At 40.8% G+C, this 137644-nt stretch overlaps 2 protein-coding genes across 7 annotated transcripts; both read left to right on the top strand.

Annotated features, from left to right (window-relative positions):
- The first annotated feature begins 17404 nt into the window (after nt 1–17404).
- On the top strand, nt 17405–101480 carry OSBPL8 (oxysterol binding protein like 8). 6 transcript variants are annotated; one of them, XM_054273500.1, is made up of 24 exons: nt 17405–17473; nt 46462–46565; nt 51904–51940; nt 55676–55807; nt 72562–72629; nt 75943–76023; nt 76874–76975; nt 77680–77883; nt 81627–81711; nt 82778–82949; nt 86500–86734; nt 88116–88300; nt 88968–89049; nt 89753–89851; nt 90280–90376; nt 90729–90827; nt 91549–91646; nt 92315–92404; nt 92964–93100; nt 93430–93615; nt 95892–95979; nt 96364–96466; nt 97020–97125; nt 97347–101480. In XM_054273500.1, the coding sequence occupies exons 2-24, from the start codon at nt 46524–46526 to the stop codon at nt 97480–97482; spliced, it is 2664 nt and encodes an 887-aa protein (XP_054129475.1). In that variant the 5' UTR covers nt 17405–17473; nt 46462–46523; the 3' UTR covers nt 97483–101480. The 6 variants fall into 6 exon arrangements, with proteins under 6 accessions (XP_054129475.1, XP_054129467.1, XP_054129505.1 ...); XM_054273492.1 differs by having other exon boundaries at nt 55673–55807; XM_054273530.1 differs by lacking the exon at nt 17405–17473 and adding an exon at nt 54834–54926 and having other exon boundaries at nt 46515–46565.
- Nucleotides 101481–101768: 288 nt separating this feature from the next.
- BBS10 (Bardet-Biedl syndrome 10) lies at nt 101769–103697 on the top strand. The gene is made up of 2 exons (XM_054275344.1): nt 101769–101845; nt 101914–103697. Exons 1-2 carry the CDS (start codon nt 101784–101786, stop codon nt 103670–103672), a joined length of 1821 nt encoding a protein of 606 aa, XP_054131319.1. The 5' UTR covers nt 101769–101783; the 3' UTR covers nt 103673–103697.
- Nucleotides 103698–137644: the final 33947 nt, after the last annotated feature.

The raw sequence follows: 137644 nt of genomic DNA, 5'->3' as shown, positions 1-137644 counted from the left end.
TGTCCTAGAGCTGAAGGAGTGATTTGGGCACCTTGTAAACAATGCCTGTGACAGATGGTTGGATATCTATCTATTCAGAGCTTGCTAATAGAAGTATTATGGCAAACCTTGAATTCTGCTAATACACATTCTAAACCTGCACAAAAGGTACACTGTAAGGTTAACGCAAAAGCCAAACAGCATAAATAAAACCTATACACCTGGAGACATCAATTAGTACTTCCTTACTCTTATTTAATGTGGTTCATTAGAAGAACAAGAAATATATAACAACTGATTTTTAAAGTGACATTCTGTCTGCTCCACTGACCTTGATTTTGAATAGAATGTATGAATTAATACAGAGACACACTGTACTCAATCCTGTCCTTCTACCTTCTCTAAGAGAGGGGGAAAAGTTCTTGAACCCTCATCTATTTAAAATGCTGCTTGTATTAAGAGAGCACAGGCAGAAGTAACTTTCATTGTAGGGTTTTAAAACTGGGCTACAGTCTGAGGAAGACAGAAGCTGGTAGCAGAGCAGGGAACAGCACCCTGCCCATCAATCCTAATAGACAGACTTGAAGAATAAGACATCAGATGAGAAATGGGCCAGAATTGGACTCTGAAAAAAATTTATTTGACCATACATTTCTGAAGCTGAAAAACATTCTAATTATTTATCAAAAAAAAAAAAAAAAATCAAGCAACACAATAAAGAACAATTTTGGCACAAGCCGAATGAGTACCTGATAACTAGTTGCTGTTTCCAGTGGAAGTAAACTCTTCCTACTTGGGCCATTAAAAGACATTTCTAAGTCCTCAAGCAACAATTTCAACAACAAAACAAGAATGAATTGTTATCATTAAAAAAACATAAAATGCAGTGTTTGCTAGAATGAGATCTCAGGAGCTATTTCAAAGTTTAGCTAAAAGGATGTATTTGGATCAAGAGTTCATGCTTACAGTCCATCTTCCTAGTCATCATTCTAACTCTTCTCTATTGTATCTGATAAGGGCAAATACATCCAAAGAATATAACATTATCTCTTGAGGGCATTGCACCAAATTTTCAAGTAGAAAGTTGTAAAACTCACTGATGAGTGACTGCCCAAAAGATGTATAGAGAATAAGGTATTGATGCCTGGAGTTAACACCCTGCTGCCTTACCAGCAACTGCTTTACCACATCGTGGTGAATAAGGAATTAAAAAACATCTGTAGCAAAATATTGTTTTCTTACGTTATTTAAACAATTTACTAGATTAAGTAGCATAGTGAAGCATCCTAGGAGTAGCTACATGATGTCATATCAAAGGTGTATCTAGCCCAGTATCCGACCTTCATCAGTGGTTTTTCATCAGAAAATAACTGTTGAGAGCTGTCACAAAAGCTAGAATATCCTTCCACTGCCCTTCTACTCAGCACATTTGCTTGTCTGACCTTCCTCAGCTGCATGTCAAAGCTATGTGGAAAAGCTCCGTAGGCTTCCATATGAATTGTGGATAAGGTATGATAATTCAGCAATAGAGTTAATCTGAGCTCCATGGACTATTGCTGGCTGTGCTGCCAGGTGACTTCCACATCTCTTCCATCAGAAGAGATTATTTACTTTGTTATCTATTGAACTCCTAACTCCATCAGATTTTTCAGGGATCTGCAAGTCAAAAAAGGCTGGATGCTTCTTCTTGAGAGATCAGGTTTCAGGTGATTCAAGTTGCTGTTGCCTGTTTGTAGCTGAGAAAATTCTGCCATCTGCTGGAGACAAGAAAATCCGCTCTGGGTCCTGCAGTTGTAACTACCCCTCTTCCTGCGTCTCACGTTCTCTTGCCTCTTTGTTATTTCAGTACTTTTTCTTGTTTAATTTTGAAATTTAATTGTCCTGTGTGCACAAAAATTTGTCTAAATCAATTGTGTGCTTGTTAACATTAAATGCGATATTAACACATTAACACCCATGCCCTGGGTGTTAACTTTGTTTTTTACTTCCCACTTCCGTTTCACAGGGAGGCAACATAGCCTAATGTCATCTGTACTAATTAGAAGCTGCATGCAGGGAGAAAAGCTTATTTCAGCATAGTTTATTACTTCTTGAGGTATAAGGTGACTTGATCTAGTACATTTCTGAAAAGCAGCATTTTCATGCTGACTGGAACAGAATAGAAGCAAGTTAACTCAGTAGCAGCACTCCAATCCAGTTCAGCTCCATACTGATCACTTTGCAATTTCCCACTAGCTTATTCCTAGGAAGCAAGACCAGCAATTCTACCTGTGTCTCTGTCTGGGAACAGAAATGGCTTTAGTCAACTCTTCAAATCCTGGTCAGTATGGCAGGTGAACTGAGCCACTTGAACAAAGCACTTGTCACAGCAGATGCTCTTCACACTTTAAAGGCCATCTGAGACTGAAAACAAGGAGAAGTCTCTCAACTCCATAACCTTCTGTGAGGTTTGATACTATTTTTTCCTTAAAGTACACAATAAATGCAATGCTGACCCATGCAGTACCTGTCCCTTGCAGCAAAAGGAATGCTGTGCAGGACTAACCTGGGCTGGCTGTGTTGGGGGACAAGATATCTCACCAAAAATCCATTTCACTGGATCGTCTTCACAGCCAGCCTTCTTCAACACCCCAAACCAGTACAGAACAAGTGCCCATTATATATTTAAAGCATTGTAACAGTTTCTCTTTGTCCATCCTGCCAGCCTGGTATCTATTTCAACACAGTTCAAGTTGTCTGAAGGATGAACACATTGGGGTGACATTCCTGACTGTGTGAGTGCATTCAATGGCAGACCCTGATTAAAGAAGACAGAAGGTTGGCATGTTTGCCATCCCTGCCACAAGGAGTTTGTGTCCTGTGTTAAACACAGGACACCAGCTCTTAAATGAAAGCACACATACATTGCCCTCAAGCTCAATCTTTTTCCTCTATTCCTCCTCAGTTTCACTATTTAAGCCCCAGATATAACTCCAATGTTAAACTCTTCCATAACCATGCAAGCCACAGGTTTAAAAAGTACTATTTTATTTTTTCTACCACGTGTAAAGCAATAAAACCAAAAGCAATGTGACTCCTATTTTGGACACAGTTATTCTGCTTTAGTCATCTGCAGTAACATCATTAAAAGAAGCAGAATGATTTATAGCCTAATATATAGCTGTCTGCATTATGAAACAGTAAAACAAAAATGAGCACATGAAAACCCAGGAAGGTAGCTGAACTATCTTTGATCTCATATATTATTTCTCTCTCAAGTACATAAATTAAAACAATAGGTTTCACTCTGCATTGCGTGCATCTTATACCTAGAATAATAAAACAGAATCTATAAAAGGACATTTATCTAAAAATACAAAATAATTTCTTTGAAAAGGTGAAAATCCATCCAGCCCCCTATTTGTACCTTCCTGTACAGCTGCAAAAAAAATTAAAAAAAAAAAAAACAAAAAAAAAAAAAAAAAAGGAAAAAAAAAAAAGGAAAGAAAAATATGTATTCTGCATCCAAAGATGAAATAACCTAATTCTGGCAGATCATTGAGTTCTAGGGAATTTTATGGAAAATGGAAGTCAAGCACATGCTGGCAGGGAATGAGGGCTCTGGGAGACTTTATTACAAAGTTACAGCCTGGAGCAGTAGTTGCAAGATGTGCCTCCACTGATTTCTATTCTGTGCACTTGCAGCAATCCAGCAGTTACCATAAAACTTCTGCCTGACTAAAATGCATTGGGCATTAGGCAGAATATTTTCATTTTTATAAGATATTGCTGTAGATTAGAATTTCTTTTCATTGTACAACTAGGTAAGAATATAATGTTGGAGTCTCTTGATGCTTTACATTTCAAGTAGAATAGGTCCTTCTGATCAAAACCCACATACAGAATTGAAAAAAAAAACTATTAAAATAGCTTGCACCAAAATTAGTCCCTTGGTGTGCCTAAGGCATTCTAAACAACATAGTAGATTTTCTCAGAGAGTATCAGAAAGAAACATTGTGAATAATTTAAAATGCACATATGCAAGAGAATGCAGAAAATATGTACAAAGAAAAACTGGAAGAAGTAGAACAACTAAATCTTAAGACATTTAAGTGAGGACAGAAAATCCACACTAGAATCTTGCTTGCAGACACATCTGCATTACTCCAAGTAAATTATGACTTAAATTGGTTTATCTGATTTAACATCCCTATACAGACACTCACACAGATTTTATCAGCTATTTGTTTGGATCACCAACTTGATAAAAATCAACACAAAACAACTTAGGGCAATATACATATGACCTGCACTGTATAATTAAGTAATTTCTAAAAATGTCATTGAATTCTGTATATGGACAAGACTTGAAAAATCTTACTGGGTCGTGCTCCGAACAGCAAAAATCTCTTTTGAGGAATTCATTGCTAATGTCTCCATCATTCTGGAAACCAAGGCTACAGAAAAATGCATTCTGTCTCATAGGCCTGTGAGTGAAATGACTAAGCACATCCTTGTTTTATAGCTCTTTGATCACTTTTGCTCCTTAGACGCCTATGAACCTCAACAGTGCTCAGGTTTATGTGTGCAGGGCCGTCCCCAAAAACTGGGTTTGGAAGAACACTGATGTTTGAGGAATGCAGTGTGAGCCAGGGAGTGAGCAAGAGAAGAGTGCCTTTGCTGGCTTGTTTTGGACACATTCAAAATGCAGTCACATCCTCTGTACAATTTCTCATCTGATTCAGGACTGCTGCCTGAACACAGACCAGGGAATGTACCTGCACTGTGGATAAGCAGTAAATAAAAGGTGCCTTCAGAGATAAAAACAGGGATGATTTTAAAGGTAACAGATGCAAGTAAAACATTCAGACACTGAGAATGTTCATTGCATTTCCAAATCATGTTAAGAAGGCCACCATCATGAAAAATTTGTAAATATTTTTAATTAGAAAAAAACCCCCTTCACCCACCAGTAGAAATGAGAATTCTAACCCGAGCCCTCCTTTGCCAAATTAGCAGTTTAGAGTCCCTGTCTCCCACAGCCACTCAGTTTAGTCATGCTCCAGCTACAGATGCCTTCCTCTCACCTATGAGTTCTTTTCCTCACAAACCCCAAGGGTTTCTGTTCACTGTATCTTTTTCCTATAGCCTTTTCTCTCTCAGACTGCATCCTCCCACACTGCTTGCCTTTCTGTAGCCGAGACAATTTTAAATACTGCCCTCATCTGGTGTCTTGCTCCCTCATTCACCCTCTCAAGTAAAAACTTCCTTTAACAAAACTCAACGTATAGCACAACTGATCTGCTTTTAGTGGGATTTATTACAGACATGATTGTAGAAATCCAAGCCAAAGCCCAAAATACTTAACAAGCATCGTGAAAATAGCTTCCTCTTGCCAGCAACAGAGTAAGAAGCTGTGAATTCTTTTTTTCTGACTGTTATTTATAGTAAGCAGGCGAGCACAGGGGTGACTGCAAGTGACTCCAGGCCAAATCCTGGTGAGATTTGCCAGGATATGAACCTTTCATCACTCCCTCTCACTGTAAAACACAGAAAAATAAGGAATGAGGATTTCCTGCCTGATACCCCAGGCTTTTGAGTAGCCTGTTCCCTACCTCAGTAAAAGTACAAAATGAAGCAGGCACTTCTGCCTGCAACAGTATGCTAGCAAAATGATGAGGCATTGTTCTTCCTGGGAGTTGAAAGTCCTTTTGGCAAACTCCTTGTTGTTGGAGATGAATTTCCCTGCCATTTCCTAATGAGTTAAAATGCCCAAGGCGCTGATAGCAATAGCAGGCAGATGGTGCTAGTGATTTATGCATTGTCGGGCACAGGGGATATGTGAGAGTGCTCCTAGGAGCCATCTGCAGCCTCACGCACTGATCCTGCAGTCCGTTCCTCGCATTTGGCCTTGACACCAGCAAGAGGAGCCTGCAGTGCACAGGCGGCCATGGACTACAGTGGAGGTGAACTGAGATCAGCTGTAATGAAGATTTTGAGCTCCCTAGGAAGAGTAGTTTACCTCAGCCTTGCTGAGGCAGGAAGCTCCTGCTGAAGGCACCCCAAGGCATCACTCACAGACATAACAGCTTTTTCAGGGTAAAGTTTTCCTCTGTTTGAGAAACAGCCATAAATCCTGGCATGCTTATTCTTTGGAACTTGGGTCAAATCCTTTGACTTTCTACTTCAATATTTCAATCTATGAAAAAAAAAAAGGCTACTTTACTTAGCTCTTGGAGATATTGTGAAGATATTTCTATATTACTATGTTGATATTAACATGCAAATGCACTCTTCAGTGAAATACAATGCATATTGCTTCTGAAAAGCAATGACATGCTCTGTATGTCCCAATATTTGGGACATACAAAGCATGGGTTTCAAAACTGTTTTTCCTATGCACGGTAGAGATGAGTCCAAATTGTAGTAATTCAGAGAAGACTCACACTGTACCAAAACATTTGACTTAGTTGTTTAGACTTGGAGTTCAGGGTCAGGTCTATCCACTTAACCAGACACTGACCATGAAGGAGAAATACCATGGCTTTCAGATAACGGTAGAATCCTGGCCCCATGGAATTTAATGAGAAGTTTGACACGGCTCCTATTTTAGCACTTCAGGATGGAAAGTTTGACGAGAGCTTTTTGTTATCCCTCAGCCCCTGCCTCATGGATCTGGGTAAGCACTATCATGTTTGGGACTTGAAGTAGCAAGAGGACTATTGCAGTGTATCCCTACAGCTCTTGAAAACTACAGGCTGAAAAGTATTGGAATGCAAGGCAACCCTGATGAGGGGGAGAAATGAGGAAGGAGGACTTCATGGATATCCAAAGGCTAATTAATTACTTTATTATACTATATTATTCTATACTATATTACATTACATCTAAACTGAATCTCCACAGGCACTCGACTGCCTAGAATCTTGTGACTGTCAGCTGACAGTCCTGACAAACACACCTGGATGCAATTGGTCAGTGAATCAAAACCCTCACACCAGAATCCAATTATCAATCCCCTTCAGGTAAACAATCTTCCACAATGCATTCCACTTGTGAACAACACAGGTGCAGTAAATGAGATAAGAACCGTTTTGATCATTCTTATCATTCTTTTCTCTGCTTCTCTCAGGTTCAGAGAATGTGAATCCCAGAAATATTCTTAGGAAGCTGTGCCTTGCTTTTCTCTGTGAAGAGAAATGGGGCTACAGGAAAACACTGAAACAAATTTGGAAATTTATCAGAAAGATAATTTGTCCCATAATTCAAACACAAAAGGAGGGCCCAGAGACAAAGCACATCTTCATTAATGCAGACAAATATTCTTGGCAAAGTCTGAGCAAGCTGGGACGATCCTGACATTGAGGAACAGAGAAAATACAAACACTGTGGCATCAAGGCATTGTGGCATTAAGATACCAACTTAGCAAGGGGAGAAAATAGCCCACACCAAATCCTGAATATACTATGAACCTAATAATGTACTTTTGGGAAAAACATTTGTGAGACTGCCCTTCACCTAAAATACAGGAAATAGAAATATAGGAATAGAAGGAAAAAGCTTTGTGCCTCTGAGGCTTTAGATTAAGATTGCTAAGAAGACAAGGCATTTTCACAACCCATCACCATCTCACAGGCTGGTATTACAACAAATGTGCGCAGCACATTTGCAGATTTGCAGAGATAGAAAAAAACACGTATCTGAGAACTTTCTCTCTTTTTCAATAAAAAACTAAGACTTCTGGGAGCAAAATAACTTAGCTACCACTAGATTACATTATTGTTCACAAGTGTTTGCACTAGCAGGGATGGAGTACCTGGAAGTAGTTTGCCTTGTTTTTGGTTGTTACCACAAAGGACCCCATTGCAGATAGGTGTAGTAAGAGGCAGTCTCTCTGCAACACCAATAGGCTGATGGCTGCTTTTAGTAGACACAAAAATAGTATCTGATGGAAGATAGGAGAGGGTATTTAGGGGCAAAACCATGCAGTTGCACCTAGATTTGGTTTGGATTTAGTCAGTAGCATTTTAGAATTTTTCAGTTTAAAATTGTTTAAAAGCAATATTTTCTTTCTAGAATTTTTTGCATGTATATGAATAGTGGTACTAACAACTCTATGGCCTGCCTAGCCATTTTTGCAGTACCACAGAAAACCATGGATTTACCAGAAAGAAAAGATGTTTAAGACCTCTGTTACAGCTTGGGATGTCATGTAAAATGTTGGGGATATGCAGCCCCAGAGAGGCCTGAAGGAAGGAGAAGGGAATCACACTATCAAACACTACCTCCCCCCAGGGTGACCATGCATGACCTGCAGTGAAACAGGAGACTAGGATGGAAGCAGGAGAGGTGTTTGGCCAAAGCAGAGCCTGAGGAAGTAAAGGTGTTTCTTAAAGTACCTAATTATGCACTCTTTTTTCCACCCAATATGTGAATCAGTGATCAGTTGCTGGTGCTACCTGGGAGTAAACAAAGTAAACATTCTCTGAGTTTCTAGTGTTTTACCTGAAACAGGATGAAGAGCAAAAAATCTCCACACCCAGTTATCCCACCTCCTTGGAATGCCAGGAAACTCATAACTGCCTTCCCCCACCTTTTCCTTAATCCTTGCAATGGGCTGGTTTCTCAGGGGCTCACAACCTACCAGCAGTTACCCTCCCATCTCCCACTTGCACAGCTGTCCCATTGCACCTCAAGCTCTCTCTTTTCATCTCATTTGCTTTCAGGTCTCAAATCCACATTTTTTTCTCCCGTTCCTATTCGTATGTCTCCCTCTGCTGGTTTGTTTTTTTATTCCAGACTTCACAGTTGTATCATTTGTATGAAGTACAGCAGTTCAGAACATATTCTCCCAACAAGCAGTGCTTTTCTGATGGAAAAAGGGGAAGGAGCAGGTGATTCTAGTCATATTCACAGCTATGCTGTAATGATCGCTCCATTGGCTTTACAGAATCCTACCCATGGAGGCAGGATTGAATTCAGAATCACTACAATTTATTAGAAGTATCCATCTAGGTTTAGACTCAACCATTTGTTAGTTATGAGAAGAATTATTTAATGGAGCTATTTTCTGAGTTAAAACTTTCATGAAAAAAATCAGACCTTGGAACTATGTTTTCAGTTTTCAGGATGCAATAAGCTTGAATCCACACCAATTTCCTCTGGTGTACCTCATTCAGAAGAGGTAGATTAATTTCTGTAGGATAAAAGTACCACAGTGCAGAATCAGGCCAGAAATGCCCACTGGAGAATAATGTAATAATGCGTCCAATTGCAGTGGGTTTTTTTCACTCATATGTGTTCATGGTTATTGAAGAAAACTTAGACAGTGTGAATGCTTTCCTTCAGCAAATAAAAGCTGTAGACTGGCTGGACTTCATGAACTTTCACATTTATTTCAGAAAGTACATGGAATTAGGGATCCTATTCTATTTTCTTTCACCATTTTCTAAAACTCACAGAAGCCACTGTCAACTTTTCTGTTTATCAAACAAAAAAAAAATCAAAATTCAATATATATTACAATCCCACTTTACAGGTGCTGTATGTAGACTGTATCCTTGCACTTACTAAGGTATTACGAGATTTAAAATATATCACATTGACTTTGTCCCATTCAGAAAATTCCTTGAGTAGAGGAAAAGGCGGGCAATTCCACATTATTTGTTCAGCTTGTGAATGCCAGCTGTTGGTCATTACCTTGTTATCTTCTAGGGGTTACACATAGATGACACATGCTGGGCTATTTCTAGGAAGGGAAAAGGGGCTAAGTGTATGTTCCTTGGTTATTTTCTTCTCCCCTTCCATCCTTTTAAAGGTGGCCACTGTGATTTCCATTTCAGAAGCCTCTAGAATTTCCCTCATCCTTGAAATGTATATTCCCTTCTGCAAATAAAAAAAAAGGGGGGCTTAGGACTCAGGCTGTTGCTCATGGACAAGTTTCATGACAACTGTACACACACAAATAAAACCTAAGAGGAAAAGACAGCTCAGATGTTTCATAAGACAGAAATGCAGAGCCATGGAGGCAACTTCCAGCCAGATTTGCAGACAGCAAGGCTGCAAGCAGAGAGGAATGACAAGAAGCGTCCTGTAGCTGGGGCAGTGGTGAGCATACACATCATATTTCATTTGTGATGTTTACATCTATAAACATAGCTCTCAGCATATCAGGATCAGCCTGTCAAGGACCAGATGTGAGACACTGGCCTTTTGTATTAAGAAGATAAGAAAAATATGATGAAGGATGAAAAATAGAATCAGATGACATGGAAGGGACCTGAAAACACATGGGGTGTGTTACTTTTACACAGTTTTCTCTGCATCAGGCTTTCTTATGATATAAACAAAGGGTCAAATAACACAGGAGCTGTGTGGTACAAGAGCTGAAAGAGAGAAAATTGCTTGAGTTGCCTTTCCCTGATTAGAAAATCTTTCATAAGCTTCTGACAGGCTGGAGACCATGTAATCACAACACACATTTGCAGAGGTGTATGGAGTCTTGATTCAATTGCCCTACTGCTAAATAAAATCCAAACAAGACTCTGAGAGATGTCTGTGCTTTACACTGAATTAATGAATGTTTATCTGTGAGAGGAAATCAAATGTGACAGCACACTTTCTTTGACAAAGTCCCCCAAGTCCCCCAAGCACTGACTATTTAACTACTCTGAATGGTGAATATATGTTTTTTTTTCAGTAATGATGTGCTGGAGACCAAGCATTTACAAGCTAACTGAGCACAGCTATCTGCCAAAAAAATGAAGGAACTGAGACATGACCAACACTGCTTAAGGTTAAGATAAGGCCTGGAAATAGAAGGTGTTTTGAGGACTATGCATTAAAGACATACAATAAAACCTACATACATTAGGGTATGATGAATCAAGCAGGCAGTCAAGGGTCAGGAGAGAGGTTTACAGAGACCCAGCATCTGCTAAGGACCAATTACTGTCTTCAACTGAGGCACCAATTTCAACAGCTAGTCACAGGGGACCATATTTGTACATGTTGTGGGCCAGCTGAATAGCCAGCAATCCAAAATATGTCTGAGAAAAGGGAGGGCCTGGACTCACTCTGAATTAAATGAACTTTCTTTTTCCAAATGTAGGCTATAGAATGGTATTGCATCCAATGTAGAAGAGAGCTATTAAAAAAAATAAGGGTGCAAGAATCATCCCAGGGAACAATAAGACTCGGAAAAGGAAACAGAAGAGAGCCTTGATAAAAAGCCTTTAAAGGAGGGACTAGCAGAAGTTGCCCACTGACTTGACAAGGGAACAGAAAGAAGCCTCACATCTATGGAGGTCCCTTCCTCCCACCACAAGCAGGCTCTGTCCTTTTGAAAGACAGGTTTATGACTTTAAGTATATTTATTCCATTCTGTAACTGAGGAAAACTCAACACCTCAGCAAGAAACTCTGGTGAAGAAGATTCAACCTGGAGCATACTGATCTTAATGTGTGAATGTCTTCCTTCCTTCCTAAAAAAAATTGCATGTGGTAAAGGAATTGTGCCAACAGGTTACCCCTAGCTAGCCTCTTGGCCCCACGCAACTGCTCACTCCACACCCCACATCCCCTCTGTGGGATGGGAAGAGAATCCAAAAGGTGAAAATGAGAAAACTTGTGGGTTGAGATCAAGAGATTTTAATAGGAAAAACAAAACCATGCATATAAGCAAAGCCAAAGAAGGAATTCATTCACTGCTTCCCAGCAGCAGGCAGAAAGAACTGACATTCTGCACAATGTGAGTGATTTACATCCTTCCTGCTTAGCATTTAGTGCAAGAATTGATGCATTGCTGTTTTCTATTTCTTCACAATATCAAAACTAATACAGAGAGTTCTGAGAAAACTGACTGCAAAGGTGTGTAAGCCAAGTGGCAGGTGAAACAGGTGCATTAGGTCTCCTTGCTGGAAGAACTCCTTCTCAACAGGATTATTGGATTAAAATCCTACTGATACAGCTAAATATAATCCTATCAAGCTCAGTTCACTGTACAGGAGAAACGTGAAGTTCTCTACATGAAAGTTGGAGGCTAAAAACAGACACATGGGGGGAAGGAGCTTCTCCAAGACAGAAGAGGAGCTGATACAGCAGATATTTAAAGAGGACTTGTCAGACAAGAGCATACTGAAAACTGCAGAAATGACAAACCACATCAGGGCTAAGAATACTTGAACTGGTGATGCAAAAGAATAAAAATATGCGGGTACTTGAAAAATGCCTGAGTTGAATTAAAAATCCTGTAACATCATGTCCTAAATAACTAAATATAATGCAGAAAATCAGGACTGACATATCTCATATGTCTAAGCTCTGACAAGCTTAGATCTAAAGAAGGGAGGAACATTCTGCAGTGCCAAGGTCTGTGACAGAATGAGTAGCTCTGCATCTAATTAAATAAAAATGTGATTTAACAGTGGAAAACTAAGTTTGACTTCTTTTATGTTAGCCCCATGAATGACTGGGGTAAAAGATGGATTACTGTAGCAAAAGTGATTTCCTAAATATGGCATTCATAACTGTGAAGAAATTGAAGACAGTGAGAATTGCTGCACTGTAAATAAGAAATACTTCAGATACCTGCCATACAGCTTTTAGAATCAAAGTGAAAATATTTTCATCTCATTTTTAATTAGCATAAATGTGCTGGCTTTTAACTAGAGACTCAAATCATTAGCAATGTCAGTGGTTTTAAAGCTTCAAAACATTTATTCTAAACCAACTGTGCATTACCAAACTCAATGATAAAAAGGCTACTGCTAAACATTGTTTCCTACCATGTATTAGGTACTTACCACCCAATAATAATCCTTTCTAATTTTAATTAAAATTCTAATTTCGCTAATATCTCAATGCGGATAATTGCTCCAAAACACGAAGCTGCGCAGCGAGGCCACAAGAGCTCAGAGGCCACAGAGCTGATGGCTCTGGCAGCAGCACCAAGGCTCTCCCACTTAGGAGGGACCCAGAACTGAGCTTCTTTCCAACAGAGCAGGCTAAAACCACTCTAAGTGAGCATTTACCTACAAAGCTTTTTGCTTCTCTGCCAAACCCCTGCTGCTTTTTAATTAAAACCAAGTTTTGTTAATTAGAATGAAGGTCCCAATTTTAACTTTAGCTAAAAAGGATTTTTTTAAGATAAGAACTAAAGCCTCTGTTCTTTTTGACAGATGTTGGAAGCTGAAAACTTCCAGGAAGAGCAAGGAAGACCGCTTCCCTGAAAACACAAAACTTCTGTATTTTTCCTCTTACTAATTTAATACAGTACTTCTAGGGATTTTTTTTCCGGTTTTGTTAATTTTCTCCATATTGTCAGAGTTCTCTACACCTGTAGATGTGGCAAGAAACTACCATCCACTTCAGAAAAACCAAAAAATAAAGCGAGTGTGTGCAGAAGTCTCCCTTGCCAGGACTGCAGAATTCCCACTTCAGATTCTACTGTTGCTTTTAATCTTTGTTTCCTTTACCAGTAAAGCCCCATGTGGTGTCTGTTAACACTAGATAATAAGACAACACCCAGCAGGATTACAATGAATATCCTCTAGCGACTCTGCAAGCAGGTTATCTAAGAATAATGCAAATTTTCTTATCTTCTTTTTGAGCAGAGCTTGTTTGTGTTTCCCATAGCATCTACCAGCCCTAATCATGTGCATATCATAATCAAAGATGTGCACAACCACAAAACAAAACACTCTGCCTTTTTGTTGTTCACCTTCAGCTCTGAAGTATTTTATCTTGTTTTCTGAGAACAGATGCTCCTGGGAAAGAACCTTGAGATGGCAGCACTGCCAGAAGCTCCCACACTCCAGGTGGAAGTTGTTCTTCCTGTGCCTCAGCTTCATGTCTAGCACACAGCTCTTCTGTCACCAGCTCACCCCTCCTTTCGCAAGAGGAGTCAGAAAGGAGCAGCTGCGGGTAGCTGAGGTGAAAAGCTTGCTTCAATATACCACTGCAAATGTGATCCTGTAAGGAAAAAAGGGACCAGATGAACTCTTTGTGGTCCTGAGTGCACTAATGAGCCTTAATGGCTCTAAGCAGCTGCATCTGCAGCTTCTACTTATACCCATAGGCCCAAGAGCTCTATTTAAGCACAGCCCTGGGTCCTTGCCCCTTACTTGAGCTGTGTTAGAAGGGTACTGGGTCTGTGAGATACATGAAATAAGTCTTGATTCAAGCTTCAGCCTCTGGCCTAACTTGATGTCAGCCTGATCTCATTGCTTTGGTGGTTGCTGGACCTCATCCTAAACACAACTAGGGGGTTTTGCTGCTGGCTTCACCTTGCATTTCTCTCTTCATTGTGATGTTGCCTTATGATCTGGATTTGTGGCTCCCTGTGGCTGTGTCTAGGTCTGTCTGGCTCAACTGAATGTGAGAGCAGGTTCTGGATGGTGAGGTACCTGCCCTGGCAGGTGTGTTACCAACTTTGGTTCCCCACTCAACCTTCTCTTAGGGCACAAGTCCTGTCCTTGCCATTCCCTGACAACCTCAAACATCAGATCCTCCTTTAAGTTACTTGAATCCCTGCTATTTTAAATGAGTTGGAAATATGCCCTAATTTAAAGCCTATATCAAAGATGGAAAGCAGCTTCTTCCCTTTCATGGAGCAGTCTTCATCCTTTTTCTGACCCTCATATTAACAAGATTGATAGTTCTGGTGTTTCCACAGGAAAAAAAAATAGATAATTCTTTTATTCTACTAGCTGTGGGCTTTCTGTTTGTTTGTTCCTGGTCACAGATGTATACAGTGCAGGCAAATGTTTTCCCTAGTCCAGAGCATCCAGCTCTGGGATCTGCTGCATAAGAAGAATCTGTACCTGCTGAAAAAAGTCCAGAGGAAAGCCATGAAGGGGATCAGAGGCATGGAGCACATCTCCTACGAGGCTGTGAGAGCTGGGGCTGTTCAGCATGGAGAAGAGAAAGCTCAGGAGACCTTACAGTACCTCAAGGGGACCAAGAAAAAGGCAGGGAAAAGACTTTTTACAAGAGTGTGTGGTGATAGGATAGAGAGGAATGGATTTAAACTGAATGAGGGCAGAATCAGACTAGATAGAAAGAAGAAATCCCTTACAAGGAAGGGTGGTAAAAGACTGGAACAGGATGTCCAGAGAGGTGGCTGATGTCTCATCCCTGTGAGGTCTTGAAGCATTCAAGGCCACATTGGATGGGGCTGTGAGCAACCTGGTCTAGGTGGAAGTATCCCTGCACTTGTCAGGGAGTTTGGACTAGATGACCTTTAAAGATCCCTTCCAACCCAAACCACCTATGATTCTCTGTATTTGTGGTGATAATTCAGTGTTTTCTCCGCCTGACAATCCTAAGGTGTGAGGTGCAAACTCACACTGCTTATCAGTTCTCTGTGTCCTCAGATCTGAAGCCATGATACTTGAATGGCATTTCACCTTCATTTTCCCTAAAAGAGATCATTTAATGAAAAATACCTGAGGCATAATTCAGCATTGTGCAACCCATGAAAGCATCAGCATGCCTATGATTCAGTGTAAGCCCTGTGAGGAGGGGCTTGAGATCTCCATAAACTCTTGGTGCTCTGGTGCACTGCCACCCCCCCACTTCTGTCTCAAACAAGAATACAAGAACTCTATAAAGCTATGAAAGCACTCTGAGGAATAAATTTACCAATGCCCTCCAGGAGAAGCAAAAAACATAGTGTGGATTCATACTCACTCAGCTGCACACAGCAGCCTGATATCACATACTTTGTATATCTGAAACTGTGACCCCTTCATGAGTATTTAGCATGACTTGAAGAGCTCCATGTTTTTTGTGGAGCTCTTGAAGTGCTAAATTGTGAAATATAGTATCCTTGAAAATAGCTTTTAAAGCATTGCTCTGTCACAAGGCAAGACATAAATGAGTCATGAATTGCACACAGGCACAGGACTCCTTCCCAAAGCTAGGCTCAGTCTGTTCTGTAGACTGCAACCACCCTTGTGAATTAAAGCTCCATGGTAAGAAAGTCTGGGTGAGTGGCTCTTGTCAGAGTGAATTATCTCATTCCAGAGCCCTCCTTTGGGAAGAAGTATTGTTTAATTATAAAAAGCTTTGTACAAAGAAACTTCAATTTTGTTTTCATCATTAGATATGTTCTCTGTATTATTCAACATTTTATAACTCATTGCTGAGAAGACAAAGCAATCTTCCACAGCCAGGAATACATACACATCTTTCTACAGAAGCATTAAAAAGTACTGAGGAAAGAATAGTCAGCCTTTTAATTAATTCTGGTTCCAGGGAACAGAATGAAAAGATTGTGAGTGGAACATTAGCCCAAGATAATGGACTCCTAGTCACACTGCTGCATAATTGAGATACAGCAGATGATTTTATGAAACTTGGATGGAGCAAAAAGATTTATTTCTGGAGTTGGAAACATTAATCCAAAGTGTCAACTTCTCTGCGTCATTTGCTGGGGGTCAGTGCTGAAGGTGCCAGATATCTTCAGAATGCACTGACAGTACTTCCCCTTGAAGTAAGTGAAGATGCTCTGCATTTAGCAACTGTTTTCAGCACTGTCAACTGGCAGGTGATAACAACGTGAGGTACATGCTGATCTCACTTGAAATACAGTAATATATGTAAGCTGCTCACGATGGTTCTTATTATCGAGGGTGTGTTTAAAAGCAAAGGAGAAGAGGAGGCTCGGGGTAACATTATTGCTGACTCCAACTCCCTGAAAGGAGGCCGTAGCCAGGTGAGGGTCCATCTCTCCTCCCAGGCAGCCAGCAACAAGACAAGAGGACACAGTCTTAAGCTGCAGCAGGAAAGGTTTAAGTTGGACATTAGGAGGGATGTCTTCATAGAAAGGGTGATTAGACAAGTGAGTGGGCTGGCCAGCGAGGTGGTGGAGCCACCGTCTGCCCATGGAAGTGTTTAAGACAAGACTGGAAGTGGCACTGAGCGCCATGGTCTAATGGACACGGTGGTGTTGGGTCATAGGTTGGATTCGATGATCTCAAAGGTCTTTTCCAACCTAACTGATTCTGTGAATCTGAGAAGTCATATTTTGAGGTGATAAAAAAATGAAAAAACACCAATTCAAGGTTACTGTTGTGATGTTAATCTGAGACGACGTCTTGCATGCTTCAGACCGCATTTTATTTCCGCTGTTACTACTTTTCCGCTGCCGAAGTTATCCCGTAACAGCAGGCTGGGCGATGTTACAGCGCCGGGCGCCACCCGAGCCCGTGCTTTGCCCGCATCCTGCGCAGGTTCCCAGCGGCGGCCCAGGCCCAGCTCGGCACAGCCGGCATTTCTGTCGGAGCCTCCGGGCCCCCCTCACACCGCGCCCGCCCGCGCGCACCCCGGGGGGCGGGGCCGCCGCCGCCTCCCGCGCCTGCGCGCGCGCCTCCCGCCGCGGCGGATGAGCGGATCAGGCGGCGACCGGGCGGGGCCGCGGCGGCAGCAGCGGGAGCGGGGCAGCGGGACGGCAGGGGAGGGGTCCCGGCCGGACGCCCCTCCGCGCCTCCCGCCGGACCTGCTGCGGGCAGAGGTGAGGGCAGCGGCGGCTCCGGGGCAGCGCCACAGCGACCGCGGCTGCGGACGGGAGGCGGGGGGCGTGTGCCACGGTGCCACCCGGGTCCCCGCCGGGGCCGCGCTGCCGAGCGTGCCGCCTGCCCCGGCTGCCGGGCGGGAGGGGATTGCTGGGAGCCGCCGGGGGTCTCCGGTAGCGCCGGGCCCGGTGGGTGTTGGCGGGCGCCGGCCGGGCTGGGTCCCGCGGGCAGGCTGAGCGGGCTGCGGCAGCTCGGGGCGGTGCCGGGCCGCCAGCACGGCCCCGCAGAGCCGGGCACCGCGGCCGGGGGCTCCGCACCACGGGCCGGCTGTTGCCATTGCCGTGCGCGCACCCCGGGCCCGCCCGCCGCCGTTGCAACCGGTCGCGTTAAATGCAGTTAAAATGTATCTGCTGTGACTGCCGGTAACCTCCTTCCCCCCGCACTGGGAAAATAAGCCTGCGCTGCAGCCGTGCCCTCGGGAGCGAAACCTAGTTACCGTCCCCGGTCCCGCGGCGCTGCCAGCCGCGCTCCTGCATCTCCATTAGCAGGCCTCGCAAATGGCTCGCTCCCTAAAGAGCCTGGGCTCCAAGGGCGCTCTGCTCCGCGAACGCCGAGATCGTCCAGATGATGTTCACACGCTTGCTTGAAATAGTGGTGTTCGCAAATTGTGTATTAGAGCAGTGCGCTGTAGAATTTGCCTCCTGAAAGGAGGAAAGCCATCAGTTCAGCGTGTCAGTGTTTCTAACGTGTTTCGTACTGCCACTGTCAAAAACAGAGTTCTTGGGACTGAGATCAGGATACCTTTTAAAAAGAGTTGATTTTCATGTGGCAACTTTCATCACTTCAGTCATTTCAACTTAATCATAGGAAATGTCCATCTGTTTGATCTATCTGAGTGTTAGTGCAATCGGGACTCTGCTAATGCTCGTTAATTATCAACCTCAGTTTTGAAGTTTGGAAAAGACAGGAGATAGTACCCAATTGTTAGTCTGCAGTGGGCATAATGGGCAGCAACAGAACTGTGTAAATAGCAGGGCTGCCCTCTTGTCTTTGTCAGGTCTGTTGAGTTTAGAGTTGATACAGTTTTGGTTTTCAATGATGTGGAAAATGTGAGAAGAACATAGTTGCATTGTTGGCTATCAAGTAACTGTAGAAGGGACTGGGGAAATTTTCTGTGTGCTGTTTTGTTTTCGAATTCCCTGCAAACTTCTGAGGTCATTTGTTATTTTAGCTAAGTACTAGCTTTTAGTCAAAACTCCTGAGCTTTGAAGTAATTTGTTTTGTGATTATACAACTTGCCAAAACCTGGCCGTAGAGCCCTCCTTTCCAGGTGCTGATTTGATGTGTCTACTTCAGATTTGAAACTAGTTGGAGAAAAAAGAGATGTGTGATTGTGGTCACTTGTGGACCCTTTGGCTCCTCTTTGTTTTCTTTATTCTAGTTGTGAAGGTCTTAGAATCATTTAGTTTGGAAAAGACTCTAAAAATCATGTTGTAAGTAAAGCAAATATTTCGAGGCTGATGTAGCTTAGACCTAGCAAGACAAAATTCTTTTTCTACTTTAATCATGGGTCAGGGAAAAGAAGTCCTTTTAAACATGCTGCTTCATCAAATTAGTTAAAAAATGACTTTTTAGTAAAGGTCTGTTCAGCTCATATCTCTGCTGCATGTAAACCCCCAGAGTACCTCAAACTCTGTTCTGTAAATGCTTGTTAATGTTTGTTAACTTTTACAATAGGAGGAATTTTCTGATGTTGCAGGAAACAATGTTGGACTCGTACACTTTTTATGGGGAAACTGACTTTCTGAACTGAAACAGAAAGTCAGACTTCAGTGGTCCTGTTCTTTTAATAGTGGTTTGCTTGCTCCAAAGAGAGATAAGATGCAGAAATGAAGGGAAAATAATTTGGAGGGAAGGGAAGTTCACTGAAGATGGCTTATTTTTAGATTGTCTTTTCTTAAATTCTGTTAACGTGCTCGAGAAGGGTCTGAGGCGATGCGGCACTTACCCATTTTCTTCCGTCTGGTCTGCTGTTACACTTTCAAATAAATGGTTGTGCAGCTACCTAGTAAAGAAACTATGCATACTTTGTATTCTGTGAAGTTGTGTTCCAGCCTTCTCTCCGTCCACTAAATTTTTGCATAGGACACTCAGCCAAGTTTTAATGAACTGTGTTGAGTCAATTATTAGGCTTTCATCTCTTCACTGATTACTGCTTTACCACCTCCCTCCCCACTGCATTTCCCACAAACTCTGTTTCCTGAAGCATGCAGCAGAGTTTTCTAAAGTCCTTTTCTCCCTTCTCCCTTCCTGTGCTGTGTAATTCCTCTTGCTTTAGGCTGCCAGATAAGTTATCTCTTGGTCTTCTGCTTCAGAACAGAAAATAAATTTGTTGGAGAATTTACTTAATGTCGTATACTTAAAACTTCCTAATGCGCCAAGCAATGTGGTTTGTTTTAGTTCTGTTAGTTTCTTTTTAATGAACATGCATCGTGCATCTACATTACTCAAATTTATGATTAAACACGGAACAACAGTTTTTATTGCTCAACAAAACATAGAATTATGAGGGAAAACAAAAAAAAAGACCTTCAGTGAAGAAATAGTGATAGCTTTAGAAAACAGCATGGTTTTACTCACAACATGCGTGGGTTTTTCTCCAGTCCATGCAATGTGATTAAAGTAGCATAAACACAGACATTGCTGATCCTATTCTCTGAACTGTGATGTGAACCTCTTGGTCAGGTAAATTGTTTCCTAGTAGACTATGCTGTTAATGAAGATCTTGCTTCTGCAGCAGATGTACAGCTGGGAAGCAGAGGAGCAGTGGCACAAAGCTTTTGGAGGGAGGTGTTTGTATAGTCACTGTTCTCACAGGAAGGGTGAAGCAGGGTAGTTTGTTGCCTAGGCTGTTTTGGTGAATTGGTGTGGAAGCTAAAAATACCACTTCTAAGTGTAAAATGATTCTTTAGTTGGTTTCCTGAGTGAACTGCATTTACTGTGTAGTTTTTTTTCCCCCTCCCCCTCAGTATTCTGATGTGGTCATAATGATGTTGAATTAGTTAATCTTTCCTGGTTTGTTAGACAGCAGTTATAATCATCTTCTATTAGAACAGGTGGTTGATGGTAATATAGTTCAGAAGTAAATCTTGTTCAAGACAGAAGAAATGATGGGCACAGTTCTTGGTCTTTTGTTTTGTTTGAAAAAACCCAACAGCAACAAAAAATGTTTTTCCCAATGCCTTTGATTCATTTTAGAGGACTGTCCCTGAATTTTTTTTGAGTGATTATTTTGCTGTTCTCCTGTCTTTCGGGTAAAGTTGATATCCTCTGTGTTTAGCTTCAGCTGGTAAATAGTTCCCTTCCTTCCATCTGCTGCCTACGCCTCTCCCACCTCTCTACAAAGTGGAGAATCATGCTCTGAGTTTAAAGCTGGAGCCATGTGAAGGGCTTTGTAAGGCTCTTGCTTCTCTTGAGAATGTGTGAACAAATACTGAGACAAGTGTGACTTGCACAAGTTTTCTAGGTGCTAGAAGGCCTAGTAACCAAAAACTAGAAAAAATGAATTATTGACTTTAAAAAATACTTAGTGGTATTGATAACTGGTAGAGGAGATCCATTGTGTAATCCTTGTGGACTAATTTGGACCTTGGACTTAAAGAATCTGCGTTGATTTGGGTCTGTTTTTATAAATTAGCTTCTGATGAAGGAGGTAGTTTCTCTGCCTAAGAAACTCCCATCAGTTTAGATGCAGTAGGAGCAGCTCTGTGTAGCTTTGTCTTAAAACATATGCTTGTCCAGCTTGTGGGAACAGCAAATTGCATGCTTTTCTGGTGATTTGTCTCATTTTGGTAATTTCAGACCATGATGGAGCTTGATGTTGTGATGGCTGGCATTGGCTTTTAAAAGGAAGGCCTGTATAGAGTGTTGAACTCTATAAATGCAGCAAGTGAAATTTGGGAAACAGTGCTCATAATAGGCCACTGATTAGTATCAGATATGTTAGAAGTGTTTTATTCAGAATAACTGGTTCTGGATTGTACACAGTTGAAATCTGGAGCAGTATTTTGCTATATTTGTTATAAAACAGTGTTTAATCCCATCTGTACTCTACAAGAAGGAAATCTGTTGCAGATGTAACGTGTATAGTAGCATAAGAAGCTTCTTGAGAACAGCTAAAACTGTTTGACAGATGGTAGGAGGCATTTGGGAAGTCAGATTTTCACTTTGAGGAAATAGCTTGGACTTCTGGTGCTAGGAGAGGAATAAATAAACCTAATTTTCTTCACACTTTTAATTGTGGATGTGAGGTTTTATCTCAGCTTGTTCCCTCAGCACAGAGTACAGCACTTATTATTCATCCACTAAAAATGCTGCATCTGTCTCTCAAGAAGTTCTTGAGGTTACAGTGACTTTGACACCATGTGGGAATGTGTGTATCTGGTCTTCCTTTTGTTTTTTTTTTTAATTTAACCATTCATTCATCCATTTGAAAGAGTTCTCATTGCATCTAGTCTAGGCTTGAGCTAGTTCATATGCTGTCTGTATGTTCAGCCATTTGCCAGTGCATTAATCCTGTCACCCAGTGTTTGTGTTGTAGTACTGCAGAAGCTGTTAATATGACTATTGAGATAAGGAAAACCAGCATGTTTCCTTCCAGAGTTATCTTTTTCTTGTCTGCAAACAGAAGCCATGGTATTTTGCAGGTTATTTCAAAAGACCAGTGAGTTTCTTTTGAATAGGCTTGGACTTGGAAGTGCAGGTCTAATACTGGTCATTTAAACATGTGAAAAAAAATTATTTTATTGAGTGTTCTTGCTTAACTTAGGGAAGCATGTGTATTGTAGGGAGACTTTTTTTGGTTGACAGTTCCAGCTATTTAAGGAATTGCACATGAGAAAATAAGTGGGGCTTTGTAGAATTCACATGTTTAAAGCCAATAGTCCTTAAGCAGGTGGTGTAGTAAACCAAGTTGGGTCCTTGACTGTGGCTTGGGTATTATTTATCTATTCTTAAGCATTCCCAAAGCTTAATAAATTAAAGGGTAGTTTGCACCTCTCATTCCACCTCAGAGTAGTTAATAACACCCATATATGGTTTATGTGACTCTTCAAGTAGCAGAAGCATCATTCCAAACCTGGGTTTGTCTCATGTACAGTTGGTCTTTTTCTTACTACCTAAGCAGGCCATGTCTCAGTGATTGGCGTATTTTTCCTCCAAAATGTTCTTTAGAGGTTGTATTTGTTACAGATGATTTGGAGAGTTAAGACAATTTATTACTTATAACTGGATGGTGATACATAAAAAGAGAGCCATATTGTTGATACAAGATTTGTGAGAAAAAATTATACATTTAGTTGGTGTCAAGTTCATGAATTATGAAAGATTCCTGCCTTTATTCTAAAGCTGAAATGTGATGTATTAAGATCATGAAACACTTGGCCAGGTAAACAGCAAGTTCATTTGCTTAAAGTTTCATGTGGATTTTTTCTAATTACTTCTAAGACATGGTAGTAAAAAGCATCCTTTATGGGCAAAGTGAATACTTCCGTTAGGTAAAGGATGGGTGGCATTTGTTTCAATATTGCATTGACCTAAGTTTTTAGTTAATGTGTTCATATTTTATGGTCTTGCAATCTTTGCAGGTTTTAAAAATTATTGTGTTAATGCTGTAAATATGTGAATAGATGCTTCTTAAATGGCGCTGAACTGAGAAACTCAAAACAGTAGTTTTCCCTGCCCTGGTTGCAGTGTAGTAGAAAAGATCACTTCGTATGGTGACATGGTGACACATGGTGACAGATGTAAACTCTTTCCAGTTCTAAATAGCATATTTTTTCTTTATTCATGCATATTTGCTTCTGATGTAAATAGCTGCTTATGGGTCACTGTTTCTTCTTTAAAGCAGGCCATATATTGTGGTTTGTTTCTGCAGGGCATGAAAATGCTGCAGAGTGTGTGACTGGAGTTAGGGAAAAATACTGTTCACAGGCACATGAAGCTTTCAGAATAAATCCCAATTGCCACTCCCTGAGCAAGCTGTTCCTTCCAGTCTCGTCTCAGAGGTGGCTGCCCGAGAGCCTGGAGACGTGCGTGGGGATGGGTGGTGGAGAGGAGCAGGCTGGGGTGTTTGTTCTTTGTGTGGTGCTGGGGCTGCCAGGAGAGGAGGAGGCAGTTTATTTGCAGTGGAGGTTTTGGTGCAGCTTGTCAACCTTTGTGCTGCGTTAGTCAAATATTGTTCTTTAGCATGAAGAGATAGCTGGGATATTGTTTAGGCGTTAAAGCAGTGGGTCTGCAGAAACTGCAGTTCGTTGTTTCTCTGCTCTGGGACTCACATACATACAGCAGCACCATACTGTACCAGGAGAGTGGGTTTCCTATTGTTCCTCACTGGAGAACTAGTCTAAGAGAAGGACTGAAACATGCTAGAGTTTCAGTCTGAAACTCACAATACGTAACAAATAGGAAAACAAATATTTAACATGGCTGTAGAAGGTCACCAGTCTCTTTCCTTGCAGGACTTTACCTTTGTTTAGTAAGAGCTCTGTTAGAAGGCTTTAGATGTAATCAGAGCTCTTGTGATATTTCTTTCAGTACTTTTTCCAGTGGAAGGCAATCACAAGAACAAGTTTATTTGTGTCTCTGAATGGAACTGAGCCAGTTCAGATCTCCATTTAGAGTAGTGCAATTGATTGCATAACGCAAGGAAAATGTTTTGGTCTATACAGAGATACTGTGGCAATGCATATAATGCAGTCTATGTTAATTGGGCCTGACTTTTAGGAGTGAACCACTTACCTTCTTCTCCCTCATCCCCACCCTCACACATGGGGGGGTTCAATATAGAATTTTCCATTTCATATGGAAATGAGGCAGCTCATCTTCTTGATGGAGGCATTTATGTATTCTTAGGTAGTCTACCATTGGTGCATCTCCTGCTTTGTAGACAGGCACAGATAATCTTTGTGCTTCCTGTGCAGAACATGTCAGTCGTGCTCACTCCTTGCCACCTACACGTGGCTGCTGAACGTGAAACTGCAGTTCTGTGCTCTACTGAGCACTGGCTCCACAGAGTTACAGCTGGGAGCTAATTTGATGTAAATTGTAGGAATGGTGCTGGGTGGAGATGGTGCGAACCCCTGGCACTGCTTTGTTTCAGGCCTTGGTCGTTTTCAGGAGAAGAGTACCTGTGAAGTCAACCAAGTGCTCTTTTCCCACTAATAGACAGATGTATAATTTAATCTTTTTGGTAGATGTTGAAAATGCTAATATGACTAATGCTAGTAGTTTCTTGGAGGCTGGAAGGTTTATGTCACAATAAACATTTCCTCTGCTGAAATCACATAACGCTGTCAATTTTCCGTGTCTTGGAAGCTGCTGTACTGTACTTTTTGAGAGACTATTGGACACTCAAGATTACTGGATTTTTTTATAAAGAAGATGAAGTAACTTTAAAAAAGATATATATTTTAAGTACTTGAAACATCATGTTTTTATTAATCCATAGTCCATGTATAAATATGGAATAAAGTAGCTAAAGACATAGGTTGGTATCTAAAGGAAGTGTTAACTGTTCTAGTGTACCAGTTCCAAAAATAGAGGAGTGAGTCTGAGTTGAAACGTTAACAGATGAAAATGACAAGACTTGGAAGTGGCCCTTGTATTGCCCCTAAAGACCATTCTAAGGAGCTATTGCTTCTTTTAGCAAGGAGTGTTTGAGTAATTATGAATGTATTTAATCCAAGTCTAGAGGAAACAAAGTTTCTAAATACAGAGTTAAATACAAAAAAATCTTAAAAATTATTTGTTGAAGATGTCAAATAACAGCTAGTGTGATTGGAGGAAAAGTTGCAAAGGAAAAGTTCTGTGGACTTGGGCCACAAATTGGCATCAGCTCAGTGTCAATTCATTGTTTCTAATAGCTTGTTCTCCTTCTGAACTATATTGGCACAGGGAGATGTTGTACACCAGCTAAACTTGATTAATAGCCTGCACTGTAAACCTGGGCCAAATGGAGGGAAAATTTGGCTTTGACTCATCTCAGTGGATTTGTTATGTGTACTGTACAGCCACCACCCATTTATTCTGGGTATAGTATGCCAGACAATATAATTCTGCAAAGCATGTTAAATATTGCTAGTATGACTGTACAGTTGAGTAACCAGGAGATAATGCAAACATGCTGTCTTAATGCTCCTTATTCTCAATGCCCTCTTTCCACTTTGGGAGACAAAAAGAGAGGTCTCTGCAACAGGAGAAGTCATTTAGGTCTTGTATTGGACAGCTAAAGTACAAGATCTACAAAGAGAAATTTCCATATCTATACTAGGTTTTAGACTTGCATATTTTCCAGCTCTCTAGATGGCTGATCATGATTGATTCTCTGAATTAGAAATGTGCTGCTCTCATCTTTCCATTTCTTGTGTGGGAACCTTACAATGCTGAATTGGCTTCTGATTTTTGTCCCTGCTAATATGCTTTTCCAATTCAGGGAATGTTGCTAAAGTTATAGTAATATGCAGGAGAGGGAAAGGAGGAGGATTGAAGAACACTGTTAATTGTTACCTGAAGTAGCAGTGGATGTCATGTGCACATTACTAATGGAGGAATATCTTTTGTGAGTGAAGACCACTTGCATCACTTTCCTAACCTAATAGCAGCTGCTCTGCCAATGTTGAGGTGGCCTTTTTGCTTCTCTTCTATTTTTGTCTGTGTTAATAGGATGGTGAGGGCCTCCTTCTGTTAGCTTTATTGAAGAGAAGACATCTGGGATTGCTGCTTTTCATGTGAGATATGGCCTGTCTACTTTACATGCAGTTCGAGCTACATTATCTGTTCCAATTTCACTGGATACTTACCATCTGTCTTCTGCCTTGGTCTCCTACAAAAATCACCATTAAGGGGCTGAAGGGAATTTTCTGTCTGATTTCTTGTAGCTCTAGGCATCATATCTGACTGTGGCTTTAGCTGTTTTTCAGGAGATCACAGCTTTAGAAGAGGGCATGACAATTCTCTTATATTCTCTCCAGATGGATCAGACACTGTCGAGGACTACTTTGGAGGAGGGTTTATTTTTTTATTTTCTTAAAGTGTGCTTGCCCGTGTTACTTGGACAGTGGTGTGTGCTGTCTGGATGTGATACAGGGCCTATGTAGAATCTGCTTTGCTGCAAGGACTTGCTGAACCTGTAGAATATAATTTGCATGTGTGCATGGATATATTTGCATAGGTAAGAGTGTGCTGGCAATACATGAGAAGGAGATAACCTCCTGTAAACTGTAAGCTGGCAATTCTCAGTGCAGGGCTGCCAGCTAGGTCTTCAGCCTAACACAGCAGCTGTGACCTGCAGTCCTTCATTTTATTTGCAAATTCCTTTAGAAAAAAAAGAAGTTTTTGGTATAGGTAAGTCAAGCAAGTGTGCTTATCTGTATGATGGAAATTGAAGGTAGCTCTGCTTCAATTAGTGCTTTAAAAAAATCTTAATTGAATCTGCACAATACGTGCAAAGTTACAGTTCTAACACTAAGGGTCTTGTTGGGCTGTCTGTTATGATTTCTTGGAGGCTGGAAGGTTCATGTCACAATAAACATTTCCTCTGCTGAAATCACAATTCTGTAATTTCTCATCAGTAACTAAAATGTACTCTTTGATTGTGCAGAGAAGCCAATAAGCTAACATTTGGATCTTGTTTTGTACACAGAGTTAAGGACCCTATACCAAGCTACCTATAAAGATTTACTGCTTGCTGTTTTTAAAAACAGTACCTTGATTCTAGCTTGGAAACAGGATTAACTGTTACAAACCTGTGCTGCCTTGAAAATGGTCAGGATAAACCTTAATGCAAACAGCTACATTAAAGTACCTGGGAAAGAAAGTCACCAGAGGAAAGCATGGATTTGAGGCCTGTGAAACTGGCAAGCAGAAGCATTTCCCCTTCTGAAATCACAATTCCATCTATTTAAACAGCGCACAAAATTACTGAGTGTAAGCAGAATTTTTAAGACACAATTGTGAAATCATCAACAAGAATAAATTTTCTTCCTTCATGAGGATTGTTCTCCTTTGAGTAAAAAAAAGTCTGATAAGGCCAAGGAGCACTGAGCAGAAGGCTTAAAGGTTCTAATCAAGGTAGAATGCAGTGAGCTGCCCTATAAAGTGAAGGAGAAACTGGCGAGAAATAAACCTGAGTGTACAGATGGATCTGTACCATGGCAGCTACTTTAATTAAATATTAACTATACCCACTTACTGTCAGTGCTTCAAAGAACACTGCTCAATATTCCTCTCCATGCACTAATCAGAATATTTTTCTTTGAAGCTCAATAATTGGGTTTTTTCCAGTGTCATCAGCTCTGTGTGGCTGTCAGCTTGGAGCAGGGAAACAAACTTTCTTGTTAACTAAACTAAGAACTGGTGTAAGGAAATGAGGCCTGTGGTCTGAGAGGGAGTGGTTTTTGGTGGTTTTGCTTTGCTTTCTTTTTAAATTTGTAGAAGACCTCTGCTCTGGTCACTGTCAGATCATGTGACAAATTGTGCTACTTTGGTGTTCAGAGACCTTGTTGAATTAAAACAAGCTTTTGGACTTTCCCCCTGTTTTTGGCTTATAAATAGCCATATATATGTATATTTACATATGAATATCTGTCTTCAGTAGACTTTAAAAGTTTCCTTGTATATCTTATTGTTGATATCTACCTTATTCCTAAACAGAGCTTGATTTCTGTCAAAAAGAAGATAAAATATCTGGTAGGTGGTGGTGATTTTTCAAGTGTAACAAATTGATGATTGCATGTTGTACCATTTATTGAGTAGAAATATTTATTTTTTGTTATAAGTTGACCAGAAAAGAACTTCAATACAGATTTTAGCTATTTATTTTACCAATTATCGAATTGTATTACATCCTTCTTTATGAAATGAAGAAAAATTGGACTTTTTTGCTTATCTTAAGTAATTTTCCTTTGTGATTGATAGATTGTTTTTGTAAATATAACCTACTTATGAACAGGACTTGTGTTATCTCTTAATGTAAATATACTGAAATAACCTCCATCTTATTAATTGCCATGTTAGCAGCATGGATGGAATTGAGGCATGAACAAGCTAAGCAAAACTCAACATTGACCTGTACTGTTTCAGTTGCTGTAATCTGTGAATGCTTCAAATTATCACCTTTAGGCTTTCATTCAAAAAGAGAAGAAATTTTTTATCTTTACATCCTATGTGGATTAAATATTTGCCAGTAGGAATCTCTGACAAATATATTGCAGATGTAGCTTTGCCTGTCTTCCTGCATTTTCATGCTTTTGTTTCCTTACATGGATTTATTTCTGAATTCTATTCCTTAATTATTCTGGATAATAATTTGTGGACTACTTCTTCCTCTTATTGCAGGAACAGGAATTCATTATGCATCTGAAATAATTACCAGCATAACATTTCTCATGCTGAGAATAGTTAAAAATCATATCTTCCTGTCTTCTTCATCAGAACTTGCAACAGTATATTATGCATCAGGCTGATGAAGATCCAGCAGAAAAATCAGATGGCTTAGTCTGCTTGTGGAGGAAGAAACCAGTAATTTTTCTGTAACAATGTGGACACTTGGTACTGCTGTGTAGCAACAGGAGGCTCAGACTTCTCAAACTGCTGGCTCTTCTGGGTTTAATTTTAAACTTCAGGAAGCTAAGGCTTGTTGCATTTTAAGAAAACAGCGTTAAGTGTTACTTCGCTGTGTATTGTTCTTAAGAACTAAATACAATGAGTTTAATTTGTTTTTCCTTTTAGTTCTGTATGTGGAATATTGTCTGGTAGTCGACTGTTTGTGAATTTAATATGTAAAAAAGCATTTGTGCTGGCAGCCCAGGAAAAGGAAAGGGAAATTGGAGGGAGAGAGACCTGGTGTTTGTTTCAATGTATAGTGTTCAAAAGTGATGGCTGAAACATGTCTGCTCTATTGCACGTAAATTTCAACTGTGATTCGTTGTAGACATTTTGTCGATGTTTTTGTGGGTTTAAAAACTGTGTTAGTTTCCAGTGTTAGCTAACAATTTCATTTAAACAGGTTGGTGTTTTTCTGGTGGTATGGTTTAGTTGGGGTTTTTGGACTGTAAGTTTCTTGTAAGTGATTAAAACATAAACTGCTTGCTTAGCAGATATTTCTGTCTTACAATGCAGATTTTAGGAAGCTTGGGTTGTCTTTCTTGCCAAATGAGTAGCATCTGTTGTGATTCATTTGGCTTTAAGGCGTTGGGGGAAATGTTGTGAAAGCAAGCTCTTGGCTCATAGAATAATTTTCGGAATACAGTGCCTTCATAGAGATGGTGTTTGATTTTGCACCTCTGCCTGTCACCTTTTGGATGGAGGGAAGGAAGGAAGAAAGGGATGTGGGGCATTTTTGGTGTCTTTTCATTTCTTGTTGCTTTTGTCAGGGAGCAGATGGTGTTTTAATGACTTGTAACTTGCTATAGCTGACCACCTGCAATCTGCACAGCATGTTCTGCAGCAGGGCAGCACAGACAGGGGAAATTGTGGAGGAGGGAAAAGTAATTGCTAAACAAGTTTCGTGGGAAGTCTTAGAAAAGGATCTGAGTGAAGGAAGGTGTGCATATGTTATCAGGTTTTACCTTTCAGTCTGAAAGCTCCCACTGAATCCTCACTCCCTTCTCCAGTGTCAAGGGTCCCAAGAGTTGAGTGGTGAGGGAGAAGGAAGGATGAGGCTTTTTTATTACCACTCACAGGTATGATAGGTACAGTTTTCCAACTCTGTTTAGCATCTGTCCTCTTCTTGTGACACAGTGCTGCTGTTGCCATCAGTACTGAACAAAAGCCCACTTGAGCTCTGGCAGCCTTAGTTGCCATGCTGTTTCAGGGTCATGTTTGCTTGAAATTTGTTCTGTGATTTAACAAAAATACATTTATCTCCGTATTTGTCTTGCTGTAGTCCTCTTTTAGGTGATGGCCCTGTGTCATTAACTGTTTTGGTTATAATTGTCTGACTCTTTTCAACATCTTTTCTCCATCCCAGCTTTATTCTATGCCCATAAAAGTTTTATCTTTAGCCTCACACACCTCTCTCATTTAAACAAATAGCAGCATATTTGTTTTTTCTTCTTTGCTGCTGTCCTGGCTGCCTTAGCAATTCAGAAACCTAGCAGCCTTCTTCTGTCCTTTTGTGCTTTGCTTTAATTTCTCTGGAGAAAAATACAGGTGTTCACTAATGGAAGCTTGCATGATGCATGAATATTTAGTAGTTGTGAAATTTTAAATGTCTGTACTTGAATCCCATGCATGACAGACTTTGCTGCTTACCTTGCAAAGATCATGCTATTGTAACAGTGTGGGAGAAGCTGCAGTTCAGGTGTCTATGTCAATGTCTCCTCCCTCCTCAAACAAATATAGCATAAGCGATAAAGCAAAATTAGTAACACTCCACTCCTCCCAATACTGACTCCGGGGGGTTGTTATCAGCATAAGTTTATTTGCTCTGACCAGCACTTGTAGGAGCCCTACTGCTGATACTCTGGTGGAATGCAGTGCTATCAGTGTGCTCTCCAGGACAGCCTTGGACTTTGTTTCCTGACTTAACGAGGATGACATAGGTGTCTTGGCTTCTGTTCCTCCTTCATCATTGCTGTTTCTGGTGTCTCATGCATCTTCTAGTTCCCAGCAAATGTTTTGCTGAGTAGCAAAGACAGTAATTTTGATCTTCAGCAGGCTGTCCTTCCTTATAAGGAATAGAAATGCCAGACTCCTATGGATTCTGATTTGTGAGCATTACAAAGACAAGCTGGCATGCTTGGTGTCCTGGGAGCTGGTGTTATGTGCTTTGCTTGAGATGCATAATGAGGCTGACAGCTAGAAGATGGATTTTATCTGGGGGAGCATTGAAATTGCTGTTGAGGTGGTTCCTAAAGCTACTGACTTGCTAGTGATGGAGTCATTTTTCTGCCCATAATGAAATGGGTAGAAACCATGATGGTCAAATGGGATTTGCACAGTTTGCCCTTCAGCCTGCTTCTGGCATGTGTGGCAGAAGATATAAGAGTTGTAGTAATAGCATATAGCTTATTTTGCTTTTTTCAACTCCTGCTAAAATTGTAGGAAGAGAGAGAATTGGAAGTCAAAGCAATATATATGTATTTGGATTCATGTTACTTATGTTTTCCAGGAACGAGTGGTAGTTCATTCCTGTGAAGCTCATGCTATGCATGCCATGATGTGAACAGTCAGCTTCCAGACAAAAGTGACTGCTTTTGGGGGGTCCTGTGTGGAAAATGTGTTGCTGACAGACTAGACTTGTATTTTAGCATGAAATTGAGATGTTTTCTGTGCAGGTAATTACTTTCTGAAAGTGCCTCCATTTCAAGTGAAGTGCAAGTCCAGGCAATCCAGATGTACACCTGCACTAGAACAGCACTTTGTATTCTGAAATATGAGGCCACTGTGGAAAACTTGATTTTTCTTCTGGTAATCTGAAACAAAATGTCTGAGTGTGCTCAAATCCCATACATGGGAGCAGTTTATTGTGGATCTGTGTTTTAAGGATGATCTCACCTGTGGTAACTTAACATTTTTGTTTAACTGACATTATGGTACATATCTTTAGGATCTGAGAAGGTTGCTTTTCAGATTAAAGCAGTTTGTATACTTCCTTACCGTGTGTGGTATTGAAGTGAAGGGAGAAACGACCATCCTGGTAATGCATCGAACTCCGATTTATTGATCAATCCATCACCTTAAATAACAGTGTTAACGAACTTCATACATATTCTGTAATCCAAATTCATGATAGGCTAACAGAGAAAACTCTAACCACTCCTTTTGTTTTAGAATACCTACAATTGTTTATAAAAAACAGAACCAGTGTTCCCAAAACTTCTACATCTGTTCTCAGGGTACCAGCTTTTCCCAGAGACGGTTTTCTGCTTGTTATGGGAAGACAGTCTGAGAACTTTATTGTTTATAAAGAGAGTCTAATTGTTTATAGAAATCAGAAGGCTGAGAACTGCTTTACTTTTCCCTTTTACTTTTCTCTCAATTGTATGTCTCATGGCCTTTTTCTTTAAGTCATTCTCCGACAGTGTGGTATGTTGTGGAAATGCCTGAAGGCTCTTGAAGCACCCTTGGAGTGTATTCCCTGTGGGCAGTCCTTAGCCTCAGGTTAGGGCAGGGCCGTGAGCTCTGTGAAATGCTGCCACCTACAGCACTCTCCCGGGCAGCTGAGCAGCATCGGCAGAGCTCCCTGGAAGTTACGAGCCATGAAATGTGACATGGACATGATTCTGACTTTCTGCCACTTTGTAAAGGACCTGTTTTCAAAATGAAGAGCAAATTTAAGCTTGTTGAAATAATGGAACAGATGCCTGGTAGGCAGATATATTGTGTATATTTAAAAATAAATTCTAAAAATGGGGAAGAAAAAGTAATTAATGCCACTCTGAACTCCAATAGTGAATGAAGTTATACTAAAATATAACACTGGAATATATCACTGGAAACAAAATTTTGATGTTAAAACTGAATAGTAACTATAAAATGGTGCTCATTACCTCAGATTCACTAGAAAATCAGAAATCACTTTACCTGCTTTTCCTTCTGTTGAAGTAAAGTTATGAGAAAAAACGTGATCATCACAGAGTCACATGCATCTGAATTTCATAGCAAGTAGGCATGATTTTTTTTTAAGAGGAAATATCTATGATGTAGAAAAAAAGAAGTTAGAAAGAAAAACGAGAAATCCAGCTCCTCCTGACTGTCTAGTTGTTCTACTAATTTCAGAATGGCAGACATAAAAAAAAGCAGGTTGAGTAACAAATTATAAGTAGATTTCCTTGTCAGTAGGCAATCTAAAAGGCAGAATGAATGAGAGAGAGAAGTTAAGCTCTTTGAATGGGAACTGTACTGTACAATTACTATCTGTTGTTAAAGACAGCATGAAAAGGCAAAATCAAAGTTCATAGCCCACCTAGATCATCTTTTTCTTTTTTCTCTGGGGCTATTTTTCCTGTTAAACCTTCAATTTTGCCTTCATAAACCTTAAATGTTTCAGGATATTTGTGAAGAATTTTTCAGTTCTTGTTAAAATGTGATTTATTTATTTACTAAAACAGCTAACAGATCCTTGAAGGTGTCTGAGAAGACAATAGTGCTATGCTTTTTTTTGGATTGAATGCTGTTCTCCAGTCCCAAAGTAGACAGACTGCTTAGCATTTTAATTGGTTTTCAAGATGAATTTAGGTTTAATGTTCAAGGCCAAAGACAGGGTTAGAAGGTTAATTATACTTATCAACATTTGGGAACAGTCAATTCTCATTGTATGTGAAGTGTTGGCATAGTGCTTTTCTCTTGGGAGAAACTGCTTATTACTTCATGCTTTAACTGGAATGTCTGTGTGCTTATCTTGGTTAGGTAGTTGTCTCAGTTAGTTGAAATTTTGGTGCTTATAAATGCATTTGAAATATCTAGCTGGCTATTCACTTTTAATCTGGATTTTATTAAGTTAATAGCACTCCTAGAGTTACAAACCCTAATTTCATATTGCATGCCTGTTGCAGACAATTTAGATACAAAAAAGCTGAAGTTGTGAATTTCACAGAAGCCGTCAGGGAGGGAGTGTAAAACGTGCCACTGTATTAAGAACTACTGGCATATGGTGTGCTTTCTCAGGTTGTGATCATCAAAAAGTGATGCTGATCCTTCTCTGAATTCTGTTGAGGACTACAAAATGAAGGAACGAAATCCTTTCTCATGTGAAAGATTATGTAGGCCAAGCTGGTTTTTAGATTAAAAACTCTGCATGTTTGTTGCTAGTATTAAAATCAGTATTACTTAGGCTTTAGTTTTACAATTTTGGAAAAAAGAACCCCAAACCAATACATTTTCACTTTCCTACATGTTCATTATAAGGTTTCTTGGACAAATCATAGTTTTGAAAAGTTAAAGACTCTACTTGTAGCTACACTGTACCTGCTGAAGTTGACTGGTTTGTATCTGTGACAGCTGTTTGTGGATACTTAATTAGTAATGGATTGAAAGTGCTGGGCACGGGGTTCCTCCAGTTGCCCCTTTTACCACTGCACATGGTTGGAAGCATGTGCTGGCACTTACTCTCACAGCTGCTCCTGCAGGGATCTGAATGGGTACCTGCACTTTTCTTCCTTCTGTCACCTCTGCAGGGTGTCAAAGGGACCATCAGAAAGGGAAGGTGCCCCAGGAGCACTCTCTTACACTCTGGTAGGTTGGGACGTGCATTTTTGTCCAGTTACAACTTCTGAGCGATTGCTGCCTGGCTCCATTTACTTTGTGAAGCATGGAAATTAGTGCTTAGTTCTTTTCCTACACATTAGACTTGGAAATGCAGGTGTAAGCTGCCTTCAGGGGAATAAAATGTGTAACGTTATACACAGAGGTGTAGTTGACTGCTTTGGCAGAGATACAGGGTATTGAATTGCTTTATGCTAATATTATCTCGGTAGTTAAGCTTGTGTTATCTTGGTGTTGTGTGTGATTGTAAATATGAAAGTAAATTATAAAATGCTGTTAACTGATAATTCTTGTCATTTTGGGGGACAATATTGGGATGTTCTATCCTGTGAAAGGCAAGGATGTAGGTTTTTTACTTTAAATAAAGAAATGCATTCCCTCTTAGAACTATTCTTTCCCTTATTTATCATCAAAATAGCAATTTAAATTGTTTGAGCTTACATCCCTCCTTCCCAGCATTTGTTTCTGTCTTTTGCATTCCTGAACTATGTCATGGGTCTTGCCCCTTTATTGCCTCCTTTAACTAGCTGATTATTGAGGGGCTGGATAGAGGGTGTTGGGGATGCAGGATTCAAATTTCCTATCACACAGTCCTGTGGGATTGCACAGCTGAGAGGATTGTATTAACTTTAAATCAGGTGCTCGAGCTATCTGATGGCCCCATTAAACCATTTTAGGGGAAAGAGAATTCCCAGTACTTGAGTAGACTGAGTGGAAGAGCAGGAGCAGGTTCCTTGTCCATTAAATATTTGTTTAGCCTTGAACAGAATAATGCTTTACTTAGGATGTAATTTTTTTTCTGTCTTTGTTTTCTTCTCTGAAGCATTTCAAAGAACTTCCAAGGAAGTGTCAAGACTTTGTTTTCCTGTCTGTGCTTAGCACCACTCCCTGGTTGTCAAGGAACAGAACCCTTTATCCCAATTGTGACATGTTCTCAATTGATGGAAGCAGAAGAAATAGAATCTTTTATATTGGTCCCTGAAGCAGAACATTATAATTGTCCTCATAATATTTGGTTCTTGCTATAAAAAGTCTCGGTGCCTCCTTGCAGTAGTTGTAGCAAAAAGCATTCTGCTCTTCAGAAATGGGATAGTTTGGTGAACTCATTCGTCCACAGCTGTTTGTTGTGGCTGGCCAGGTGCTTCTCATTGCCCAAAGAAATGTACACAGGAGCTTGTAATTTATTATATAGAAATGGGTAGGTAAACAAGAGCTTTATTGTTAGATCACTAGCCAAGTCTGCAATGCAATAATACTGTACAGTTCCTGTGGATATATTGTTTAAGTATTATTGGTTCATCCTATTAAACTAAAAGCTGTGCAAGATTGTTGCAGCAGTTCCAAATCAAAGTTGATCAGCAGTTACTCAGTAGCTTCAGAAGACAAGCTTGGATGTTTGGTGCTAAAAGCACTAGTTCTTGTTAAGCCTTGTATGAAGTCTATTTGTAATATTTTTCTCCTGTATTTAAAAACCCCACAGAACAACAGTGAAAAACCTCCACAAAAAAATCCAGCTTTCCTCCCTAGAATCCCCCCAAAACCTCACAAACCATAAACAAACACAAATAAAAAACCAACCCTGCTGAAAAACCTATGAAAGATCCTGAATTGTGACCAGGTAGAACAGCACTGACATCTAAAAAGCAAAGTTGGGTTCATCAGCTTGTTTTACTTTAGTGTTAGAGTGAAAAAAAAAAAAAAAACAAACTTGGCATAACCAATGGAAATCTAAATTAGACTTTCTAAAGCTTTTTAATAAACCATGATGTGTAAACCAGATACTATTGCTGCATGTTTGAACCTGCTGCTGCTTTAAGTTAGGATTTCTAGGGTTTTTTCTATTGCAGTAGGCTACTCTGACCTTTTGTTCTTAAATTCTTGTACAGATATCCTGTATCTTGAACTTGTATAAGCTACCTTGTAGCACTTGCCAAAAGAAATTTAAATAAAGGTCATTTATTATGTCATCAACTCTGTTTTATTATGAAGAAGAGACACTGCTGCTAAAATAAGAAAATTAAATTGTATATGAGAATAAACATAAGGTTCCTGTTTGAAATATCTATATTTAAGCCTGCAGAAAGCCCATTTTTTAGAAACCTCCCACACAACACAAGTGTATTCCAGCCAACACAGCTCAGCTGAAACTTGTTTGTCTGGGTTAAGACTTCTTTCATATTTTCGTTCTTGGAACTTGAGGTGTTTTTTGTTTAATTTATTTCAGGTTAGAGCAGAAGTTAGGATTATAGTTACTCTCTTAACTGGGTTCCTGTGAAGTGTATTCATGATGCTCATTCTAGAGGTAATCTCAGTTTTTGCTTTGCTGAAACAACCATACAGAAAAGTGGTCCTGTACTGGTAGGTCTTTGGAAGATCTGACACTTAAGGTGTCCTTTCAATAACTATAAAAATTCAAAAGAGTCCCTATGGGTTCCTTCACCCTTGAAAATAAGTTGGGCATTCCTTTTAGTTCTCAGTGGTGGCAAAATACATAGTGTGAAGGAAGGACTAAAAACGTAGTAGAATTGCCATTAGAAAATTGGTCTTTGCACTGGCTCAGTTTTGGAAGTATATTATTCATTTAATGGAAATCTTATGGATTCATTTAGGAAGTTGACTGCAGCAGCACCTGATGTGGCAGTGTGCTGTCTGTGTGTTGCTGCCTGTTTGTCCAAGCAAAATCACTGCAGCTTCTGAGAAACAGAAACTTTAGGATAGTTTAAGCTCACATTGTTACTTTATTTGCAGTAGGTGAGAAGTACTCACCTAGTCACATATAGCTCATGTAGCAGTTCATAATTCATTGATCTGTAATAGTATGATTACTTGAAGTTGTTTATAAATACTCTCAGAATAGCTTTCTGAAAAGTCATTCCTTATGGAGTAAATTGTATTCTTAAGCTGCAGATGAGACTTAAAATATTTCTGTATCTATGACTGGTTATATCTAAAATGTTTAGGTACATCAGTTGATGTACTGAAGCAGACTTTTAAGATCCTCTTATTGAGGCTTTTTCAGTACAATTAATTAATTCTTATATTCTTAAAATGTTTTTCATAGCCTTGTGTTTTGTTTTGGAAAGTTCCATGCAGAAGACATCCTGGTCTGTTTGCTCTCACAGGAGGGCAACTGATTCCATTTTGGCATCAGCATCAGAAGGACTTGTTCTGCCACCTATCCGTATTGTCTGTGGAAACGTCTCTGCTGACTCATCTTACTTTTTCATTTCAGAAAAACCTCTACAACAACATTGCTTTTCCTGTTGCCTTGTCACGATTCCCTTCATTTCCTGAAGTAGTTTGCAGTTGGTGTTGGGGGAGTCTGTAGCTGTAACACAGTGTGCATGCTTACCCAGGCTGTTTTGTTTTGGTGGGAGGGGAGTGAAGAGGTGTCCCTCAGCTGTTCCTCACCCCTGCTGTGCCAGGCCTGCACAAGACCCATGACCTAGTCCAGTTTAAATGATTCTCATTTTGTGAGCGTCTGTTTAAAATAATTTGCAATAGTGGGGATTCCTCTTGACAGAAGAGGATTAGGGAGCACCTGCACAGACAGGTCCATAGGCAGTTCAGAAGAACCTCAGCCACAGTGGGGAAAGAGGTGGTAAGGACCAGGTGTGGAGGACTGGTAATCTCCTAACCCTTCCAGCTGTCTCTAGCAGTGTGTGTCACACTGCCCCTTCATACAGCTGCCAATATGGGAGATGACAGAGTACTGTGTGAGATACTATTATTAGTAACTTTACAGATGTGGGAGAAAATCAGAGGGTGAGATTCTGAAAGGAATATGGTTTGTCATGTCTCTAACCATTTAGTTTTAGTCCATCTTTTTTTTCTTTGAAATCAAGACTGTCGTTTGCCAATTTAACCTTGTATGGTTGTGTATGATGCCCCCTTAGTTCTATTTTGCTGGTTAGTAGTGTAGCAAAGTAACAAAAAAAGTATGTAAAAATACAATGCTAGATTTGGTGTTGAAAGGTTTGAATAAATCTTCTTTGCCTACTTCACAATGAAACAAACAAAAAAAAATCTGAATATTTTATGAAGCTTCATAGGTTTTCTCTTGAATGAACAAAATCAATGGTTTATTGCCTCTCTTATTTTTATGCTCCAAAGTTAGACTGAGCCTTAGGTAAAAGTGGCTTGTGGAGGTGAAGTGAATAATGCTGCCGGTAACTAGAGCACCTGTAAGTGAAGAAATAGGCATTTTTACCATTAAGACCACCAACTCATTTGAGTCATGGGAACAGTCTTGCAGATTCTTTATCATGAAGACCTGGATAAGTTAGGGAGCTTTGAAGCGTATTTCAGTGGCAAAGAGCTCCAGGACCTAGGAACTCGAGCTTTTAGAGAGAATGTTGGGTTTTAGTACCTGGATGTGACTCTTACCATATTTTCTGTACTCCTTCAGTTTTCAGAACAAGTTTGTTTGTGGAACCCAGTTTATGGTAGTAATTATTGAAGTTGCAGTGGGTATTCAGAAGCTTGTTATGCTTTCCTTGGCCTTCATTGCCAGCTAACTCTCTCAAAACATAGCTGAGATATCTGGACTGTCCCAGGTTTTTTTCCAGATGAGAGATGTTTTCAAGTCCTGTTCTTAAACATTTCAGCTTTCCTGTGTTTTTTTGGTGGCTTGGTATTTGATGGTTTTTTCCCTTCTGAAAACAGCAATACAGAAGCAGAGGAAACAGCTTGCTCTGCATGTGGACTGTTTATTCAGGAAATGAGAAGGCAGGTGATGAAAGTCAGGGTGGAAGGAAGTGTTTCATAAGGGTAGATTTGGTGGGTGATAGCATTAAGTGATCACAGTGTACTTGGGGAACTTGAGGCAGTTGTTGATTCTGGTTTGTTTATATTTGCAGCAGACTTTTGAGTATTCAAATATTGCAATTCAGAGTTAATGTAACTATGCAGTTTGCCATCTATGCCTTCTATATAATTACTGGTTTTGTCAAGTTCTCCTTTTTGGACTGACTTCACATTAGTAGGAATTGAACCTAGAGATTTTCTCAGCTCTCAGATTTCTCTTTTAGAATTGCAGAATACTACCAGTTCCTAATTCTTCTGAGTTCTTCTTAGTTAAGAATGTTAGTTTGAGAGTCAAGAAGAACTTGTGATTTCTTTGTTTACCAGATCTTTTATTGGGTTTTTTGACCCTGTTGCCTGTCCTCCATTTTTACTAGTAACTTTGCTTCAGTTCCTGCTTTCTTGGAACTGATCTCAGCAAACACAGGGTACTTGGCATGCAGCGGCACTGTCATGTGCAAGAAGCTGGCCTGATCTGTAGCTTGATAATGAAGTGTACTTGGTGTGCAGACTTGTTAGCTGAGAAAGATGATCTGTGGCCTTGTGCTACAACCAGAAGGCTTCTGTTCCTCTGGTGCACTGTATTCAAAGAGCCTTGAGAGCAAGACATGCTTCCTCAATTGCCTTCTGTGCTATTGCTGCTCCCCTGCTGCACAGAGCAAAGTGAAAGTGGCTTCAGCAGTCATAGGACAGCCTGAAAGACACTTAGATTTTTTTTGAGCGCCTTTATTTGATCACCCTTGCTAGATTTTGGGTACAGATTTCCTTTAATCTCTTGAAACAGATCTATACCTCTTAGGAGTTGTAGGTAGCTATAACTGTTATAGTTAAATCTTAATATCTAGGAAACTTGTTCTTTTTGGTTTGTTTTAGCACTTAGATGCCTTTGTCAAGAGAGTTACCTTAAACTTCCTTGTGGACCATATAGAATTGCTTACCTGGAGTTCACCTGGTTTTCCTGACAGATAGCTGAACATGAATCAGTAACATGCCCTTGCCACAAAGAAGATGCATGGTGCTCCTGAATGCTTTAGAGAAAGTACTGCCAGCACATTGAGAATAGCAATCCTTCCTCTCTGCTCAGCACTGCTGAGTTCACATCTGAGCTCTTGGGTAGTTCAGAGCTCCTGAGTACAGGGGGGATGTGGATGTGCTGGACAGATCCAGTACTGTGAAGATGATCAAAGGCCTGGATCATCTCTTGTGTGAGGAAAGGCTGGAAGCGCTGGGTCTGTTCAGCCTGGAGAAGACAAGGCTCAGGGTAAACTCATCAATGTGTATAAATACCTGAAGGGAGGGTGTAAAAGTGGCAGAAACAGGTTCTTTCCAGTGGTGCTCAGTGATGATACAAGAGGCAGTGGGCACAAACAAAAACACAGGGAGTTCCATCCCAGCATCAGGAACACTTTTTGACTTGGAAGGGCGACCAGGCACTGGCACAGGTTGACCAGGGTGTTTGTGTAGTCCTCATCCTTGGAGATATTCAAAACCTGTCTAGACATCCTTCTGCAAAGGGGAACTTGGGCAAGATGACCTTCAGAGATCTTTTCCTACCTGGACCATTCTCTGATTCCCTGTGGAATAGCATTTCTTGGGTGCTGTTGTGATTCTGCTTTCCAGCAAAGACCTAGGTGAATTTTTATCCTTCTTGACATCAATGTAAACAACTCGTTTTCTTTTCTCCTAGTATGCCGTGCCTTTACTTGCTGCCACATTGATTTTTAAAGTAAATGTATTGTTATGCTTGTGTCATCTTAAAAAATACAGTATATTCTCATCTGATACTCATCTTGAGCAATTTAAATGCTTCTACTTTTTTTAGGCTTTAGGGAAAGAAAGCAGGCATCCAGCAGAGCTCAGGTCAGTTTGGAGGTCTGAGCCCAGGAGGGCACTTCCCCTCTGGAAAGGCTGGGTCAGGAGGCAGCAGCCATTTCACAGGCAGCCAGTGGCAGGGCACAGTGGGGCTGGTTTGGTGCTGGAGTGCAGGAGGGCTCTGTGATACTGTAACAGGTCGCAAAACAGCGCTGCAGTGCACCTGCCTGCTCTAAGGACCCTAGGTGGTGCTCCTTAGGAAGTCAGCTAAAACCTGCCTGTATAATACACTGTGCAGGTGTTCAAGTAACTTGGCCATTGACTAAAAAGAAAATATGTTAGATTCAGGGGTCATCTCTACCACTTGCACTTTGTGGCTGCACCTTGACTGAAATTTAGGAATTTGTGTGGGAACATTGGGGACTCTTGATGAAACTCTCCAGATTTAGTGAAGTGTTTGAACTGAAGTTAATCTTGTGTGGGAGAAGGGGAAGAAGAGTCCTTTTGTGAATTGGATTATAATTTAATATTATAAATATACCACCAATCGTAGTACTGCCATGGTGTCAGGGTTAAACTCTCTTCTGTCTAGAACAAATATCATGTTTGGTGATGAGCTTTTGTTATGCTGGCAGAAAAGGGGCCTTGCATTGCCTAATAACCCCTTTATCTAGTTAAACATACCCTGCAATAAAAGTTTATGTAATCTGGTTAACAGAGAATATGTAATAAATCAATGCAGAACATTGCCATATCCTCTTCACTGATCTCTATAGGACTGAACAAAAACTTGCTACCCTAGTTTCTCTCATGGCCATGGCACCGAAGTTGTGCAGCTTTTGATCTGTGGTTGTGTACCTATATCTAAGAGAATATTGGGTAACAACACAGTACTGAGACATCCATTTTATGGCTTTTGAATTTTTTTTTTTAGTGATGGGAGTTGTCTTCTTACCTCTTCCCACAGGACTTTTTAGCATGTATGTGTGTAGATAGTTAGAAAAGATCCTGTTCATGCAGAGTAGTAGCTTTCATTGATGTGGTTTTTTCCTTCTGTGGAAGATCTAAGGAGGATTTTTGTATTCTCAAGGTCCAGTGAACTGAAAACCAAATAGTTACAAAAACTACCAATGGCTGAAGCAATCTGTTAAAACCATGGAACCCCACAATGGTTTGGGTTAGAACAGCCCTTAAAAATGTTGTAACTCCAATCTCCCTGCCATGGGCAGGGATATCTTCCACTAGACCAGGTTGCTCAAAGCCCCACCCAACCTAACCTTGAACACTTCTTTGGCCTTCAAACCAAGGCTCTCAAAAAAATCTTAAGTGTCTTTCAGGGATGGACATCCACAGCTGCTCTGGGCAGCCTGTTGCAGTGCCTCACTACCCTCACAGTAAAGAATTTCTTTCTAATATCAGATGTGAGCATTGTGAAAGTGAAGTAGATCTGTGAATGACCCGGTGGTCTGACCTGCTGACCACACTTCTTTTGATGCAGCCCAGGATACATTGTCTTTCTGGGCTGCAGGCAGATGTTGCTGGGTCATGGCTAGTTTTCATCCACCAGTATCCCCAGTTCCTTTTCCTCAGGAAAAGAAAATTCTCAACCCATTCTCTCCCCAGCCTTGGGTATTTGTGCTTGCAAGTATTTGTCCTGAGGTGGCCCCAGCCCAGGTGCAGGACCTTGCACCTGGCCTTGTTGAACTGATGTCCTGAGGTTCACACAGACCCAACTCTGAAGGGTGCCAAGGTCCTCTGGATGGCACCCCTTCCCTCAGCTTGTCAGCTGCACCACACTCTTTGGTGTCATCAGCAAAAATAAGATGCACTCCAAGTGTTCACAGGACAGGTTATGGATTGTGTGATGAGAGGAAAACATTTCCCTTCTGCTTTGAAGATACGCTTCTGATTTGTTCAACCTTCTTCACAGTTGGAGAGAAAGAGCTTATTTTGTGGCAGGATTTGTCTGATTGGTACAGTGCTCTAAAGTAATACCTTTGTGTGTGCCTGATTGTATCCAATGTCTATAAAGGAAAAATAGCTGACTAGCTGGCTGTCATTACAGAGTCATTTTGAAATAATTTCATTTTGTATGTACCCTTCTGAACACTTAGGCTTTTAAGAATTAATATTGTGAAGGAGCATTTGTTAATTAAAACCTCAAGCTGACCAAACTGCAAACACTTGTGAATGTAACAGAGAGCAGCAGAAGTGTGTCATGAACATTCCCCAAAAGCTAGAAAAACCCCTAGATCAATAAAATGATACATTTGGGGTTGTATCTTCAAATCTAATGGTTGGATTAGCTAAAGTAGAAAGGAGCTTGCTTGTGGAATCACCCTTCATAATAACCTGGCTGCATTTACAAATAAGAAACTTCCCCTTCCCTACATTGGTTGGAAAATTGTTTCAAAGCCTTGGGGCTCAGATGGTTAGAAGCATTCTGTAATTTTCAAAATAAATCTGTTCTCCAATTTCATACTTGTTTGACTCTTTGGCAGTATCCTTTTGCTGAGAGAGCCCTTTTCCTTACTTTGTATTTATTTTGGCATATAACAGAAGCAATATTGTTCACTTTCAGCCTTCATTTTGCCAAGAAAAATAAGGCAAGCTGGCTGTCTACTCATAAGCTAAACAGTTTGGGGGAAGGTAGTCCTTAACCATTTCTGCACCTGCTTTACTGTTTAAACAGGAGCAGGTAGAATTTTTCCTTCCTTTTCCCAGAAGACTTCTCGGCAGCCTTTAGGAGCATGCTGGAATTGAGTCTTTGGGACCACAACTGATCATGAATGCTGAGATTTAGACCATTGGGTATCTGTCTGATGCTGCTGCTCTTGAGACTTAGATAAGGAAGGCTGTCGTCGTGTGAGCAGATGGAGGAGCAGAATACACCAGGAGCATTGACAATAAAAATGAAGAGTTAAAAAATGTTAAATATAAAAATGGGTTAAAAGTGTTTTAGGCTGAATGTTCCTGTCAGCAAAGATCTGTTTGTTCAGATAACTTGAGTATGGTTACAAGTTTGTGTAACTAAAAAAAGCTGAAAACCTGCTTTAAATAGCAGTGCTTGCATCTGTTTGTAATGCCACTCATTTTTTATCCTATTTAAAAGAGTTTGGTGTTTCTGCAAATTGAATATGCATGCAGTCTGGTGTTGCTGAATTTCCTGCTAATAAGAGAACCTAAATTGGGTGTGTGGGCGAGAGATGAGAAGCAACAGACATCAAAAATCATCACCCAGGTCTGCATCTCATGTTTGGCTATGGAAGGTAAGGGCTGCAGTGCCTGCTGCTCTGGGAAACAGAGCTTCAGGGTGAATTCCTCTTTCTGTGGTTATGGCATCTTTCCTTTTATTAATGCAAATTAATAACTTGTAGTCATCTCCTTTCAGATGTCTACTCTTTCTAATTTACATGAGAGCATCTAGCCAAGCTTCCCAATTATGTGCCACCTCAGTTAATCACTCAGGTGCTTGAGCAAGGTCCTCCTCACTGGGCTAAGTCATTGGACTTAGTTCATTGGATTAAGCCATAGAAAACTTTTAACTTTGCAATTTTGTTAGCACACAATTGTTTCGTTAAACTATTTTTTAATGGTTCCTTTTGTGGTTTACTGGCATATGTTATAGTAATTACCTAGAGTGTATTAATACTGTATGTTTTTTTCCTGAGGGAAAATTCTAACTTGCTTTACATAATACAAACCCAAACCCCAATTATAATAAAACGTGGAGAGCAGTAGAATAAATGGTTATTCTTTTTAGTGACATTTGTTTTCATGAGTGTCTATTTCCTGAAACAGACCTTGAACCAGAAGATCTTGTGTATTCTGGTTATGTGTTTGCCTTTCTCCCATCCTCCTGCATCCAGGATGTTCCTAAGGTTCCCTGCAGGGACTGTGATGTTTCTTCCCACCTCACTCTTCTGTCTTCATTTAATCTGTTTTTACTAAAATTTGCCATTACCTTGATGCATAGATTCAACACAATATGCAAACATTATAGTGTAAAAAAAAAAAAATCACCATCTCCGTGCTACCCCTGCTTTTGCACAAGTGTTGGTTTAGCAATTGGGTTTGTAATTTAGCTGCTTCCTGCCCCCTCACCCCACCCAAGACAAAAGCAGAGAAGAAAATTGTCCTTGGGCTGATTCTGTGCTGAAGCACTGCTGTGTTTGGCAGGAAGGGCAGAGTGAGCGCGGCTCTGTGGAGGGTGGGAGCGCAGGGTTTGTCCCTGCGTGATACCAACTGCACTGCTCCAAACAGGTAAGCACAGCCCCTCATCCCCTGCTCTCCTGTTGGATGGAGCTCTGGGACAGAGACAGAGCTATGGGCTCTGGCTGAACATCTCACTAGGCATCCCCGTTTGTTCTGCTCCTCTCCTGAGACTTGCTTAACAAATCAGTTAAAACCCTTCTTTTCCACTGAGTTTTGCTTGATTCCAGGGTGTGTGCTTGTCTCGCTAATGCCTTTAAATATGCTGTGGATACTAGGATTCATTGTAGATTTCATTCTCTTGCAAAAAAAAGTCAATAGGAAATGCCTAGAGAATGAGGCATTGCTTTCTCACTGTGTGTGATGACCCCCAGAGGAGTGCCCACTGTGCCACAGAAGGTGCTGGCTTGCACTTATTTAATTTTTGTGTTTTGGTTCTGCAAAGCAATACATGGCTGTTTCTGGAGTTATGCTGGGAAGCCCTCAGCTCTAGCTGATCCAGAAGAGCTTTGTTTTGTACCCAAACAGTTGGTGTGCACATGCCTGTAGGGGAGGAGCGGTGTGCTGCTGGGAACTCTGGAACAACGGGAAATACAGGGCAAAACCTGTGGGTTTCTTTTTTTTTTTTTTTACATAACTCTTCCTTATTTGTAGAAGTAAGTGCTTCTCTCTGTGAGTAGTTTTTGTTTTGGCCATTTTATCTGAAACTATTCTCTCCATTCCTAAGCTGATTTCTCTGGGTAAATGTTCATGTTTTGCAAGGCACTGTAAAACACAGAGGTTGTTACCATGTGAGACTATTTAGCCTCATAAAACGGAGGGGAGAGAAAGTATGACTGTCTAGTGGATTTCAGCCCTTGGAATTAAATTATTACATTTTTCTTTTCTTCTCTAGGATCTCAAGTAGCAGGATGGAAGAACTCTAACTGATAGAGACAGAGAACAGGCCCTCTCACCATGGAGAACGTGCCGGTTGATGGGGAGCTGGATAGAAATTCAGTGAGTAACTTAAGTGTGCCTTTGTGCAGTGACATGACTGTGAAGATGCTTTTGCAGGAGAGGGTTAAATTACTTGAATCTGTTCACTTTTGCTTTGAATTGATACTTTTCTGGTGAATACATTTGGATACAATATATTTCATCTGGTGAAATATTTGGAATATTATGTAGTATCATGTATCATTTACTAGATTCTCATGGCAGGAGGGCTGAATGTCAAAAAACTTTTAGATTTTGGATTTGATTTTTGGATTTTGTCTCAGAGTTCCAGAGGAAAAAGGTATTCCTCTCAGTCTAACTGGCACTTTGCTTGTTAGTGATTATGGACAATAGAAAAAATAATGTAGTTCTTGGTGGAATGAGGAGCAGAAAAGACAGAAGGAGTGATAATTACATGTTATCAGAGTAATCTTGAGGTGTAAGTGTAATGTGTACTGATTATAAAACTCCTGAGGCAATGAAGCTCCTTCTAAGCACAATTTAAAACAGGAAAGGCTAGTGTGTACTGTTGTGCTTCATCATCATCATAAATGTTGAAATTATACAAGAGTTTAGTTTTTCCACAAGCTGTGTCATGTAGAAGTACTTAATTAGCTGAAGCAGGAAATGTTTTATAGTTTCCAAAGCACTACTTCCCAAAGGCAAAATAGGATATGTTTTTCTGTAACTGAGGTGAAGGTCAAATTTAACACCTCATTACTGGCAAACTTTATGTATGATACTGAACTACTACATGGAGCTATTACCTTGATCAAGTGTTTTATTACTGTTTTTATCTTAAGTGGTGAGTTTGGAGACAAACTGTTTTGCAGTGTGTTAAGAAAATTCTTGGCTTTTTTCTGTAATGAACAAATTCATTGGTTTGCTGCATGGCCTATGCATTTATATCCCAGATGCAGCATACTTCTGAGTATCAACTGCCAACTGTGCAGTAGATTAGTTTCATTTTTTTTTAAAAATGCTGTCAGTTCAGTTGCTGTCCTCCTTGTTCCTCAAAATGCATTAAAAAGTACCAGTTTACAAAACACTTCAAAGTAATGTAAGATGTGCTACTTTTCTTTTTGTCACATTCCTTCACAATAGCATGATCTTAAGAAAGTTCCTCAAAATGAGTCTCTGTTTTACCAAGACTGCTTTAGAAGAAAGCTAAGTGTAAGGATAGATTGCCTTTCATCCTATATGCTTCTGAAGTGTCATCTCAGAAAAGTTTTTTTTTAAACTGATGATGTATTGTAATAGGCTAGTCTAAGTATTTCTTATCAAAATATCAGTCAGTGGGGTAATTGTCTAAACTGCAGTTGCAATGTCAAGTTTTGTGTGTTGCACTACAAGTGTTAAAAACATTTTTGAAAGCTTATTTGGTAGTCTAATACACAGCCTAGTGTATATCATAGTAAAAGAAGTGAAAATTAAATATTAAAAATACCATATGTATTTTAAGAGAGATTGGCCCAGAAGTTTTGAAGACCTGTACATTAAGAATAAACACTTTGAAGACCTTTAGTCAATGCAAATCCTTCCCAGAAATGTAATTTTTTTGAAATCATGTTTGAAATTTTTCAGTATTCCAGACTTTTAGGTACAATCTAATTTTTTTTAAGTTCTATTGTCATGATAAAATGAATGAAATACATATGTTGTAATGTGCATAAGGAATACTGAGCAAAATTTTTCTCCACTTTTAAATCCTTTGGGATGTTTCTAGGAGGTATCTGAAAAAACCTTGTTTAGAAGTGTCAGCTTTCTAATTTCATTTTTTGGCTGACTTATTAAAGAACAAAAGACGAGGCGATCACAGGCCTTAATGCTCTGCTTTTTCCTTTCCAGAATCAGTATACAGAAAAAAGTCTCATATTAAATGCTCTTCCTGTCTCACAATTAGGTTGATATTTACTGAATATAAATTTGAAGACAAAGGCTGTGACAGCTCAGCTATTTTTGTAGTCTGACACCATTAAAGCAGTGCAAAATAATAGATGCTCTGAGTTCTTGTCTGAGAACAGTTTTTGTCTACTTTTCTATAAAATAATAATTTAAACAAGTCTCACTTCCCCAGAACTTAGAACATTACATGGAAATGTATGGTATAAACTGTTGTTTTTTGAAATATTTTCTTAGAAATTTTTAGTCACTTCTAATTTTTGCTGAGACATACATTTAATAAATAATTTGCCTGTGATAGAACTTGTACAGTCAGTGTCAGTCCTTGTTACTTAATACATCATCAGACATAAAAGTACTTTATTTCCTTGAAGCATTGAATCATTTTTATTGATCAGATTTGTAGGTTGGGTCAGTGGTCCTGAATTTAATCTGACTGGATTAATTTCAATGGTTTACATGTATCAGAGACTGCCTTCAGGGAAAGTCTGTCTTCAGCAAGGTGAAAACTCAAACTTGGCTTTAGAATGTTCATTTAAACTATTAAAAATTTAATGCTATGTTTTAATTGTAAAAATACTGTTTTAAAATAACTTTTGTGATAAAAGATTCACACGTGCTAGCGTGACACATGCTTTTGCTTTTACCCTAATATTCAACAGGAAAAGGATTTTGTTTTTTAGAAGAACTTGGCAGATATAACTTAAAGTTTAGCAGCAGTTGTTATAAGCTTTATTTCTGAGAAATGAACATCTAGAAATAGTGCTCTTTTGAAGCACGTAAGCTGCCTTTGTATAAAAACAATTACAGCTGCTATCTCATGTGATACTTTATATTGCTGGATTTATATTGCTGGTTTTACTTCTAGGTCTTAGTCAAAAACTTTACTGGGAGGAGGACTAGGCTTCATATATTTTGGTAGCAAAATTTTAAAGTAATTGTGCCTCTGTAGAAATTAAATTGATCACGTAGTGTTGAGAACCTGTCAGAGGACTTGTTCTGTAATCCGTAATCAAAGTCATCAATTATATAATGGGAAAAGAAGGCTAGGCTGTGCCTCTGGGAATATACATATGTTTCTCTTAATTTTCTAGATTTAGAATAAGAGTTTAGGGTGGTGATGGACAGGAATGTCCAGAGAGCATTCTTTTCAGAGAAAACCCTGAAGTAGTAAAATGGTAATGTTTTGTTCCCTCAGTCGTTTGGAACCTCAGTCTGCAGTGATACGAATTGCAGGTGATAGAGGTGCGATAGGCCATTGGAAAATGAAAAGGTGTTTTGGCCAAAACAGTCTTATTTCAGTGCTTTAACATCTTGCACCAGTGTTTAGAAATATATAGTCTGCAGGTTTTAGGTAAATACACAGACCCAAATACCTCTGATGAAGAGAGAGGGTTGAGCAGCAACAGAGGGAGTTTGGTGTGTAAACAGAATATCAATTGGAGAAGATAGAGGACAGAATTAGACAGGCTTGTGTTTCAGCCTCTGGCATGGGAGCTGTTTGTACCAGTTCATAGGATTAACCATGCAATGCTAAAATATTTACATGAAAAGCCCCTGCATTGCCATCTCGGGTGACAGGCTGCCCTGCTCTCTGGTGTCACGTTGTATCTTGGCCAGGGCTGCTTGCAGGGCAGGCAGTGAGACAGGACCTGCTGTGCTGCCTTTCCCTCTTGTTTCCTGCACACGTAAGTAATGCACTGCCAGTGAGCATCTGGCTGAGCTCAGGTACTGCTGATCCTGTCTGTTCACAGTGTACTTTTCCAGCTCCATTCTCTTGCTGTGCAGCAGCCCAGTGCTGAACAGCTGTGCTCCCAGTCCTTCAGTCAGTTGCTGGATGTCTGTATAGTTTCTGCAGGCTTCTTGTTCTCGTCAGCCGCTGTTCTCTTGAATCTAAAATCAGCATAGGGTAGGAGAGTTCCAGTCTGAACATAAACTGTTTCCTAGTCTGCACTTTGTTATCTGTACATTAAGAATAAACACTTTGCCATGAAAGCCATTGAATTCTTGAATACATTGCATGTTCTACTACTCAGATCTGTCTGGTAAGTTCATGGGTTTCACTCTTTGACCTAAATTTAGTCTCTGGCAGAAATAGAAGGTTATTTGCCAAGTGTGCTTATATTTTATTTCAGTTTTTCCAGATAAGTCAAGTCCTGTTCCAGAAAGTGCAGAATTGTGAAAGAGGGGTTCCCTCATCTTTCCAATGATGTGTATTGCAATTGCTGTATATTCATTTGCATTTGCACATTGTGGTGTCAATTTACAATTTAACACCCTTAGGCAGATGTGAGGGATAAAAAAAAATAATCAGTGTTTTGAGGTCAGGAGTGCAAGACAAGATTCCTGCTTGCAAAGATTTTGATTATGATTTTTCTTTTTTACATTTCCTACTTTTAAGTCCTGATAAGAGAGACAAGACTGGATCCTCTTTAAATTTACTTTATGGAGTACAATTTTTTTATTTGGGATATAGAAGATATGTCATGTTTGGATTTATTTTATTTTTAAGGAGAAAATGTTCATGCTGATCAGTATTCTTGTGTTCTCCTTTTCTGTTATTCACAGATTTCAAATGCAGTAAATCCGTAAAGACATAAGTGGAATTTGCCTTTTATCTGTACATGGCTGAGCACAGTGGGATCTTAGCCTTGATTGTGGTCTTTGTTAGCAAGGATTTTTAAAATATTCCAGATCAAATATCAGAAAGGCTTACAGGATATTACTGTGTAGTTACCCTCCTCTAGTGCCTGTATTTGATGCATTCAGTGGGAGAGAAATTCTAAGAAACTTGGTTCTATGGAAATACTCAGATATAAAATATCCTCTTAAATTTAAAACTGCACTGTTTGTCTTGCATCCTAAGCAATTTCAAATGTTACCTGTGTTTGTAGATGAGCTGAATCTGTGGCTTCTAAGTTTGTGTTTGTATTAAAAAGCAATTAGGCTTGGATCTAGCATTAGTAGGTGCTTGCACATTACTTATGGCTTTAAAGGTTTTTTTCCTGCCAAAACACTTTTCTGAAAGTGGAGTGGTTTTGGAAACATTTTGTGTTATTTCAGCTTTCTTCAGAGTTTCAGTCTTTTTGAAACCACTCCAGCTTAAAATGTCTTTAAAAATGCTGTGTATCAAGTCATAGGAGCACTAAATTGCTGCTGGAGAGATTCCACTCACAAGAAGTGGTTGAGGCAGCTGCTGTTCACTAATGATGGCTTCTAATAATGGCTTTCCTATAGGCATATTTGTCTGATTTGTTGCTTCAACTTTTCTGAACTGTGGAGTCTCTGGAGGTCTTGCCTTTGGCACTGAGGTGCATGTTGTATTTTAGTTATGAACTAACACTGTTTTCATTGTCCTTCTTTCCCGCTGCTGCTGCTGCTTTTTGTGCACTTGCTTCTTCCTGGCCTGGATTTGTATGTTTGCTGTTCTTCATTCCTCAATTGTATGTGTACACAGCATCATGGTGAGAACAGAGACTCTCCTGAACTATCAAGTAAGTGACTCCTCTCTCCTACATTATGTTTGCACATATATTTGTAGTAGTTAGTAGAAATCTTTGCATATAGTTGCTGGGATAAATACTAAGTTTTCTTCTTTATCATAATTGAGAAGTTGAAGTGTGATTAAAATTTGCTGTTGGAAAAGTATTTTGCCTGGCATATCACTCATACAAAAGTTTCCCTACTGTAACCTTTATTTTTTTAGTGGGAAAAGTTTATTCTTCACCTCTCCCAGTCATGGCCAGGAAAAAAATCTTTTATATTATTTATCTGGAAGAGAAAAAGCTGTTTTTATGAGTTTGAAGTGAAACTTTCAAATGCTATTGTAGCACAGATAGTAAAGATATGGAAGTAATGGTTCAGAAAAAGGTTTTATTTTTGAGTGTGTTGATTTCTAGTGCTATGTGTGGTTCCCTTAATTTCAATAATTTTACATATTCAGGATTGAACAGGTGTATATATACTATAATTCTTCAGGATTGGATCTGGTGAGGTGCTAGGGGAAACTTCAGATGTTCATGTGCTTACATGCAGCCAAAGACTTACTGGTGCCATTGTTTTGTGAGCATTAGTATGATAGTGTGATTAGTAGAGTAATTTTGCCTGGGATTAAGAGTTTGTGTATGTAGGAAAAAGAAAGGTGCAGGCACAAATTGTTTCTTTTTTCTGTGAGAAATCTGTGCAGAAGTTGTGGTCTTAGCTGACATAGCTTGTTATAGACATTAAAAAACAATGTTGAATTGAGTTGTAGTAAACATTTTCCTGTATATGATGTCCTTGTGCTATTTTCAGTGGTGCAGACACTTTCACAGGCTCATTATAGAAACAGAAGTGGGAATCTGACTCCCCAGATTTTTTTTTTCATAGCTTTACCTGAAATAAATTGGCTGTAAATTTATATTTCTTCTAAGGTATGACTTGTACAAACTTTTGTATTAGTAATTTGATGACCAGTATGATGAACATGAACAAAGTATGTCTTTTTCAACTCTCAACAGTTCTGTTGGTATTGAAATGTGACCTCTAAAGAGTCACAAGGAGGCTTTGATATTTACTGTTTGCTGTTTCTTCTCTAAAATAATGCCTTGTCTTCTCCCTCACCTCAGAGCAAATGTCTGAGTGTTAGGATGAGGCATTTTGCAGGAGGGGGGACACCTTCCTCCTAGTGGCTGCTATGGTGTGAATAGTTACGTTCTTAACTGATTTATTTCCATTTGTTTAGTACTTTTACACTGCTTTATATAAAAAGGAGATTAAAAAACTCTCCTGCCAATCATTCTTCAGCTTTTTAGATGGACTTTCTCAAAAACCCACCTGGTTTAAAAAGTTCACCTTGAATACCCAGGCATATGAAGTGCTTGCCATATGCTATTCTATATTAGGTGATACATAAACTCTGGTGGGAAAAGTGCCTTTCTGACAGTTCTAGGAGTTGTTGCAGGACCTAATGACTCCTAATGAAGGGATATGAATTTTACAGTGAGCTTGAAGCTTGTAGTCCTGTTAGTGTGACTGAGTCCCCACTGCTGAATGTGGCTCATGCTTTAGCAGTACTTGTGTGCAGAGCTGGCTTACGCCGCAGGTTACTGGCAGCTTCTGCCTGAGAAATATAAGCTGCATTGTGACAGCTTTAAGAAACCTTTGGAATTCCCAAAGCTTAAAAAAGAGTTAGAAGTGCTACGTGGTGCCTGCTCACAAACAAGCCTTCTGCACAGGTTACTCAGGGGAGAGTTGCTAGTGCAGTTCCTGCAGTGGAGCCCACGGTGTCACCTGCTGCAGTGGCATAGGGGCTGGTGGGGGCACCTGCAGAGCACAGCAGGCTGAGAAATCCCATCCCTGCAGAAGCTAAGTGGCCAGTGGCTTGTCAAAAGGGTGAAAGCTGGTCTTCCTTCAGTGCACTGTACACATTAAATCTTTAAAACAAGTATAGCTCACTCTCCTTGCAGCGACCCATTTTGTGCAAACCTGTGAAACAGCTGCTTTCTTACCCCCTTTTATTTTCACATACAAGACCTTCTGCAGTATGGTCTCTTCCCAAGACTTCAGCAACTGCCTTGCTCCCCCCTTTCCCTTACTTGTAGTTGCAGAACAATAAACAGCTAGTTGGTACAACAAGAAGAGCAAAATCAGACGCTGCTTTGAAATACCAACTTCTGGCACTGATGGACTTGAGTTCTGAACTGGTAAAATGAGCTGGTTGCCTCCCTTGTCCATTTCCTTACATATTTTTCCTCAGCAGCAGTTCACATAGAGTATAGTTTCTCTGGAGCAGAGAATCTATAACTAAGCTTTAGATGGCTTATCTGATGTAGAAAAATAATACAAGTGGGTGTACTGCAATCCTTGCATTCTTCATAGAGTCATTTAGGATGGAACACACATTTGAGAATCATCAAGTCCAACTGTTAACCCAGCATTGCCAAGTTCACCACTAAACCATGTCCCCAAGTGCCACATCTACACATCTTTTAAATATGTCCAGGACTGGTGACACTTCCCTGGGCAGCCTCTTCCAATGCTTGAGAAGCCTTGTGGTGAAGAAATTTTTTCTAATATCCAATCTAAACCTCTCATGCCACAACTTGAGGCTGTCACTCTCATCCTGTCACTTGTTACATGGGAGAAGCTACCTTTCAGGTAGTGGTAGAGAGCAGTAAAGTCTACCCTGAATCCCCTTTTCTCCAGGCAAAACAACCCCAGGTCCCTCAGCCATCCTCATCAGACTTGTGCTCTGGACCCTTCACTATCTTCCTCACCCTGCTGGACACTCAAGCACCTTTTTATTTTTTCATACTGCTTTGTGTTCATTCCAGGTTTTGCTGCAAAATGTTTCCACTACTGTAATAAGAGTAGTGATAAAGCTAAGAAGGCCTTTGTACTTTGCAGAGTCCATCCAGAGAATAGAACTTGTTTGGTTTGACTCAAATCTTCTGCTGAACTTTTAAGGAAAGCTTGGGAACTCTTAAAATCATCTGTGTTGTAAGTTCCAGTCTTTTCTTTAGTAAATATTGCTTGTTTCCCTCTTTGAGCACGTTGTCAGTATATCTGCTTTCACACAACAGGTGTTACAGAGTCTTTCTTTGATTATGAAAAAAGGTACAGTTTTGTTGTCTGCAGCTTAACAAAATGTACAGAAACTATAAAACAGGATGGCTGGCCAGGTGATCCTAGAAATAGGTAGGAAGACACCAGACAAGTCTTTCAGACCAATGAGGTTCAAGGAGAGTAACTCTTCTGCTTTAAGCCTTTGCCTTAACAGAATTTGTACTTGTTTTGTATTGTTATGACTTGTTTCTTGTGATGTATATACAGACATTGATCTTAGCTTTCTGGGATGTTGGTACAGCTTGATCTGGCAAGTTGTTTCATGGGTTGGCTGAGTTGAGGCTAGTTAAACCAAAAGCTATCTCAAAGTGGCAAAGAAAAGAAGTATTTCAGAAGATAAGCAACAGCTCAATGCTGTATCTCTATTGAGTATCAGCCTTTCCAACCTCATGCTAATTTTTGTTTTCATCTTTTGCCTCATGTCTTAGACCAGTCTTACTGGCTTCTTTCTGCCATCCTCTCCAAAGCAAATATCTGGTTTGAAAACCTCAGTTTTTAGAATGAAAGGTTTTGCAACAGAGCAGTTGAATACCAGTTTCATAAACAGCAGTGAAGTTCTTAGTAGAAATCTATGCACAAGCACATAACATCTTTGAATGAGCATCCATTTTGTATTTCAGCAGTGGTAACAAACAGTGATGACCGGCCTATAACTCCAGGAAAAATGAACCAGCACCAGGGAAAAGAAGGCTATTTTACTCCAACCAAAGAGTTACTTCAGCCATGTCACTGTCCAGGAAGTGCCCATAGTCATGGTAAGACAAAGTTATTTTTTGCAGAGGTTTTAAAGAACTTAAATTCTAACATTATTATATGTTCCAAATATTGGTTCAAAATCACCGACTTTTACAATAAAGAGGTAAGGAAGAAAGCATATTGGAATTTTTTGTGTAATTATTTGTATCTTTGTGTTAATCTGAAAGAGGAAAAATACATTATGTGATGCACTAGTTTATTAAGGCATGCTATGATTTGTTTGATGGGAGAGCAGTTCACATGATGGTAAATGATTATTTGTGTAGTCCTGTAAAACCCACAGTAATGTTCTTCTCTCAGTATTCAAGCTGTGTCTTTATGCAGCATTGTTATGATGTACCATAAGTGGAACTTTGGTGGAAAGATACTTCAAATTACTTCAATAACAAAGAAGTAATTAAATTACTTCTACTGAAAGGTCCTTCTCTTTAGAAAAAGAAAAAAAAAAAAAAGAAAAGTCTCAACACTATTTTTTGCCAGCTTTAAAGAAGTCTCTCTGCCTTGCTAAACTTGTTGAAAACAAACTGTGCATCCGTGAGAACTGATTGGATGGAAAGAGAAACTCAGTAGACCTGACATGCTGATAGACTAGAAAGAAACAAAAAACAAGCAATAATTGGTCTCCTTGTGCTTATTTGCATTTGAAACTACTTGCATTTGTTGCTCAGGAAATCATTGGACATCATTCCTGGGGTGTGTGAAGTTCTTAGTGAAAACTTCAGGCTTTTAAAATTGATGTTCTCTTCCCTTTTACTGTTGGCAGCCATGATAGTCATCCATGCTTCCTTTAGTTTATTTCATGAGTAGTGTTCCTGACATGGTTTTATATTTTTACTGGTTTTGGTATGACTCTCCCTAACTACCATAGCTTGCTTTGTCAGAGTAATGACTCTGGTGTTTCAGAGTAATAAAGGCAGTGTCTTAGGTCACTTTGAGTCACATTCCTGTTGTCCCATTCAGTTCTATTAGACAAGAAAATAACTTTGAAACAAAGACAGTTGTTACTGTGCTGAATCTGTTAGTATTTTAGTGTATTTTAAAGTTATTATGGTAGTATTTTTGGTACTACACACAGCTAGCTCAGATATATTTTCTAATTCCTGGTGTTATCACACTGGAACAGCACTTGATGTCCTCTGGCTTATGTCAAACTTAGCCTGGAAATATTTTCTGTACAATATAAATAAAACTTGTTTGTAATTTTTATTATGTTGAAAGAACTTTTGGTTATTTTCTCTATGTACTGTGTTGTATGTTTTACTAGAGAAATGCTGATGTTATGTAAGTGTATTTGAATACTCTAATGAACTCTTCCTTTTAATATTGATGCTCCCACTAAGTTATAAAGTCAAACTGTAGTGTTTCTTCAGGACTTTGACTCATAGGAAAATTATTAAAATGGGCTTGCAAAGCACTTGATTGTCCTACATCAAACTCCTTGCAGTTAATAAGTTTTTCTCTCCAAATCCTTTTTTCTTCTGAATATTTCAGGGCTTATATAAGTGAATTTAAGCCAGTTAAGTGTATTTGTGCCTTTTTTAGCATCAATCATTACTGACTTAGTTTTCCAGGAGCACTACTAGGTATAAGGCTCTACTTTCATGAGACAAGAAATTTGGCTTGCATTCAATTTATTAGAGAAATGGTACAATGTGGGCTAGGCTTCAGTAACCCACAATTACTGTCTTGCAGCCTATCTACAGCTTGGGACCTGATTTTTTTTTGAGTGGGTTGACCAACCTTTAAAAATCAGGTGAATATTCAATGGCAGTTATTCCTATGGGAAAATTACAGTGCTGGCAAAAATGTGAGTTTATTACATTGGAGAAAAAGAGATGTAGTGGAAGCCTGAAAAATATGAAGTAGAACAGAGCTTAATATAATGGAGTGAGGCTGTTGTAACTGAAATCCAGTTAACCAAGGTCTTTACAATGTGCCTGTGGTATGGTATAATGACATAGGGAATGTTTAGATACAGAATTTGAAGGCATTTACAAGGAACTAAATGGAAGTACTTTTAGTCACTGACAACTGAAGTCATCCTTAGGAGATGAGTAATGTAAATAAACAATTCAGTATCATGCTAGGCACAGAATAACAGAGAATCAAAATAGAAAATGTATGATACCATCTACAAAGAACTGATGAAATATATTTAAGGTAGAACTGTGGCACAGGTACTTAGCTTTTGCTGCTGGGCAGTTGGATGTTGTGCAATGCTGTTTGACCACTTTTACCTAGGCTGCTTCTGCCTGAATAAAAAGCACCTGTGTTGCAAGGCCGCTTAGGCATAGAACTTGTAGCCCAGAACCAGGTGAGTCAAAATGAAACAAAGCCTGTGATGGGGCAGTCTCTGGAACAACCAGCACTAACTTTGGTGTTAATGGGGAAACCACCATGGCTGTCCAGCAGCTATCTAGGGATAGACGTGCTCAGTGACTCTTGTTTGGAAAATCTACTGTAACAAGCTTAATTTGTGTCATCTGCTTGTGTTTTAGGTAAGATCCTAATGACAAGAATTACAAATATGGTTAAAACTACATGAGTCTTAATGCAAGGGAAGGAAGGTGAACATTTAAAATCAGTTTGAGTTACCTCTTATTTGGAGCAAAAAGAACCATGTAATATGTCAATGTAAAGTTGTAAGTGGTATGTATTTTATAATTTAGGTGCTGCTGTATATAAGTACTTTGTTTTCATTTCTGACCACAGCTCTGGATTTCAGAAAGCTTCTGTTTTCCTGTACTTGGTTTTTTAGCTTAAGACATGTCTTCCTCCTCCCTCCCTCCTGTTGCTCTTGTGAGATTGAGCAGAGTATGTTGTCTGAGACAGAGATGGGGGTCTTCTTCTTGGAGTCCAATACAGATTTATTTGATAAATGTAGAGTGTGATTTGATCTGGCAGCATTGTCTAGTGGTTGCTCAGCAAAAGTCTATTTAAAATGTCACTGTTCTGTGTACTCTTTGCACTGTTTTACAAAATATTTTCAAGATCCTTGAAGTTACACTGTCCTTTATTCTGAGGCTGAAGTAGCTTACCTGTGAGGCTACAGACTGGCATGTGTAGGTGTGGAGGTCACACTTCTACAGGAAGCTTTAGCAATGTTGTTTGATGGAAATGTGTTAAAATAAGGGATGGTGGAGATTTTTCCAGTATGATTTTAACATATGCAGAAAGTTTAGATTTTAGTGGCCAAACACTAACTTGGCCATATATAGCATTGATCCTGAGGTGGGGTTTTAATTTTAATTTTTGTGTATTTTATTTATTCCTGCTTTGTCCATCAAGTAGTTAACTGGAGCATCAGAATAGACTAGTCCTGATAATAATGCTACAACTAATGTGTCTTGAACAGACTAATGATTATAGTATGTTTTTTTGCTCAATATTTTATTTAGACTTGTCAGACTTGGAGAAGGACCTAAATAATTCAGTAGCTTTTTGATGGAAACTTTAATAATCTTGGGAAGTTACTTTATCTGTGAAGCTTTGCTTGTGTTGTGGGATGGTGTGTCTTTAGGGCCTAGTGGGCACCATGGCCCTTCCAACTCAGCAAGACTGTATTTTTTTAAGTACAGTCATATAGATGTTAGTAGTGCTAAATCATCTCTCAGTTCTAGCAGCTGACACACAGTATGGTGCTAATTTAGCTCATATTCTGTGTTTGCATTCAGTGGTTAAAAATGTTATTAACTATTAATGATCAAACAAGTAAACTTTCATTGAACTTACTTTTGGAATGTTTCCTTTTTTAACCTAGCATGGGACCAAAAGGAACAATTGATAAAATTATTTTGTTGTAGTTGAAAAATTGACATTAAAAATACCAAGTACAAGACTGCATTTTCAAAAGTTGTAGAGCAGAACTCTGCTTGCTGATGTAATCTGTTTATGTCAAATTATCCCTGGTAAATTGAATTCTTGTAAATCTTATTAACTCAAGCATACTGATTTATTTCTTTGATAAAATGAATTAATGCAGAAATGGCAATCACATAAAAACTATTTTAAAAGTCAGCAGTCTCCTTTTAAATTATTAATAATGTTTTTAACTTACCAATACTTTCTGAAAACATATTTCAAACTTTTTATGAAGACGTCACAGATACTTAAGTAGCAATATTTGTGGTAAATACAGAAATCTAGTAAGAGAATGCTTGAAAATGTCAGACTTTTCTGTATTTTTCCTGTCTTTATTTAAAACATCAGTAAGATGCAGATGAGGTGGGATGTGTGTCCCCAGAAGGAGCCTGAAACAGGATCTGCCTTTCTTTTCCAGCAGAGCAGTAGTAGTTGTTAATTCAATTTGCAATGCAATTAAAAATATATTGTGTTACATGACTAAGAAACAGAAGTGGTTTAGGTGCAGGGAGGAGGGTTGACAGTAGAAACAAAATGATATCTGCTAGTGATGATAATGATGACACCATGAACTGGAAGGAAGTGAAGGTGATTTTAGGGAAGAGTGAGGGCATTTTTGGCTGTGCTGAACTTGTGCTTTAAATAGCTCCAGAGGAAACATTTCAAGGATATGCCAGTGCTAGGATTTTAATCCACAGGATGCTGCATTTTTGGAGAAAATAGGAATTTAAGTATTTTTGTATGTGACAGAAGGTGGAAAGCAAAGAACAGGCATTTTCAAGAAGTAGGTCCTAAAGAACAGTTATTAGCTGTTGAAGGGATGAGATGCCTTTGGAGCCTTAAGGACGCAGAAAATATCAAACTCAGATGTTACTGACTGTGTACCCAAGGCAACTAACAAGTTAAAGCTGATTTGTTGTTGACCTGTGCAACTTGCAGCTTTAAAAACCATTTGTTTCAGTTGTTCGGCTCAGTTGACAGCAGGAACAGTTTGTTTCACTGGGCAGTAACAAAGGTCTTGGAGCTCCTGACTGGTCATCCCTGTTCTGGGTTCCTGGTGGTCAAGAAGCCCTGGAGATACAGCAAAGCATCTCCTCTTAACTGTCAGCAGAAGACAAATTGCTGTGGACCAGTAGAAGGAAAGATGCAGCCTTGTGACAGTGAACTCGAAGCCTCTTTGAAGTGTTAGCACCTCTGCCTAAGACAGTCACTTGGCTGTGGTGCTCTGGGCACATTTCTGCCAAGGGTTCTTCCATATGGATGCATGAGGCTGAAGCCACAGCACTGGGGAACTGCCTTGGAGCTGGGGAGAGAAATCCCACTGCCCATAATTACAGCAGTTGGATGCATTGAGCACAGGTGAGGCTGGAACTCCACTGGGAGTTGATCCCTGCTAAAATGCCAGTTTGGGTTGGTATTTGTTTTCAGCTAGTGCTTTCAGTGTGTTAGTAATTCTTTTTGATAAGAATATATTTGGCTTGCAAATGGCAAAATTTTGCCAATCGATCTGGTTCCAAACCAAGCTGTTTCCTGGATAGTTGGGCTATATTTTATATTCAATAGTGATTTCTGTTTTTCTTCTTACCTTTCCTATGTGTTTACTTTCTATATGTAGGCAGACTTAGTCATGGAGTAACTTCATACAGTCTCCTCTTTGCCTTCACTGTGTCTGTTCTTTGAATAAAGAAGCTGAAGAATGGCTAAATAACTCACTATCTTGACACAATAAGAACAATATCAGTCATCCTTTGTTACTTCACTTCATAGTCCCATAACTGTCTCATTGTCTCACTGCTAAAGAAGAACTGTTCAAGTTCTGCTTGAGGCTCTCCAAAAACCTTTTTTTGATACTTCAATATTAACAGTAAGTGTTGCTTCTGAAGTAAGGCACCTTGTCTGCAGAGTAAATGCATTTAATGTCTTAGAAAAATGTTAAGAATTTTGCTTTCTCCTGCCACATAAGAATTCTTTCTAAAACCTTGCAAACCCTCATGCTTGAAGACTCTTAGTCTTTCTTGTATTATTAGGAGGCATTTTAATTTGTCTTGCATTGCTTTTGATGATGAGGAAGTATTTGTAATCAGCAGTGTGTGGGAGCCATGGGCACTGGTTGTTCTTTAGGTGGTACTGGATTAATGCCTGTTAATCCTGCTGCAGGGTCCTGAGCCTAAGGACACAGGTGATCACTTTTTCAGTTTTTCAACAGAGTGTGGAAGTGAAGCCCCAGTTCCACAAAACTGTGTAACCTATTTGGAGTAGCTTTAGTGATGCTTGTCTTAAATGGGGTGTGAGTGAGGCTCTGGTCACAGTAGGAGGAAGGAGCTTCAGCCCTAAATAATGTGATCTTAGTCTGTGTTATAAAACTGAATTTCTTGTAAGATGTTTTAAGTTCTGCTGTGTGTGGTTACATGAACTTGACCTCCTGCTTTCTTACAGCCATGCGTACTCTGGCACATTCCTCTCTGCAAGTCATTGTGTTTATTAGAACTTGCCATTTCTGAAATGTTACTCCACCCAGTATTTGTGGCTTGGGTAAATTGCATATTCTGCTTTCTGTGTGGGTATAGCTTTATGAAAGTGTGGTACTGGGTTTAAAAGGCACAGCAGTGATTGATGTGAAACATCTCAAGCAAGTTCTCTTTCTTCATGACAGTCTCTGCAGGACTGGCCTACTTGAACCTGAGCCTTGACTTTGAGAATTTCATAAGGGCTGAGAGGACAATGTTGAAACCTGAGCAGTGAGCAAAGCTATTTACTCTGTGTGGGAGGAGCTGAGCAGGCTGTTAGCAAGTGAGGAGGTGCAGCCAAGTACAGTTGCCAGCAGCGCATGGGGAGTCTTGGTGGTCATTGGTCACCCCTCTCAGGCTTGCCTCTGGAATTACTCCTCAGCTAAACTGCACTGGACTTGGAAATACCAGGGAACAGAAGACTATTTGGTGAAAGAAATTTGCCTCTCTCAAGTACTCTCCAACTTGTAGCCTCATGGTTTAGGTATAATTTTTTTCTGAATCAAATATCAGTGCAGAAGGCAAGTATATCTTTAATACCCTTTTTATTAAATAGGAAAAAACCTGCTTTTACTTCAAATCCACATGTGAAAGTCAATTGTTAGATAAAACCTTCATAGGTATGATTGTCTACCTGTTTTCTTTTTCTGTTTTCTGCATGCTGCAAAATAATTCTCTACTGCATGTAGAGAATTATTTATGACCTTTTCATGGACTAGGGGGAGAATTCTACTGGAAAAGGTAGTAATGTTGAAATGTCAGGGCAAATTGCATCAAAATTGCAGGGCAAGTCTGAAAAGCTTCTGCCTTCCTCTACTACACCAAGTTTTCCTTCCTCTTTCTTTTCTCTCTAGCTTTCACAGAGTTTAGTTTTAAGAAGATTTTAGCTTTTCCTTGGGTACCTGTAAGGGGAAAAGGATTTTTTGTTTACTTTCCATCACTATCCATAGTTTTACTACTTACTGTATTACTGCATCAATATCAGTTTTTAGAATGTGTTAGTTATTCTAAACTTCTAAAATCTCTATAAAAAGGATTATTTTAGTGAAAATTCCTTATTTGGTAGTCCAGATAGATTTGATTTGAGTTCAATTTCATTGAATTCTTGCCTTTACAATTTAGAGACGTCTTTTTTGTTAAGACTGTGGGGTTTTTTCAGCTGTAAATATTTTTCCATTGGAGAAATGTTTTAAAACTAAAACCATACTTTGTCAAAAGTCTTCACAAGTTGTCAGAACACATATCTTCTATTTGACTTTGTACAATGAGATTTTACATTTTGCTCCAGGCAATATCCTGGAAGAATGTCTTAAGCACAGGATTAGGATTGGTTTTTCAGCCAGCATTTACTATTTGCTGTTGAAGAAGCCCTGATTCAATATCTAATGGGAGAAATGCATTCTGTCCTTTAGAAAAATATATACATTAAATAGGTTTTGCTTCTCTAAAGAGATTGGCTGAGAATGGATTCTTGTGCTCCCCCCTGCCCTCCTGCCCCAAGATACATAAACTAAATATTTCAGTCCTGTAGGGATTTTTGTGTTCTTACTGATACAGGTGTTTTATAAAACAGAGAAACCAGGAAAGTTTTTGTCTGTTTCAGTGGCATACTTAGTCTAGTGTATCCTGTGGTGACTGAAACTTCTGTTATGAAAAAGCTCATATATATTCATGCACCTGATGCCTTTAAGCTAAAGTGCCGATACCTCCCTGTTTATGCAGGCTTTTCTGCCATGTCTGACTTATGCAGTTGCACTTGGCTGTAGTTCTATTTGTGAGAATCTGAAACTGTGTAAATTTCTAAGCTGTGTATGAGAGTGCATTTTCTAAGTATATCCATTCTTAATGCACTCAAAACTAATATCAAAAGGACAGAAAGCTGCCTGAGACATAAGTCTAAGATCACAAAGTTTGATTTCATCAGTAGATGGACCTATTCTGTCTGAGTTTATTTTCAGGAAGGAGAGTGGAAGAAAAAGCATTTATGGGATTTTTTGGTGTTTGCTGGGGGGAAGGCAATGAAGGAGAAAGCTTAAATCAGATTTTTTTTCTTTTTCTCCTCTGTTGTAGTGGTGAGACAGAGTCATATTTTGATAAAAGACTCAGAGCCTGCCTCTCCTGTGTTGCTGTTGAGTTAAAGCAGAAGGTGCTTAGAATACCTGGATAACAGCTTCCTTGACTGAAGAGAGCCTCAGAGAGGGGAAATGTAACATAATCTGTATTGAAATTGTTAATTTTGTCTACCCAAAGAGTTCAGTTTCAGTTCTAAATGGAGAAAAGGGCATAGGAAGGAGAAAGAGGTATTTTAATCTGTTCCTGTTTACAGTTTGACTACATGAGCAGTGTCAAGGGACTTGAGAGGGCATGGAGAGAAGTAAGGGAAAGGCCTTCATGACTATGTTGTTTCCTGAAACCCCTGCAAATGCAGCTGCTCCTTAGGAACGTGAACAGAAGGTGGCAGAGAAGACTGAGCTGTGAAACAAGCTGGTGGGCTGGCAGGTAGGGCCCAGGGCTGGAGGCAGATGCAGACTGTGCAGGTGTCTGATGGAGGAGCCTCCCCCCTTCAGTCTGTGTGACCCAGCCATTCCAGAAGGAGAGAGACATGGACACGGCTGGATTCTGGTGTCAGCAGAGTGCTCTGGGCAGGGTCACAGCCCTGACTCTGAAAGAGGAGATAACAGCCCCATTAACTGGGCAAGGTAGGTCTGTAATGAGAGGATACAGTTCCTTCCGTGTGTAAGAGGAGTTCTACTGCAGCTTTCTCTTGATTTCAATTGGAAAAAAAGAAAATGCATATTATGAATAGATTTGAACCAAGGTATTTGCTCTGTTTTGTAGTTAGGACAGATTTGGAGAGGTGATATGGAGCTGTGTTTATTAAAGCAAAACCAAAACAAAACCAAACAGAAAATAAATCTAGTGTTCTCCCTCCTTGCATTTCCTCATTGCCCTTCCACTCCACTCCTTTAGTTTTTTTAGCTGCTTTTTCTGTTCCTTCTGGGACATCTTGAAACAAGGACTGTTTCAGCTGAAGGAAGTGTGAGCAACAGGATTGGATAAATGGAGACAGGCCTGAATACATGATGCTTATCCAGTTTTTCCTATTCCCTGTGCTTAAGTGAATTGTGTTTTTCATATAGCATATAGTAGTTTCTGTTGATGGCTATCTGTGCCTCATCTTTGCTTTTTCTGATACATCTTTTTACCTTGTCATACTTTGGGAAGTTAACTACACTTCTTTGTATAAGGCCATACAGTAAGTAGTATTATTTGAGGGTTAATCATGTTCATGCTGCTATTGATTTAATTTATGGCATGTGATTCACATTGTAAGAAAAGGAGAGGATGGAATAAGGTAAGAATTCAAGTTCTTATTTTCAAGGCAGTTCTTGGTGTCCTATTGTCCTGGTTTTTAGTAGAGAAGGTTTCAAAACCTGTTTTGTCAGAAGTAAAGTTTGTGGGGAAAATGGGACCAGCAGAGAAACACCAAATGGGAAGGAAGTTCCAGATTTGCAAGAGGGTGGCTGTGCACACTAGTCCTTGCAGCAGAGGCTGCTGATGTAACAGCAGTGGATGAAGGTGGTTAGGGAGCGATTATTTGACTTCATTATGGTAGCTGCCAGCAGGAAGAGTTTGGATCAGCAGATTTCTAGTCTTGAATCGCAGTTTACTGGAATCCTTTCTGTGTTTAAAATTTAAGCTGGCCCATTTAAGTGTTTTATTCATTGAATAAAATATTTGGAGCATTAATAATAAAAAGCCTTTTTTGTGGAGATTATTTAGGACAGCTCTTCTGTGAGTTAAGCTGGTTTGTTTATAAAAATATGGGAGAGTTTTAAGAAGAAAAATCAATTGCATCACCTTTTAAAGAAAAATAAAGAAATTAAGATGTAGAGGCCATAGCAGTCAGTTGACAAAAACTAGTTAGGTGAGTGCCTGAACAGGAAAGTTCAATTTGGCTGCGTAATGCAAACGATTGACTCCCTTTTCTGATTCCCATAGTGTACCACAATATCAAACAGGGAAGCCACAAAGCTCATGAGTTGTCCTTTGTGCAATATAAATTTGGGACATGAAAGACTAACAGGAACTCAATTTAAGGATTCCTTAAAACTTAGATACCATTTTTGTGTACTTAGAAATGAGTAGGACTAAAACTGAGAGTTAAAAAATAAGATGTGATGTGTTTCCCAGGAAAAAAGGAGCTGAAGCAAAGGCATTCCACTTTAAGCATCCTAAGAGCTTTGATGAGAGGAGTATAGTGTTGCTTGGCTTGCTGCTGATTTGGCAGCCTCTGTCTCTTCACTGCATTTTTCATGTGCGCCCTTCGTTTGTTTCTTTTTTTTCCTCTTTTGTATCTTACTCATCAGAATGTGAGGTAAAAGGCTGCTACTGCAACACTCTTGCTCCAAGCAGCTTATGCTAACCAGCTTTCACAGAGAACATAATCCTTACACAAACACCTTAACTCATGAAGGAAGAAGGTCCAGTGCGACGTAGGTTTTCTTCATGTGCTGGGATTTCATCTGTGTTTTCTCCAAGAGCTGATGGCCGAAAGCTCGTCCGGAACGCTTCATTTGGCGGATATAACGAGCTCGCTCCTGCTCTACCAGGTTTGTTTTGGTCTTGCATTTCTTAAAATGTACAGAAGCAAATCTAATGTCTGCCTCAAATTTTCATGCTTGAATGAAAGTAATGTACTGAGATGTGGGTAGAAATCAGAAAGAGTATTGCTTGTATGCAGTTTGATAACAGCTCTTTGTAGTGGCAGGGCTTGCGGACAGGGAAAGGAGCAAGTTAGCTTTCACACTGCCGCAAATCTCACTTCAAAATGCATTGGTGTGTTTGAGACTGACTGGAATGTTTGTTTTGGTTGTTTGGGCTTTTACGACTGAGGTTCTGTGATGTGGTTTATAAATGCCTTCCTTTCTTGTACTTTGCACTGCTGTTTCCACTGCTCTCCTCCTCCCCCCCCACACCCCCAAATGGATCTGCTTTAAAATTGTAAGGTACAGCAAAAGGTTTATATTTAGCTGTAACTACTGGAAAATCCGCAGGCTGGTCATCAATGGTTTGACATAAAATGACAAGATAGAAAATGAGGGCTAAAAACATAGCTTTGGTAAACTCTGTAGTGCAAGATTTTGAAGACTTAAAACCTCTGAAAGGGCTTTAATCTCCTTTTGTGCAGATTTGTTGTTTCCTGAAAATCAGTACTGGAATATTGTAATGAATTTGTAGATCATTGCATGTCATTGTTCATAATGTGCACATTGTTCATAAGCTTCTGACGTAGGTACCTGAATTTCAGCAGTTTATTTCATAAAGCCTCAGTGCTTGAAAATGTGTTACAAGGTCACCCATTCCTGAAGGGGGACATAGTACAAACTGTGCATTCTTTCCAGAATTGCTGTGGATGTGTGATTTGTCTTGTGCATGCGCAGAGATGCACTTTATTGTGTAGTTCCACGGGGCCAGGATGGTGGGGGGGGGGAAGGGGGGAATAAAATAGTTTTCACTTTCTATTGCCTGCCTCCTGCAGCATGGCTCACTGAATTTGTAAGCCCTGGTTCTGAAGCCTCAGAGCAGAGTTGGGTGCAGACCATGGGGGAGGTTGCAGACACCATGTTTTATTGAACATTTTTATCCTGGAATGTTTCCTTTCAGTCTGTTTCAGGATATGATTAGCCTTCTACCAAGAATCTAACACTGAGTTTTATCCAAGCTACTTGCAAAACAAAAGATCTCAAAGCTTGAAAGCATGGGGTTGGCAACTAGATAGGTGCTTCCTATCTTTAAAAGAAGTGTGTGTAGTCTGGTAATTAGTGGGAAAAAAAGGAGTCTTGTTTTTTATTTGCTTCCTTTCTGGATAGAATTCTGCAGCTAAAGCTGATCACTGTTCATAAGGAGACAGTGAATGAGTACTTAAAATGCAGAACAAATGGAAAGCGGTTTTTAATGAAAAAATTCAAGTGTGTACATAGAATTTAAAAACTGCTTACTCTTTTGGACTCTTGCATATATCTCTGAAGAGTTTCAATATTCCTAACATGCTTAATGAACATACTTTTTCAGACTGGTTTAGGCAAAGAGTAATTGTCTGTTTAAAATATACTCATGTATAGTTACAGTGATGACAGTCTGGTTATTTTTTTTTTTATTTTGTGGTGCTTACAAAAGAAAACACTACTGTTAGAAAATACATAAAAGGACTTTGCTTACTTTTCTGATTACTTTGCTTTCAAAGTCCATGGAGGAATCTGAATTAGTTAATATGGGATTGTACTCCTAAATTGTCAGTAAGCTTTTGACAGTCAGTCAGTTAAAAAGATTATGGTTCCCTGTGTTCAATTTTTTAAAAAGATTTTTCCTTTTTTTTCTGATATGTTTATTGTATAGCAACAGTATTGATAATCCCCACTAAGTACAGCTCATGGTTCTTCCAGGAGCATTTTCCAGCTGAAGTATTTGTTCTTCAAAACTGCACATGCACACCAGTAATCACATCAGGCTGTTCCTTTCTTTTCACTTGGAAGTCAGTAACACTGTTGCTTGGATTGCTGTTTGTGATCTTTTCATGCATTGCATTGCTTTTCTGCTGTTTTTTCTGTATGCTTGAAAAAGAGCCTCCAGTGGATAGTAATTATTTCTTTTATGAATAAAATAGATCTGACATTAAAAAGTAACATGCTTATTTTCTGATGTATTTTTCTCATGTATCATAATTGCAGATAGCATTTATTGAGAGGCACAAAGCCAGTATTCAAGATGTAAGAGTTATGTGGTTGTTTTTGGTTTTTCCCTTCCTTCAAAATTGACTGAAGGGACAGATTGTGTGTGCAACTTCAAAAAGTGTATGTTATGCTTGAAAATTGAAATCTATTATCTGGACAGGTTGGGGGTTTTTGAAACTGTACCCTGCCACAGTCTTAATACTAAATAGTCTTTAATTTTGCAGTGTATATATCCTAGTTTTTGTCAACAATGTTTTGAAGATTTTTGTTTTGTTTTGTAGGGGGTTTTTGGGGGGTTTGTTGTTGTTGTTATTGACTGCATAATCTGTCTGAATCTCTAAAGCAGCACTGTTTGATTTTGTTTCATTGGTGTCTTGCATGCAAGGGTTGTGGTTCCTCTGTCAGGCTCTTAAATCTCTCTGAAAGCTCCTAATGAGTTTTAATGTAGATTTTCACCTGCAAGTTTTGGAAGAACATGCAGGTGAAAATTCCTACTGAGTGCTCACAGTAGGAATGCACTAATGGACAGTTTGCCTTGGCTTCTGAGGTCATACCATGAACTGTGGCTGACTGCAGTGGCACTGGGATCAGCTTTCAGAGCCCATGGCACCTGAGCTGTTGTGATAAGGAAGGTCATGCTGGGAGAAAGCCTGTTGAGGTGTAGTGTTGCTTTGGACGCAATCGCTGATGCTCAGAACTACTTGAGAGAGCACAGCAGTGGTGCTCCTACCTCTAAAGATTGCTTTCAGGATTGTACGTAGAAAATGATACATAAATTCAAAGGATTCAATAAAGAGGAAATTACAGAAAGGACCTGTCTTCAACACATGAATTTCTACATTGTCAAATGTGGGCTCAGGTTATTTTGTTAAGGAGCTGCTGATTGAGTTACAAGGTGGGAATAAATATTAGGTCTAAAATTTTAGGCCCAAAACCACTGCTGATAAATATTGAAAAACTTGAAAGACTTTATTATACCCTGCTTCTAGCCTCTTTTGCTCTGGCAGTCTCTGCTCCAGACAGCTGTCTGTATTGTGAGCTTATCCCTCTATACAGGGGGAGGTCACCAGTAGGATGGTAGGGGATGGCAAGCTGGATGGCTGGGTTTCCTCACAGACCAAGACTGGGGCAGTGCAAGGTGTTCCAGGAGGTGCAGCACCCTGACTTGGCTTTGCTAGCCCCTGAGAGAGCCCTTTTCTGTGCTGTGGGTGAGGAGGGGAACAGTCTGTGTGGTGGGTAAGTTCATGGATCAGCTGGCACGCACACCTCTGCAGCTCGAGACACTGAAAGCAAGGAGGTGAAATTCATGGAAATGCAACTGAGCTTTTCATTTCTTCTTGGTGGTACTGATACAAAGCTTATTTGTGAAAATAAAAAATGTATGTCTGTTGGATAGCGGTGTGAAAAGTCCATAAAATTGTTGTGCTTCAGAAAGCAAGCTTGGAATTACAGCTTCTCTTCTGTAAGAAAAATCCTGACTTAGCACTTCCTTGCTGATTCTTCTTCACTGAGGTTTCTGTATATTCTGACTTCCCAAAAATGGGAAAGTAATTAGAAAATGCCTGCATTGCATTTTCAGTGGGATTTGATTCATTTTTTTGGGCAGTGGATGAGGAGAAAGCCTCTGCTATGGTTCTGGTGTCTGTTTGACTGCCTAAGATTGGCATTGATTCCAGTATCTTCTAAGTAAACCAAGGCAAGAGTAGCCTCTGAGGCTTTAAACAACCTTGTTTCATGCCTGATAACTAGTGCTGTAGAAAATGTGCTTTTGCATTTGGTATTACCTAGGAAATACAGCTTCTGGTGTCTAGTTTGTTTGTGAATTCCCTAGTACTACAAATCTTCTACCTGTCAAGGTACTCCTTTCCTGTTGTCAAATGGTCTCCTATGTTACAGTTTTCATTAGCTGCACAAGTCTATTGCAAGTGTGTTGAAAGAATTTAAAAATTAAGGATTTAATGAACTATGCCCAGATGGGGCGTCTATAAGGATGTTAAAAAGTTGTTTGTAAAGGCATGTAGAGCTTCCTTTCTGTGAACGTAAAATGGGATATTGTACTGCAGTATATAATTTTTAAAATCTGGTCTTACAAAGGAATATCTGCACAAAGTAATAAATGTAAAGGGAGAAAAATCCCCAAAAGACTGATTACCAGACCAAAATCAAGAGGAATCTTAAGATTTTTCATGTAACCTGGAGATCAGCCTAATGCCCCTTTAACTCCATGAATCTTCCCGGGATGTGTAATTGTGACAAATGAATCAGTTCTGTCTTAGAATTTCTACGTATTAAAAGAAAGTTGTGGAAAGCTGAAGATAATAATAACAAAAAAAAATAATTCCTACTATGGACAAGCTACCCAACACTGCTACAAAAAGTTAAAAATTCTTTCAAAGCTCATAGTTTCCCTTCACATACCCACATTCCCCTGAAAAATGTGAAATCCAGGAGTTTCTGGTAAGTCTTCTCATTTCAGGGATCAGAAGACCGATTTCCATTTCAAAGTCAGGACCATGCCCAGAGGGATGCTCCAAAGCCCTGGTGGTGTCCATGGTGCAGTGTGCCTGCTGGTGCCGTGTCTGGTGCCGTGTCCAAAGCTGCACTGTCCTGCTGGTGCCGTGTCCATGGGTGCAGGGTGTCCCTGCTGGTGCTGTGCCCTCTCACAGGCACAGCTCTTGGACACCCCTGGGCCAGGCTTCTCGGCTGCCTGGGCTGTTCTGAAATCCATGCCTGAATTCACGGTCTCATCTGCCTCCTCTTCAGGGGGTGTCTAAATGATGGCATGCTGACTTACTTAGATAAATGCATTGTGCAATTTGTTTTTTCCCTCTTTATAAAAGCCTTATGCTGCCACCACTCTCTTCAAATTAAATTGATCAACAAGTGAGATGTCTTGTAAGCACAGGAGGCAATTTTTCTGTGAGAGGGTGCCAGGTTCTCAGTATATGTTCTGTGCCACAGAGCAGCTGTGTGGCAGCACCCATACCAGTCGTGTCCTTGTTTTCCACTGTCACACAGACAATAACTTACTCTGCTTTCTGGATACTGGGGAAGCGTGGGGTTTGTCACAGAAGAGAAACATGGGATTTTGACAGCTGTTTTAATAAAAGGCCTTGTATTTATGCTTCTTGAGTGTCCAAGTTGAAAGTATAGGTTCAGGGCAAATGTAAAGAACTTTTTCCATTGTCTTGCAAAAAAAATCCTGACTAGTGATTTTAATCAGTTTTGCTTTCATGTAGGTGCTATTTAACAATTGTCTAGCTACAGAAAGGTTCAGAAATGAGCAAATAAAAAAAGGCTTTATTTAGTACTCTTCTCTGTGCCTGCATGATGCAGGTAGGGTGGAATGAGAAAATAAAAGGTCAAAAGTTGGCATGTTTTATTTAAATTTCATCAGGTTATCGGATCAGGTACAAAATTATCCAAATACAGTGCACTGTTCTTGCCTCTCAGTGGAAAGTATTAAATTCATGTATATGATAGTAGCTGGTATGTTTTCAACTCATGAAATAGATTGGTATGTATATGCTATTTGAAAATCTGATTTACTTGTACTTTTTAACACATTGGCAAATTTATTTCAAAAGCTAGTTCATACAAATTTTATTAATGAATTTAAATCATTTGCAACAATGCTGTTTTTTCTTTAAGGTTCTGACAAAGGGAAGGACGATGCGTCCCAAAAAGACGATGCAGCATATTCTATGTCAAAAAGCAAGGTAAGGAACACAACCTCCTAACCTGTCTTAAAAATTTAGGTGTGTAAAGAAGCTACACATTTTTAATTAAGGTCAAATGTGTTTAACTTTTGTTGTAGATAATCTTGAAGATTACTCTGCAGATTCAGCAATGGATAAAGATTAAAGGGAATCTCTTAATATAGTTCCCAGGATGAAGTCACATCCAAATCTATGGTTCAAAGTAGGGGAAACTAAATGTGAAGTCTTCCTGTGGTTGTTTTGGAGTGGGATATTGCCTTGCCATTGAGTTTAAAGGCTCTAACTTACTTACCCAGCCATGTGGTTTTCTATTTTCTGCTAGGATATCCACTGTCTTTTTAAAGAGGCAAATATGGTAACAGGCACTTAAACAGATTGTTGGGGTGCAGCAGATTGCTGGGTTGCTCTGGAAGGTGACAGCTAGCTCTCAGGGAAAAGGGGAAAATTCTTGCTTTTTGCTGCTTTCGCACACAGCTGTTCCCACAGAACTCTGTGCTGGGCACAGGCAGCCACACCCCTTGGAGACAGGGTTTGCACTCGAGGTCTTGACACAAATTTTTCTGTGGTATTTGATATATCAGAGCCATAAAGACAAACATTACAAAGATACTGAAAGAAAATGAAGAGGCCTAAAGATTATAGTAGCATTTCCAGGATTAAATGGTGTCATTGAAATTGCAATGGGATAAGCAGTTTGGTGTCTGCAGCGGATGCTGCAGTTTTGTGGTGTGTAGCTAAGCATTTCAAACTGTTGGTGTCTTACATGTGACTTGGGATCACAAAACTTTGAATCTTTTTGCTTTACTGCATCCTAGAGCCTCACTTGTCAGGAATATCAGGGAAGCATACTTCACTATCCAGCTTTCTTGTGATCAAAATATTTAAATTGGTGCAGAAACCTCCAAATCAGTTTGACTTGGAAATCAAGTTAATATAGTCTCTTTTGACTTGGATTTATTCCAGACTCTGAAGAATCATATACTTTTGACAATCCAATTCCCTTTTCCTCTCCCTTATACTTATTTTTTCTTAGCTTTTGTCTTAACAGGATCTTAATCTTTGGGTTCTTTGCTATTACATTTTTTGTGTTTTTCTGTCAAAGATGATACCAATATTCCTACTTCTGCCAATATTTGCTTTTCTTCACCCTTTTTTTTTTTAATTGCTGCATGTGGGACTTGATTTTACTAATGAAAGTGAAATAGCAGCCCTTCTTTCTAAGGGAGAATGCAGAAGCAGTAATGGGACTTGCCTGGAATCTGCTACTGAATGTACCTTGCTGGGAATTACAGCAGGTTCTCTTAAAGTGTTTTCTTCTAAATTTTTTATCCCATCTGCTTTGTGTGGATATAACAGTGAGAAGGTTACTGGCTTAAAAATACACACACAGATCACTGATCTGTCTCCTAACATTGAACAGCTAAATGTAAACCTTTATTCAGTGTCATATTAATGAGCTTTAAAACTGAGACAATGAGAAAATTCATTTTTTAAGTAGGGAAACTTATTTGGTTTGAGACTTTTCTATGCATGACCTTTAGACTGCCTTCGCTTTCTGTTGGTGAGCAACTAGAATATTTATGAATGTTTTGTTTAAGTTGTTCCATTATAGCTTGCATAATGAGTTCATTAACCCTTCTTATGTGACAATGATAATCATTTTCCCCCTCTTCTGTTACTACATTTAAAGTACTGTATTTCCTTTAAATTCTAGAGAGGGGAATTTAATTTCAAGTTGTGCACTCATCTTAAAGCTAAATTTTGAGTGTCAAGAACATGCCTTTATTACAAGATGTTTCCTGTATTTTTCTAAGATAGATACAAAAGGTAAAGAATATTTACTTATCATTAAAATAATTTTGAGCTAAAAATACTTTTTGCCAGTTATTGCACATATCTTTTTTACAGTACCTGAGTAGACTCCTGTAAAGTCTTAGTTCTGAATTAAAGATGAAAAATAGAATCCAGGTTCAATTGTTCTGTACAGATTGTGACTCTTTAGACTTTGTTTCTTTTGTTTGAGCAGCCTGAGTTAAGAGAATGCTGAAGTGCACTGTTTTTATTATAGCTGTAAATTTTACTCCAAGCTTGCATATTTTTGGACTGTCATTTTATAGCATTCCAAAATACCAATTCAGTAAATAGACTTTGCACTGTTGTTTGAAATTTGAAATGGGAACATCTTAAGGGTCAGTTTCAATAAAATGTCCTTGAATTTGAATTGAATACTTAGTTTACAATGTTAAATTATTTTGGTTGGGTTTTTGGGTTTTTTTTTTTTGACAATATGGAAGTTTTGGGTCCATCAGGCTTATGTTTCAGTGCACAAAGAAATACAACTCTCTAACTTATCTGAAGTCTGTATTTAATGCATACCTACTCAATGTTCTCTGACCCCTGATAGGAATGGCATGAAAACTCTATCACAGACTCCTCTTAGACTCCTCTTTTTCCCCTTTTTTTTTTTCCCCCTAAAGAGTGCTGTTCCCAAAGTGAATATTTGGTGGCTTGAGTTCCCTTTCAACTAGCAGGCAGCAAACCTTCAGGTGCAAACTTTGAACCTTGCAAGACATGGGGGAGAGGCGGGGGGAGAAATCATGTGCTGCTGAGGCAGCTGCTTGTCCTGCACGAACGGGACTTGGGTGTCACGAACACCCCTGAGTCTCCTTCCTGCCTGGTGCCACCGTGAGCTCCTTGAAGATGACTTGCAAAGTAATCAGAGCGTGGAATTAGGGTTCAAGGAGCAGAACAAGTGCCATTAGTGGGCAGTTGTACTCTGATGATTTACAGAGCACTGAATCCTAGACTGAAGAGGCTGTATTTCCCTTCATGAGTCACAGGGTAAGTGCCTCTATAGCACTCTGTTTGCAGAAGCTGTCAAGTTGTAGATGAAGACAGCTGATTCTATATTCTGATTCATAAATCCTGGGAATGACTCCTGTTAAAACACCTGGATTCTCCTAAAACATTCTCTCTCTGCTAAAATTATGCTGAACTATTCAAGCATGCTCTGTCTAGTAACAGTCTACATGAGCTAAATACTTGTTCTGTGTGGGTCAGCTGCTTCCAAAGGAACCTCAGACTTCTTTCCCATAAATCCCTTACAAAAAGACACTCCATGAATAGGTGGTGAACAGTTCATGTTATGGGTTTGTTTGGATTTTTTTAAGGGGGGAAGCAGTAGAGAAGTGAGAGGGAATGGGGACCTTGCAAACATAACTGCACTTCGAACACTTGCTAAAGTGCCAGCATCAGTAATATATTCTTGTATCTGCCATTGTCATTTATTTATTATGTGTGTTGTGAATTTCAGTCTGAATCCAAACTTTTCAATGGCTCTGAGAAGGACATCTCTCAATCTTCAAGCAAACTTACAAAAAAAGAATCTCTCAAGGTGAATCTCTCTAGAAATTAATTTCCTCTTCAAGGACTATAAATGCATTCACATAGTTTTTCCTTATTCTCTAATGAGAACACAAAAATGCTGAATAATGATGAGACTTAGGGAATATTTAAGTATTGAGAGAAGTTGTGCTGCTGAGTCTTTTCAAATTTTACTGTATTTTTTACTTGAATAATAGCTTCTATAATGCTGTCTTTGAGATGGCACAATATTGTAGAATTACTCAGATGATAGATTATTTCAGATTGGCAATTGAAATGACAATTCAATTGTCCATTGAATTGTAGATTCAGGACATCTACATGCAACAAAATGACAAATGGAATTATCAGAATAGCAATTTGAATGCATTTCTACTATCTCCTTCCCTCTGTACTGTAGCAAGATCAAACTCCACTTTGGTACCATTGGTACAAAATGGTTTGGTACCATTTGAAGGGAAACATAAAATTATTCTGCTTTAAATGAGGGAGGTACATTCCTGCAGATTTCTCCTAGGAGGGAACATAACTGGTGGGTTAACACCACAGATTAGATAATGTACCTGTATATTGGAATTTGGTTTGGTTGGGCTTTCCTCCCCTTTGATTCTAAGAGGAGCTTCAAAGTTCTCAGTTTCTAAAGAAAATTGCAGAAGAAACTGAAATTATCTGCATCATAGCTGCTCTTGAAGTAATTGTTGACTTTGAAGTCAATACTCTGTTTTAAAGCTGTTTTTTTATATCTGTATTGCAAATTGAATTTTACAGGTTTTTCCTCAGCATGTATTGGCTGATACATTTTTGTGCTGATAACTGGCTTATGGCCATGACATTGTAAACATTTTTATTATTTTTTACAGGTTCAAAAGAAAAACTACAGAGAAGAAAAGAAGAGAGCCACGAAAGAATTACTTAGCACACTCACAGACCCCTCAGTTATTGTCATGGCTGACTGGTTGAAGGTCAGAATCCAAGTGTGGAACCTGAGTTGAAGATGGAGCAGTTAGTTGCTTGCTGCTTTTTGGCCAGAATAGAAAAGGCTCAATCTTTTACTTACTGTTAATGTTTTTCTACAGGCACAGCAGCCACTAATTGCATCCCGAGGTCTCTGTGCTCAAATCCCAGGGGACTAATAAAGCAACTTAGCTCCCACTTACTGCAGTCACCCTACTCACATTGTTCTTGTGTGCATAGCCATCAGTTTGGGATGAGTTGGCTTTACAATTCTCATTTCATCCGTCTCATTTTACACTTTTAAGTGTCTCTGTTACATATATAACAATTGCAAAAATAATTCTGTCAGATAATTGAATATCTGGTTTCACTGTACTTCTGGTAATTTTCCTCTCTTAAGAACTAGCTGGTACTGCTATCTTGAGGACAGCAATTCATATTTTCAACAATAGTGCAGTTGAACTGTCATACTTCCCATAACAGGATGTGTGCATACCTATTTGTAGAACTGGGTATTCATCAAGACAGAAGAACAAGCATACCTTTGCATTCTTTAATAAACCTGGGTAAACTTTTGAAAGCCTTGATAAACCTTGCTTTGAAATAAATAATATATTTCAAAAAAAGAAAAAAAGTCAATGTTAATTTTGTTAAGGAGGATGGTTTTGGTATTGACTTCACTGAGATATAAGTGTAACTATTTATCTTCTAGATTCGTGGTACCTTGAAAAGTTGGACCAAACTGTGGTGTGTACTGAAACCAGGAGTGTTGCTTCTTTACAAAACTCCCAAAAATGACCAGTGGGTAGGAACAGTGCTGCTGAATGTTTGTGAACTCATCGAGAGGCCTTCTAAAAAAGATGGCTTTTGTTTCAAACTTTTTCATCCTTTGGAGCAAACCATATGGGCTACAAAGGTTAGTGGTGGCATGCATGGTTCTTAAGGGATGACTGGCATTATTCACCTACAAGTAAAGACAACCTCACTGAAAAGTGGAACTGTGTTTTCTGTTTCAACTTCAGTGGTTTGTGTTGATTCTGAATATAAGCCCTCAACATCTAGTCCCATTCATCAGAAAAAGTATTTGATTTATGCTGCTCTGTGTACTTTAAAAGCTTCTGAAGTGTGGTGTGCAAAGGGTTGCCATTAAAAAGGTTAAAGGCATCACTGGCAAGCACATAAATTAAAGGAATGCATGTTTAACATTATATTTTACATCATTCAAATCTCAGAAATTAAGGTGAGATTTGCCAAAATGAAAGAGTTTTGTTATAAACATTTCTTGTGTCCAACTCTATATTCATGTAGTAAAATTTCACCTTAGTTCAATTTGCTTGTAAGAGTCAAAAAGCAGATTACCTGCTTGTGCAATGATAGCTCATATTGCAACTTGTTAGCCAAGTCTGTTCCTTTTGTTACGATGTTAGGATGATAAATGTTTTCATTCAGTTCTGATGTCTGTTTGCCTTGTCATACCTGGCATAATATTGTGAGCAGCTCTCACCTGTGTTGAAAAGCACAGGTGTGTTCTGCACAACAAAGGTTTGTTTCAGATCTTGTAGGGATCTTTAATGCTTGCTCTTACTCCTTGTTTATAATCTGATAAACTATTTTAGTCCTTATTTTGTGTTTACATGTGGAGAGGGGATGTGGAAGTGCAGCACAAGTGAACATATTTTCCTTCTAAAATAATATCTTGCTTTAGATGAAAGTACTGTACAATATTAGGACCTTTGTTATAATTAATGAATTATACCCTCTAAAATATACATCTTACAATCTCACAGTTAGTAGCTATCTTCTAAATCTTAAATTGATATAGATGTATTGTCACATCTGTAGAATATGCTGTGTTAAATTTGTCATCCTTTTCTTAAGGAAGTCAGTATGTTGCTGATGCTTGTGGTTATTCTGGATTGTGATCATTTATCAGCGTTATCTAAATTTACCAAACTTAGATCAAATCACTTGTAGTTTCTTTTGAATAATTTTATTTAATTGTTGCTTAGGCAAACTTTTCAGTGATTAATAGTGATCTCACATTTGCAGAACACAAACTCCATATCCTTTTCCAAAGCTATAGCATTTGGTGTTAATGTGCTTTTTCATGATATATATACATACATTGCAAAGTGGTGGCCTCTCTGCAGAAGATCACATATCAGTCTTATATTTCTTTATTGCTTGGCAATGAGAAATGGATTTGTTTGTTTTTTTAACTAGATATTTAGAATTTAGAGGACATGCCCTACCAGATTTTTACTTTTTTAAGGTAGGTCAAATTTTGAACCTGAACAAGTTGATATTGTCCATTCTAAATGTGCTGAGAGCTGGAGTGGCGTTTGTTCATTTTGGTATGGCTATTTGCAGTTGAGAATTCCTGGATTCCATTAGATGAAAGGTCTTTAAGTTTGAAACCTTTTTCTGCCTTGTTTACCTAGTCAATCAAAATGTCCTAGTTAGAGATTTATTATCATGAGGCAAACTTGCAAAAGTGTAATAGTAATTGACTGATCCAGAGTAGATTTACCACAAAGAGCCTCAAGTCCAAGGCAAAGTGACCCTTGTTTGCAGTTAGTGCAGAAAGATAGCATTGCAAAAAACATATATAGAGCTATAAGTACTGCAGGAGATTTTCTCACTTGAACACACTACCCATGGTGTGTCCATCTGGCAGGCTGCAAATTCTCTTTTGCAGTACTTTGTGGCCAGTCACTTCACATGCTCCCTTAAGCCTGTTGCTGTGGTCTTTGATGTTCCTCCTACACTCTGAGGTAGCTGATGCACTGTACCTTGATTGTCTTCCTTGTCTGCCTGGTCCTGATGCCATTTCAGTCTTCTGAAATTAATTTAAAAAGTTAATGCAAATATTTTTCTCTGTCAGGGGTGACTGCATATCAGTTTTCATTGTTGTCTTTGAAACAATGTTCATGGCACTTGAATATTCTGCATGAAGTAAACTTCAACTTTTTTAAATCTAATGGAATTTTTAACTTGACCCTTGGCTTGGAGCAGTAGCATAATTCCACCAGAAACAGAGACAATCCAAATAAAGTCACCCAGCAAACAGAAATTAATGTTCCTCTTGTACAGATTACTAACTACTGGAATTGGTTTTGAAACCCTAATGGGTGATACCAAAGGAAAGTATCCTGTACTGTTGGAACCATAGCCAGTTAGAGGAAATCAAGATCCATGAGCAGTTATACAAAATAAGTCAACTTACTTTTATACTTCTTTGCTAAAAATTACTCGCTTGGTTTTAATCAATATATTGTTAAAACACTTAGGGAGTGTAACTTTCTTGCATTAAAAAAGAGGCAAAACCAGACACCAAAACCACACTTTGTCTCTAAATTGTAGCTGTTTGGTACAGAGTAAGTAGCCTACCCTGAAGTGCCCACTGTATAAACCCAAAGGGCAGAAGTCTGCCCTTAGTCTGCCCCAGTGTCTGTGACCCAAGAGTTCCAAAGCCTTCTGGTGGCTGAGCCTTTGTGTCGTGATGGCAGCACCCCAGAACCTCTCCCACCCCAGCCTGGTGGTGTGCCATGGTGCTGTCCCCTCCTCAGGGGACACTGAGCTTCTTCCCTGCCTTCCCACCCTTGGGATGAGGAGTTGCATTGGGGTTGTCCCTCTTGGTTCTTGGTACCCACTAACTCCGAATCCCAGTGTTGCTGCCTCACCAAAGGCTTTTTGTAGGCACACCTTTCCTTTCTCTCAGAGGAAGACTGAGGTTTGGAATCTTGTTTCTAGCACCCAATTGCTGTTACTCTATACTGACTCCTCAGGAGTTTGACCATCATTTACACCAGCACAAGCTTGTCGGTATTGGTATTTAAGTGCCACCAAGACTACTCCTTAACCCGCTTCTCACCCTCAGAAACGTTCTGGCTGTTTCATTTGCTTGCTTCTGAAATTACCTGCCTTTATCTGCTTTTGCTCAAAACTTCTGCTGGCTCTCCAGTTCCCTCTTCTAAGCCTTATATTGGGTTTCCATTAGGCTTCTCTGGGGGAAATCAGTAAGATCAAAATACGTTGTCATCAGTTAGGCAGGCTTAACCCAGCTTTCAGCAATAGCTTCGAGTATGTTTAATACAGCCCTCTTTGCCTATCAGTTGTCTTAAAGTTATCATAGATAAACTTTTTTTGGAAGGGACTTCAAAATGGTTATTTAACATTTTATTCCAAAATGAAGGTTGACAGAAATGGAAAAGTCTTTTGAATTTATTTATTTTTTTAATATGAAGTGTGAAAAACTTCATAGTAAATAGAATATAAAACTTCGGCCAAGTCTGATTTATACACCAAAAAACCAATCCCCCTGCCCCCACCCCCACCTCTCCCCCTCCAAAAAAAAAAAAATCAAAAAATTGCACCCAAACTAAAACCAAAAAACCCCAACCAAACTAAATATTTTTTAATCATAAAGACCACTCTTTTGAAAACTGGGCTTGAATTGGGTCCCATACTTAGAATGAAGTCTTTGAAAAAGAAATCCAGTGAAAGAGGGCTGTCCATCTTTCCATTCATGTCTTCATTAGATGTTGCTGAGTGACAGTAAATAGCCCTGCAGTTTGTTAGCTTCTTACTACATTGAATGATAAACTATAAAACTGAATTAAAATATCTGATGCTGTTTCTTCTTTTGTGTATTTCAAGGGTCCTAAGGGTGAAGCAGTTGGTGCTATAACTCTGCCATTGCCCAGCAGTTACTTGATCATCCGAGCTGCTTCAGAATCAGATGGTAAATAGACACTTCATTGATTTTCAGCAGTGAGAAAGATAGTTTCAATTGTCTTATCATGTCTGTTACAGCACTTTGATTGCTGTTTAATTGTTGTTAAGGTTCTCCTTTAATTTAGAGCATGCAGTTATGATGGTACTAGCACTTTTTCATAGTTATTTAAGGAGAATATTGATCTGAAGGAGAAGTTATTGAAGTTATTGAACTCCTTGCAGTTGCCTTTTGTTGACAGGGTAGAGGAGGGGGAAAGGGTTATCTGTGTTTTATCTATATTAATATATGTCTAAATATCAAGCTCTAAACATCAAATGCCTTTGTAAAGTGCTAATATGGTTGTATTCTTATTAAAGCTTTTCTGTGTTAAGTGCGATTTGTAAACACTCTTCACTGGGAAGGTGGCAATCAGTGCAACTACCTTCTGAAGTTACGATGTGAAAAAAATTTAAGACTGTTATGTAGCTGTTTCTGGCAGGTGGTTTTCATCTACTGCTTAATTAGGCATACTGCTGCAGACTTTAAAGATAGGACTCTCTCTCTGCCTTCTGTATTGAGAAATGGATTAGAAACATGGAAAAGAAGAAGTAAGAAGGGGGAAAAATACACAAATTTGTTCAGTTACTTTTTGCAGAAAATAATCTATCATTATAGCTCTTTTTCCACACTATTATCATATTACTTGGGCAAATTTTGCCAAATGATGTGCTTACTTAGTCTTTATAACTAGACCAGGGCTGCAGGCAACTCTGGGGGCCGTGGACAGTCATGGCCTGGGTGGAACCAGACTTACATCAAGGAAGAAATGCTGGAATATGATCTAACAAAATCATTATTTACCTTGCTCTCCTTCCCTGAAGCATCCCTTGCACTGAAGCTGGGTGCTTGTGAGTTGTTTTTATGTCCCCACCAGACCGTAAAATCCAGTACATGGAACATGGAACAACTCTGATGTGTGTCTTCATAGGAAGTGCAAGCAGGCCCAGAGGGCTGATTTTCCTAGTTAGCAAACAGAAGTGGTACAGTTCTGTTAAATCTTTAAGTTTTGGTCTAATACTAAATGTATCTTTAGGCAGGTGTTGGATGGATGCTTTGGAGCTGGCACTGAAATGTTCAAGTCTGCTGAAGCGTACGATGATTAGGGAAGGTAAAGAACTCGATTTGAACTCCTCAGCTGACAGCAGTCATGTCTCTTTCTATGGTCTGATCCGTGCTAACAACTTGCACAGTGGAGAAAACTTACCGTAAGTGAATTAATTACTAAACCTGATTGGTTTTGGGCAGAAGCTTGTAGTGATAATTTTGCCACAGGGAGGCTAAGGCTGCTTTTTTTTTTTTGCTCCTGAGGTACATGCCTTATTTGCAGTGTGTTTTATACCCTGCACATAAAACAAAAAAATTCTTTTTTAAGCAAAGTGGAGCCAGGGGAAATTTGGCCTAGGTAACTTGGAGTATTGCATCAGTAAGTTTAATTACTCAGTTAAACCGTTCAAAATAAAAAAAAAAAAAGAAAATTTTATGTTGGTGTCTCTTGTTAGCTTCAGTGGAAAATCAGAAGCTTAGTACACATTAAAAAAGTTGGTAGATGTGAATTTAAGTTGCTCTTCTTTAGTTACAGAAATGAAAAATCCTTTATTTAAATGGTTTCAGCATGAATCATCAGATGGAAGAATAATAATTCAGTCACCTTATGATTAAATGCATTAAAGTTAAAATTGTCTTATATCACCTGATATCTAATGTCTGAGCGCCCTTCAGTCACTCCCTGATTATTTTAATAAACACTTTCAGCCATGTTTCTGTGAGCACAAGCTTCTGTGGAAGTAAATTAAGTGTAGTGAATGAATGGCTGTAGTGGGATGACAGTGGCTGGATGCCAGTCACCCACCAAAGCCTCTCTCTCTCACTACCCTGTGCAGCTGGATAGGGAGAGAAAATTTAACAAAGGGTTCATGAGTCAAGATAAGGACCAGAAGAAGTCACTCACTAAATGCCATCACAGGCAAAACAGGCTTAAATTAGAGATATTAATTGAATTGATTACTAACAAAATCAGAACTGTATAATGAGAAGTAAAATAAGACCTTAAAAAACACCTCTGGCCTACCCCTCCCTCCTTGCCCAGAGGCACAGACAGGTAGTGGGGGTTTCCAGCTGCTGTTCAGGGAGAGGAGTCCACCCTGGGGTCCCTCCCAGAGGAGATGGTTCTCTGAACTTCTCCAACATGAATTCCTCCCATGGGCAGCAGTTCTCCACAGCTGCTGCCACTGGGGTCCCTCTTCCACAGGGGCAGTTTTCAGGCACAGCCTGCTGCAGCATGGGTCTGCCACAGGTCCTACCAGGACACTGCTCCAGCACTGGTTCCTCTCCCAACAGGTCTGCAGGTCCCTGCCAGGAGCCTGCTTGAGCACACGCCTCCCATGGGTTTACAGCCTCCTCTCAGGCATTCCCCTCAGTAATTTTCCACCAGTTCAATATACTTTGTGAAGATTTAGCTGTCCATTTATCTTTTCTTGGTAGGCAGGACATTTGTACTGCTGTTAGGAGTGTGCTGGCCCAGAGCGAGACCTGGAATAGGAGAAATGCAATGCTTTTTATGCAATTCCTAGATGGTCTGAGAAAAGCACAAAAAAGGTAAATGCCTGCCCCCTGAAACAATTAAAGACCTTATCCAGATGACCAACCTTGGCTCAGCTGCAGTTCAGTGCCTTCTTTTCACTCATAGGAGCACTATAACTGCTGTATATAATTCAGCTGGAGATCTACACTCTGGAATAGTAGTTTAATATCAACTGCTGGCCAAGATTACAATCACAGCAATTAGCTACAGCTGTTAAGTCTAATTAAGACTAATGCTTTAATTAAGTACATCTTCTGGTATAGCATATTCTTAGAGTATTCAGTGTGCTTAACTGTCTAAGGAGCAAAACTGGCAGGTCTAGCTTTAATTGGGTGGCAGAAGAGGGAGAAGAAAGGTGAAAGCAATTTTAGCTTCAGCTGAGAGAGAGCTTTTTAAAGTAGGTTAATAGCAAGAGAAGGTCCAAGGAAAAACTTGGACTGATATTTGTTAAGATGGTCTCCTGAAAAATAGGGATGAAGAAAAAGCAGGCATGTTCACTGCTTTCTTTTTTTTTGCCTCAGTCATTAATACTAATAATGGACTGGGCTGCCTGATCTCCTTGATTTGGAGGGCTGTGAGTGCAGGATCAGTGATTTTCAATTTGGCACTGAAATTGTGAGAGACCAGTTGTATCAGCTGAATGTTTGTAAGTCCATGTGATTCATCACAGAGCAGTCTGGAGGAGCTAGTGGATGTTATGAGAGGATACCTCTCAATTGTCTTCCAAGTGTCTGGGGAGTCTGAAGAGGTCTCCACTGACTGGAAACTAACCAACAGTATTCAGATTTACAAGAAAGGCCTGACAAAGACCCAAGAACCTATAGACCTGTGAGGCTACCTCAGTACATGGAAAAGTGGTGAAAAGGATAGTGTGTTCTGTTGAAAGACATTTAAAGAACAGTGAATTACCAGGCACAGTCAGCATAGGGAAAGTCCCATTTAGCTAATAAGATATCCTTCATAAGATAAGGTCAGTTGCCTACTGGATGAAGGTAAAGCAGTGGATGTAGTTTTTTCTGGATTTTATAAGCCTTTTGATATTGTCCCTCACAGGATCATTCTGGATAAATTATTCAGCTGTGAGATGAGCATGGTTGCAACATGCTGGTTGAAGAACTGGATGAATGGCAGGACTCAAAGGGGTGTGGTGAATGGGGCTACATCTGACTGGTGACACCAGCAGTGTCCCTCAGGGCTCAATCATGGGCCTGTTCTGTTCTGTGTTTTGGCCAGTGATCTGTGGATGTAGGAGTTGAATGCACTCTTAGCAAGTTTGCTGACAATACCAAACAGGGAGGGGCAATCATCAATGGCATGGAATTAAAGAAGTCCCGGTGCCCAATTCTGCACCTAGGGCAGGGTACTGCCAGGCACAGGGATAAATTGGCAGAGGAATGGGCTGGGAGCAGCCCTGCCCTCCCAGTGGCCTGAGGTGACTGCTGGGCATGAGGCGGGCACAGGGGCAGTGCAGAGGGGCCAGGGGCTGTCTGACAAACATGGGTCAGCGGCGAGCCCTGGCAGCCAGGAGGGCAAACACCATCCTGGCCTGCATCAAACAGACATTAACCAGCTGGTCAAGAGAGGCCACACAATGCTATATTCAGCATTTGTGTGGCCTCAGCTTGAGGGGTGTGTGCAGTTCTGGGCCCCAAAATTTAGAAAGGTTATGAAGGTTCTTGACTATATTCTGAGGAGGAGCAACGAATCTTGTTAAAGAGCTGGAAGGCATGGCTGGTGAGGAGGGACTGAGAACCTTTCAGTTTATCTAGTTTTGAGAAAAGGAGGCTGAGATGCAAACTTAGAGCTCTCTTACTGCTTTTTGAGGAGGGGAACTGGAAAGGGAGGCGCTGAATTCTTCTCCCTGGTATAGAAGCATGGGAATGGTTTAAAGTATCATCAGAAGAGGTTTAGACTGGACATTAGGGAGCATTTTTTTACTGAGTGTATGGTCAGACACTGGAACAGGCTTCCTATAGAGGTAGTTGGTATCAGTGTCATTTGACATTTCAGTGAGAAGTGTATACATCCTACATGTTTCCAGCAGGGCTAGTTTGACACTCCTGCCACCTCAGGCTTGACACTGGGAATTTTGGTGTGTATTTTATTAAGATCCTGGTTTGGAAACAAGGAAGTTGTGTGAAGTTGAAGATTCATTTAGCCTTTGTTTTTAATAGGTTAAATGACAGTGAAATTGAGAGGCATCACTTCAAAGATCAAGATACATACTCTGACAAGTCTGATAAGGAAAATGACCATGACCACGAGGAGTCTGATAACGATGGGCTGGGGAAAAGTGAAGAAAGCGACAGTGACACATCGGAGCGACAGGATGATTCTTATGTGGATCCAGAACCAATTGATATCAAGGAAACTACTTACTTAGAACAGAGTCATGAAGAACTTGGGGAGGTAAAAGGGCTGTTGATGTACTGAGCAAGCAGCTTCTCCAAATAGTAAGCTGATATTTTAAGGGTCAGGCTACACTTGAAAGCTGACTTACAGGATTGGCTTTCATATTTTCAGCAATAATGTATAGAAAAGGTTCTGTTCACCCATATTCTGCTCTGCTTTGCCATTCTGGTGCTAATGTATCAGATTTTAACAGAGATAATAAATTTACCTGGCATAATGCTCAGGCAGAATGTACAGAAAGGGCCTCCTGCAGCAGAGGTTTGTCAGGACTACTTGTTCTTTTGTTGTTTCTTCTGTTTGGGTTTTATTAACTTAGTCCTGTTTTTTTCTTCAAGTAAAATCTTCAAGTTGAAGGTCTGAATTCAATCTGACACTTGCTTTTTTTCTCCTGCAAGAGAGAAGTTAAGCTGTTGTAGTCTGCAGAATTTAGTGGAAGGCTTGCTGTGCTTCTGATGTCAGCTTGCATTTCAAAGATTCCTCAAAGCTGCTATTCCACTTCTGCAGGTTGTTTTATGTATTTGTCTATACAGGCAAATATGACAGGGATTTGTAAACCAAAAATCTTGATAACAAAAATTGAAATAAGTCTTTTCAGAAATCTCCTCTTTCTCTTTAAGAGAAATGACTATGCGTTTTTTTTTTTTATGCTCATGGAACAAGAATATCTCATGCTTTAGTGCTTTCTAGTAAAATGTCTAAACAAAGCAGTGTTTTAGGAAAAGCTGAGGAGTTTTAAGTCACATATTTTTGAGTATGCATTTTAGAACTGTTCTAGAAAAAGGGATGCCTTTCCTTGCTTTTCCTACAACCATTGCTCTTAATTTCAGAAATTATATGGGATAATATCTCCCCTCTTCTTGGACAAAAAGGAGCATGGAGTGTGGCTGCTGGTTTTGCTCATTTACCCCTAAGTGGTGTATTTTCTATAAGGAAAACCACTGATGCTACTGACTGATTCAAGGCAATGAAAGACATAGATATGTCAGCTTTTATGGTTGGGAAAAGCTGGTAGAATGAACAGCCCTTTGGTGTTTAGGTCCTGCATTTGAGAAGAGAGAGTAATGCAGGTGATGCCTAGGAAAGAACTAAAGAAGGATTTCTGAACAACATCCTACCTCAAAATTTTCCAGCCTAGAGATGATGAAAACAAATGTGGTTTTTAATGCTGAGTAGTAAATCTATCCTACTTCATGAAAGATGTATCATAAGTGTATTTATAGAAACTGGTTCTAACTTCCATAGTTGCTTCAGCATCTCAGAGTGATTTATTTTAAGTATCCATTTCCCATCCTTACTGCAACCTTAGAATGTGTTGACCTGTCCTCTGGAGGATTGTTTGCTTTCTCCTTTCTGTAAGCAGTTTTTTGGTTCATCCTAGGCAGGTGAGGCTGCTCAGACAGAAGAAGTGTCAGAAGAAAACAAAAGTTTGATCTGGACACTACTGAAGCAAGTCCGGCCAGGAATGGACTTGTCCAAGGTTGTACTGCCTACATTTATTTTGGAGCCTCGCTCTTTTCTGGACAAGCTGTCTGATTACTACTACCATGCAGACTTTCTGTCTGAGTAAGTCTTTGGTTTTCATTTTTAAAATTAAAATAGGGTAACAGTGTCAGATGTTGCCATTTTCTGAAAGCTGACTGCCTTGAGAGCTCATATGGTATATCTTGAAGTCTGGCCCCTCTTATAATTTAAGAGCAGTCATGTTGCAGGCATTTCTGGTTTAGTTTCTGAAGACTGGTTGAAAGACTTCTGAAAATGAGTTTAATTTTTTTTTTCCAAGAAGCATATTTAAAATGAGAAACCAATACTAGTTAATTTTTTAATACAATGATTTACAATTGCCAGCTCAAATGTAGCTAATAAATTACAGACTGTAAATTGAAATATTATTCAGCTCAGAACTCTGCATGTAAGTAGACTGGTAGTAAAAAGATACTCAAGTAGTAACCTTCTCAAACAGAAGAACTTGAGTGGGAGTGGGACAGAATTTAATGTTACAAAGAATAGACTCAAATATGGAAATACAATTTCTGCCATTTTAGTTGGACTTCAATTTTCAAACAATTCTTTGAAAACTTTAAATTTGGTGAGATCAGGCTGAAAGTTTTACAGCAGTGCAAATCAAAGACCTGTTTTACTCAGCTCATAGATTCAAGATATGTCACAACAATTGATAGCATGTTATAGATGATGCAATACTGGTACTTGATCTGTGTTTTCTGTTTCATAGAGCTGCTCTTGAAGAGAATGCTTACAACCGCATGAAACAAGTAGTGAAGTGGTATTTGTCAGGATTCTACAAAAAGCCAAAGGTATACTTTCACATATTATTTTGTCTTCAGTCACTGTGTCTATTTTGAGGACTTTAGGGATATGCTGGAGTAAGTTTTTCTTTTTTAATTTATATTTTAATGCATTTTTTAAAAAAGCAATGTTTTCATTGCTTACACAAACACATCATGGAAATTTTTGATCCCTAACCATGCTGAAAATAGACTAAATTCAATTGCATTTGTCCCTTGCAGTAGAAATTGAACTAAATATTTTTTATAAAGTTGAGCCAGTTCTATATTTACCATTATTCAGTGATAAAAGTCTGAAATTGGAGGACTAATGTTTCTACCACTTCATTTAGCTTTGCATTAAATACTCTTCATAGTCATATTGCTGGGAAATAGTATTGACAGAAAGTACTTACTACCTTACTTCTGACAAAAGCTCTGTAATGATTCTGGGGGAAAAAAAAAATAAAACAACCCCTAAACAAATCTTACATTCTTTGTGTCCTTATGTGTAGAATGCTTTAGTGGATATACTGAATGTATGATAATTTTCCTAGAGTGAACAGCAGACTAATTGAGCATAATATTCAAATGATGAAATCAAGGACCATGTACTTCAGCATATATATTATGATAATTATTTTTCCTATGTGTCTTCGGTGATAGATGATAAAATATTCTGTGACTTGTGTACCTGCACAGTATGGTTACTCTCTATTCAATTTCTGTTTAGGGACTAAAAAAGCCGTACAATCCTATACTTGGAGAGTTTTTCCGCTGCATGTGGATTCATCCAAGGACAAACAGCAAGACCTTTTATATTGCAGAACAGGTAAATGGAAAAAATAATTTTAAGAAAAATAAATGTATTGTATATTTGTGCTAGTTATATGCTATGGTAGTTTCAGAAAATGTACTGGAGTGTATGAGTAGTATCCTAAAACCTCTCCTGGTGAGCATAGTTTTCTTACAGTTGTCTCTTAAGTCTGCCTTCCTAAAAAGAGACAGGGAGGAAGGTGTTTCCAATATTTCTGTTCTACTTCCCCTGGAACAAGTCAGTGCTGGTTTTCTTAATTCTTGAAATTCAGTAGGTGATTGCTCGATCTTTATAAAGATTTTAGTCAAACTTCACATATATTAACTGCATTCTAATATGTACAGCCTGAATTTTGCGTTGTCATTTTTAGCTCAAAGCTTATACTATATTTACTGTATTGCTTGTTTTTGTTTGTCTCAAATATGGGGTTTTTTTTCCAACAGGTGTCACATCATCCTCCAGTATCTGCCTTCTATGTTAGCAACCGCAAGGATGGTTTTTGCCTTAGTGGTAGCATTCTGGCCAAATCAAAATTCTATGGTAAATAATGGGGCTTTTTGTTTGTATGTGTATTGAGGGATGCAAAATTGGTGCATGTGTTTTGGAGCTGTGTTTTGTGACTGCAAGAAGGCTGTTAGAAGGGTCAGTGTTTTGGTTGTGGTATTGTCATTTCCTTACAAAGTTTTTGCTACTGGTCTTCAGAATTTTAATTTCTATTTTTGGAGTGTTTTAACATTTAATTGGAGACACTGTGTATTATAGTGGCTTCACTAGAGAGGATAGGTTGCAGTGTTAATATACTGATGTTCTTAATTGTACTGCTTAGTTATTAGGAAGTGTTGGCTGTTGTCTTGCAGAGGGAGAAATGTGACTGTCTGTCTTTGAATTTCAGGGAATTCATTATCTGCCATACTAGACGGAGAAGGACGCCTAACGTTTCTAAATAGGGGAGAAGATTATGTAATGACAATGCCATATGCCCATTGTAAAGGTAGTGGTTCTTTTCATTCTCTAGATGGCAAAGTTATGAGAAAAGAAGCTTATTATTCTAAATAAGGTGCTGTGTTGGACTCAAGCCTGTCATCTGGAGGAGACTGTTCTGAAGATTGGTGGCTCTAGGCTTCCACATATTTTATCAGGAGAAAAATACATCTGTTGTTTAAGCTATGTTTTCATTTTTGACACAGGAAAAGATTTTTTCATGACTAGTAAGAAATAGTAAAATTATATCTATAGTTATCTGTCAGTACATGATATTAATTTACTGTTGGAGTTGTCTTTTATTAGAGCAGCTTTGAGCTTTTCCACTATTTTCCTCTTTTAAACATAAAAGCTGATATAGTATCTACACCACAGTGTGATTTGATTATAAATTATGAGCATTTGTCCTTAGTTTCACTATGGGAAATGGGTCATTGCTTTGTAAAGTTTTCTGGAAGGTCAGTAATAGCACAAAATAGCTTGCAGAATTGCTCATTTTTAGGCTGAGTTACTCAGTATTGTCTACCCATATACTCCAGAATTCCCTTTCAGGATACACAGAATCACACAGGAAAGATCATCTGAAAATAAAAGTTTTCCTCTGGCACAAACGTGTTTACTCTAGGAATTGTACCCAAGTAACTTAGGGGTTTTGTTTTGTTCAATTAAAAACATTTGTTTTAGCTGGGGGGTTATGTTTTGTTTTTGTTTTTTGTTTTTTTCTCTTGCAGGAATTCTTTATGGGACAATGACCTTAGAGCTTGGAGGAATAGTCAACATCACCTGTGAGAAAACTGGCTACAGTGCGACAATTGAATTTAAACTCAAGGTTTGTGAACACTGTGAGTGGGGACAAGAAGGAGAATAAACATAATGTCCATTTACATAAGCTAAACAAAGGTTTCTGAACCACTTCTAGATGGCTTCTGAAAAATGCATTTGCCATCCTTGAGATGGAAACTGATAAAAAAAACGTTTTCAAGAAGTGTGCACATGGAGAGAGAAGTTGTATTCAGTTGAAATTGTAGGGGAAACATGAAAGTTGGGAGGCTGTTTTAACTGACAATTTGCCTTGTCAGTCCACAGGATACATGTGCAGCCTGTCAAAAGGCCAAAGAAAATCCCTGGCAATCGTTGTTTCTACAAAAGATAATCTCTAGTAACAAATGGTCCTTGGCAAAGCCATGAAATTAGTGTAGCAAATGACTGTGTCCTTCGGGATATCATGTCACTGTTTTCTGCCTTATTTTCTGTTTTCTTTCTTTCAACATCTGTTAGAGAAAACTTTTACTCAGAAAATCTTCTAAGAAGGAAAAAAGAAACTGCATACTCTGGTTTTAGACTTCTTTAAGATTAATAAGTAGAAGATACAATATTAAAGATATCAGGGCCGTTTACAGCACATTTCATACATTCACATTTTTCCTTAAGACTAAGCATATAAGCAAAAATAATGTTATTAAAATAAACATGATACCATTTGTTTTTGTTTTGCAGCCTTTTCTGGGTAACAATGACAATGTTAATCAAATATCAGGGAGAATTAAGCTTGGCAAAGAAGTTCTGGCTGTTTTAGAAGGTCACTGGGTAAGTAGTGAGTGATACTCTTTTATAAATTCTGGCAGACAGTTGAGACAGGTGAAAACAGCACTTAAAGGCAAAAAAGACTCATGTTTTTAAAAAAATGAAGTACTGCTTTTGCAGAAAGTATTCCAGGAAGTATAGAATCAACATCGTTCTATTTCCAGCTCTTAAAAGATGGAAAAGTTTAAGTAGTTTACAAAGAAAATAAAATGTTCCTTCACAATGATCTTGTGAAATGTTTTGGTATATGCATTAGTACTATGAAGAATTTTTATGGCACCAGCATGAAATATTTGAGGTTGTTTCAGATCTGGTGAGGTGATATGGCATCACTCATTTTTGAATGTAGTAATGATTCCATTGCATCTCTGTTCCAAGCTAGAACCTAGCACAGAAAGCAGAAATTGAATTTTAAATTTAGCATATCTAATTATTTTTAACTGCATGCATTCTAAAGAAAAGAAATTCTTGTTACAAAAAAAAAAAAGCTCATGCCCTGTTTTTTTGTTATTTTGACACTCTGAGATAATTACAATTAAGAAATCAATCATATCTGTTACAGGACAGTGAAGTTATTATTAGTGACAAGAAGACAGGTGTTTCAGAGACATTCTGGAACCCAACATCTGAGATAAAGCAGCGTAGATTACATAGATATACTGTGAAGTTTGAAGAGCAAGATGACTTTGAATCAGAGAAGTAAGTTCACTATAGAATGTATTTATTTTTCCAAAATAAAACTCATAATCTTCTCCAAAATAGAAGCAAATTATCATTACTTTCCCATATTTGATGATACTAGCCTTTGATAATAAAAGAAAGTAACACTGTTAAATATAAGATCATTATATATATGGATTAAGTCAGGGAAATTTTGATAGAAATGTAGATAAAACTTCTATTAAAATGGTAATATTCTCTTTGGAGGGTGGTCCATTTACTTAGCCTATAATTGAGGAAATTGTTTGCAGTTATTTCTGTCAACCAGATTGTGACTCTGGTGATTCTGTATATTGTTCATTTGTCAGGCTTTGGCAACAAGTGACAAAAGCAATAAATAATAAAGACCAAACAGAAGCTACTCAGGAGAAATATATTCTGGAAGAAGCTCAGAGAAGGAGTGCCAAAGAGAGGAAGCTTAAGGATGAAGAGTGGGCATGCAAGCTGTTCGATCAGGACTCAATCACAGGAGAATGGCACTATAAATATGCTGAGTGAGTCCTGGAGTGCTTGGTAATGTTGCTGAGCCTCTTCCTGTGGTTTCAGCAGCAAAAGAACTGATACATATAGCTTATTTATGTATAACAACATAGCTGTGCTATGCTCTAGATTTTTTGGGGCATGTCAGTTTGGTGTTTGTCCTCCCTTTTTTCCCCCTAGACTGACATCTATGCAGATTTTCCCAAACTGGAAAATATTGTACATATGGGCATACCAGCTGGGAATCAGAAAATCTCGTGTCTGAAAATCAGAGAAGCCTGTGCATAGTTGGATTGAGCCATTTAATTTGTTATATATTAGAATAACTCTAAGAATAGCAGCTTTGCAGCAATAGTTAATGCTAGGACGAGGTGGCTCTACCTGGCTGTCAAATCTGTCCTGAACGAGTGTCTGTGAATCTCTTTGTGTGAGGTTCTGGGTCAGAAGCTGAAGATGCAGCTGTCTCCCTGACTGCTGGAAGGATGTATTCTGTGTCCTCACCAATGTTGCAAAAGTCAGCTTGAAGCTGAACCCTTTACTAGTGATGGTTTTCACAGAGCACCCATGTTCTGCTGATTTTTTTTTTCAGTACCCAGCATGCTTCTGTGTTGTAGAGATTGTAAAAGTAAAATGGCCAACAATGATACAATGAAGTTAAGTAACTCTGAATCCATGGATGCTGGAAGCATATTCCAGTGGCTAAACATGGGAGGCCTTTACCTTTCTGTACAAGAATGGTGATATTAAGGTCATAGCCTAAGTGTATGTACAGGGAAGAGTACAAGAATCCTGAGTACTCTACACATTTCCAGCAAATTTGGAACTTGGAGGTTTCCTGGAACCAAACGAAGAATCTCTGTATTTAACAACTCTCAGTTAATTGCTTCCCCATTTCATTGTCTTCTTATTAAGTTTGTGCAGACTTTCATGACTGAAAACATCGTGCAGCAGGGAAATTCCCCAGCTAGATCAAATGCTCAGTGAAGCACCCTCTCTTGGTTTGAATCCTCTAGTTGTGTTGATGCCTCCTCCTGTTCGAGAGTTGGGAACAGTCCAGCTCAATGGACTGCCCATACTCTTGAACCCTGTGCAAAACCATTAGGAAGAGGACTTTATTTGAAATCTGTTAGACTTCAGAACCTATCTTGTAAATCTGTGTTATTCCTGATGTCCTTGAGGCCTTGTGCTTCAAGGATGTGTCACAGAAATTTTGCTATGTACCAGAAAGCAGTCTGCACTGACAGCATTCCCTGGAAAAAGCCTCTCCTTTCAAGCATATAATGGTGGCTCACCACCTGGTCCATGTAGAAAGCAGTCACACTTACTGTGAAAGATTGTTCAGTGAGCTGGAGCATTTGTTAAGGTATCTGGATCATGGATTTAGGCATCTGGATTACAAATAGAGAAGAGAGAAATGCCTAGTTCTTAACCCAGTTACCTCAGATGACATTTAATTCAAGTCAGGTTAAGCTAAGATGTAAGTGCAGGTCTGTGTTCACAACATCTGAAACAGCTACAGCTATTTAAAAGGCATGCAGGACACAAAAGGAAATCCATGCTCAATATACTCTGGCTAAAGCTCTGCGTCAGAACATCCTTCCTGCAGCTCACTTGCAGTTTCTGTCCTGAAAGCTCTGTAATCAGTGGTGACGTTGGTGTTTTCCTTTGGCTGCTTGCTGTTCTCCAGTGAGTTATGTGTCTTATGCTGTTGTGGTTTTTAAAATTCTGAATCAGACTGTAATTGAAAAAGCACTCTTAAAAATCAGAACAAGAAAACTGTGCATAGCTCGTTAGCGTCTCATGAAACCAGTCTCGATTACCATTAGCTGCTTTGGGATGAAAGCAGGTTTGAGGTAACTGATTCTTAAACTCTCCTTCATAGGCATCTTTGAAAAGGAAAAATGAAAACTCAACAAAAAGCAGTCTAAATATTTTTAAATTCCACTAATTTCCCTGTAGTTCTAAAATAATAACTGTATCTGAAGCAGAAAATCTTTCATGATTCAATCAGATATGATTGGCAAAAAAAAATCATTATGGTATTGTTGGTTAATGTAATAGTTTGTACTCCTATCAGCTGGCTGGGGGTTTGATCTGGACATGAAGTTCTTTTTTTAGCTCTGCTGGCCCTGCAGGTTAAGACTGGACCATAAGTAGAAGATAAGATCATAATGCCATATCTGATTTCTGTGTAGTGAAAGTTTTAGCCTCTTCATACTGAGTAGTTTCTGAGCAAGGAAATATTTCCTATTGAAATTACTGTAGTGTTAACATTATTTACTTTGTCTAGTACCAGACCATGGGACCCTTTGAATGATATGATCCAGTTTGAAAAAGATGGTGCAATCCAGACAAAAGTTCGACATCGGACACCAATGGTATGTTCCAGTTCTGACAGCACATGCAAGATCCAGGAACTTGTATATATTGTATATTATGTGTGTAAAGATCAATAGAGCATTGGGATTAATGGGAAATGTTGTTTTCACACAATATACAAAATCTTTCACTTCTGTGTTGCATCCTAAGCAGTAGAAGTTACTTGATTGGGTAGGAATATAAAATATGCAAACTTGAGCTCAGCAGTTTAATGTGTATTTTCCCTTAAATGGGAAGATGCACAAAATTCAGACTGCTAATACATCAAAAGTTTTAACTTAGACTTCTCTTAGATATTGTGCTTTTAACTGTCATTGTTAGAATGTGCTGCTTTGCTACAGTTCTGGTTCTCTGGAAATAACACGCAAATTTATCAATTTTAGGTTACTGTTCCAAAAATTAAACGAAAGCCATCCGGTCTGAAGAAAGGAGAGTGTGGTTTCTCATCCCCAGAGCCTGATAACCAGGATTCCTCTGGGAGTGAAGGTACAAAAAGATACATTTACTTACGCAAATAATAAATTTATTTGACAGCTGAAGAGTTCGGTGTCATGAGTACTCTTCTTATCACAGTGTTTTTACAATATTTTAGTTCTATCCAATCTGAAGCATGTTCTGGAAAACAAAGCAGAATGGCTCATGGTTTTGATTGCAAATTTTGCTGTCTTTTTAAATGCAGTGTAGGTAGGCTTAAGTGCTGTACATATTTAATATCATGGGGAAAAGAATGGTGTTGATAAACTGTTTTCTTTCTTAAAAAATTACTTTAATTTGTAGATTAGTATGTCGCTAGAGGGTAGATTTTTCTTGTTGATAATGTTTGCAGAAGCTAAACAATATGATGAGTGTTTAAAAGATATTTCAAGCACTAAAGTTGCTGTCCTGTGGTATAGGTGACTCTGAAATAAAGTTTTCAATAGAAGCTAGTTAGAAGATTTTCTCCTCATTTTTGCTACAGGTTAATTTGTCACTTGCACTTTGTTCCTTTTATGGCAGCAGTCACTTCAGTCAATTACATCTGGCTTTTGTATCCTTCTAGCACAACTTATGAAGCATAATACAAGAATAAGGAAAAAAGGGACAGACCTTGGTGAACTACATAGTGCCATTGAGTCTATAAAGAAAACACAGGAAGACATTAAGAGGTAGTACTAATTAAAATGCTTTAAAATGGTTTAGAGAATAGTAATCTTGTAGGATTTTTTTTTCTCTTAGAGGCTGGTATGCATCTTTTCTCAAATATTGATTGCTCGTTGATGTTTCAATGTTTTCCTCTAAAGCTGCCTTCTGTAGGTAATCCTAACATAGTAGAAAGTGTCAAATTGTCTAGTCTGTAATTTACAGGATATTGTTTTCTATCTTACAGGGAGATCATGGCGCTACGAAATAGAGTCACTTCTAATTCATCACCCTGGGACTACCATTCCTTGCAGTTTAAGCACTATGTCTTCATTGCACTTATGGTTCTGCTACAGCTTATCATTAATGTCTTGTTCAAATAAGAAGTGTGAACAAGGGCCTTCTTGAACTGGAATGATCAAACTGTTACTGGGGACCATATTTTAAGCTGGACTTTAAATGATGCAATATTATGTAAAAGAACTGTGTAGCAGCAACTTACAGAACTTTGCCTCAGCATTCATGGTTCAGAATCATACTTGTGTCTACCCAGTTGCAGTAAGAACTGTGTAAGTGCCAGTACACTCTTGCTCCTGGTGTGTGCCTCTGTCTCGCAGTCATACGACATCAGCCTTGTGTTTATATTGCGTCACACTGATGAATCTTCACCACAGAATAGATCAAGTTCAACACTGAGGTCAGACCCCATAGGTAGGATGTGAGTCCTTTATGGTAGAATGATAAACAGGCATACTTCATTACATATATAAACTTATCATTTTTGTAACAAAAAGTTTTGAAGTAGCCATCAGCTTTTGTAAATGGCATTGGGTGTTTGGAAGTAAACTTTTGTTTAAGGTCAAACAAATACATTATTATAGGAAAAATTGTGTGTGTTAGGAAATGGCAAGTAAAAAGTCTTTGGGAAATCTGCAATATAATGTCCTTGATTAGTTTTGGAAGTATGAGGCTTTTATCCTGAATTACTGTAGGCTTGTAAGCCAGCTGTTTTATAGTTTTAAAACTAAGATTCATCTTAAAAACATTCCCACATCTACTGTACAGAGCACATTTTTAACAGTACAGCAGCCAGGGAGGTACTGTTTTGGTCTACTCTCTCATGAATTGCAAATGTCAAGGATTTATGGTATGTTTGTAAGTCTTGAAAAATCTACAGCTTTGGATTTACATTTGTTTATGGCCATGTCATGGTAAGCAGGCAGACTGCTGATGCCAGGACTCATGGGTATTTTTGAAACAAAATGTCAAGGGGTATGCTTAGTGTGTAGCTTGAGCTGAATCTCCAAAAGGCAGTAGAATAGGATTCAGGCACTGTCATGAGCAGAGTTGCAAATGAAAATGTGTGTGTTTACACAGGGAAAGCTCAGAAGTTGTGTGATGGCTAACACCACGTATCTCAAAACAAGTAAGAGGAAAATCCAAGTGTTTGAAATCCCTCTGTACTGCAAGTATATACTACCTACCGGAATACATGGATGCACCTTCTTAGTATGCTGTAGTCATACACATTCATGCAAAGCTTAAGTTTAAATTCAAAACCAGGGTTTCTAACATTTTTTATTTGAAGAAATATATGCATGTATAGAATTTGTAAAATTCCAGCCAAAAATGTAGTGCTGGTATTTATCTGGTGAGTTCCCTGTGCCAGTCAAGCATACCAAGGCAAAAAGGGGCTGTAGAAATGAAAAAGTATTTTCAGTACCCCAGGTGAGACAACAGGAGGATGAGTGGCAAAGTGTGAAGGACAGCCAAGTTTGTTTTCAGAGGATCCTCTCAGGAATCAAATCCATCCTGGGCAGTGGAATAGTTTGAAAGTCATGTTTGGCTTTTTGCCATGGCCAGGTTATGCCTCTGCCTTGGGCAGCCTGCCTGAGTCTCCAGGTGATCTGCCTTTCTGTTCTGCATCAGTCTCACTAGTATTTAGTAAAAATACTGTTTACTCGTTTATCTGTCCAGCTTATATATTTCTGTGGCTGACACCCATGCACCTCCCCTAATCTTTTACCTTTCCTCTTCTGTGGGCCTCAGCTGTGTGAAAGTCTATTGTGTAAGCAGTGAACTTCAGCATATTTCGTACAGCTTCACATCAGCACGGTTTGGTCTTGAATAATTTTTCTGGAACCTGTTACGTTAACCAGATCTTGTAGCCATGGGCAAGACCAAACCTGGTTGGACTTCTATTAAATCCACAGCTGATTTAACAGGGGCAAAATTTGTGAACATAGAAAGTCCTTTCATAAACAAACAAAATAATTACAAATGCCTCAGTCTCTAAATGAAAACTGAAGTTACCCATGTATGAAACGGCATTAAGAAAGCAGAGTATTACGGCATTCACTTTAACACTCTTAGCCTGGAATTTGGCTGTTCATTATTGCATTCACATGTCAAAGCTTCACCTGTCTTAAGATCCATTACAAGCCTTTAAACATACTCTGAACATGAGAATAATCCAGTGAGTGAGATGTGGGCAATAACTTCAATCCCCTAAAATAATATTCTGCTAAATTTGTGGTGCTGAAACTCTTGACTGATAGTTTCAAGCTTGTATCTCCTTGTAAATAGAAATGTACTTCTGCCTTTTCATGCTGATTTTTTCAATCACTTCTGTTGAAGAGCAGTGAATAACAGAGTTTGCATGCATTTTTACATGGACCACATGGTAGTGACTGGATTTGACCCAGCCAGCTGGCTGGCTGGCAGTGTTGGACAGTGTCAGGCTAAAAAGATAATCCATTGCTGAAGTTCATGCTTAGCTCACGATGAGTGAAAGACTTGAACAGAGCAAAACAAAATCCTTTTGCTTATTTTCCTTTTCAACTTATTTTTTAGAGTTGAATTCTGTTGAAAAAGTGGTTTTAGTGATGAACTGGAAAGGTAAAGGATATGTGATGAAACTTCTTGAAAAGTAAGATTGCAGACTTCTGCAAGACTTTATGATTAGAAAAATTCTGAAAAGTACAGTGAAAGCCTAGTAATTTGCTGGATTTTGTATATTTCCTCATTTGAATAGAACAAAGAAACTTCTTCCCTATTTTTTACTGTACAGTTGGTCACAGACATGTATGGATCCTTTTTTTAGTGCGTCACCGTTGTCCTCTTTAGCCATGATGTACAGCAGATCTTGACTACTACCTGCTTAAGACTGAGCTCTGCACATATATAAAAATTGATTGTACAGTTTGCAGATGCTTGATGCTTGAGGGCTGTGGCCTTCTAGTTTTTAAAGTTTATAACAGCACTTGTTTTCACATTTGATTTCGAATTCCTGTTTTGTTTGGGTTTTTTCCTTGTACAGGAAATATCTGCAGAATTTGCCATGTGGTTTTGTTGGGTTGGTTTGTTTGTTTTCAGATGCACTCTATGCCTTTAATTTGCCATTTAGGTACAGATTGCCTAACTGGGTACAGATAACCTAAGCTAAGAAAAAGTAAATATGCCATGTGAAATACAACAAGTATCATTTTCAGTAGATGATGTTTCTTGGATTTCATGTGTTGATTCCTTTTAAATAGTTGATATCACTTGATGAGGGTGTATAGTCTGGTTTTTGTGTCCTTCCTCCCACTTATGAAATCTCACAAATTATTTGCAAGGTTGTCTTGTAAAACGTAATGGTTGTGATTTCTTCTTTTTTGTTTGTTTGCTGCCCTTGTGTGCCTTTGGCAATTTTTTTTCCTTCCTAGATTCATGTTTATGAAACAGACTTTGTATGTCAGTTTCTTAAAGGCTGTTATTTTTAGCTATTACCATTGTTTGTGTAAATAATGTGTAACAAAAATTCTGTACATCTCTACGTTTTAATTATTTTTATTTCAGGAGTACCCGCAAATCACAGAAAATTTAGCAGATATTCAAGTATTGTAAACAGTGCCTTCTTGATGGGTTTCTATGCTGTTCGGAGACATGTAAAGATTTGTCAAATTTGTGCCATATATAATACCAGATCTTTTGTGAGGGCTGTTGTGTTTGAGAACTGATGTTCCTGCTTAGTCATTCTCTGGGGGGAAAAAAAATCAGCTCTTAAAACATTACACTATTTCTTCTTTCTGGCTGGTGAGCCGAAAGTCGAGGATTTGGGATGTTTACAGTGAAGCTGCACTACTTTGTGGTAATACAGAAATAGCTCGAACGATGTAACTTCGGGGTGAGATTATTTGGGCTTTTTCTCCTTAACTTTTTCTCCTTTCTACCCTACCCCGGCCTTTCGCTCTGCCAAGCGGGAAGATTAGCCCTCAGGACACAGCGCCCGCTGCCCCGTCCCGCGTGTCCCGCCCTGTCCGACACCCGGGATCACGGCTTTGTGTGAGGGCTCTGAGCTGTTACGGCCCGCCTCCAATAAAGATGTGTCGCACCTCCGCGTCTCTGGGCTCTGTGCGCCGCTCCCTCTCCCGTTCCTACGTCCCTCCCGCGCGGCTCCCGCTCCCCGCTTGCCCCTGTCCCGCCCTCCGCCGCTGCCCGGGCGCGGCCCTGAAGCTCGGCGGGCGGGCGGAAGGAAGGAGGGAGGGAAGGAAGGGGCGGCCCGGGCGCGGCGACGATGGCGGCGGCCGGGCCGGAGCGGCCGCGCTTGTGGCAGGAGGCGGCGGCGCTGGCGGGCGCGGTGCGCGGCGCGCTGGGGCCGCGGGGCGGGCGGGCTCTGCTGCTGCGGCCCACGGGCGAGGTGATGCCGACGCGGGACGGGCGGCGGCTGCTGGAGGCGCTGAGCGTGGAGCCGCCCGCGGCCAGGTACCGCGGCGAGGGGGCCGGGCGAGGCCGGCGTGGGCGGCTCCCTAACGCTGGCCGTGTCCCCGCAGGGTGATGGCGGCCCGCGCCTGCAGCCACCGCGCCGCGACGGGGGACGGCGCCAAGAGCTTCGTGGTGCTGCTGGCGGCCGTGCTGGGCGGGCTGCGGGCGGCGGGCGGCGGCGCCGGGCTGCGGCGGGCGCTGCGAGATTTCGAGGCGCAAGTGCTGGAGCGGGCGGCGGCGCGGGGGCTGCGGCGGCACCTGCGGCCGGCGCCGCCCGGGTCGCTGGAGCCGCTGCTGGAGCCGTACCTGGCCGGCCGGCTGGGCCCCGGCGAGCGGCGGCGCCTGGCGCGGCTCTGCGCCGAGATGTGCCGGCGCTGCGCCCCGGCCGCCGCCACGCGGCCGCAGGTGCTGCGGCTCCTCAGGCAGCGGTTCGCGGAGCTGCACGCCGCCGTGCCCGGCCTGCCCCTGGCGAGCTCCAGGATCCTGCCCGGCATCGTCCTCCGCAGGGACTTCGCTGCCTACTGCCCGACGGACGGGGAGCTGCGGGCCCTGCTCGTCACCGAGCCCCTGCGGCCCGCCCTGACGGCCCCCGGTGTGGAGTTCGTTGTAGACTCCGAAGGTCAGTACCAGGCTTCCCTGCGCTGGATCGCTAAGAGGACAGAGGCCTTAATGAAACATTTGCAGAGTAACAACGTTAAGCTGTTACTGTCCAGTGTGAAGCAAGAAGATGTAGTTATCTACTATGCCAAGTTATGTGGTGTGTCTGTGGTAGAGTGCTTATCCTCGGAAGAAATGGCCCTTATCAGTGAAATCACTGGTGTCTCCCCTTACGTGCCTTTTGGTGATACCATGGACAGAGAGATAACCGAAACTGCAGTGGTAACGTTTTGCCAGCCCTTGCTGCTCGTCTCCAAGAGATGTGTCCACGTTGGCTTCGCCAGTGTGTGTGCCTTCCAGCCCCACTGCCTGATCCTGTGTGGGCCGGTCGATGGCGTTAATGAGCAACATGCTGCTGCTCTGCAAGAGGCGTTCACAATGCTGCAGCAGCTGTTCAAAGCAGTTGATCAGAGGGGGGAATGGAAAGCGGAAGGTGAAAGCCAGAGTGAAGCCTCAGATGTTTACACTTGGCGTTCTTCAGCGACTCAGAAACAGCTGGTAATAGAAAACACTTGTAATACTAACCAGGTTTCTGAATGTCCGCTGAAAGCACTTAGTGATGAAACAGAGAGGAAAATTTTTGACCCTGATAAAAGTGATCTGCTGGTCCACAATCAAAAGAACCACAGCACTCCTGTGTTAGTGGCATGTAACACTGATACAGTCACTGCGTGTGAGTGCCTGGATGTTGGCAAAGGTCTAGAGAAAACATGTTGCCATATAGTTCCATTTAAACAGGAGGAGAGTTTTGCAGGTGTTGCACAGGATTACTCCAACTGCCTCATAGAAGCGGGATCAGTTTTGCCAGTAGGAGGTTACTTTGAAATCCTGTTACATTATTATATTCAGGATTATGCAAAACAGTGTCAGCAGTCAGAGCTAATCATTGTATGTAACGTGGTTGCTGATGCTTTGCTAAGTATTCCCAAGGCCTTGTACCAGACAGAACGAGATGGCTTTACCAAATTCTATCTTGAAGCCATTAATTTACTCAAAAAAAATCAGCCACTGCCTGTAAACAATGAAGGCTTAGAGTCAGTATATTGCAAATACCAGTTAGTCATTTCAGTTCTTCATTGTGTTACAGAGCTTCTATCCTTAGACTTAGTAATTGGTATTAGGCGGCCGCTCCAAAAAATTGAGGATCGTAACTCAGAAGATGACACTTGAAATAATTAATAAAGAATGATGTTTATGTGTGTTGTTTCCTTGTGTCTTCTTGTCAAATGGACGCCCTCAAAAGTCCATGCTAGAGACTAAAAGATGCTTCTTCTCTAAGAAGATAAAGGCTAACCAGCTGAGACTGTGGAAAATGGGTTATGAACAATATGACCTTGGCATTTTGAGCATGAGGAAGTGTAGCCATTTTCCACTGCAGATGTGCAGTGCAGTCTCCATCCACATGCTGAGGATTCTGTGTACATTCAAGCCAAGGGTCAGCTTTGCCTCTTTTGGTGGATTGAGTGTTTTCACAAGCTAGATGTAAGTTCTTTTCTTGGCATGTTTAAAGTTGCCAGTATGACAGGAGCCACTGAACTTTCAAGTTACAAACCAAAGGGTAGATTTTGTAGCCTTTGTAATTAACCGGATTCAATGTTTTTTGGTTTTTTTTTTAAATAAAAGTATTTTGTATACATCATAATTTTTACTATAAAGGGAAAAATCTAACTTGTTAGCCTCTTCCCAATGAGAATTTTCTGATAGGAGATGCAGCATTTTTATCTTCCATTGAGTTCATTTCAGTTAAACTAGAAGAGTTAAGAATAATTTCATACCATGACTTTATGGCAGCTTCTCTGGAAAATTAGTTTATATGGCATTGCTTAATACAACTCTTTGTTTTAACTACAATGGGTTGAGTTGTGGTCTTGGTATAAAAGGCTGTGTACTTACGGGAAAGAAAATAAAGCAGTTCTGTTTGAAAAGCTTGAGACAGTTTAGTCTTTGATCATTAAGGATGTTATTCTGGGTTTGTTTTTTGGTTGGTTCTGTTTTTCCCTAATTCTTTTTTCCTTAGAATTTTCACTGTAATGATATTTGCTTTGAGTCCAGAAGCACCTGCATGTGTACCTCTCTTTCTGCTGGGTCCTAAAAATTATAGGTTTGATGGAGGAGGTTTTTGAGTAACTTGACCAGCTGCAGATGATAATGGTATCATGTTGGTTCTGTGTGCATTTCCCAGTGTTGCATAATACTGAGAGTAATGGTTTGGTTTGGTTTTTTTTTTCAATCTATTAAATAAAATTGAGTGGGGCTGTTTAAAGCCATAGGCATAAATCATATTTACTTGCTATACCTGAGATGATTACAACTAGAAAAGAGATTTTTTTTCCTCTCCATTAATTTAGGCTTTTCCTTTTTCAGTTTCTTCAGAAGACTCAAACTACCCAAGTTCTTTCAGGTGTTTTGTCAGCAATGCTTTGTTTGACTGCAACTTTCCATTGACATTTTACATATATTTCTGGTAATAAAAAACACGGTAATAATTTTTTTTCCCTGACAAATACACTCTTACAGACATCTGCAGATGAATAATAGTGAAACTCAGGGCTCACTAGAGTGATTTCTTTACCAAAGAACTAAGGACAGTAATTGTTTTTTTAGAATCTTTTGGCAGGTGTGGAGGTGGTGGAGAATTAAGCGGGGAGGAAAGAGAATCCCATCCTTGTTGCTGCCATGTGCTCTTGGAAGCTGCTTAATATGGCAGGTGTAGTATGAGCCTAGAGAAATCTCCTTTGTGGAATGTTCCAGAGCTGTGTGCCCTGTTCTGCCTGGAGGGCGCTGGGAGCTCCCACCAGCCCTGGCGCTTCAGCAGCCACTTGGGTCTGCATTTTGCTGCTGTAATGAGCTGATGAGACAGTTTTGCTCTTGCACAAGTTTCTGAAATACTCTCTTCAAACCACTGACCAACTTGCTGGCCAGAGAGGAGTGATTTGCTCTGTGGTAGTCTAACTACTGCAGCATAGAACATGTGAAGCCTGGCAGCAGCGGGGGTTCTCTGCAGAAGCAACTTTTGTATTCTGAATCAAGGTGCTGTCTAAATAGAGTACTGTGTCATTTCACTTTATACCATTTGCACGTCTGGTTACTTTCAGTACTGCAGTGTCTTTGAAAGGTTAAAAATATTTTGTTACATGAACAGACTTCTGGTCATTTGATTTAAATTGTGTCATTCTTACTGGGAAGAAGAAAGTCCAGAAATTTTATCATATATAGAACTTTTACTTTTGCATGCCAGAGATACAAAGGAGAATTAAAAAATGACAGTTATATAAAACTTTTTTTCTGACCTGTTTTTGGTGAAACCTCTTGAGTCTGAAGATTCATGGAGGCAAGAACTATATTTCTATGACTTCTCTGTCCTTTTATATTTTGTCAATTATCTGTTTTCCATTTTGAACCACTGTTTCCCTATTCTGTCTGCAGAACTGGGATCATGGCAGGCTTTTCCCTTGGATAGGAATGTCCCTTCATTCTTTGTCCTGGTCTGCAGAAGTGGATGCTTGCTCAGGATTTGGCTGTTGGGTTCCAGTCCTGGAGTCTAAGCTCATTACAAGATGTGCACCAGCTCAAGGGGGGAAAAAAGGCATTAACTTAGTCTTTGGAAAGAAGAACAGATTTACTGCTGGATTCAGCTGTTCCTTATCCTTAGGAGTCTTCTTCAGTAATTAGCCTGGATGTAAACATGTAAACATCTTAGAAAATATTTTGGGTTCACTGCTATCCCATCTGCCCCTTAAGAGAAAGGCTGCTTGTAGCCCTGAGAAGCAGCTCAGTCTTCTGGGCTCTGCCTTGGGTGCTGTCCCTGCCATTTCTGCTCTGCTGATGTTTGTGACCTGCTTCAGCAGCGCCCCACATTGCAGAGGCTGCCTGGGCTGTTCATGTTGCTCCTTGGTGCCTAAGCCTTAGGAATGCAATAGCTCATACATCTCACAGCTATCCTGATTTTTAAAGCTGTCCCTAGCTGTAGCTTGCCCTTTGGCAGGGGGACAAGTGATCTCTTGACACTGTGACAGGGATCAAAGAGGTTACCTGGAACAGCTTGGGACAACATGTTTACTCACTCAAAACCACAGGGACCAGTGTGTTGGGGCATTCACTGGGGTTGTAACAGCCTATGGCTTTTTCTTCATGCACTGTTTCACAGAGATTATTTTTCACCATGATTCTATTATTTTTATATTTCTAAATATGGGTTGGCCTCCATGCAAAGTGGAAGTTAGGTACACATGGACATGTCTTTCAACTCCAATCTTGAAATAAGACATTAAGGTCACGGATGCTGATATTAATAGTGATGCTTTAAGTTTTAGCTTTCATATTTTTCAGATTCTGTACTGCCTTAGTGTATAACTGTGAACTTCACATAAAGTGTTAGCAAGTTCTCTTCACAGTTCAGTTAGACAAAACAATCCTTTTCCAGCTTGAGACCCAAGGACACCATTGCAGCTTCAGGCCCAAAAAGTGTGAACAACAGCAAATTGAGGAGAGCAATCCGGGAGGATGGGACTTCATAACCTGAAGCTGTAATTGGACCCCAATATGCTAATGGATCAAAACTTATAAAAGTGTGAAAACTCGTGACTGGACATCCATCTTGTGCCCATCTTGAGTAGATACACAGCTGGGCTCTTTTACCACCCAAGGTTCTTCCTTTGAAGGCCTTTTAATAAATTCCTACTTTATTCCTTTATTATTTATTCCTTTAACTCTATCTAGCCTCTCTAGGCATCAATAGCCTAAGATTAAAAGAATGACTTTTAAAATAACTTGATGTTTAACTCTCCTTTCTGCAGCCCTTAGCAAACTTAGATTCTGCCCCACATGAAATTCATCAGAATATTTTGAAGGCATTCACTCCACCCGCAAGGACTTGTAGGTATATTTTAAGCAAGGTAATCCTATTTGTTAGGTAGCAGATTCACATATACAGGCAGGTAGTTTCTCTTTTTCCTTACATTTTAAAAACCCTGGTTTTATTATATGGGTCTAGTAATGTGCAGTGAGACTAGGTTGAAACTGCCTCCTGCATGCAGTTCTTGAGAATAGGAATAATCTATTTACATGACAGGAACAGACTGGTTTTTATTTGTTGGTTTGTGTGGGGGTTGAGTCTGAACAGAGGTTTGCGGGTGCTGGGACCCCACTGAGGCAGCCTCTGTTCCCCAGCTGTCCTGGATCTGCTGTCCCCACTGCCAACCCTGCCCAGCACCTTCCCTGGCCGTGCTCGCTGCTCTCCCTGGTTACCAAACAGGTATGGCTTAACTTCTTTAGTGCAAGTTATGCAACCTGAGTGTGGCCTTACATTTTCATCCATGCTTAGCTGACCTTCAGCATTTTTGGCAGCTATACAGAGAGCATCATTAAATAGGAACCAGACACAACAAAGAAAATTGTTATGTTATGCCACAAATCTCATGCTGCTGAGTCACATTTGTAAGAGGGGATAGGGGAATGCAATGTTTTGTTTAGGAACATAACTCTATATTGGCATATTTTATATTTTTCTGTATATTTTATATGCAGAAAAATTATATTGTTTCTGTTGCTATCTCTAGAAGTCATCTTCCAGAGCCCAAAGGTAGGGGATTAATCGTGCCATGTGAGAAGATTAAGGAAGATTAAATTCTTCACTTGCATATGTCTCCTGGACTTCACTAGAATTGTATTCGTCTGTTCTAAATTTCCTTTTTGTTTCATGACATGTCTGCTATCAGTGGTAGAAACTTCTGATTTCGTTGCTGAATTATTTCTATACTTGTTTAGGTTAATCTATCCTCTTCCATTTTTTTTAGTCAGGTTCTTTTAAATCTCATGTTAAGAGAGAGAAACTTTCCATGTTCAGCTGCAAAATTCTGTTTAGTTTAATTTTGATCTCGAAATCTAAGAACTATGTGGTTTTGTCACTGGTAAACCCAAATATTAAATAGTTGTTCTATTTACTATAGTACTTATCCCATTATTGCTATTAAAACTAAACAAAACAAGAGAGTAATGAATTTAGCACCAGTCACTTTGGAAATGCTTTGGCTGTAATTAACACGATTATAGTTTTGCAGCATCATTTTGTGTAAGGTGTTGTTTGTGTTCTGTTAATGAGACTAGAAATAGATGTTTAGATCTAGGATTATGCAAATTACTTCTCCCTTAATAGAATAGAATATTAAACTAATAATTACTTCCAGGAATAAGAATTCTAATTTTTGCATTCTGAAACTAAAAACAATAGCAAAAATGTAATAGATGTAATACATAGTAGCTCCTTCTTTATTATATGGTTCAATAAAGGACCAGACTTTGTAAGCGATGCTCGTTCCTGTAATAGATCAAACGGCGTACCCTTTTTAAAAACAGTCCTGGCAAAAAGAAAACAAAAGAGTTTTCCATAGGGAGACCATTTGTGCTGGTTCAGCTTGTTTCTCACAAAGTCACCAGCAGATAAAAGAGCTGTTACACTGAGGCTTTGGTCCAGTGCAGGATTAAGGGCACATCAGTAATGCTCTGTCGTGCATGGCTGTGTCCTAAGCCATCAACAGCTGAAATCACTATAAAAGATAAAATTTCCATTAAAGGTATTTTAAAAAGGTACTGTTTTACTGAACAGATTTTTTAATCTGTTCTTATTTTGAGATTCCTGGTAAAACAATCCAGCGTGGTGATCTTGCTTTTGATAAGAATCATGACCTACTTTCAGTGGATGTTTCATTTTGCAGGCTAGGCATCTGATTAAATATTACCTTAAAATGGGGATGCAGAGAGGAAATACATAGCAGGGCTTTCTTTGTGTACATGGGGGAACAGGCAGTTCCAGATTAGAGTAACATCCACTGAGATATTAACTTTAGATTTGGTACATGTCTGGTATCATGTATAAGGATTATATTTATATGCCACTGCTTTAGGAACACTGAAAGTGATTGTAGAAACTGCTGGATTATATTCATGGACAAAATAAACTGCTTGGGAACTTTTTTCTAAAATCAGAAATACTCTGAGACTTTTAATTACTGATGCAGTTCTGAAAAAGCACAAAATAATCACAAATGCTGAAACAATTTAAATCTGTTACCAGTGTTGACTGTACTGGAGATGTTATTGGCATGAGGGTTTTTTAATGTCCTAGTGTTAGGAGTATAACCCTGAGGAGCAGTGCCCCACGGCAATGCTGCTGCTGCCATTCCTGTTGGCACTGGAGGTAGCTCTGCCCTTGCACTCCAGCAGTCACACAAAGACAGCTCCTATGGTGCCAAGATTAGATGTGGTACAGTTCACCTTACCAGAGTGTTTAGGATTGAATTTCAGCAGCTCAGTAAATCTTGCAGGCTGTGGTGTAGGTAAGCAGAGGGGTTTTTCTGGCATTTCCAAACAACCAGTGCTTATAATGCAGCAAGTATTGGAAATTACATTCCCCGGAATCTGAGACATTTTTGTCACCTTGCAGAATTTTTCAGTGAGACACATTTTAAGCCTTGGCAGTAATTAGCAAGTAGTATCAGGATCATTTTGTTCTAGGACTCCCCTCTGTTAAAAAGTTTGCCACCTGGGCTATAATCCTAAGTGCTGCAGAAGTTACAAGAGGAGCCAATATATAATCACGCAGAAAGCAGGAAATTTTCCCCTCCTGTGTCATTGCTTTTTCTTTCTGCTTGACTGTAGAGCTCATGAGGCAGTGAAATATGGTAATAACTCCGTGGGTGTGTGGGTGGAGAGAAGGAGAAGACAGGAGATAAGAAGGCCCAGTTCAAAAAGAAGAGGGAGGAAAGATGAAGGCTGATTGATGAATAGAACATAGAAAAGGACTGCCGTGTAGAAGGAAGAATATAGACTCTCCGATTCGTGAATGGGGAGAACCAGCCCCAGCTTTCACACCTTTCTCCCTGGAGAAGCAGTTGCAAAGGGAAGACGTTAAGTTCTCCTCTCCCTTTTGGAAGACTGGTATCTTCTTCCACTTGGTAGTTGCCAAGTGGAAAAAGATAAAATCCATAAAGCTGATTTTCTCCTATCCTGGTGTAGAGGAGTAGCTACCTTGGAAAGCGTTAGGAGCTCTGGAGACAGTCTGTCTACGCCTCAAGGTGTCCTGGGCTGTAAACTTGCAACAGCCTGAGATAAAGATTCACATTTCTCTTCCTGAAGCTCAGTGTCTAGGAGTGGGTAAGAAATGACTGGGTGTGGATTACATTTATTTAGATAGCACATCTTGTCCTCACTGTCCTGAGCCTCTGGAATGTGCTTTGATCCTTAGGTCTTTCAAAGGTGCAGGCTGGTATCAGCAGTGCAGATTTTGGCTCCCCAGCCTCAGCCATGAGGGGCTCAGGGCTTGAGCTTTAGTGGTGTCCTGTGCCTGGGGAGCCCACACAGGTTCGTGTTTCAGGGCACCTGGTGAATAACAGGGCTGTAGTGGGAAGTTGCTGGGTTTACTGCTTTGAAAATAATTGTATGAACTCTTATTTAAGCCATAAATCATCAGCTGATAAATTTGCCATCTGCTAGACCTTAGATAATGGATCTAAATTTACTTATGTTAGAGCATAGAAAGCCTGTCTAGGACCTCCAAGCTTCTTACTTTTCATAGTGAAATACAGCAGGAGTTCAGTGCTTTTAGCCTCCTCATGGAATTGTAGGGAAAAAGTAATTTTCTTGTGTGCTTCTGTCTTCTCATAAGACTGAAATATTTTAAGAGAAACGATTCTTGTAAAACTCATAGGTTTCCAGCATCTCCAATACCAATCCAGTATTGGTAGTATCTTGTTTGTTTAATAGCTGGCACTTATGAAAAATGTCTGTCCTGCTGAAAACAGCAAGTTTCAGCCTCTGCATATTCAGACCCCATACCTCTAACTCAAATGTATTCAAGTGATTATAAACATAATTATAAACAGAAGATACTGAATTGACAGAGTACCAGACCAGTAAAATTAATTGCCTATCACTTAAGAGCAGAAGATGATTGATACCAGTTTTTTTTAATAATAGTTCACACTGCTTTTCCTGCTGAAAAAAAAATATGTGGTTGAATTAAAAAGCATGAACAAGATCATAAATCATTTTCTTGCTATTGTATTTAACATATTTGAGTTTTAACCATTTATTCTGTGGTGTCTCTAGGGCTTTGTAAATATGATTAATATATGATCTCAAAAGCCTTTTATTGATTCCATAACTGACTGACTTTGGCTGTAGCATTTTAACAGCAAAAATCAAATTATAATAAAAATGTAGGAAACATCTTTGAATATCTTGGAAATCTGACCCCATGAACCATTGGGAGAAACTAGTGGATATTTTCTTCTGGAGTTTTATAACAATTTGTGCCTGAGGTTAGGACTGGATCCTGAACCAGCAGCATCTGCAAATGGCATTTAGAATCTCATGAACTGTGCAGCATTTTAAAAATGGTACCTTTACATTTTGACATTGCTCAGGTTTATAACGAAGTCTGAATTTATATCGAAATGCAGAGAAATAAATTTCTCATCATTATTCCCTCTGGATTCCTGTTGGCAGAATGAGTGGGTGTTCATGTCAGAAGGTAGAATAAATGCTGGTGCCTTGAAATGCTGCCTCTACAGCTCCTAATGGTGTTGCACTTGTCATTGTGAACTTTCCAAATGCTCCAGTTTTGAACTTGGAATAAATTTGCTCCACTCGTAAAAACACCCACGTCCGTAGGAAGAAATGTGTGCATGTACCTTTCTTTAGTTTCCATAATGTGACATGTGTTTTGCCTCTGTAATTTTCCTCCCTGGCACTGTTTTTATGTGCCATGAGACACTGGCCATTCCTTATCCATATTCTTTCCTCAAGGTTGAGAGTTGTCATGTTTTGTTAAAATCTTAGATGCCAGAATTTCTCTTCACCTACTATTTATGTGCTCACATTTTTTCAATTACCCTATTCAAAAATGATGTTTAAGAGTCATTGAATGATTCAATAGAGAACAGCAGATATGAATATTCAATTTAAAGAAAGCAACTGCTGAAGACTTTTCAAACTTTTCACAATAACAGGCATTTATTGTAAAAATAACAGACCAACAGTTGGTCTGCTGCTGAAATAGCTATTAAATACCACGGAGTGGTATTTATATTGTATTATTCCACAATAATCAGCTAGAGGAGGAGGAGGCAGAGTTTAAGACCCCAGGGTTTTATCATTGCTGGCACTGATTTACTGCATAGCCTGGAGTAAGTCAGTTAATGCCCATGTGATTAATTTTTCATCATGAGATACAAGGAGGCTTCATATTCATAAAGATTTCAGACTGTGCTTTAAATCATGGGGAATTCAAGGAGAGATGCAAGTGCAACCATTGTTTGAAAAAAAAAAAAAGAAAAAAGTAAAAACCAAAAAGTAATGTATTAGATATCCTTTCATTTTCTCAATTATCTTTTTATAGAGTGAGGAAAACTGTTTCTACCAGGATTGCAGATACTGCATATTGTATTCCTTTACCCACAACTGCTGTAGGAAAAGTGAGTTGCTAATGAGGAAGCAGGCACCATTTCCTACTTTTCTTTCCCTTCTAATAAAAAATCAGCTCCCTCACATGTAAAGGATTTCTGCATGCAGTACAGAGAAATGTTTAAAATGCAATGGTTTTAATGAGCCCTTCCCTTTCTCATACAGTAGCTCCATATTTTTTTCTGTATTTCTCTGAGCCATTGCTTGTGATTTGAACTCCAAGCATCTTGGAACAAGTGAAAATGTGATTCTGTGATTCTGTGAAAATCAGGATATGTGCTGTGTAGCTGAGCCAGGACAGGTTGCAGTGACTTCCAAAAGGTGCAAAGGAAGCCCTGGTAGCCCTGGCTGAGCCAGTGTTCAAGGGCAAGCTGCCTCCCTTCTGGAGCTGGCATGGCCCGAGTGTGGTATAATGATGTCCAGGTCAATGATGTGACTTTCTCCATGGCCAGCCAACCAGGGGTATTGCCATACTGCCTGGCACCAGCTCTGTCTCCTAAAAGCAGTGGAGGAAAGGTGTATGGAAAATCACTGCCTGGGAAACTCTCTCTTCTCCCCTTGCATCCAGATCTTTAATTTATTTGTTCCTTAATCCAAGTCCAGGTCTAACTTTTAGGGAACAACAAATTGTTACGTAGTGTGTCACTTGGTTTGCTAGGAGCCTGAGTGAAGTGAGCAGCAGACTACCTGTGTAACACTGGGTGATTAGGATGAAATCACATTATGATGAAACATGTGGAGATGGAGGCTATTTACTGGGTTATACTCATCACATCATTCCAGTATCTGCTTCTGTTAATCACTAGCACAATAAAAATGTTTTGCCATTCATTCTCTTTTCACTACTAAACTTTAACAGTCTTCATGAAATAATCTACACTTTGGAAGATTTACTACTGCCATTAAAATAGTGAGTCCAATGCCTACATATTTATTATTTACCTTTTGCTTCTTTCTCCATAGATACTGGAGATGATGTTTTTAAAAATAATATTAGAAACTTATAACTAATAAGTTATAAATTATAACTTTACACTGTTAAAGTTATAAATTATAACTTTAACAGCTCCAACACAAAACCTCTAGGTCAAAATCAGGTACTTATCTGGGATCCTAATCCCCATTTCAATTCTTCAGACCTAATCTACAAAAGAGAAAGAAGTAATTTTGCTCAGATTTGTTCCAATGGACCAAAAGCAACATTTTTTGGGTATTATGAGAGATGATCTGGGTTGCTTGGGAGTCCACTGTATAATACTTAATTCACAGAATGTTATTTCTATAGCAATTCGTGTATTGTGAATGTGTAGAGTATTAGATATTTATTTATAGAATTACATATGTTAATTGTAGCCAGGTTGTTATGATGCTCTGACTATGAACTTGAACTTCCACAGGTACCTTGACAGAACATCCTAACAGCGAAGACAAGGACAGAGAGGCATGATTGTGTTAAAAAGCTGATTAATTATCCTCAAGGTTATATGGGAAAGTCAGAGAGAACTGATTCATATGCCATTAGCAACTGAAACCCCAATTTTAGTTTTAAAAAAACAGTGCTGATGTCTATTGTCGCTCATAAAACAAGCAACAGATTTTGATTAAAATCTGACTGCTGCTGCATAGGAGATTGACTGGAGAAGCCCAATCCACCAGTGCACGGGTGACAATAAATGTCAGAGTACTGATGGAACTGGGAAAGGGGGGTAAGGTTTTTTGGCTTTGCTGTGCCATGGAAGGGCAGACTGGTTTAATGCCCTGGGCCATGGAAAGCTGCCTTGCCTTACTGCTGCTGAAAGAAATCACTTGCACTGATTTGCCCTAATATATAAAAATCAAATTCCCAAGTACAAATGGAAAAAGAAAAAAACCAGAGGGTACAGTCCTGGAGCTTGAACTCCCCTTTGCATTTGGTGAAATGCAGACCTCTTCTGTTTCCTAAATTCAAGATACTTTACAGAACCCGGGTTCTCACAGGATGGCAACATGAAGGTTTTAGGTTGATAAGGCCAGGGACACTTGGGAAGGGCTGATGCTGAGCTCCAGAGATGGAATGTTTGCATGGACTCCCTAAATTTGAATTCAGATTGCAGTTGCTGTGAAAGGGGAATGGGAGTTCGGGATTGGACAGAGGGGGCCTATTTGCATTTGTCTCCGGTTTCACTGGGAGCATCCTGCATGTTTACCGAGCCGAGGATATCTGCTGTCTGCAAGGCAATGACTCTCAGTTCCTGCTGAGATGCCAGAACTGCAGGAGACAGAACTGGCCGTCTTCCAGAGGCGAGCTCACGTTCCCTGAGATGCGGCAGCCTCCCTTGCCGAGGTTGGCAGTCTCTCTCTGACTGCTGTGTGTGGCACTAGAAACCTTCCAAAGAAGAGAATTTTTTAAAAAGAAACAACACTTTGTATCAGTAATGAGAACAACAGTTGGCCTCAGATGTCGCATCTGCTTCAGGTATCCTGGATACTCTTCAGAGCCCTATGCAAAAGTAGTTTAGGTACTTTTCTACTAAATGAACCTGGCTCCTCTCTATCTCTTTTTTGACCCGGATGAAAGGAAGCCTCTTTCTTTTCTCTTTTTCTGGAGGCCTTCCTCCTATCCCAGACAATGCCTGTGAAAAGAGGTAAAGGTTGTGCACGCTCCCTCCACTGTTGGTGTGCTTGAAATGATGATGGAAGAACCAGGAATCCCAAAAAGCTTTGCTAGCGTTTGCTTGGTAGGTGTCAGCCAGCAGGTTAAAAGACTGGAGAGGCCCTTGGGCTGAGCTGGTAGTCCTGCTGTTATCTTACAGTGCCCTTCTTTCCATCCCCTTCTTTCTTTCCTCTTAAAGTGTTTTTGTAAACTGTATGCAACTGAAGCATATAGTCTCCCCCAGGCTGCTTCTTGCTCTTGGTTCCTTCAGTTCTTTGAGGTTGAGAAGAAAACCAGATCCAAAGTATGGAATAGCATGGTATTTTTGGTGATAGACAGGATTTGGATCTTCAGTTTTTTAATGTCTGCCTGTCTGCACAATTTAGATGTGAGGGTATGTAATTGTAAAATGCCTCCTGTAATTGTGTTAGGTGAGCTGGGTCAGAGATAGCTGGGAGCTCTCCCCATTTCTCATGACAGGTTTTGGATATAAGAGCTAATCAGATGGCAGGGCTTGGTGTTTCATAGCTGTCTAGGCAGGCTGCCTTTCAGTTCACATTTGCTCTGTGTAGAACAGACTGGCACAGCTCTATCTACAGCTGATATTGCTGATGGGATGGGTGGGGGGACAGAAAACCACAACATGTGGTCAGAAATCTGCCCAGCTCTCCTACTAAATATAAGGCAAGAAAGGCTCACCTTCCTGATGACTGCATGGCAGGTGAGTGCACATGAATGCAAACTGCTAAAATTCATAAATGTGTATGATTAAATTGTGTTCTTCACTCACTTTATCCACTTTTCTACTTGGTTCATATACAGCATTCACTTAGTGGATTTGACTAAGTGGTGGTCTCTGTGCAGTTGGCAGTCACAAGAAACAGAAGAGGAGAAAGTTCCTTCCACAGGAAAAACACATTATAAATAACATCACCCCTGGAGGAGGCAGTAGTTGACACTGGAACTTTTCCACTCTCTTTATTTGCTAATGTTGTAAAAGTTGGCAGCTATTTAAATTTAGACAGCCCTCTAAATACATAATGGGTTTTAGTTTGTTTTTTTTCTTAAATAAGTAATCCATCAGAATGGCAAAATACCTTTGGAAAGAAGAGCATTGTGATATTAAGTTCATCTAGAAGTTACAGGGAAAAACACAGCCTGCCTGTTAATTGATTTACTTCAATGCCTTTTGCTGATATTGAGAGTTTAGAACAGCTCAATAGCGCTTTCAATTACTTGGGTGTAAATCCAGAAAATGACAGTGGAGTTGGTCCAGATTTACATAAGGACAAATGAGATTTTAAGAAATGTCTGTATAGTTTCCTTTCAGGCTTTAGATATAATTATCTTAATTAGCCTCTCAATTCAAGGGTCTAATTTCCACCATGGTTAATGAAGAACACTTATACTTGGTGACTGAATTATCTGACTTGAATTATCATTTTTAGAGAATATTCTAAAGACTCCTAATGAGGGAAAAAAAGCCTCAGAGTTCTCCAGCTTTATTTTTCCAAATACGTAGACTAAATATAGCATGTGTTCCCCAGAAAATGTGAGTGACAGGGATTAGTAATTCATGAACAACATGGCCCATTTACAGCCCTACCAGCACAGAATTCACCATGGCATGGAGAATATCAAACAAAACAACTCGGTTGACTTCCATGCATTTAAAACAATGAGGAATAAAGGCTTAATTCAGACTAAAACTCCAAAAGCTCCCTGGATTTAGTTAACAGTAATGAAAACATTGAATAATAGCTAAGAAATAACCTGAAACCCAGATTTTAAAAGGCTGGAAAATAATTAAATAAATCCCCAAAGTGCTACGAGTTGTTGTTGAAAATGAAGCTGAGTTCTGTCACAAGGCTTTGCTCAAAAAATACTTTTCAAAAGTCCTACCAAAACCCATGGATTTTGTTTAATTGTCAGTGTTTTAAATTCCTGCCGGCCCATTCCAAGAGGTGGTATGCTGTGACTATGAGCAACCCATCAAGACTATGGTGTTTCTTAGCAGTTGATCATTTTTGCATGGTTTTCTTTTAAAATAAATGTCAGGACTGGGTTGCTGGGGCCCCAGTTCCTCAGGACTCATTTGGAAAGGGAGCATTTTAGGCTCAATGCCCAGGGCAGGCATGGAAAGCAGAGCAGAGCAGTGCTCCCAGGCAGGCTGTGTCCCGTGTTATTGGCACAGGAAGGTGCACTTGTGTGGCACCTGCTGCAGGGGCTCCAGGCCATTGAGGTGAGCCATGGCAGTGGCTCTGAGCAGGGATGGCAGAGCACACTCCAAACCCCTGTGAACAGGGACTCCAGGCAAATGCCACCGTGGCATGTGGCACTCAAGTGCTGTAACTGCCTTCACATCTGGCTGTATAGTACTACGGCAGTGCCAGCAAAGGAGCAGCCAGCCTCAAATGTCCAGAAATTATTGGGTAAGGTATGGGATCAAATAGCCTTTAAATGACTGGCATATCTCCAGATTTTGAGGCTCATACTGCAGGCATGTTTTTGGTGCATTGTCATAAATGCAGCAAAAACATGGTAGCTTGAGCAGGAATTGCTCTCCTTCCCAACAGAGGTAAAGTGAATTACCCAACCAACACACTCCTACTCACCATCTTAAAGTATTGCATGCTGTATCCTCAGAACTGGCCCTTTTCCTGATACCACTTTGGTTTGTTCTCCCCAGCTGACTTTGAGCACAACCTGCTATTTATGCCTGCCCAGTCATGCTTCTATAAAAGAAGAAGTTGGTCCAGCTGTAGCTCCAGTGGCTGTGGGAAGGAGGAGTTCATGTGTTTGCTGCCTTCTCTCCCCTTACAGAAGTAGCCCAAATCCTTGCAACTTTGAGTTTCCTTTTGTACCTCAGCTTTGCTTCAGGTATAAATCACCCACAGCAGGCATTTGCTGCCTGCCACACTACAAAGCATCAGGCATTATCTGTAAGCACTGCACACAGTTTTGCTGCAGTTCAGTAAACAATGTACATGGCTGCTGTGCTCCAAGTGAGTCAGAGACCTAGAAATGAGCTGTTACTGAACAGCAGGGTACAGACTAGGCCTTTCTTTACCCAGTCCAACCATATAAAGCAAGTTATTGCTGGAAACATTTCTCTCTCTGGTCTTTTCTTCACTGCAAAAAGAGGTACTTTCCTGATGTCTTTTAGAGATCCAAACCACAAACATATGAAAATATATTTGCTTGTTTATTGCATCTTAATCTGCCAGCTCCTGTTATGCTAATAGAAATGAAAAGGGCACCTTTCCCACTCAAAAAGTCTGGGTTTGTCCTTGGTGTACCCAGGACAGCAGTTTTCACATTTCTTTTTTTACCTTGTTAGGAAAAAATCTTTACAACACTTGTGCACTAACCTGCTGATAATCCTGTGTCTGTAAATCCACTGAGTGAAGTGGTGCAGGATGAAAACCTCACTTGGGCTCAGCTGCCATCAGGAGCTGGGCCTGAAGGAGGAGTTAGGCTGGCAATCTGGCCACCAACCCCTGCTGGCACTGCTGTCAAACACTGCCAAACACTGACCCTGCTTTCCCCTGAGCTTCACCCTCTGGGCTGCTGAGAAAGCAGCTGGTGTGATGGGCATTGGGCTTGTTGCTGTGCCACAGCAATCCTTGGCATTAGAAAAGCACAAGGATAGGGTTGCTGCTGAAACCTCCAGTCTTTCTTCTGGTAAAGCCATGGATTAAGCAGCAGCAGCGTCCTCAGGTATGTGTGAATGATGTAATCAATGTAATCCAGTGATGTAATCCAGTGATGTAATTTATTTTTGATGACTGACAACAGATGCCTTGCTGTGCCTCACCTTCCCACCCAGTTCTCTGTCTTCTGACTACCCCTTCCCAGCCTACCCCTGTTTTGCTTTTTTTTTTTTCTTAATTTTGGATTTTTCCCTTCTGGTTTTAATTTAATCCTTTTCTCAACAAATAAATGAAACCTTCCTGCAAAATTTGCTCTGCATGAATGAATCATTGTCATGCTTTTTCTCCCTTGCCTTTAATAAATGTTATAGGATGGACAATGTTGCCCGTGTTAAGTAAATAGAAAATAACTAAGAAAACAAAGTGAAAGAAGTCAATCTCAGTATCCATTTCCTCCTGACTGTAAGACAACAGCAGGAATCATGAGCTATCAGCCATGTGTGGCCTGCAACCAAAGAGCTTCCTGAAAAGCGGGAGCAACCTTCTCATGTCTCTCCTGTGGAGAGGCAGCACACTTACCAGATACAAAGACTGACAACAGTAGCTGCTGGCACAGATGCTGCCAGGGAATCATGCACAGTTGAGCAGTAAGGCAAACTCCAGGAAAACTCAGCCTATAATTAGGTAATTCCTGCCTGAGCAATTGGCATCAAGCAAGTGAGAAATCAGCTGTGAAAGAGAGGAATTGACTAGCTTAAAAGAGAGGCAGATTGACTGGCTTAATTCTTGGGGGGCTGGTTGGGTATTTTTGGCTTTTTTTTTTTTTTCATCTTGGCTACTTTTGTTTTTTTCTCTTTTCTTTTTTTCTGCCTTGTGCACCTACAACTCTTCCTCTCTCCTTCTCTCACCCATCCCTGAGATGACAAGCACATATTATGCACTGTCAGCTCATCTGCTGCAACAATTTTTTCCTCTGATGAAACTGAATCTGGAGTAAAACTTTGGGGAGCTGACCCCAGAGTAGTGCATGTGCAAAGTCCATGAAGGGGTGGTCCCAGGAGAGAGCAGCTCCTCTACCTTAGATGGGGTAAATCCATTCAGTTACAGCTTGCCTACTGGCATGTTTTGGTTTTAACAAACCCAGGGCAACTTACATTACCCCGACAGTGCCTGCCTCCACATTTGCAAAGGGTTCTCTGCCCAGAGTACCACAGGCTGCTCAGGGCCAGCTGCCCAGTGCTTGGAACAGGCTGCCCGCTCACTGGTGTATCCCTCTGAGGTGTTTCCACACTTTACAGGGCCCAAAGCAACAGCCTTGGTCTCAAAGGAGGAATGCAGGTGCAGATGGATGACCTCCCCCAGCCCACCTGCACCTCTTACACCAGGTCTCCTCAGGAAGATTGCTGCAGGTACCTGAAACCTGATTCAGCTGGGTTTGAGTAAATCTTGTCACTTACACTTGGGAAAGAAAACTGCAATGGAGGTCTCCCACGGCAATTCTTTTGCAGCAAATTTTCCTGTTGCTTGTGCATGGGTACAGAGCTGTACTATCCTGTACTTGTGTCAGTTTTAACACCTGTACCCATCTGCACATAATAAAAGCATCTGTTTCCTGAAGAGCACATGTGAACTGACTGAAATGTGAATTTGTAGGATTGCTTCAATGTACTACACAGAGCTCCTTTCCCCTGCTAATGCAGGCCACAGTAGCGGCACAGGCATTAGTGCTCAGGCAGAAATTGCTGCGCAGCCTGATCTGAATGGGCTCCTGGCTGGTTCACCTCCCCCAGAACTGACCTAAAGGCTGGTGTGTTTCAGGCAGGCTCAGGAGACCTTGCCTGCCAGTCCTGCCTGCATGGTGCCCGTGCATGGCTCTGGGTTGTCTGGTCACACAACTGAACATCCAGCTTGGCCCTTCCCTCTGCCTCCCAGAAGGGGAAGGAGATTTATCTGGAATGATCAAGGCCAGGCTGGATGGGGTCTGGTGCAGCCTGGCCCGGAGCAAGGCGCTCCTGCTCATAGCAGTGGCATGGCCTTAGGAGCTCTTTAAGGTCCCTTCAAGCTCGATGATTCTGTGCCATGATTCTGTGAGTGAACGCTGCTCTTTCTGCTGTGTCACCGCAGCTTTGCTGGAGAACTGGCTGCCGGAGGGAGCTGCGGGGCTGGCGGGGGGCAGGACACGCTGTGCTCGGCAGGCGGCCAGCCCAGCCCCTGCCAGCCCAGGCCCTGCCAGCCCAGCCCTGCCAGCTGGGCGGGCCCTGCCATCCCGGCCCCTGCCAGCGCTGCCCCTGCCAGCCCAGCCCGGCTCTGCCATCCCGGCCCCTGCCAGCGCTGCCTCTGCCAGCCCAGCCCGGCTCTGCCATCCTGGCCCCTGCCAGCCCGGCCCTGCCAGCCCGGCCCGGCTCTGCTATCTGGCCCCTGCCAGTGTCACCCCCGCCATCCCGGCCCTTCCAGCCCGGCCTCAGCCAGCCCGGCCCTGCCAGCCCAGCCTGCCTCATGGGCAGCACGGTCACCCCAGGACCCCTCAGCTGCCGAGCAGCCCACGGGGGGGAGCAGGCCTGATTTGGGTGGGCACTGCTAAATTAGCCAGAGGACTCCCATGCTTTGGCCATGGGGCACAAAAGGCACGTCACCTGCTGTACCCAGGGATGCTGCACCCAGACTCGGACATGTTTGCCCAAAGCAATGGAGGGGGACCTTGTGGGGTGTAGTTGTCTCATGGCTTGGTGGTCCCTGTTTCTGCACCTCTGGAGCACCCTGTTTGCACAGGAAAGGCTCGGCACCCATCAGGGTCTGACAGGCCCTGTGCAAGCAGTGTGTGTGCGCAAAGCCTCCTGCCTCTGGGCGCAAGGGTCTCTGCTCACTCTGGGCTGCACACAGGAGGAGTGCATGTATATGTATGCACACATGTGCACAGATACAGGTGTGTGTATGTACACTTATGTGTAATAGCAGCTAAACTATGCAGGTCAATGCCCTCAGTCTCAATGAGCAGCTCCCCTGCTGCACAAGGGGCAGGTTTGGGGAGAAGGAGGTACCGGGTGGGCCAAGGTAGGGATGCAAAGATGGACGGTCAGCACAGGAAAATGTTCAGCAAGGGCTGTACAGGGATCTGGAGACCTGTGCTAGTGACTCGTTTTGGACTGCAAACAAACAGCAGGAGTGCCACAGTGTTGTGAGGAGTCCTACACAGTCATTTGAATACTGTTAATCTCTCATTTCTCATTGCTGGTCAGTTGGAGACTAGAAACTGGCCATGGGAAAATGATTTGGGAAGTCAGGTCTGCTGTGTGGGAAGTTTTCACTTTGCATCTTCTGTAGGTGAGGGCACACAGGTGACCAAAGGAGGTTTGGCTCACACAGATTCCTTAATTCACTTTCTGCTCAGTTAATAAGTGATATCAATGCACCATGGCTGTTGTGAAGCTCTAGCAAAGCCTAAGTGTGTCTGACTCCAGCTTGGTAAGCGGGAGATCTGCAGCAGCTTTGACTCTAACCAAGAGAGCTGTCAACCTGGTCCCTGAGAAACTGCATGAAGGACACGAATGGAATGCCTAAATGGAGGTATTTGTCAGCTCAGTCCTTGCTTGGGAGGCTGGTCTAGAAGAAATAACACCTAACACAAATCTCTGTCTGCCTCATGTTGTGGAATTGTGTCCGTGCTGGCCTGAAAGCAGTCTCCTCTGAACTCCTCTGAGCAAGGGCTCATGGTCATGGACAGCTGAGATCAGTGACCTAGGCTGGCTTCAGGGGCTGTGTAAACAACAAAATCACAGCTGAGCCAAAGCAGCCCATCTGTCCTGAGCCCCAGCTGACTCTTGCTTTGTTTTGACAAGATGCCCTCCCAATGGTGTTTACCATTGCCAATTTTTCTTTGTTTATTTCTCTCCCTTATGTCTAAAGAATTACTCTTGTTCTATTGCTGCTGCCCAAATTCTAAAAAATCATCTTGAATACCCTCATTTGCTGGGAAGAAGAGCCCACAGGACATCAGTTTGCCTTTAGCCCTAACCATATCAGCCAAAAGCAGCTGCCCATGCTGTTAGTGCCACACAAGGCCTCCACTATCAAGATGTGTGTGTCCCCAGAACCTGAAAATGGTAATGTCATACCAGTCTTGTTATGCCTTTTGGGCTTTCAGGAGGGATATGAATCTTCTGATTCAAGTGGCTTATTCTTTAGGATCACAGCCTGTGGTGTGCTCTGATGGTGTTGATGCAGCATCAGACCCTACAGGGGTGTCTGCCCTAGTCTCAGCTCTGCTCCTGCTCCCTGTCTGTGTGCCCTTGGCTGCTGTGGGTCTTGCCATAAGGGAGAGCACTCACCTCCTGCAGCTTGCAGCCCCTTGACCCGGAGTGGCTGCTCCAGGGGCTCGTGGTGTTGTGGCTGGCATGGCTCACAGCTGCTTGCCCAGGGCCGGGGGCTTCAGGTCCTCCCCAGACACCATGCAGCACCATCCACAGCAAAGGGCAGTGGCCACAGGTACTGTCTGTCATGCTCTTGGAGTGGTGAGTCACCCACAGTGATTCTCATTTTACCCTTCTGAAGCTCAGTCCAGACTAAAATTAAAGGAATCTAGAGGTCAGGTTCCTTCAGGACATCTCCTGGCTGGGATTGGAGGTTACTGAGGCTGCCGCATCTCCTGACTGACTGCCCAAGTGCTGATGGCTTTAATGCTGCTCTCAGGAACTCTGGAGCAGAGTCATCCTGCAGTATGGATTACCTGGCACATGCCAGCCTGAGGATATGGCCATCATTATGCAGAGAGGCAGTTTGCCCAAGGAGAGGAAAGCCAGCTAAGCCATGTCTACCAGCACGCTCCCTGCCATGCTCTCTGCTCCTGGGAAGATGAGCCACTGGTATCTGATCCAGAGGGAGACAAGTAAAAGCCAACCAAACAAGTCCACCTAATCCACCTCCAAAAATATCCCCTGGCTGTAAGAGGAAAGGCCCTGGGAGTTGCTGACTCCCTGTATCGCTTTGGCACATGGAAAGAAAAAACACAGACCACGAGGAGGGGACTGTGGGGTATGTGGAGTGTTTCTGGGCTCCTCCCTCAGGCAAGGTTGAAGGGTGAACAGTCCTGAGGTGAAAGCAGAGCTGTGGTTTCTCTTGGGTTTCACTGCAGGGTGGTTTGCCAAGGCCACCCACTGTCCCTGCCAGCTCTTGTCCTTGTCCTTGGAGTGTGTCTCCTCCAAGATTGCTTATACCAGCCTTTCCCTGTCAGGTCGGAAAAAAGATAAATCCAACTCTTTCTGTCTAGCAGACTTCTGCAGTTTTCTCATCTTTATTGGGATTCAGAACTGAAGCAGACCTCATGCATTAAAAGAAGTAATCAAGTGAGTTTCCAGATTTCAGACTGCATGGGAGAGGAGGGGCATCAATTTGCATAATTTTGATAAAATCCAGGTCAGTCCTAAGATGGAATGATGCTACATGTGACCACAGGTGAAAGGAAACTGGTTATGTGTGGGTGTGAAAACTGAGCACACAAAAGGGGCTGCCTTGCTGCCCACATCCCACCCTGTTCAGCCAGGACACAGAGAGAGGGAAGGGAGCTCAGGGATGAGTGGTCATTGCTGCTACTGCCTACAAAGAGTAATCTGGATATAAGAGGAAGTGAACTCTCTCCCTGGTTTTACCCTCTTTTAATATTTTTGCAAAACTGAAATAAGTCAGAAACCACAACAATCTCATTTGGTGAGCTATTTAATCCTTGCTCAAGGAAACAAGCATTTTCAGCTGTGGCTGCTTCACAGTGTGTCAGCAGCGCCAGCAGGGACCTGAAACCATTCTGCCCTCTCTTTAGGGCAGAAGCAGAAATTACTCTTTCCTCAGTACCCAGAACCCAGCTGCAGGGCCCAGGCTCCCAGGAACCCCAAAAGTGCAAAGCAGGATACTGTCTCATCCCTCATGTCCCCTGCATCCAGCTGTTCCTGCTGGTGGCCCCTCTCCTCAGGGCAGCAAGCTTCCCAGGGGCCTCAGGGTGAGGACACCTGGCCAAGGAAACACCAGCCTGTGTTCACCAAGATCCTGTTTGACCTGCACAGCCCAAAGCAGGATAGCCCTGGAATGGAAAAAAAACACAGCTCCTGCAGACCTGGTCCTCTGCACTTAAACCAGCCTGTGTACTGAGGGCTCTTCCAGCCCAACAGTGAAATTCTCATGCCTGGGACTTGACTCTTGTGGTTTGACACTGGCCAGATGCCAGGCACACATGAAAGCTTCTTGTTCACACCCGTCTGCAGCTGGACAGAGAAGAGAAAGTTTAATGAAGGGTTCATGAGTTGAGATAAGGACAGGGAGAGAGATCACACATTAAATACCATCAAGGGTGAAACAGGTTCAGCTTAGCAATATTAGCTGTGATGCTGGCTGGTGGGGACAAAGGCAGCTGGCTGGTTGTGTGTTTCTCACAGCACATGACTAAACACATACAGTGCTTCCTTGCTCTGGAGTTTGTCTATACATGCTGCAAGGCGTTTGGAGACAATTAGCTGACCAGGTGGCTCAGTGCCCTCAGTGTGTCTGACTATGTAAAGGACTGCTTTGCACAAGAGGGAGGTCTCTCCTGCCTGGTTGTTCTTGGTCTGCACCCACAAAAGAACGTGGGAAGGCTCTCATGGGACTCCCGAATGCAGGGACAAAGTACCCTGCAGTCTCTATGCTTACCAAAAGTGTTAGAGCAAAGTGAACATCCCTTGGCATCAGGAGACAGGCTCTATCAGGAGAATTCATTGTTGGAGAATGGCTTAAAGAAAAAGGCCATGAAGACATACAATTGAGAGAAAAGCAAAAGGTAGAAGTAAAGCAGTTCCTAAAGCAGTTCTCAGGCTTGATTTTATAAATAATAAGGTTCTCAGACAGTCTTCCCATAACAAGCAAAGCACTCTGTCTGGGAAAAGCTGGCTCCCTGGGAACAGATATGGAAGTTTTGGGAAACTCTCATATCACAATGGGAACGTTGGTTCTGTTTTTAATAAACAATTGTAGGTATTGTAAAACAAAAGGAGTGGTTAGAGTTTTCTCTGTTAACCTATCGTGAGCTCAGATTTTGCAATATGCATGAGGTTAATTAACACTGTTATATAAAGTCGCTGATTGATCAATAAATCGGAGTTCGATGCATCATCGGATGGTCGCTTCTCCCTTCACTTCAACAATTCATAGCTTTTATTAGACCATCAGACACAGGCAGGAGAAAAGAGCAGGGAAGTTTTTGGGGCATTTGTGTGTCTCCATTTTTTTCTGAGTGTATTGTTTGGTCTAAAAGACATGACTCCTCCTTGCAAATCTTGCTTCTCCTCTGACTTTAGACCATGGCAGTGGCAACCACCTTCTTAGCATTGTGTCCTTCTTCACAGAAATATAGTAGTGAACAAAAAATGGTGGGCACCAACAAGTGTTCTGAAGAGGACAAGTGAGATGGAGGGGAAACACCATTGTGACTAAGTAAAAAAATAAAATCCCACTTTTTTGTGCCTTTCCAACTGTATCTTGGGGGAGACACAGCCAAGAAGAAGGGTACTGGCTGGACTCCGAGCCTGCTTTTGTTCTGAAAGCTTCCAACAACAACTGGGGTTTATTTTTGTTCATAATGATGCTTCCAGTCCTGCCCTGAACTAAGCAGTGTTAAGCCTGAACAACTGGGATGTCCTCGCTCAAGACTGTAGCATTTTGTTCTCCTCAACTTCTATCACTGACAAGCAGATATTCACAGAATCACAGAATATGCTGAATTGGAAGGGACCCACAAGGATTATTGAGTCCAACTCCTGACCTTGGGCAGGACCATCATCAAGAGTCACACCATGTGCCCAAGAGTGTTGTCCAGAACTTCTTGAATTCAGACAGGCTTGGTGCTGTGACCACTTCCCTGGGGAGCCTGTTCCTGTGCCCAACCACCCTCTGGGTGAAGAATCTTTCCCTAATACCTAACCTAGGCCTCCCCTGACACATCTTCAGGCCATTCCCTTGGGTCCTGTTACTGGGCACCTCAGAGAAGAAGGGGAGAGGAGCCCCTCCTCTTCCCCTCATGAGGAAGTTGTAGACTTCAATGTGGTCTCCCCTCAGTCTCCTCCAGGCTGAACAGGTTGCTTGCTCAGCCACTCCTCACACAGCTTCACCTCAATGCCCTTCACCATCCTTGTCTTCCTCCTTTGGGCACTCTTTAGTACTTTAACATCTTTCTTATAAGGCAGTGACCAAAACTTTGCACAATATTCAAGGTGAGGCTGCCCCAGTGCAGAGCAGGGCAGGACAATCCCCTCCCTTGCCCGGCTGTGATGCTGGGCCTGATGGACCCCAGGACAGGGCTGGCCTCCTGGCAGCCAGGGCACTGCTGACTCTGTTCAACTTTCCATTGACCAGGACCCCTTTCCATGGCACTGCTTTCCAGCATCTTGTTCCCCAGTCTGTTCTTACATCCAGGGTTGTCCTGTCCCAGATACAAAATTTGGCACTTTGTGTCTGGTAATTGCCCAGCCCTCTGATTGTTGAGGTCTCTCTGCAGGGCCTCTCTGCCTTCAAGGGAGTCAGCAGCTCCTTGTATCACATACAAACTGTTGTTTGAAGCTGCTCTGTATTCTGCTGCTATCCCACCCAACCCCTCCTGAAGCCTGACCCCAACTAATTGTTCACGCAGGCAACCAAACTCCTCCAAAAGTTATATAAATGAGAGTACACATTAACATATGCACGTTGTTGTGCACACCACCTGAGTACCTGCTTTGATCTACAGCAAACAAAACCCATGCAAATAGCTGATCAAAATCATCAACCTCTGCCTTTGACCCTGTGCTCCCCTCAATATAAGCAGTACTCTCAAATTTCTCCAACAGAAAATAGGATGAAAATGCCACATTTTAGCTTTCTGCAAAGCCAGTGTGTGGTGGCTTGGCTTCAGAGACATCTAGTATGGAAACTAGATGGAACATCTAGTCCCTTTGTCTGGATGCATCATTCCTTTGTCACTCTGACTTTACTGTAGAAATCGGTTCAGATGATTGAGATTTCAGGTGAACTTAGCATTTGTCAGAGGAATCAGCATTTCACATGGATGAACAGACAGTTGCCCCCTTCAGCAAGATAGCTTTGGATCAGGACCATATTTACTAAAAACTAATCTCCTAGTACCCACTGAAATTGAAGTGAGTCAAACGTTGTCTTGTAAAAGAAACACATTTGTCATTTGGATGTATTTTCAATGTGTAATGTTAATCTTTCTCATTGCTCACATGAGAACTCTTTAGTAAATTACTGCTAATTAAAATAATTTTCTAGACAAAGAAGATTTTTACATTTCTCTTGCTCAGGTGAAACTCAGAAATGACACAAAATGAAGCCTGAATCACAGAAGGAAGGAAAACAGCCTGTTAGAAGAAGCAGCCCTGAGAACAGTCATGATGAGCAGAGGCTGAAGCAACCAAACCCTCAAAGTGACATTCACAGAGGACCTTGCAGCATCCCCACAGAACTACTAGAGGAAGATCCCACTCACCTTTGGATGGAAATTTTCCTCACGTGACCACAAGCTCACAACCCATGGAGATGTTGCACATGATGCCCTGGCCCTTGATTCATGGATTTCCCAGGAGAAAGACTGGGGAAAGCATCCAGCCCTTTTTCTGGCTTTTTGACCAGCTAAAGGGACTACTGTGTTTTTTGCAAGATTGAAAACTGTACATTTTTTTTTGTACTGGAGGATGTTCTCCCTTTTGCTAGCTGGCCACAGCCCTTCTGGGGCTTGCTAGTTCCAGCACACCTGGATTTCTGATGAGGAGTTGTATGCAAATATTAAAATAAAAATAGAGGCTTTTGCTGCACTCCTGTATGTTTGCTGGAAAGCTCTCAGAAAGTACATTGAATACTGAATTTTTTCCATCAGAGCTTGCAGCACTTTCTTGACATGAAAGTGATGTGATAAAATGTATTTTCAAGGACACTTGAGTGAAGTGCATCACTCCGTGTCATCTTTCCGGTAGAAATTCCCCAAACGGAATAATTTAAGATTTTTTTGTATAGCTTGATGACTGTCAGAAGTCTCTCCATCAGCTTTGCAGAAGGCTGTGGATATTTCCACAAAATACAAAAAATAGGCCAGATGATATCCAGATCACACTAACCTCTAGAAGAATAAATGCTTGTTTTGCAAGGTCCTTTGCCATTAAATAACAAAGAAGCACTAAAAAGAAATGTAATGCAGGGGATCACCAACCTGACAAAAAAAATCAGGAAAATCACTAAAGTGACATTCAGAAAACATATTCTGACTAAAGACTAGAGAACATCTGCTGCAGCATCTGAATTTGCATACCACAAATTAAAACAAATAAAATATCCCTGAGCTGTCATCTGCTCTCTGTTATGAGAGCTCAGCCTTGCCACTTCCTTTCTTCTTAGGGTAGGATGTCCTGACTGCCTGACATGGCTTTTGCCAGGAGGACTAAGTTTTAGCACAAGCTCCTCAACCTCACCCCAACCTCCCCAGCCAGGCACTGCCGATGATTTGCTGACATTTGATGGGCACAAGCTGCAGATTCTGCCCCCAGCAATGTTTTTGAACAGCACTGGGGATGTATGAGGGCAGGAACATGGATCTAAGGAATGGCAAATTCCCAACAGGATCACCTCACAGCAGTCTAGGCCCAGCATCAATCCATTTTCTCTGCAGCTACACCAAAGCACAGTTTTATTGGTAACGCGCTCATTGGCTTGTCTGTTGTACTGAGCTGCTGCCTGTGGTGCCTGGCTCCTGTATCCTGTTTGGCAGAGGGGCTGTTGCATCCCCAGCCCTGCAGAGGCTTTTTGGGAAGCCTCTCGTCACATGTGGAGAGCAAGTTTTCAGCCAAATTCAGGGCCAGATGTGCAAACACCTCCGCAGAAGCAGCTAACAGCCCAAAGGGACTAGTCTAAGCAGATCATCCGGACAATGCATTAGGGGCAGTAAAGTTTCAGGAGAGTTTATCTCCATTTTGTAGCTTAGGAGTTTATGAAACTTCCTGCAGAGATCACAGGAAATATTAGGCATGGCTTGGATTTGAATTTATGTTGCTTGAACCCGGCTCTGACTTCAGCACACGAGGGCCACCTAAAAATCTGAAATGATAATGAGCACAGAAATAAAACCAGCCCAGCCTGTTTTTGCCCAGTGCTGTTGCACGCCTCAGCACACCTCTGAGTGCCACCATTGGGTGCTGGGTGGCACTGTGACAGGAGAGTGACAGCAAAGCTATAAATCTCTTCAGACATAAGTTACCATTCATGGTCATAAAATCAGAAGAGTAGAGCAGAAAATAAAGAGCTCTAATTTATGATGGATGTATCTCAAGCAGAGCTTTCTGCTGCCTTCAAATCAAAGCATATGGATACTTTAAACAAAAAACCCCAGCTGGATGTGGGAAGATTCCATTTAGCATTACCATAGGACTCTATTTCTGGAGAATTTGCCTAGTGTGTGATTTGGCCCCTGTTGCTCGCCAGGCATGGAGCAACATCTACCTGGTCAGTGATCGCGGTGACATAAACCACTGCCTTGCCAAAGTTTCCTCTGCTGTGGAAGATCCTCATCACTGCCACAGGACAGCCTGCAAAGGCTGGACCCAGCCTGGCTCTGACAAGTTGCCAGTGTGTGTGCTGAATTACCCCCATCATCCAAGGAGCATTCAGATTAGGGGTTTGAGGACCTCACATCTCTGAGCTGCTCAGCCATTGAGGCACCAGCATGACAGGGACATTTGCTCTGAGCCATCCCTGTGGTGTTGAGATGCTCAGCTGCTCTATCACAGCCAGTGAGAGTGGCCAGTATGGCTTTAACTGTCTTGCTTCTACATGTAGAAGGCCCAGAGGCCCAGGGCCTCCATACATCAAAGTCTTGTTGCTGTTCCTTCTCCAGTACTTCCAGGGCTGGCACTGCAGAGCTATTTACACCAGGCTTCTATTGCTCCTGCAGGACAAAGGCTCTCCTAGGGACATGTGGAGTCAGCAGGTGACTTTGCTGGGTTTGTGAGCTACCACCTTGCCAATGGCCTTTCCTGCATGCCAGACTGTAACAGGCTCTTTGTAGTAAGATGGGATTTTACTTCAGGCTGTTCCTAACTGATGCAATATTATTGCTTATTGAAACACCTTCACTGGGTGATTTTTATGCCCAGAATTAATAAGAAATTGCAGTTATATGGCTTGAGGAACATCTTGCAATATGTGTCTCGAACAGAAGTCGCTAACACAATTTGCACAGCAGCTGGTACTGAGTGTGTTGCTAGCCCAACCTCCAGCCAAGCAAGTCTCTCTCTCACCACAGTTTAGGTTTGGCATCTGAGTAGGAATGATGTGGTACTATAGTTTTCAAGCATGGCTAGATTTAATATATTGGGTTTTCCTCTCTCTCTGTCATATTCTGAAATCCATGGAGGACTCCTGACTGGCTTTTGGCAGAGTGCTAATTTCACCCTTGTAATTCCACCCTCATGTTTTTTTCCTCCCTCTCACTGATAGAGGAGAGAGACTTTTTTTTTTGTCCTTCCCCACTCCTACTGCTCTTGCCCAACCAGGGAAGTTCAGGGATGACTTCAAGGAAAATCGGAAAGGCCTTGGGTGGCTTTTCTTCATTAGTTGTGGCTCCAACTGTGGCAAAAGAGGCACAGAGCCAAGCTGCCATCTGGAGCTCCTGCTGCCCAGCCAGTAGCTGTCTCTCCCAGGCTCTGTCTGCAGGGCCCATGGCACTGATGCAGCAGTGAGGTTGAGATAGAGCTGAACTAGATTTGCCTCTTTATTCATGCAATGAAATGCTTAGTCAGAATGAGGACCCACTACTCAGCTGTGGGGGAGCCCAGCCCTCATTTATTCTCCCTTGCAACAAGGATGAGGCACACCAATGCCTGAACTGAGGGCTTGGGCTGAACACAGTGCTGTTCTGCATGAGTTAAGGGCACTGAGGTAGGTCACAAGTTGTGTCTTTGCGGGGCACCAGGGCTTTAAAGAGTCATTGTTTTTCTCTTGTAGCATATTTGGTATCTCTATATCTGATAGCTGCATTCAGTTCAGCCTAAAATGTCTCTTGAACAGAGGTAGGATCTGTCAATTTAATCAATAAAAGGACTAAAAATGGAATTTTTGAAGCAGCTGGAGATCGTACAGCACACCATCAGCTTTGCTCCTACACTGCCTGTGTTAGTACTGTTCTTTCCTCTAGTGACAGCGAGCCCACGTTGACTGGTAGCTGGCTCTCCAGTTCTCAGAGGCCATGGATCATCAATGACATCAGAGACTTTTCTAAAATTGGTTCAGACTATTAAAGGAAGGGCCATGGCAGAAAGAGGAATGAAAAAGTGACAAGCTGGTGACATATTCATTCAGTTCCTCTTTCCCTACAAATGAAGAAGATGTAACTGAACTTAAAAGAGACTGCTGAAAAAAGTCACGTGGAGACCATCAATAATGAATCATCCAAGGAGATGAGCATCCAGCAACAAATTTTCTGAAGAACTAATATCTCCTGTTTCTACTTGATTATCTCCAAACCCAAACATTTCTGGGTTGTGTTCCAGTGATGACCCCTACTCAAAGAGTCTGCAATCCAAGTGGGAAAATCAGATGGGGGGCTGGGAGATGTCCAAATCTCCTTTTACTTGCTCTGCCTGTGCCCTGTCTCTGATGTTAGCAGGATGAGCAGAGCCCCTGGTACCTGGCTCTGGGTGGGGGCTAACAAGCTGGGTGTCCTGGCACTGCCCTGTGCTACCACACTGCTCTGGGTGCCATGCAGCACATGCCCTGCTGGTAGGAATGGAGAACACTGCCTGGAAAATGGGTGCTGCTATCCCTGGGGAAGCAGATCCAGAGTGTCAAATTCCCATAGACTTTGGCTCAATGAGTCCAGTGGCTGCTCCCCGGGCACTCAGGCAGTCAGGCAACATGAGAGATGTTTTATTCCTGCTCAATGACTTGCAAACACTTGAGCTCTCCCACAAATACCACACTTGTGCTGCAGAGAGGCAAAATATTGCAGGCAGCATTTTGCAGAAATGATGTTTCCCTATTAAATGAAAACCACTACTGTCTCCTCTCCTGTTACTTGCCTCTGACATGCAGCACATATTGCTCAGGGTTTACAGTTAGGAGTTCCTGCTGTGAGCCCCATCCGTCCCCTCCTTTGCACTGCCAGCCTCTCACTCTCTCTTCTCAAGCACTCCTGCCTGCTGCCTCCGTCTCAGCTGTTACTTAACGACCTGCCAGCTGAGTTGCCCAAGGAGACGGAATAAACGTTAACACTACGATATTTTCTAGCCCTTAGGGCTCGGATCCTGCAGTTTTCATTTACACAGCAGCAGCAGCAGAAGTAGTTGTGAATTTGGGGGCTGTGGAAAGGAGCCCACCCGTGGGAGGGAGCCCATAGGGTGCCATGCCCTGCTCTCATTGCAGTGCAGAGGGACACAAAGGCATGGAGCTGTGGGGTGCTGTGAGTCAGCCCCTCAAAGAGAGAGCACAAATGAGTTATCTCAAAGGTGGGTCAGGCTGTGCAGTGTGCTGTGGTCAAGTGCTGGAAGATGAAGTGATAACAGAGGATTATAAAGCAAGGCTATAGGGTATGTTAGAGTACAGGGTGCATATCTGTATGAGTACAAAATAGAAAGGGTAAAGAGGTTGTGAGGAAGCAGCAGGGAAGAGCTCAACCATGCATGTGAGGGGGGGAAGCGCTTGCATACTCACTCTTATTCCTTTTTGTCACATCATTTATTCATCACAAAGTGCTCTTTAGCATCCGTCTTTTTGGGTTGGGGGAATTATGACACAGCATCTTCAAAGCATTTCAGTAATGCTCCTTTCCATCTGACAGGCAACAAGGAATTTTAGGTGGGTGCAACACTGCACACCAGTACAGTTCTCCATTTGGGTAAGGAAAGGCCCTTCTTCATGATTTGCCCTTCTGTTTCCCTGCAGAGATCCCTCAGAGCATCATTTCACTGATGTCCCAGAGGTGCATCCCCCACTGGCCCCTGCCTGCACCATGTGCCTGCAGAACAGCTTGCTGCCCACATGGCCAGGACTACGTGTCAGCTTGGGCAGCCAGGCTTGGCTCCAGCATTGACACATGGATTTGCAGTTCCATGTCTGTGCCCCAGGGTGGTGACCCTATGCAAAGGACATCCAGCATGACCGGCAGAGCTTCTATTGCATCCTCCATCACAGCTGTCATTCCTTCCTCTGCATAAACTCACACACAGGGGCTTGCAAGCAATTGCAGCAATGCATCTCCCTGCCTGATGTCTGATTTATTGACTCATAACTCCAACAAGCAGGTGGTCCTTTTCCAATCCTCATCTTGGTCCCATCTGACACAAGGTGCTGGTCTCTGTAGCACTGTGTGCCCTCTCCTTCTCCCTGTCTTCACATGGTTTCAAGGAGATAAACACCTTCTTGCCCCTCTCCAGGAAAGCTGTGGCCTAATTGACAGATGGGCCAACATCTCATGTGTGAATGTCTTCCTTCAATTCCCCTGTTTCTGAGATGGCATCATACTTCATCACCAGCAGTCAACTCCGGTACCAGCATGGGCTTTTTGACTCTGAGAAGCAACTTCATGGCACAAACATACACCCCTGCAAAAACTTGCAGCGTGTTATCCTAATCCTCAGCAAAATAGACCAGATTTGGGAATAAAGACCAAGATGTCACTGACCCAGAGGCCAGAGTAGAATCATAGAAGAATTAGAGTTGGAAGGGACCTCTAAAGGAAGGCTAGTCTAACCTCCTTGCAATGAAAATGCCCCCACATCCCCACATTACACAGGAGTGCACAACTGTGACACCAGGATTTGCCAATGGTCTCGCTGCTTGTTTCTTCAGCAGCGACCTATTTATGAAGCCCAGAGCACACAAAAAACTGCCTCGAAAAAAACAAATCCGCACTGGAATGCACTGGGGAAAGTAGAACATATCTGTATGACATATGGATACATTTCTTCCTGATCCCAGCCAGCAAGTATGTTATGGAGATAAAAACACATCAAGCTTTGATAGTTATATGACTGTGAAGAAACTTGGGAAAATACTTTATAGACATAGAAAATGTATTTCTTGGCCAAAATGTTCATCAATAAAACTTATAGATTAGTATTAATTACAAGTGCCTAATCTTTGTGCAAGTTTTTATCTAAGTGTTAAGCTTTATGTTTCATCATCTAAGTACTTGTGTGGCTTTTCTGCCCTCAGTGGATTTGAATCACTGTCAACAGCAGGGAAGGAAAGTAAGAAGATGAAAGAACATCTGGTGTGGAGTTCTCCTGTTAAAAAATGAAAAAATATATAAAATGCTATAAAATTTTGCAGAACAGTTTTCACAGAGTTTACTGGTTTCCCTTTAGTGGCATGTTGTGGACCCAAAATGGGGTCAAAAGCCATCCAATTCAGTGAGATATTTTCCCCCTGGACTGAAAAAAGCTTTACATTCAATTTCAAGTCCCATAATGAACTTGCATATACATCCTCCTAGCATGTGTGCTGACCTCTCTAATGTGAAGTGGGGGAGGAGCTGACAGGAGTGGACGAATCCCTGTCCTTCTGCCCAGTCTGTGTGCTTTCCCAAGAGAGGCTGGCTGTGGCACAGGGGCTCCTGACACCTTCTGCAAGCACATCTCATTACCTTGTCATCCTGAGGCAGCCACCAGCCACCAGCTAACCAGAGAAACCCCCCTCTCTGAGATCACACCTGCCAACTCTGCTCCCAGAGTCAGGAGACAAATAAAAAATGCAGCAGCAGCAAATAACTTCTACAATCTACAGAGATGGCAAATACGTCAAAAGCATTTTGATATTGAACTCTCACTTAAAATCAATGATCCAAATGGGATTCAACATGTTCTTTATTAAGGGCTAAGGGCAAACTTAATATTTTGGAATTCATTCGCACATTAGTTGGATGGACTTTATGAGTAATTGCTTTATGCAGCACTTCCCTGCATCGTGCATTATTAAAATCCTGCAACTGGAGGAAAAAGGATGAATGGGGCTTGCTCACCCATCCTTGCCCAGCACTACAGCAGTATGGGTGACCTCCTGACCTCCACACTTTTACCCACACAAAGTTCCCAGTCCCCTGTCCTGGCCTCTCTTGGATGAAATCCCAGAGTTTTTCTCCTTATCCTTTTGCACTTAATTACTGATATGTCAGGAGAGAGGTAATCCTCCCCTTCATCCAGATTTCACTCCCAGAGGGGGGCCTGAGCTAAGGTCAGAAGGAGGCCAGGAGCACTCAAAGTACAGGTGGTGTTTTTCCCTGATGTCTGCTTTGAAGAAAACCTTCAGCCCCAGCGATAAGCATGGAGACCTGCCTGTTGAAAAGAAGAACTTATCAGAAGGCATTTCTCCTTGCAAACATGGCCCAGTCCTGGGGTGACCTGCCCTGGCTCCTGCTTTTCCTGCTGCCTGCACAGGACACTGCTGTGTCAGCATCCTGCAAAGAGGTCATGTGACACACAGCCTTCATCTACAGGTTTTTGTTTGTGCAATCAGCAAGGTGCCAGGCCTGGGAAATCAGTCATGGGAGCTGTTTTCCATGTAATTGGGCTGCTCTACTACAGCCCAGCAAAGCCACAGTGCTGCTCCCAGCTGCTGGGTTTGCAGGGGACCACATGTGGCGAGTGAAATGTTTTGGAAGTTCTTTAGGAAACACTCTTGCATTGCAGATCCTATGTGTCAATATGGAAAACTTGTCTAGGAAATAGTCAGGAAAAGCCTTGAGCTTTAAAAGCACCACACACACCATGCAGAATATAAAATGCCAGCCCAAGAAGTGTGTCCCACTGGTGAAAAGTCATGTCCGACACTGAACAGATCAACCAAAGCACTGCAGGAATGCCTGTTCCAGTTAATAAAGCCACACAGGTCCTTCATTTTTCTGATGTTAGTGGGTACAACTCTTTGGAAAATGTGATATCACACCATTGTGCTCCAGGATTGCACACTTCTTCCAAGATGGAACATTCAAGCATGGACCATTGCAGATATGGCCACTAAAAGATGCCACAGTGCCAGTCAAAAAATCATGTGTTAAAGAGTGGTAAGGGAAACTGTGCAGCTGTTGAGCCCTTCCTACACATGTGTTTTCAAGGACATAAAACTACTGTTGATGTATATTGACTTTATGGGACTTTTTGAGTTTCTGGTGGACGAGCAATATCCTAAGGCCATTTCACAACCCCTCAAAGGCCGTGGATGTTTTGCAATGCAGCAGTGCAGTCCTCACAGTGGTGGAGCAGCGAGGGCAGATGGGGGAACAAGGAGCTCTGTTCCCTTGCAACACCAGGCAAAGGTGCAGTGATGAAGGTGCCTCTCCCTCTTTGGTGCCTCAGTGATCAAGCCACTGCAGAGTCAGACCTGCCACTCCAGGCACCCTGCATG

This window comes from Melozone crissalis, unplaced genomic scaffold (assembly GCF_028551555.1).
Source record: "Melozone crissalis strain CALT ecotype California unplaced genomic scaffold, PUWL_Pcris_2 ptg000004l_1, whole genome shotgun sequence".
Lineage (NCBI taxonomy): Eukaryota > Metazoa > Chordata > Aves > Passeriformes > Passerellidae > Melozone > Melozone crissalis.
This window is presented reverse-complemented; position numbering and strand designations above follow the sequence as displayed.

What these genes read in the sequence shown, in the direction of transcription:
- OSBPL8 (XM_054273492.1), top strand. Translation starts at nt 46,524, where the DNA reads ATGGAGAACGTGCCGGTTGATGGGGAGCTGGATAGAAATTCA. An exon ending in CTGTTTTAGAAGGTCACTGG is followed by an intron (nt 92,405 to 92,963) that starts GTAAGTAGTGAG and finishes TATCTGTTACAG; the next exon opens with GACAGTGAAGTTATTATTAG. An exon ending in TTCGACATCGGACACCAATG is followed by an intron (nt 95,980 to 96,363) that starts GTATGTTCCAGT and finishes TATCAATTTTAG; the next exon opens with GTTACTGTTCCAAAAATTAA.
- BBS10 (XM_054275344.1), top strand. Translation starts at nt 101,784, where the DNA reads ATGCCGACGCGGGACGGGCGGCGGCTGCTGGAGGCGCTGAGCGTGGAG. An exon ending in GTGGAGCCGCCCGCGGCCAG is followed by an intron (nt 101,846 to 101,913) that starts GTACCGCGGCGA and finishes GTGTCCCCGCAG; the next exon opens with GGTGATGGCGGCCCGCGCCT.